Source organism: Ranitomeya imitator, chromosome 4, assembly GCF_032444005.1.
Source record: "Ranitomeya imitator isolate aRanImi1 chromosome 4, aRanImi1.pri, whole genome shotgun sequence".
Lineage (NCBI taxonomy): Eukaryota > Metazoa > Chordata > Amphibia > Anura > Dendrobatidae > Ranitomeya > Ranitomeya imitator.
In genome coordinates, this window is record NC_091285.1 from 533793576 (window position 1) to 533915471 (window position 121896).

At 47.8% G+C, this 121896-nt stretch overlaps 1 protein-coding gene and 1 pseudogene across 2 annotated transcripts; one reads left to right on the forward strand and one right to left on the reverse strand.

Moving 5' to 3' along the window:
* The first annotated feature begins 7533 nt into the window (after window positions 1–7533).
* On the forward strand, window positions 7534–117351 carry KIF7 (kinesin family member 7). Of its 2 annotated transcripts, none has more exons than XM_069766211.1 (19): window positions 7534–7645; window positions 9964–10305; window positions 19531–19731; window positions 40284–40701; window positions 41564–42101; window positions 46489–46626; window positions 48807–49025; window positions 51288–51499; window positions 56554–56678; window positions 57794–57949; window positions 67208–67410; window positions 89866–90063; window positions 90353–90478; window positions 92395–92571; window positions 99561–99776; window positions 101501–101707; window positions 104506–104704; window positions 115699–115863; window positions 115937–117351. In XM_069766211.1, exons 2-19 carry the CDS (start codon window positions 9981–9983, stop codon window positions 116332–116334), a joined length of 4221 nt encoding a protein of 1406 aa, XP_069622312.1. In that variant the 5' UTR covers window positions 7534–7645; window positions 9964–9980; the 3' UTR covers window positions 116335–117351. The 2 variants fall into 2 exon arrangements, with proteins under 2 accessions (XP_069622312.1, XP_069622313.1); XM_069766212.1 differs by having other exon boundaries at window positions 89920–90063.
* On the reverse strand, window positions 41025–41119 carry LOC138677729 (U6 spliceosomal RNA; annotated as a pseudogene).
* Window positions 117352–121896: the final 4545 nt, after the last annotated feature.

Below are 121896 nucleotides of genomic sequence, written 5' to 3' on the forward strand. Positions count from 1 at the left end.
TGGCCATGCCTACTGGTCCATGCATCTGTTGTCAGGTGCACCTTTGTGCTCACAGATTGCCTGAGTGCATGGACGATGCGCTCTTTAACATGCTGGTGGAGGGCTGGGATGGCTTTTCTGGAAAAAAAGTGTCGACTGGGTAGCTCGTAGCGTGGTACAGCGTAGTCCATCAGGGCTTTGAAAGCTTCGCTTTCAACTAACCGGTAGGGCATCATCTCTAACGAGATTAGTCTAGCTATGTGTGCGTTCAAACCCTGTGTACGCGGATGCGAGGCTAAGTACTTCCTTTTTCTAACCATAGTCTCATGTAGGGTGAGCTGGACTGGAGAGCTGGAGATTGTGGAACTAGCGGGGGTGCCGGTGGACATGGCAGACTGAGAGACGGTGGGAGATGGTATTGTTGCCACCGGTGCCCTAGATGCAGTGTTTCCTACTACGAAACTGGTGATTCCCTGACCCTGACGGCTTTGGCCTGGCAAAGAAACCTGCACAGATACTGCAGGTGGTGCGGAAAATGGTGGCCCTACACTGCCGGAAGGGATGTTGCGTTGCTGACTAGCTTCATTGGCCGAGGGTGCTACAACCTTAAGGGACGTTTGGTAGTTAGTCCAGGCTTGCAAATGCATGGTGGTTAAATGTCTATGCATGCAACTTGTATTGAGACTTTTCAGATTCTGTCCTCTGCTTAAGGTAGTTGAACATTTTTGACAGATGACTTTGCGCTGATCAATTGGATGTTGTTTAAAAAAATGCCAGACTGCACTCTTTCTAGCATCGGATACCTTTTCAGGCATTGCAGACTGAGCTTTAACCGGATGGCCACGCTGTCCTCCAACAGGTTTTAGCTTTGCCACGCGTTTTGGGCAAGATACGGGCCCGGCAGATGGAACCTGTTGCGATGTTGATGCCTGCTGCGGCCCCTCCTCCTCCGCTTCAGAACTGCTGCCGCCTGCACCCTGTTCCCCCAATGGCTGCCAATCGGGGTCAAGAACTGGGTCATCTATTACCTCTTCTTGTAGCTCGTGTGCAACTTCGTCTGTGTCACCGTGTCGGTCGGTGGTATAGCGTTCGTGATGGGGCAACATAGTCTCATCAGGGTCTGATTCTTGATCAGCACCCTGCGAGGGCAATGTTGTGGTCTGAGTCAAAGGACCAGCATAGTAGTCTGGCTGTGGCTGTGCATCAGTGCACTCCATGTCAGATTCAACTTGTAATGGGCATGGACTGTTAACTGCTTCACTTTCTAAGCCAGGGACGGTATGTGTAAAGAGCTCCATGGAGTAACCCGTTGTGTCGCCTGCTGCATTCTTCTCTGTTGTTGTTTTTGCTGAAGAGGACAAGGAAGCGACTTGTCCCTGACCGTGAACATCCAGTAACGACGCGCTGCTTTGACATTTACCAGTTTCACGAGAGGAGGCAAAAGAGCTAGAGGCTGAGTCAGCAAGATAAGCCAAAACTTGCTCTTGCTGCTCCGGCTTTAAAAGCGGTTTTCCTACTCCCAGAAAAGGGAGCGTTCGAGGCCTTGTGTAGCCAGACGACGAACCTGGCTCCACAGCTCCAGACTTAGGTGCAATATTTTTTTTCCCACGACCAGCTGATGCTCCACCACTACCACTACCCTCATTACCAGCTGACAATGAACGCCCCCGGCCACGACCTCTTCCACCATACTTCCTCATTGTTTTAAAAACGTAAACAAACTAACGGTATTTGTTGCTGTCACACAAATTACACGGTGAGCTATAACTTCAGTATGATTTAGCTACCCCTTTTCAGGTGAGTGAGACCACAACGAAAATCAGGCACAATGTTACACACTCTGTTGTTGGTGGCAACAAATGAGAGAGATGCCACACACGCAGGACTGTCACTGAAGCACAAATGTAAATATTAATCTCCCACTGATTTGATTTATTTTTTTTTTTTCAGGGAGACTTTAGGAAAAAAAAAATAGAATAAAATGATTTTTTCAGGAAGAATTTAGAAACCAAAGAAAATAAAATGATTTTTTCAGGGAGAATTTAGAAAACAAATAAAACAAAAAAAGGCTTTCTATGGCCCACTGAGTGAGAGATGACGCACACAGGAGTCAGGAGTGGCACACAAGCCCAGAGGCCAATATTTATCTCCCACTGATTGATGTAGTGATTTTTTCAGGTAGATTTTGGAACCCAAATCAAGCTAAAAAAAATAATAGGCTTTCTATGGCCCACAATTGGAGAGAGAGAGAGAGAGATGGCACACCCAGGAGTCAAGACTGGCACACAAGCAGAAAGGGCAATATTAATCTCCCACTGATTTGTTTTTTTTTGTTTTTTTTTTTCAGGGAGACTTTAGGAAAAAAAAAATAGAATAAAATGATTTTTTCAGGAAGAATTTAGAAACCAAATAAAATAAAATGATTTTTTCAGGGAGAATTTAGAAAACAAATAAAACAAAAAAAGGCTTTCTATGGCCCACTGAGTGAGAGATGACGCACACAGGAGTCAGGAGTGGCACACAAGCCCAGAAGCCAATATTTATCTCCCACTGATTGATGTAGTGATTTTTTCAGGTAGATTTTGGAACCCAAATCAAGCTAAAAAAATAATAGGCTTTCTATGGCCCACAATTGGAGAGAGAGAGAGAGATGGCACACCCAGGAGTCAAGACTGGCACACAAGCAGAAAGGGCAATATTAATCTCCCACTGATTTGTTGTTTTTTTTTTTTTTTTTTCAGGGAGACTTTAGGAAAAAAAAAAATAGAATAAAATGATTTTTTCAGGAAGAATTTAGAAACCAAATAAAATAAAATGATTTTTTCAGGGAGAATTTAGAAAACAAATAAAACAAAAAAAGGCTTTCTATGGCCCACTGAGTGAGAGATGACGCACACAGGAGTCAGGAGTGGCACACAAGCCCAGAGGCCAATATTTATCTCCCACTTTTTTTTTTTTGTTCCAGGAAAAATTTATAAACCCAATAAAAAAAATAATAAATAGGCTTTCTATGGTCCACTATCTGAGAGACAGAGAGAGATGGCACGCTTAGGACTGGCACACAAGCCCAAAGGCCAATATTAATCTCCCTTTTTTTTTAAGGGAGAATTTATAAAACCAAAAAAAAAAAAATAAATAGGCTTTCTATGGCCCACTATTTGTGAGAGAGATGGCACGCTCAGGACTGGCACACAAGCCCAGAGGCCAATATTAATCTCCCACTTTTTTTTTTTTTTCCAGGGAAAATTTATAAACCCAATAAAAAAAAAAATAAATAAATAGGCTTTCTATGGCCCACTATCTGAGAGAGAGGGATGGCACGCTTAGGACTGGCACACAAGCCCAAAGGCCAATATTAATCTCCCACTGATTGATTTATTGATTTTTTCAGGTAGAATTTAGAACCCAAATAAAGCAAAAAAAATAAAAAATGGCCTTTCTATGGCCCACTGAGTGAGTGATGATGCACACAGGAGTCAGGAGTGGCACACAAGCCCTGAGGCCAATATTTTTCTCCCACTGATTGATGTAGTGATTTTTTCAGGTAGATTTTATAACCCAAATCAAGCAAAAAAATAAATAGGCTTTCTATGGCCCACTGAGTGAGTGATGATGCACACAGGAGTCAAGAGTGGCACACAAGCCCTGAGGCCAATATTTTTCTCCCACTGATTGATGTAGTGATTTTTTCAGGTAGATTTTATAACCCAAATCAAGCAAAAAAATAAATAGGCTTTCTATGGCCCACTGAGTGAGAGATGGCACAGACAGGGATGGCACTCTAGCAGAAATGTCAATCTTAATCTCCCACAAAAAAAAAAAAAAAAAAAAACAGGGAGTGTCCTTCAATTACTATCTCCCTGCAGTAATCTCAGCCAGGTATGGCAGGCAGCAATAAGGAGTGGACTGATGCACAAATTAAATAAAAAGTGTGTACAAACCAAAAAGATAGCTGTGCAGAAAGGAAGGAACAAGAGGATTTGTGCTTTGAAAAAAGCAGTTGGTTTGCACAGCGGCGTACACACAGCAATGCAGCTATCAGGGAGCCTTCTAGGGCAGCCCAATGAGCTACAGCGCTGAGGGAAAAAAAAAAAAAATGTAGCTTCCACTGTCCCTGCACACCGAAGGTGGTGTTGGGCAGTGGAAATCGCTACAGCACAAGCGGTTTGGTGGTTAATGGACCCTGCCTAACGCTATCCCTGCTTCTGACGAAGCGGCAGCAACCTCTCCCTAAGCTCAGATCAGCAGCAGTAACATGGCGGTCGGCGGGAACGCCCCTTTATAGCCCCTGTGACGCCGCAGACAGCAAGCCAATCACTGCAATGCCCTTCTCTAAGATGGTGGGGACCAGGACCTATGTCATCACGCTGCCCACACTCTGCGTTTACCTTCATTGGCTGAGAAATGGCGCTTTTCGCGTCATTGAAACACGACTTTGGCGCGAAAGTCGCGTACCGCATGGCCGACCCCGCACAGGGGTCGGATCGGGTTTCATGAAACCCGACTTTGCCAAAAGTCGGCGACTTTTGAAAATGAACGACCCGTTTCGCTCAACCCTAGTCCCAACGTCTCCTATGTGGTGTATACACAGGAGTCCCAGTGTCTCCTATGTGATGTATATGATTTACAAAACTTATTATGACAAAAAGTTGACTGCTGTCCTGGCCAACACAAACCTGGAAAAGCAGCTGTGAGAAGCAACATGATCAGTGTCACCTAATATCACAGCTGCACCAAAGAGAAGCAGATCCAGCCCTCATATTAAGGGAGAGTTACCGTAATTAAATGTTTGACTAAATATACCAGGGTAATTTTCAAGGTGATCATTTTTGTGTGGCCCCCGAATGATGCTAGAAATTTCCAAACGGCCCCGACTGGAAAAAGGTTCCCCACCCCTGATGTAGATCATAGTGTAAATTAGGGGCTCTGAAAATGAATGAAGATTGCAGACTAAGGCCGCCGTCACACATGCGAGTTTTACGGACGTAAGAGCGCAGAATCTACGTCCGTAAAACTCGCAAAAAATACGGCACAATTATTCTCTATGCCCCTGCTCCTATTTGCCGTATTTTACTGATCAGTATTATACGGCTTTCTACGGCCGTACAAAATCGCAGCATGCTGCGTTTGTCACCGTACTGCGCAAGAAATACGCCAATGAAAGTCTATGGAAGCGTGAAAAATACGGATTACACACGGACAAGCAGTGTGACTTGCGAGAAATACGCAGCGCTGTTAGAGAGAAAAGCCGGTAATTCAGTGCGGTGTACAGTAAAATCACACTGACAGCTTACAGTAGAATAGGTAGAATAAATGTGTACACATAGAATAGGTATATATATATATATATGTCAGTGAGACACATATATGTATATATATTAATATTTATTCCAGCGCTAGACAGCTTGAAAGCCGGTAATTCAATTACCGGCTTTTTCCTTCTCCTTCCTAAAACCCGACATGATTTGAGACATGGTTTACATACAGTAAACCATGTCTTCTCTCCATTTTTTTTGCAGATTCCACACTACTAATGTCAGTAGTGTGTATCTGCAAAATTTGGCCGTTCTAGCTCTTAAAATAAAGGGTTAAATGGCGGAAAAAATTGGCGTGGGCTCCCGCGCAATTTTCTCCGCCAGAGTAGTAAAGCCAGTGACTGAGGGCAGATATTAATAGCCTGGAGAGGGTCCACGGTTATTGGCCCCCCCCTGGCTAAAAATATCTGCCCCCAGCCACCCCAGAAAAGGCACATCTGGAAGATGCGCCTATTCTGGCACTTGGCCACTCTCTTCCCATTCCCGTGTAGCGGTGGGATATGGGGTAATGAAGGGTTAATGCCACCTTGCTATTGTAAGGTGACATTAAGCCTAATTAATAATGGAGAGGCGTCAATTATGACACCTATCCATTATTAATCCAATACTAGTAAAGGGTTAAATAAAACACAAACACATTTTTTTAAATTATTTTAATGAAATAAAAAGCTCCTTGCTGCAAAATGTTTTAACCCCTTCAGAAGGATTTACATCGTTGGACGTTACAGATCTGCGGAGGGTAAGTATATTGTTGGTTTATTATGTTTTTTTACTCACAGAACGAGGGTCTTTAGTGACTGGATTGGGCGTTGAATAAAATACTGCAACAACCATTGTTTTTATTTCATTAAAATAATTTAAAAAAATGTGTTTGTGTTTTATTTAACCCTTTACTAGTATTGGATTAATAATGGATAGGTGTCATAATTGACGCCTCTCCATTATTAATTAGGCTTAATGTCACCTTACAATAGCAAGGTGGCATTAACCCTTCATTACCCCATATCCCACCGCTACACGGGAATGGGAAGAGAGTGGCCAAGTGCCAGAATAGGCGCATCTTCCAGATGTGCCTTTTCTGGGGTGGCTGGGGGCAGATATTTTTAGCCAGGGGGGGGCCAATAACCGTGGACCCTCTCCAGGCTATTAATATCTGCCCTCAGTCACTGGCTTTACTACTCTGGCGGAGAAAATGGCGCGGGAGCCCACGCCAATTTTTTCCGCCATTTAACCCTTTATTTTAAGAGCTAGAACGGCCAAATTTTGCAGATACACACTACTGACATTAGTAGTGTGGAATCTGCAAAAAAAATGGAGAGAAGACATGGTTTACTGTATGTAAACCATGTCTCAAATCATGTCGGGTTTTAGGAAGGAGAAGGAAAAAGCCGGTAATTGAATTACCGGCTTTCAAGCTGTCTAGCGCTGGAATAAATATTAATATATATACATATATGTGTCTCACTGACATATATATATATATATACCTATTCTATGTGTCCACATTTATTCTACCTATTCTACTGTAAGCTGTCAGTGTGATTTTACTGTACACCGCACTGAATTACCGGCTTTTCTCTCTAATATATGTGTCTACTGACATATATATATATATATATATATATATAGACAGTATATATATTTTTTTTTTTCTTTTTGGGACACATGGATCATTTCTATAGCGGTATGTTGGTTTTGCTAGCCTGCGAGAAAACCACGCAGTACGGATGCCATACGGATTACATACGGAGGATGCCATGCGCAAAAAACGCTGACACACCCTGCCTACGGAGGAGCTACGGACCACTTTTTTCGGGACTTTTCAGCGTATTACGGCCGTAATATACGGACCGTATTGTTTTACGCTGTGTGTGACGCCGGCCTAAATGTGCAATGTGCCCATACCCCTTACATTGTGCGTAGCGCTAGCCCTATAAGCAGTGTAGTCATTATTATTACTTTTTGCCTGATTGTGTCTCAGTGTAAAGTTCCTGCTCCGTGCGCTTCTAGCTGCTATCACGGCAGTGTACAGGGCTGAACACACACTGTAGTCCTGCTCCTTCCATTGCTGTAGTCCCAGAGCAGCAGTGATGAGAAATCTCCGCTCTTTCCCCTGTGCAGAGAGCGGCTGCAATAACAGAAGGAAGGTCGGGGAACTATAGAGATCTGAGCCGGCCAGAGAGAGGCAGGCATTTGTTTCCGGCCGGACCGGTATCTCCAGTGCACGCCGGTAGGTGGCACTGTGGCGCGGCTGCTGCGCAGTGATGCGATGGAGCGCTGGTCCTCAGTGATGTTCGCTGCAGTGTAGGGTCCCCGGATTGGGATTTCGGGGGTCTGTGTGACCAGTGCAGGTTGGCAATGCGGGTCCGGATACTTATTAATAGCGGGGTGCAGGACGTGGTTGGGGTCTTTCACTACAGTAGTCCCGTGCAGGAGGCTGCACAATAGGAGGCGTTCACAGCCGTGCATCAGTAGGGACTAAAATTACACCACTCTCTCCGAGACTTATGACTGTACTGGGATGTGGGGCAACCTGTGACTTTGACGTCTTTGTAAAACTACAAAACCCAGCATGCCCTGACACTATTGACTTATCAGTGTCGTCTGAGAACTGTAGTTTTGCAATTGCTATAAAGCCAAAGATGGTAGGTGAATGATTCCCATTATTAGTGCTGTACTATCAGGCGTAGCCTATTCTGTGTGCAGCCACTTAGATTACCTACCGCCACATGGTGCACCTTTCTCGCTTGGCTGCCGCTACACGGTGTACCTTTCTCGCTTGGCTGCCGCCACACGGTGCACCTTTCTCACTTGGCTGCCGCCACACGGTGCACCTTTCTCACTTGGCTGCCGCCACACGGTGCACCTGAGTTGCCCGCAGGGCAGTGAGGTACTCTGTACCGGGTCCGGTTGCAAGGGGGATGTCACGGTGGCTGTGACCCGGTCTGTGGTGCTGGGCCTCAACGTTAAAGGGGAAAATGTTCAAAGTTTGTTGTGACGTTACCTGTGGAGTTCGGTCAGTAGTTGGATCGACGCTGCATTAAAGGGGTCCCTTGGGGGATGTTGCGGCAGCCCAGATGTTACACTTCCCACAGGTGAAGCGGGGTCCTATGGTGTAAGGCGTGGATGGTATGTGCCGATGAATAAATGGAGGAGACAAGTTGTAAGTTTTTACCTGGTTTACTGCGGATGACAGGCCACAGTCCAGGGCATCGGCAACAGGTACATTAGGAGTCCAGAGACAAGCAGAATCCCCTTGGCAGGTCAAGTAGAAGCCTTCCACTCTGCGCTTGCTGTACCTGAGGTCCGTGCTGCCACTAGGTTTTCCCAGCAAAGTCCTAATTTGTTCCCCCTGTCCTGGGACAGGTACCTGTACAGTAGGCAGCTTGAGCCATGCCTACTGGGGTCTTTTCACGGAGACTCCAGGCTCCAAGGTGCTGCTGTACCACAGGTGAATATGGGCAAAGTCCATGTAATCCTCTGCCCTCCGGTTCTGCTCTGTGTCTTAGGGTATGTGCACACGATGCGGAAAACGCTGCGTTTCCCATGAGTTTACATTACAGTGTAAACCTATGGGAAACAAAAAACGCTATGCACATGCTGCGGAAAAAACGCGTGGTAATGCAGCGGTTTACATTTCGCAGCATGTCACTTCTTTCAGCGGTTTTACAGCTGCTCCTATAGAAAACCGCAGTTGTGAAAACCGCGATAAATCTGCAGCAAAAACGCAGCATTTTTGCCCTGCAGACTTATTAAATCCGCTGCAGAAAAATCCGCAGTGGACCATTATACGTGTGCACATAGCCTTATAGTTCCACAAAAGCCTCGGGCTTCCAGTACCCGGTTTCTGCGCACTGTCTCCCTGGAGGCCTACTCGTGGCCTCCTGGAGGCTTGTATCTCCACTGTGCTCCGTCCCTGTCTGTCCTCACTCACAGACTCAACTGACTTCTCCCCCAAACAAGGAACTTTATCCAGGGAAGCTGCCCTAAAACAGGGTTTTAAGCTCCCCCTCCTGGCCTGGATTTGGAAGGTGGTGTGTGTGTGTGTGTGATAACCTGCCAAAGGGAATCTCGCTTGTCTCCAGGCATAGCACTACCCTCCCTGAGAGGAAGGCAGCACTACTGTGGTACCCGAACTCCTGGAGTGCCACACACCTTTTTGTGTACTGCCACACTGCGTGCAGAGGAGGCCATGAGGGTATCACTCTGTGTGTGTGTGTGCGTGTGTGTGTGTGTGGAGGAAGTGTACAGTATAGTTCTTAATTTTGTGCTTTATAGATATTTGCCCATTAGTCCTGTGGGAGTTTTATGGTTGGGGGGGGGGGCACAGGGTAAACATACATGCAAGATGAGCACAACCACTGATCCTTGTGCCACTGCAGGCCTTCAGGAGCTGCCGAAGATGAGGCTCTTGCTGATAGATCCAATCAAAATAGGGGAACTTGCCCTCCACAGTCAAATTAGCATGAACCAATAAGGCGTGCAGAGCAGAGCTGCAAAAATCAGCAATACCACATAACATGACTGAGTTGAACAGATGACGAATGTATCCGGTAGCTGAAAATGTTAATACAAGAATTTTCGTTGGTTTCTTCATAGTGACCATATAGTGTGTAAAATTGACAAAGATCTAAAAACTTTTATTTCATGTACATATATTTCTTTACAGAACTGTCCCCGGGTCTCATGGGTCCTAAACTTCAGCATGTTCGTGCAGAAGAGACGGCAGTATGCGTGGTTGTCAGAGTCCGGCCACTGCTTCCGAAGGAGGTTCTGCATGGTCAGCAGTCCTGTGTGCATATTCAACCGGATCAGAAGGCACTAACTCTTGGCAACAATAGACATTTCGACTTTCAAGATGTATTGGATGAAGCCTGCAGTCAGGAGATTGCATACAATCGCTGTGTACAGTCACTGCTTGAATCATTTTTTCAGGGCTTCAATGTTACTGCAGTTGCTTATGGGCAGACAGGGTCTGGGAAGACCTACACCATTGGAGAGGCAAGCATATGTGAGTATGAAGTGCACAGACATCAATAGAAAGACTTTTTTTTGCTTTTTATCACCTAACTGCATTTTATTGTTAAAGCCAGTTTTACACGTCTGACATTGGTTGTCTGAGTACAGACTGCAATATCTGGACTGGCCGAGGGTCTACTGATCCAAACTCAACAATCCCACTGGCGTATGTGAGACTGTTGAGTTCGGTTCAGTACTCCTGCGGCCGGTATGAGCAATGTGGTCCGTACTTGGATCGTGAATTTCAGATGTGTGAAAGCCGCCTAATTTTAATAATAAAGCAACTAAGGGGCAATCTAATGCTTTTCATACACCAGTTTTCATGCTAGTTGTCTATATACCTGAATGTCAGATCTACAGTTGTGCTCAAAACGTTTACATACCCTAGCACAATTTTTGCTTTCTTAGCCTTTTTGTTTCCAGAGAATATGAATAATACCAAAACTTTTTCTCCATTCATGGTTAGTGGTTGGGTGAAGCCATTTTTCTCTATCGCTTCATTGGGGGACACAGGAACCATGGGTGTATGCTGCTGACACTATGCAAATAAAAAAGTTAGCTCCTCCACTGCAGTGTACACCCTACCGACAGGAAGTAGGATATTCAGTTTAGCTTAGTGTCAGTAGGAGGTGGACACGGGTCTTTCATTAGACCTATATCTACCTCAATGTGTTCCGTTCCTTTTCAGGTTTCCGGAGGGATACAGGGTGAACGGTCACTCCTGTACTCCCACGCAGAGACTGAGTGTACTGCAATCCCGTATCCTCACACGTCTAGTCGGCAGGACCCCAGCCCCTATCTCTCTCTCCCTCTCCTTCTCCCTCTCCCTCTCCCTTTTCAGGTGGGCATTTTCTCCCGCCTATCTGTTAGTTAGCTCCGGCGCTTGGCTTCGCCACCGCTGCTTAGCTCCGCCCCCTTTTTTAGGTCTCAGCGCAGGCTTTTCAGCATGTGTCCCTGCGGTGTGCGCTTTTTCACTCCTGGACCTGGGCACCCTCTTGTGACTGCCATTTTTCCTCTTGGTGGATCCAGATTGTACCTCTTTCCTGTGGAGCCTCCTCTTCCTGGCACAGCTGCCCTACAGTCTGGAGCTGAATACAGGACGACTACACGTACTGTGAGTGGCGGCTCTGCAGCCTGACACTCTCCTTGGCTCTCCTGTCCCCTAACCTTCTGGCATCAGTTAATGGGTCTGCTCATCATGCCTAATTCTAAGGGAGAGCGCTCTCGTCCTCCCACCTCCTCTTCTTCTTCTTCTGCTCTCATGAAACACTTTGAACGCTCTTCGTGCAAATTTAGGCTCCCTTCAGGTCAGTCCTCTCCCTCTGTCAGGACTGCAGCAGCCACCCTGTGCCCACCGCCTAGGAGTGCCCTTCTGTCCCAGGTGGGAGTGAGGCCCCTATTCCAGGGTGGGCTTCCTCTGTCATAGTCCGTAGTGGATCTCACCAAGGTGTCCCAGACCCTGGTGTCCATAGGTTGCCCCTCCCGACTAACGTAGTTGCTAGTGGGTCACAGGAATATCAGTCTGGGCCTTCCAACGCAGGTCGCAAGGGATCCAGACAGGAGCACTGTTTTAGGTCCTCTTCCTCCATCTCACCCCCCCCCCCCCCCGGTTCTTCCCGACGGTCTGCCTCTTCCCGATCCTCCTCTCCCGAGCCAGGCGAGGCATTTTCGGATGCACCATTAGAGGATGATTCAGACCTTGTTTTGGAACAAACCTCCCAACATGAGAGATATGGTCCAGAGCCTCATTGTTGCGGTCAAGGACACCTCTACGGAACCCGCAGATCAGGCGGTTTCGTTTAGATGGTCTAAACCACCTTCCAAGGTCTTTGCTCCTCATAAAGAATTTGAGGAGGTACTTGCCAGGAAAAGAGCGAACCCGACCAGGCGCTTTCAAAGAGGGAAGCGTCTCTGTGTCCTGTATCCCTTTTCTCCCGAGCTCACCGCCAACTGGACAGCTTCTCCGGCGGTGGACCCACCAGTTTCCAGACTGTCCACCAACACGGTCCTCCCGCTTACTAATGGAGCATCCCTCAAGGATGCCAATGACAGAATTATAGAATCCTTTGCAAAATCAGCCTTTGAAGCGACCGCTTCTACATTATGTCCGGCTTTTGCCTCTGCTTGGGTCTCGAAATCCATAGCCAGATGGGCCAAACAACTCCGTCAGGGCATTCTTGCTGGAGCTCGACCGGAAGATCTGGTGGATCTCGCCGACCAGATTTCTCACGCAGGGAATTACTTGGTCTCTTCCTCCATGGATGTCGCATCTTGCGCAGCTCAGGCGTACAGCAATATCGTGGCTTTACATCGGACTATTTGGCTTAAGGCCTGGCAGGCAGACTTGTCATCAAAAAAGTCCCTTACCAGCCTGCCTTTCCAGGGGTCACTTCTGTTTGCCTCCATGTTGGACCAAATTATTAAGGACGCCATTGGGGGGCTCGAGTTCCTTTCTTCCCCAGTCAATATTTCGCCGTCCTCCTCCGAAGCGCAGTTTCGGTCCTTTCGCCATTTCATGGCGAGAGAGGAGGTTTCCCACCAGCAGAGGCCACAGTCTCGCCTGGTTAGGACGAAGGTTTCCTTTAAACTCACCCCTTCCTGGCGTTCCAGTAAATCCCAAGGTAGATCCTCCAGACCTGGACAGGGACTCACACTGAGGTCTCGGTACATCTCCCAGTCTGGGCGGTCGTCTCCTTCTTCTTCTTTTTTTTTTTTTTTTTACCAGACGTTTGGCTCGCATCAGTGGAGGACACAAGGGTCAGGGAGGTTGTATCGGTTTGTGACCCCCGAGATCGATTCTTCGAATCCAGTCCCCTAAGAGATCCTTCTCTGGTGCCGGGTTTCTTTGCATCCATCGCCTCCCTTCTCAGTTTGGGGGTAATCGCTCCCATCCCAGACCTGGAACGTTTCACAGTTTTCTATTCGAACCTGTTTGTGGTGCCGAAGAGAGGAAAGAAAAAAAACAAACAAAAAAACGCGCAGTTCGGCCCATCCTGGATCTCAAGTTACTGAACAAAGGGGTGCTCCATAGACATCCAAGACGCTTATCTCCATGTTCCTATTTTCCCAGGGCATCAGAGATACCTGCGTTTTGCGGTACAGCACAACAGTTTCCAGTTTTGTCACCCTGTCGTTCGGACTCGCAACCGCTCCCAGGGTTTTCACAAAAATCATGGCAGCGTTGATGTTCATTTTGTGGATCAGAGTTTTAGTGCTCTTGCCGTATCTCATCCTCATAAAGGCTCCGTTTTTTTTTCTCAGGCCCATGAAAGCCTGGCCATCTTTCTCGACACCCTGTCCTGTTTCGGGTGGCTTGTCAACAGGAAAAAGTCCTGCCTTGTTCCGACTCAGCGCCTGTTTTTTCTTGGTATGCTGTTTGACACCTGCCAGACAATGGTTTTTCTTCCCAAACAGAAGAGAGCAATCCTCCAACAGGGAGGTCCTAGGGAGGATAGCGGCGGAGGCGATCCCTTCCGCCCAATTCCACTCAGGACCACTTCAGCAGGCCATCCTTTCACAGTGGGATGGGTCTGTTCTCTCTTTGGATTGTCCGGTTCGGCTCTCTTCCAGAGCCAAACGATCTCTCAATTGGTGGCTGTCATCCCCTCTCATCCTACAGGGCCGGTCCTTCCTAACCGTTTACTAGTAGGTGGTGACGACTAATGCCAGCCTTCTCGGCTGGGGTGCCGTGTTTCACCATCTGACTGTCCAGGGACGTTGGTCGATAGAGGAATCCTCTCTGCCGATCAACATCCTCGAGATAAGGGCCATTCTTCTGTCCCTACATCACTGGGAAAGGCTTCTCGTGGATCTGCCAATCCGAGTTTAGACGGACAATGCCACGGCGGTGGCATATGTTAATTACCAGGGAGGGAATTGAAGTGCCTTGGCGATGGCCGAGATTTCCAAGATCCTCCTTTGGGCAGAGGTGACACTTCCAGGGATATCCACGGTGCATATTCCCGGCGTGGACAACTGGGCCGCCAATTTTCTCAGCCGCGAGGGCCTCGCGGCAGGGAAGTGGTCCCTGCATCAGGAGGTCTTCCATCAGATTTGCCTTCGATGGGGGGCCCCGGATGTGTGCTTCATGGCATCCCGACTTATGAAGGTTCCACAGATCGTCTCCAGGTCCCGTGATCCTCTCGTAGTGGGCGCCGATGCCCTGGCCATTTCTTGGTCGCAGGTCGTGCTTCCCTTTCTGTTTTCCTCCCCTTCTTCTTCCCTGGCTCTTGAAGAAGATCAAGGCGAATGGGGTGCCGGTCATTCTGATCTCACCGGATTGGCCCAGAAGGTCTTGGATCACAGAGGTAGTCAATCTTCTCTGGGACGCCCCCTGGATACTCCCAGACAGGCCAGATCTTCTGTCCCAAGGACTGATCTGCCACCAGAATTCTCAATTTAACGCCATGGCTGTTGAAACCGCGGTTCTGAGTGCATCAGGATTTTCTGATTGGGGGATTCACACCATGATCCAGGCTAGGAAGCCGTCATCTTCCTGGGTCTATTATCGGACCTGGAAAGCCTTTTTCTGCTGGTGTGAGTCTAATGACATTCCGCCGATGTCCTTTTTCTCTCCCTTTCATTTTGGCATTTCTCCAGGAAGGACGCTGATGCTGGCCTTGCCCTTAGTTCACTAAAGGGTCAGGTACCAGCTGACTACTGCGGGTCCGCAGCAGTTTCCCATGAGTTTACATTACAATGTAAACCTATGGGAACCATAAAACGCTGTGCACATGCTGCAGAAAAAAACGAGCAGAAACGCAGCGGTTTACATTCCGCAGTATGTCACTTTCTGCGGATTCCGCAGCGGTTTTATAGCTGCTCCTATAGAAAACCGCAGTTGTAAAACCGCAGTGAAATCCGCGGTAAATCTGCAGCAAAAACTCAGCGTTTTTGGCCTGCAGATTTATCAAATCTGCTGCGGAAAAATCCGCAGTGGACCAGAATACGTGTGCACATAGCCTGATAAAGTTTCCTGTGCCTTTGTAGCAATAATAATAATAATAATCTTTATTTTTATATAGCGCTAACATATTCCGCAGCACTTTACAGGTTGATACTAGCTCACAAAACCCCAAAACATCAGCGATCCAACTCTGTGCTTTACAGTAGGAATGGTGTTCCTATCATCATAGGTCTTGTTGACCTCTCTCCAAATGTAACGTTTATCGTTGTGGCCAAAAAGTTCAACTTTGTGTCATCACTCCAAATTACCTTGTTCCAGAGGTTTGTCTCTGTGCTGTTTTGCGTATAGTAGGCGAGATACTTTGTGGCATTTGCACAGTTATGGCTTTCTTCCGGCGACTTGCCCATGCAACCCATTTTTCTTCAAGTGCTTCATTACACTGTGTTCCAAATTATTATGCAAATAATATTTCCTCATATTTTCTCTAAATTACCTATCTGAATTTCAGTCATTGTTATTTTCCAGTCATCTACTATTCTAGTATAATTGCAATGTTTTGGAACAAACTGCCTATGAAAACAGTATCTTTTTAAAAAAAATAAACACTCAAAATGCATGTTCCAAATTATTATGCACCGCAGAGTTTTCAACCTTTTTTAATTAATTTTGAACAAAAAAATGGTCAATTGTGAAGTTATAAGCATTATCAGCTTATTACAAAATGAAATCAAACAGTTATCAAGTGAAAACTTTATTCTAGGTGATGTTACATTTGCACATAGGACCCCTTGTTCGAAAGAAGCTTCTGAACTTTCTCGTCCATTGAATTTGTCAGTTTTTGGATGGTTTCTGCTTCAATTGTTTTGCATGTGGACAGAATACCCTCCCAGAGCTGTTGCTTAGATGTGAACTGCCTCCTGCCATCATAGACACTCTTTTTGATGATGCTCCAGAGGTTCTCATTGGGGTTGAGGTCAGGGGAAGATGGTGGCCACACCATAAGTTTGTCCTCTTTTATGCCCATAGCAGCCAGATATGCAGATGTGTTTTTTGCAGCATGAGACTGTGCATGATCATGCATGAAAATGATCTTTCTGCGGAAAGCACGGTTCTTCCTCTTGAACCATGGCAGGAAGTGTTGTTTTAGAAACTCCACATAGATTATGGAGCTCATCTTTACCCCTTCAGGGATCATAAAGGGGCCGACAATCTCTCTCCCCATGATTCCAGCCCAAAACATTACTCCACCTCCTCCTTGTTGGCTCCTTAGCCGTGTTTTCATGGGGTGTCCATCAACCAGCCATCCTCCACTCCATCCATCTGGACCATCGAGCGTTGCACGGCACTCATCGGTGAAAAAACAGTTTGGAAGTCAGTCTTCATGTATCGTTTGGCCCACTGGAGCCGTTTCTGCTTGTGTGCAGTGGATAGAGGTGGTCGACAGGATGGCTTACGCACAGCTGCAAACCTGGGAATCAGCTACATACTTCTTGATTGTGCGATGATCACGATGAAGTGTCTTGGCAATGTTGATTGTAGTCATGCCTTGACGTAAATACTCCACAATTTGTTGCTTCTCAGCAGCCGACACATCCTTTTTCTTTCCCATTTTGGCCAAAAATGTAGGCTGCTTATTAATGTGGAACAGCCTTCTTAAGTAGTCTTGCCTTTATTTGGACACACCTGCCAAACTAATTTGCACAGGTATCTGCAATTGCTTTCAGTGATATAAAGAGCCCTGACACACATCACCATCAATGAGTTTAAATGACAAGCAAAAAAATTATAACCTTATCACTCCTAAACTCTTAGTGCATAATAATTTGGAACACCGTGTATTTTACATCTTGAAAAAACCACACCGCTAATTTTCAGAGAGTCCAGTATTTCAGCTGTTATTTGTGGGTTTTTCTTTGCCTCCTGAACAGTTTTCCTGCCAGTTGTGGATGAAACTTTTGTTGGTCTACCTGACCGTGGTTTTGTTTTTACAGAGCCCTTGATTTTCTATTTGTTAATCACAGTTTGAACGCTGCTGACTGTCATTATCAGTTCCTTGTATATCTTTTTGTATCCCTTTCCTGTTTTATACAGTTCAACTACCGTACCTTTTCCCGTAGATCCATTGACAGTTCTTTTGCTTTCCCCATGATTCACAATCCAGAAACCTCAGTGGCTGGATGAAAGCTGCAAGAGTCTGTCTGGATCCCAGAAACTCACTCAGCTTTTATGCACACACACTGATTATAAGCAAACAGGTCACAAGTGAGGAGGTTACCTTTAGTAGCCATTCAAACCCATTTTTGTCAACTTCTGTGTATGTTATCAGGCTAAAATCATCAGGGTCATTTGGATGTTTTGGGTTGTCATTATGATTTAAAAAGAGAAAAAACAATAGTTTGACAATAAATGGCTTCACCTAACCACTAACCATGAATGGAGAAAAAGTTTTGGTGTTATCTACTATATAATTGTCTAAGGGTCACTTCTGTCTGTCCTGGATATTCATTGGTCGCGGCCAGCCAGTGGGCGTACACAAAAGGGCAGGGGAGGCCAGGAAGTATGCAGAGCCGGCCAGAAGCGCTGCAAAGGGAGCGGAGGCGGCCGGGACCATGGATGCTGTTGGGCCTACCTCGCCAGAAAGCCGGGGACTAAATTACCGGTCGCGGCCAGCCGGTACAGGCCCGGCCAGAAGCACTGCAAAGGAGGCGGAGTCACTGTGAGGAAGGCGGAGCCGGCCGGGACCATGTGCGCTGTTGGGCCTACCGCCGCCAAAAGCCTGGGACTAAATTTGCAGCCGCAGTCAGTGATGAAGGCCACGGTTATTGATGACGGCTGCGACAGCAGCAAACAGCGCAGCACATGCGGCGGTGACAGCTGCTGACGGAAGGTGAGTATATACTACGTGGGCTGTGCTATATACTACGTGGGCTGTGCTGTATACTACGTGGGCTGTGCTGTATACTACGTGGGCTGTGCTGTATACTACGTGGGCTGTGCTGTATACTACGTGGCTGTGCAATATACTACGTGGACATGCATATTCTAGAATACCCAATGCGTTTGAATCGGGCCACCATCTAGTCATTCATATTCTCTGAAAAAAGGCCAAGAAAGCAATAATTCTGCCGAGGTATGTAAACTTTTGAGCACAACTGTATGCCAATCTGTAAGTTACCATAGACTTGCCCAATTTTAAGAGCTTCACTTACCACACTCAACAACTTATGAAAGAGTGGGTGAGAACAGTACGAAAATATATATATGGCTAGTGGTGCTTGTACTGTGTATGCAATAAGAACCAGCTGCAAATAAGACAACAATCACAGTGGTCTACTGTGAAAACCTCAATGAAAAAAATTATATATATTTGCTTTATTGTTCAAACTACAATGAAGGAAAAAACTTTAAACGACTAAGTCAACAATGTTCCCGAAGCCAAGAGAGGGAGCATCCCTGAGGAAGGAAACCGTCTGATTTCCGAAATGTGTTGGCATTTTTGGTCCTCGCTGTGCTGAGCTTCATTCTGTGGACTGCCAGAAGAAATGCACCCAGTGCCTGTCACTGGCCGGGACAGCGCACCAACTTCTTGTAAATGCTCTATCGGTTCTCCCAAAGAGCTATCTACCATTACATCTAACACGATGCTACGGAGGTCTTATGAGCATATCTGCATTCCAGCAGTGAAAAGCGGTACCATGCCACCATCGGGTAAACCATCGAGATATATAATGGATATGTCGTTTTGACTCCATGTTTGCATCTGGTCGAACTTTAAATAATTCATGAGGATTAATGTGTTCACTCTGAAATCTTTATTAATTTAAAAGTTCCACATCTATAAGGTATATGATATACAGACCATGCTGGTAGTTCCTACAACTGGCGGGTTATCTATGTGCAGGTCTCATCACTACAGTGCTCGTTGCCTCTCCTTGACCCTGAGTATTGTCTGTAGCCTGAGATTTTTATACACTGTGATCACTGATTGTGCCAACTGAACCCTCTCTTGGCCTTGGTAGCATTGTTGACTCAGTCTTTTAATGTTTAACCTTTATAGTAACTTTGAGCCATAGCGTGTGTGTATATGTGTGTATATATATATATATATATATATATATATATATATATATATATATATATATATATATATATATATATATATATATATATATATATATATATTCATTTAAAGTGGGAAATTGTTGCTGATTGTTCCATAAATATGGAGTGTGCCATAATTTCCAACTTTTTTAAACCAATGTCCTGACAGTTGTTAATTAGATCCCTTCCTGTGAAATTGTTTCATTTCAGCTTCTATCTCAGACGATGAACAAGGCATTATTCCACGTGCAATGGCGGAAATTTTTAAACTGGTTGATGAAAGTGATCTGATTGACTACACTATCCGAGTGTCCTACCTGGAGGTGTATAAAGAGGAGTTCAGAGATCTCCTGGAAGTGCAGACATCTAGTAAAGATATTATCATCAGGGAGGATGATAAAGGCAATGTGGGTAAGTAATGACAGTCTGCTGTACGAACATCGGTCCTGTTGTGTCAGAGCTATTGATTATTTTTCAGTACGCTGGCTTGGAATAATCTGATTTTTTTTTTTTTTTTTTTTTTTTTTAAATTTTTCCGGTAAGGCTAGGTTCACACTTATACAAGACTTTTACACCGAGCACTATGCTGAAGTTTATGATGGGATCCCCTAAAAAGTGTATACTGACTGCCATCCCGATGAAGCCATTCACTTGAATGAAGCCGAATGAGTCACTCTGGACACTGTTTGGCCTCAATCCTGACCGTATTCCTTTATTTCCAATTTGCAAAAAAATATGGTTAACCCCCCCCCAAAAGAGTTCAGCGTAAAACATTTGTCTAAATGCGCACCTTCTTGAAGTATTTGGATGACTCCAGATACGTAGACTGAATGTTTTGTTTTTTTTCAAGCTGAGATTCTGATTTGACTGTAGGTAAAATGTATTTCTTTCTCGCTTCATTGGGGGACACAGGTAACCATGGGTGTATGCTGCTGTCGCTAGGAGGCTGACACTATTTCACTTCTCTGGGTAACAGGGTGCAACTTCTCACCCTGTTTTCCCCACGTTTATACGACCGAGAGAGCAGTGTGGTTTCACCCACATCGTCCATTCTCAGACCCGCTGGCAGGACTTTGTCCCCTGTCACAATTTTGGGTGTTTCAGGGTGACTTTTGGTGGCCAGTCCTCGCCTTTTCCCCTCCTCACCCCTCTCCTTGGAGAGGGCTGAGAGGAAGACTGTGGTCACCAGTTGTGACCTCCCCCTTCTCACAAGGGGTTGATGCCGTCTTCTGCGCCATTCTGGATACGGCGCAGGAAGGAGGATCTTCTCTTCCAGGACCCTCTCTACCTTCCGAGGGCTCCTGACGCGATCCTCAGCTATGAAGAGAGGACCGGATCTTAAAGCAGGTAGTTTGGCCCCCGCCCGCAACGCTCTTAAACCCCGCAGGCGCCCCCGGCTATATCCCTACGGTGACTCACTACGCTTGTACCCGCTGTAAGAGAAAGTGGGCTTCAGGCCAGCCATCTCCCCTCTGTCAGTCCTGCAGTCCTTCCACCATGTCCGTCCCTCAGGAAGTCCCTAATGCTCGGGATGAGTGCACTCCCACGGAGTGGGCTGTTGCCATGTCTCAGTCAGTCTCTGACCTGACTAAAGTGTCGCAGTCCCTGGTACAGATTCTGGAACGCATTCCACTTCTCTCTGCTGTCACCAGTGCCACGAACGATTCGCACGCACCTGAACACGACTCTCACAGGGACAGACTCGAGAAAAGATCCAGGAAGAGGACTTTGTCTAGCTCCTCATCCAGTTCACCGGACCCTGCTGCGTCATCTAGAATACCCCTCTCTACCTGTTCCCCCTCCTTGGAGGCGGACGTCGGGTCAGATGTAGCTTCTCAGTCGGAGTCTGACTCGGATGCAGATCAGACCTCCAGGACGCAGGATATGGTAGGTAGCCTTATTTCGGCTATTATTCAAACCCTTGAACTTAAGGAGGAACATGCTACTACTCAGGACGACTCCGTTTCATTCAAACGGGTGAAACGTCCTTCCATAGTTCTTCCCAATCACAAATAGTTTGAGAATACTACCTCTAGACACTGGGAACATCCCGGAAAACATTTTCCAGGAAAAAAGTTTCTGGACATTTTATACCCTTTTGATTCAGATCTTGTCAGCAGATGGTCCGAATCCCCTAAGGTAGATCCGCCGGTGTCAAGATTATCCTCTCAGACAGTTCTGTCCATTCCTGATGCGGCTTTAACCAAATCAGCCTTTGAAGCGTCCGGCGCCTCTCTCTGCCCCAATTTTGCCTCCTCTTGTGTGTATCGGCCTGGGCCAAGATACTTCGCAGGGGCATTGTAGCTTCGGCTCCTTCAGAGGAGCTAGCAGATTTAGCGGACCAGATTTCCCACACGGTTAAATATCTCTTAAATGCCTCCTTAGATGCGGCTGCTTGCTCTGCAAGAGCAAGCAGCAACATCATTGCCATTCGCCGTGTCCTTTGGCTGATGGCGTGGAACGCAGACCCCGCTTCTAAAAAATTTCTCTGGCCTGCCGTTCCAGGGCTCCAGGCTCTTTGACACAAAGCTGGACCAGATTATCTCGGACGCCACTGGTAAGAGCACTTCTCTACCTCAATCCAAACCTATGGACCCCAATCCTTTCGGCCCTTCACTTCCTCAGGCGGTTCCTCTCAGCAGGACCGTTCATCCGCTCAAGGGGAATGAAGAAAACCTTCCTTCAGGCCTACCCCTCACTGGAGGCCTAAGAGCCGCTCCTCTAAACCCTCTAGATCTCGCCGCCACAGATTTTCTTCAAAATGACGGGTCACCCCCACCTGGAAATCTTTCCAGGGTGTGAGACAGGCTTCTTTTGTTCAGAGGCTTGGTTATCGGTGGTCGACAACACCTGGGTCAGGGAGATAGTTACATCAGGCTATAAAATAGAATTTTCTTTGCCCCCAGGAAGACGTTTCTTCCTCTCTCGTCCACCCAAGCAGCCTTCTCATATCCCAGGGCTTCTCCAGGCCATCGCTTCCCTCCTTGCCTCAGGAATAATCGTCCCAATTCCTTACCGCAAGCGGTTTTCGGGTTTTTGCTCAAATCTGTTCGTAGTTCCAAAAAAAGATGGCTCTGCCCGATTTTGGATCTCAAGCAGTTGAACCGCCACCTTCGGTTTCAGCACTTCAAGATGGAGTCTCGCGCTCGGTGATCGCTTCCATGGAACCGGGAGAATATCTGTGCTCTATGGACATTCAGGATGCATACCTACACATTCCTGTTTGTGTACAGCATCAGAGGTTTCCTCGTTTCGTGATCCAGGAGCAACATTACCAGTTCACAGCTCTCCCGTTCGGCCTGGTGTCCGCTTCCAGGGTCTTCACGAAGGTAATGGCGGTGGTCATGGCCATCCTTCGATCAAAGGGGATCCTTATAATCCTGTCTCGACGACCGCCTGGTCAAGGGTCCGTCTCGCCGGGACTGCGGCCAGAGTCTCCAGATCTCTCTGGACACGTTAATACGTCTCGGTTGGATAATCAACAAAGAGAAGTCTACCTTAATTGCGACCCAACGTCTCGAGTTCCTGGGCATGGAATTCGACATCATTCAAGCCCAGGTCTTCCTCCCAAAGGAGAAGTTCCTTTCTCTCCGGCAGGGCATCAAACCCCCAAAGCGCCCTGTCCCTCTGCCTCTACGGCTCTGCATGAGAGTACTAGGGAAGATGGTCACTTCCATGGAAGTAGTACCTTATGCTCCGTTCCACTCTCGCCCTCTTCAGCTTGCCCTCCTGTCGGCCTGGGACAGGAGCCCACTTTCACTTGATCACCCAGTTCGCCTACCTCTCAATGTGAGAGTCTCTCACTTGGTGGACACTATCCACCTCCATTCTGCGTGGGAGGTCATTTCTTTCCCTACACTGGCAGGTCATCACCACCGACGCCAGTCTTCAGGGGTGGGGTGCGGTCTTTCTCCTTCTCACAGCACACGGCCGCTGGAATGTTCGAGACCCTTCTCCCGATCAATCTCTTGGAGATCAGGGCAATCTTCCTGGCCCTCCTCCGCTGGCAGTCCCTCCTCACGGGAAAACCGGTCCCCATTCAGTCGAACAATGCCACATAAACCACCAGGGTGGGACTCGCAGCAAGCAGGTCATGAGGGAGGTGGCAAAAATTCTGCAGCGGGCAGAAAACCGTGTTCCCGCCATATCAGCTGTCCACATTCCAGGAGTGGACAATTGGGAAGCCGACTTTCTCAGCCGTCAGGAGCTCATGTCAGGCGAGTGGTCTCTCCACCCCACTGTCTTCAACCAAATTTGTCAGAGATGGGGCGTTCCGGATGTCGACCTAATGGCTTCCCGAACAAACCACAAGGTTCCCCAGTACGTATCCAGGTCTCGGGACCCAATGGCCGTCGGTTGTGACGCCCTTGTGATCTCGTGGGCCTAGTTCCAGATGCCTCTTCCATTGATTCCAAGGGTCGTAAAAAAGGTTAAGGCAGAGGGGGTTCCCATTTTGTTAGTAGCTCCAGATTAGCCTCGGAGGGCCTGGTATGCCGAGCTAGTGAACATGCTGTCTGACCTCCCCTGGAGACTCCCAGACCACCCAGATCTTCTATTGCAAGGGCCCCTCTTCCACCCGAATTCTCGGTCTGTGAATTTAATGGTATGCCTTTGAGGCCACGGTCCTAAGGGACGCAGGTTTTTCCCACAGCGTCAGACAGACCATGATAAAAGCTAGGAAACCGGCATCGTCACGTATCTATCATAGGTGTTGGAAGGCCTTTTTCCGATGGTGCGATGACAACATTTTGTTCCCTATGGCCTTTTCCCTTCCTTCAGTCCTTGGTTTTCTTCAAACGGGTCTCGATTCGGGCCTTTCTCTAAGTACCTTTTTAAAGGGTCAGGACTTGGCTTCCCTTTCCCAGGTAAAGACCTTCCTTCAGGGTGTCGCTCACGTAGCGCCTCCTTACCATTCTCCGGTTGAGCCATGGGATCTCAATCTTGTGCTCGGCGCCCTCCAGCGCGCGCTTTTTAAACCAATCCAGGACATTTCCTTTTCCCTTCTTTCTTGGAAGGTGGGCTTCCTGGTCGCCATCACCTCTATTAGGAGAGTCTCCAAGTTGGCGGCTTTATCCTGTCTTTCTCCTTCCCTGATTCTGCACCAGGATAAAGTAGTCCTGCGGCCTGTTCCTTCTATTTTACCAAAAGTAATTACAGCTTTTCACATCGAGGACATCGTCCTTCCTTCCTTGTCCCCTTCCCCGGTCCATCCCTTGGAGAAATCTCTCCACAAGCTGGATTTGGTCAGGGCTATCTGAGTCTAACTTACCAGAACTGCTACTTTCGCCAGTCCGATCCTCTGTTTGTCGTCTCTGAAGGTCGTCGGAAGGGGCTTCCCGCCTCTAAATCCACTATTGCTCGTTGGATTCGTTCGGCGGTTCTGGAGGCTTACCGTGTTCAAGTTAAACAGCCGCCTCCAGGGGTGAGGGCTCACTCTACCCGGGCTGTGGGAGCTTCCTGGGCAGTTCGTCACAAGGCTTTGGCTTTGCAGGTTTGCGAAGCTGCAACCTGGTCGTCCCTTCACACCTTTATAAGGTGCATACTCAGGCTTCTGCGGACGCAGGCCTAGGTAGGAAGATACTGCAGGCGGCGGTTTCCCACTGGCTGACCTGAGTCTTCTTTACTCTAGTATTTTCCCCACCCGTGGGACTGATTTTTTGATGTTCGTCCTTCGTTTTCGAAGATGACCATGACTTCAGGGTTAGAAGAGAATTAATAGTTATGGGTCCGGAGGTGGCTGATGAGTCCAATCCGGGCCCTGAACGTTCGCCCACATACGAAAGCAGATGTGGTCAGTACACCAGATTCTGCTTGTGCCTTGCGTACAGCAAGCTTTCTTTTTGCGTCACAGATTTTCCTATCTTCAGCTGCACGTGCTCCTGAGGTGATCCTGCCCCGCCAACCTGGACGATCCAGGGCAAGCTCTTCCCATTCATTGGTGTTGACTTCCAGGTTTTTGAGAGACACCTTAAGGCAGTCTTTATAGCGCTTCTTCTGCCCCCCAACTGCTCGCTTTCCTTGGCACAGTTCTCCGTACAGCAGTTGTTTCGGTAGTCGGCTGTCCGGCATTCGGACCACATGTCCAGCCCACCTGGCTTGGACTTTCAGCAGGAGAGTGTAAACGCTGCAGAGCCCAGTTTGTTCCAGAATTGCCGTGTCTGGGACATTGTCTTGCCACCTGATGTGGAGGAGTCTGCGGAGGCAACTCATGTGGAAATGATTAAGCTGTTTAGCATGCCGGCTGTACACTGTCCAGGTCTCGCTAGCATAGAGAAGTGTGGTGAGGACCACCGCGCAGTAGACCTTCAGCTTGGTGGTAAGGCTGAGTCCCCTTCGTTCCCAGATGTTCTTACGCAGTCTCCCGAAGACGGCACTGGCTTTGGCGATTCTGTTGTTAACCTCAGCGTCTATGGTTACTTCACGGGAAAGTGTGCTGCCTAAGTAGGTGAAGTTATCGACTGCTTTGAGGTTTTGCTCCTTCACCGTGATACGAGGCTCCTTGTACAGTTTTCCTGGAGCCGGTTGATACATAACTTCGGTTTTTCTAATGTTGATCTCGAGACCAAAGCTGTCGCAGGCTTGCGAAAAACAGTCCATTTCATGCTGCATCTGCTGTTCCGTGCTAGCGTTAAGTGCACAGTCATCAGCAAATAGTAATTCACGGATCAGTCTCATGCACTTTCGTAACCGCCTTCAGGCGTTTTGGGTTGAATAGCTTGCCATCAGTCCTGTACCTAACCTGGATTCCATCTTCACAGTTGTTAAAGGCATCACTTAACATTGCAGAGAACAGCATACTGGACAGGGTCTCCATCGTTTAGAACCTTCACCATCATGCCATCATGGAACTGCCGGATGACTGAGATGAACTTGCTCGGGCAGCCAAATTTTGCCATGATCTTCCACAGGCCATCTCTACTGACTGTGTCAAAAGCCTTGGTCAAATCAACAAAAGTTACATAAAGGTCACGGTGTTGCTCCTGGCACTTTTCCTGAAGTTGGCGTGCTGAAAAGACCATTTCTACTGGTGATGTAAAAGGCGGTTGAGCAAGACACGAGCCAATATCTTGCCTGCAGTGGACAGAAGGGAGATGCCTCGATGGTTGTCACAAGATTGGCGATTACCTTTCTTCTTGTATATGTGGATTATGCTGGCATCTTTCATCTGTTGTGGAACCTGTTCCTTTGTCCACATATATTGGAATAGTTTGGTCACCGTTTGCATCAGGACAGGGCCGCCAGATTTATATACCTCAGCAGGTATAGCATCATTTCCGGGTGCTTTTCCACAAGAAAGTTGTTTTACTGCTTTCCTGACTTCATCTCCACTTGGAAGAACATCAAGCTCCTTGTTGATTTCTACCTGGGGCAGGCGAGCAATAGCCTCATCATTGATATTGGCAGGGCGATTAAAAATATTATTAAAATGCTCAGCCCACCGTTCCAGAATTTGTTTCCTTTCTGTCAGCAGCTTAGTTCCATCTGCGTTAAGCAGAGGTGAAGAGCTTGATGACTGGGGTCCATATACAGCTTTGAGCGCATCGTAGAAGCGTTTCTGGTCATGGGTATCTGCATAGCCCTGAATTTCGTCGGCCTTCTTGCTAAACCAGATATCCTGCATCTCGCGTAGCTTGATTTGTACCTTTCTTTTTATGTTGGTAAAGGCACCTTTCTTAGCTAACGATGTGGGGTCATTTTGGTGCACCTTATACCGCTGATGTTTCTCTTCTAGGAGTGTCTTTATTTCCTCGTCGTTTTCATCGAACCAGTCTTGATTATTTCTGGTTGCTGATCCAAGATGCTCCAGAGCAGTATTATAAACAGCATCTCTCAGAATTGTCCACTGTTCCTCAATGCCAATCTCCTCTGCCTGTAGTATATTTAACAGTCTGCCATCAAGGTCATTGGCAAATTCCCTTGCAATTCTTTTATTTTGCAGCTTATAGATATTCAGCCTCTTTGTCTTTTTCTGCCCTTGGGGTCTCCTCGCAGGCAGGATGCGGAGCCTGCACTTAGATACAATGAGGCGATGGTCAGTCCAGGAGTCTGCACCACACATGGCCTTCGTCACTCTAAAGTCCATCTCATCCCTTTTCCTGGCAATGATGTAATCAATGAGATGCCAATGCCTCGAGAGTGGGTGCATCCATGATGTCTTCTTGCGGGTGGGTAAGCGGAATAAAGTGTTGGTGATGACAAGGTCATGTGTGGCTCACATCTTGAGGAGCAGCAGGCCATTACTGTTACACTTGCCAGTGCCGTGTCTCCCAATGACCCCTTCCCAGTTTTGATGGTCTGTTCCCACTCTGGCATTAAAGTCTCCAAGTATAATGAGCTTGTCTGCCTGTGGGATTGCTGAAATAAGTGTGTCAAGTTCATCATAGAACTTATCTTTAATATCATCCGGATTAGTCATCGTGGGAGCATAGGCACTGATCAGAGTCGCGTGTTAGTTTGTAAGTGGGAGCTGAAATGTCATCAGACGGTCGTTGATGCCCTCCGGGAGCCAGGTAAGTTTACGAGCAAGATGAGTTTTGATAGCAAATCCCACGCCTGCTTCTCGTTTTTCAGTGCTGCCTCGACCACTCCAGAAGAATGTATATCCACCACCATGCTCTGTCAATTGACCCTTGTCTACCAGGCGTGTTTCGCTGAGAGCTGCTATATCAACCTTGTAACGAGCTAGCTCCCGAGCAACCAATGCCGTTCTTCTCTCTGGTCTGTCTGCCTTGGTATTATCCAGCAGAGTTCTCACATTCCATGTGCCAAGGTGGTTGAGTACCATCATTTTCTTTTTCTTTATTGTGTCGACCGCTGTATGGGAAACCCGCCAGCTGCGGTAGGCTGGCCAGGTGAAATGAAGCAGTCTATGTTTGAGGCACCTTTTCTAGCCCCTTCCTCGATTGAGGTGAGCAGAGTGATCCTGAACAGGACTGCTCAGACACTCAGGAGGCTGCCGAACTCCACTGCTGCTTCGGTCCAGTAGAGAGCGACGATATGGCCTGGGCCGCCTGTGTGCAGGTTCGTGACTACAGCTTCCAGTGACTCCACACCTGCTGCTTTGCCACTCTCCCATCGCCACAGGACTTTTTGTTACGCAGTGGTTGAAGTCATGACTTGCGCTTGACTTGGATTAAAGTGAGGAGGAGTTGCGCAGTCGTCAACCTCACTCTCTCGCCCATACCTATCGAGCCCCAGTGGCAAGAGCTAAGCGAGACAACTGGAGATAGGTCAGGGTGCAGTGGATGGCCAGCAGTGTCCTATATGTGCCTCGCTGCGCCCTCTCAGCGCTCCACAACACTGTGCTGGAAATTGCTTGTCTGTCCGTTAAACCTTGGTTTCTTCCGCACAGTCTGCCATATCCAGTCTTCACATGCAAGGGTAGGCAAACCCTTGAAAATCACTGTAGGTCTCAAAGAACCCAACAGCTACCTGGTTTGGCCCGCCTGCCGAGGCGGTGTTCCGGGGTGTACCCGCTGCCTCATGCTAGCAGCTACTTGGAGGTACAGGTGAGAGGTTGAGCATCAGATGAGGACCAAAGATGGAAGAGCTGTCCAAAGAGGACACGACAAGCACTCCACCAGAGGTGCTACCTCTATCTAGATACCCCATATACCCCAACTGCTTTTTCTCCTTCGCCTCATTGGGGGACACAGGACCATGTTATGCTGCTGTCACTAGGAGGCTGACACTAAGCTGAGACAAAAAAAGGGTTAGCTCCTCCCCTGCAGTATACACCCTCATGCTGGCATCCAGAGACCCAGTTTAAGCTTAGTGTCCGTAGGAGGCACACTGATTTTTTATTCCTTATGGTTTCTTTTTTTCTTTTTTCTTTTATCTATTCCGGACGAAGGGGGCGACGGATTCTTCTAAGGTCCGATCTCCCCCGAACCAACAACAGGCGAGCACGGGAGTTTCACCTCACCGTATACTCTCCTGCGACGTGGGAGCCACTGCCTGAGCTGTCCTTTTTTGGGCGACGGTTTCTCCCCTAAAGGGCCCCGATCTCCCCTCTTTTTATACAGACGAGCACTGGTGTTTTTACCTCCAGTATCCTCCTCTGCAGCCAGGCTCCTTTTTTATTGCCGGACATCTGCCCTGTCCACCAGGTTCTACCCTCGGCTGTACAGTGGCCTTCTCCCCGTGGCGTCCGTGCAGACCACACTGCATCACCAATGCTCTGAGTGACTCAGGTGGTGGACGGTTCCTCTCCACCCCCCCATCCGGGGCCGGTGGATAGAGGCTTCCCAACCCCTGCACCGTCCCTATTACATGGCAGAATCCAGCAAGGAGAAATGGGGATTTTTTCCCTCTCACCTCCATATCAGGGTAAGTGTCCGGTGGGGGGTTTGGGGGGGATCGCCGGCGGTCCGGAGGGCTCCGCAAACTTGGGGCACATCTGCAGGCTGATACCGTTCGTTGGGCGGTGTCCCCGTCTTTTTTTCCGGCTCTTGCGGCCGCGCGCCGGGCCGAGGCCGAAAATTTAGCCCCCGGCTTCGGCCTAGCCGCTGGTCGCCGCCGTTAGGCTCCGCCCACTCCTGTCAGCGTCACAGCGGCGCCGCCCCCCGGTCCTGGCGCTTCTCGCAGCCGCCGAGATCTCTCTCCTGATCTCGGCGGCCATCTTGCTCCTCACTACAGCGCTGCAGCTCCTGCCTGTCGCATCTCCGGGTGTCACAGTGGCCACGTGCAGCCGGCTTCTTCTTCTTCTTCTCTGAGGGGAATCCTTAGCAGCTCGTCTCTCCTGGATTGCGGGACACAGGACCGGGGTAAGGAGACATCGTTAGCTCCCTTCTGCAGCGCCGCACTCTCTGGCTCGGTTTTCTTTTTATAGACCCTGTGTTTTTTCTGCATTAGAATCATGTCGCAGTCAAGGTCTAAAAAATCTTCTAAGGTGCATACGACCTTTTTTTTCTGCGTGTACCACCTGCCAGGTCCCACTTCCCAGGCCTCAAAGCTCTCCCCTCTGTTCTGCCTGCGATGCCCCATGTGCCCAGGAGCCCTCCACCGCCACCGACTCCGGCGTACCTAGTCCCCCCCCGTGGGTCGCCTCGCTTTCACAGTCCGTGGATTTTTTAGCTAACGCCATCAAATCCATTCAAAATCCTCCCGGGGAACGAGGCAATCCGTTACAGGTGTTAAGAGATCCCTCCATAGCAGGGGAATCGTCGGCCAGCAGGGGCCGCTCTCCTCTTAAGGAGGCACGGTCATCCAGAAAACGGATCCGTACTACCTCTCCTGAGCGTTCTCCTCGCCACTCAGACTCTGGCAGCTCCACCTCTCGCTCTCCCTCTTTGGGGGCTCGCAGCGTTCACGACTCTGAACATGAGTCCGAGATATCTTTGGACCCGGAGGCTCCGGAGTTCAGAGCTACGGTTGACTCCCTTATTGTAGCAGTCAATCACGCACTTAAGGTGGATGACGACTCTAATTCCGCTCCGGAACACGCGGTCTCCTTTTCCAGAACCAAGCGTTCTCACAAATCTTTTGCCTCTCATCCAGCCTTCCTGGATATAGTCAGGCGTCACAGGGAGCGCCCAGACAAGCGCTTCACGGGTAAGAAGGACTTGGTTTCCAAGTATCCCTTCTCGGCTGATCTCGTGAAAGACTGGACGGATCCCCCTACCGTAGATCCTCCGGTCTCGCGCCTGGCTTCTAAAACTCTTCTCTCAGTCCCGGAGGGCGCTTCAATTAAGAGTCCCACTGAACGCCAGATAGACTCTCTAGCCTCTGGCTCTTCCCTGTCTCCCTCCTTCGCCGCGGCTTGGGTGACCAAGGCTATGGTTTCCTGGGCGGATGCCCTAGCGAAATCCATTAATGAACAGGATCTCCCCTCTGAAATGGCGGACCTGGCTAAACAGTTAGCCATGGCCAGTGATTATGTGATGTTCGCATCTCTCGACGCGGCGAACTGCGCAGCATCGGCGGCTTCCAACGCCATCGCTATTAGAAGGGCCCTTTGGCTCAGAGATTGGCGCGCAGATTCCTCATCTAAAAAATCCCTGATTTCTCTCCCTTTTCAAAGCGGGCGTCTTTTCGGCGAAAAGCTTGACCAGCTTATTTCCGACGCCACAGGGGGAAAGAGCAAGTTTCTTCCCCAACAGAGGCCCAAGGCGGCCTTCCAGCGCCAGCCTTATTTTCGTTTTCGGCCTTTTCGTACCAGCTCAGCCTGGTCCAATCCCACCGGTCTTCCCAGATCGGACCGTTCCGCCCGCGCAGACAGAGACGCTCGTCCATCCTTTAGGCCTAATCCTTCCTGGCGCGGAAAACCGAGGCAGCCCAGGACCAGAGGTTCGAGACCCCCCAGATTCCCGTCTCAATGACTCGGGAACGGCGCCAGTCGATACCAGCAGAGTAGGCGGTCGTCTTCTCCTTTTTCAGCAAGCCTGGCTCTCCGTCGTTTCCGACGAATGGGTCAGAGATCTGGTATCGTCTGGCTACAAGATAGAGTTCTCCTCTCCTCCTCCAACCCGGTTTTTCCCCTCTCGTCTCCCCAGTTCGGAAGCTCAGTCTCGCGCCCTTCTTTGCGCCATCCACTCCCTCCGCCAGAGCGGGGTCATTGTTCCGGTCTCGGAACACGAGAGGTTCAAAGGCTTCTACTCAAACCTCTTCGTCGTGCCAAAGAAGGACGGGAAGGTGCGTCCCATTTTGGATCTGAAGCTCCTGAACAAGTGCGTAAGAGTCCGGCACTTCAGGATGGAATCGCTCAGATCGGTCATCTCTTCCATGGAAAGAGGGGAATTCTTGGCCTCGATAGACATCAAGGATGCCTATCTTCACATCCCAATTTTCCCGCCTCATCAGAGGTTCCTCCGCTTTGCCATTCTGGAGGATCACTTCCAGTTCACGGCCCTACCCTTCGGCCTCGCCACGGCGCCCAGGGTATTCACCAAGGTCATGGCGGCTGTCATGGCCATTCTTCACTCTCGAGGGGTCGTCGTGTTACCGTACTTAGACGACCTCCTCATAAAGGGCCCGTCTTTCCAAGCCTGCGAGTCAAGCGTCCACATTACCCTGGATTCTCTTTCGCGCCTGGGCTGGCTGATCAACTTGGACAAGTCCTCTCCCGTTCCTGCCCGTCGGATCTCCTTTCTGGGAATGATCCTGGACACTTCAAGGGGGCTGGTCTTGCTTCCTCGGTCCAAGGTCCAAGCGCTCCAACAGGGGGCCCGTACGCTCTGCCATTCTCGCCCGCGAACTATTCGGTTCGCCATGAAGATCCTGGGAAAGATGGTTGCGGCAATCGAAGCGGTTCCCTTCGCTCAACTCCACCTCCGCCCCCTGCAACAGGCTCTGCTGGACAACTGGGACAGGAGTCCCTTTTCTCTCGACCACCCTTGTCCCCTGTCCCCAAGGGTCAGACAGTCTCTCGTTTGGTGGACCCTGGGACCATCTCTTCGCCAGGGGAAGTCCTTCCTTCCGATCCGCTGGTTAGTGGTGACCACCGACGCCAGTCTTCTTGGCTGGGGGGCGGTGTTTCTTCACCACTCTGCCCAGGGCCGTTGGACTGTTCAGGAGTCCAGTCTCCCCATCAACATTCTAGAAATTCGTGCTATCAGACTTGCTCTGAGTCACTTCCACGCTCTGCTCGCGGGTCACCCAATACGAGTCCAATCGGACAACGTCACGGCGGTGGCTTACATCAACCACCAGGGGGGTACCCGCAGCAGGGCGGCGATGCGGAAAGTCTCCCTCATCCTTCGTTGGGCCGAAACCAACCACTCCATCATCTCGGCGGTGCACATTCCGGGAGTCGAGAACTGGGCGGCGGACTTCCTGAGCCGCCAGGGCCTTGCCTCAGGGGAGTGGGAACTCCACCCAGAGGTTTTTCACCAGATCTGTCTTCGCTGGGGGACCCCGGACGTGGATCTGATGGCGTCCAGATTGAACGCCAAAGTCCACAACTTCATTGCTCGATCTCGGGATCCCCAGGCCATAGGAGTGGACGCGCTGATTTTTCCGTGGCATCAATTTCAGCTCCCATACGTGTTCCCTCCCCTTCCCTTACTGCCGAAGGTCATCCGAAAGATCAAGACGGAGGGAGTTCCGGTCATTCTGGTCACTCCAGACTGGCCTCGTCGCGCGTGGTACGCGGAACTCGTCCAGCTCGTAGCCGACGTTCCCTTGCGGTTGCCAGACCGCCCAGACCTACTTCGCCAAGGACCGATCTACCACCAGAGCTCAGGGGCCCTACGTTTAACGGCGTGGCTGTTGAAACCTGGATTCTAACTCGTGCTGGTTTCTCTCAGCAGGTCATTCCCACCATGCTAAGTGCTCGCAAGGCGTCTTCCGCCTCTATCTACCACCGCGTCTGGAAGACCTTCTTCTCATGGTGCAGGCTCCGAGGGCACCCTCCGCTCAGGTTCTCTATCCCTTGTATCCTGAATTTCCTTCAGTCTGGTCTGGATTCCGGTTTGGCCCTGAGCTCTCTTAAAGGTCAGATCTCAGCCTTATCCGTGCTGTTCCAGCGTAGGATCGCCATCAACCTTCAGGTCAAGACTTTCATTCAGGGAGTCTCCCATGTTGTTCCTCCCTACAGGATGCCATTGGAGACCTGGGATCTCAACTTGGTCCTGGGGGTTCTCCAGGAACCGCCGTTCGAACCCCTTCAAGACGTTCCGCTCTCTGTCCTCTCTTGGAAGGTCGCCTTCCTGGTAGCGGTGACGTCCATCAGAAGGGTTTCAGAGCTCGCCGCTCTATCCTGCCGGGCACCTTTCCTTGCCTTTCATCAGGACAAGGTAGTCCTACGTCCTTCTCCGGCGTTTCTTCCAAAGGTGGTATCATCTTTCCACCTTAACGAGGACATCATTCTTCCCTCCTTTTGTCCGCAGCCCAAACATGGGGTCGAGAAGGCTCTCCATACTCTGGACGTGGTACAGGCCCTCAGGAGGTACATTTCCAGAACGGCGCACTTCAGAAAATCGGACGCCCTTTTCGTGCTCCCGGAGGGTCACAGAAAGGGTTTGGCTGCGTCTAAATCTACGATAGCCAGATGGATCCGATCTGCTATCCAGGAATCCTATCGGGTCAGGGGCAGTCCTATCCCGGCGGGGATTAGAGCTCACTCCACTCGGTCGATGGGTGCTTCCTGGGCCATCCGGCACCAGGCATCAGCGGAGCAGGTTTGCAAGGCCGCAACGTGGTCCAGCCTGCATACCTTCACAAAGCATTACAATGTTCACATCCAATCCTCTGCGGACGCGGCCCTTGGCAGGTGTATCCTGCAGGCGGCCGTTGCGCATTTGTAGTCAGATGGTACACGGAGTTACTTGGTTGTATTGTTTCCCTCCCAGGGACTGCTTTGGGACGTCCCATGGTCCTGTGTCCCCCAATGAGGCGAAGGAGAAATAGGGATTTTTGTGTGTACTCACCGTAAAATCCTTTTCTCCGAGCCGCTCATTGGGGGACACAGCACCCACCCTGGTAGCCTTACGGCTAGTTATCTTTTTTAGTCTTTGACTGTTGTTTGACATGTTATGTTCCAATGTTTTTTGATATATTGTTTTCATTATCCACTTAACTGGGTCTCTGGATGCCAGCATGAGGGTGTATACTGCAGGGGAGGAGCTAACCCTTTTTTTGTCTCAGCTTAGTGTCAGCCTCCTAGTGACAGCAGCATAACATGGTCCTGTGTCCCCCAATGAGCGGCTCGGAGAAAAGGATTTTACGGTGAGTACACACAAAAATCCCTATTTTACGTCCCATGGTAACCTGTGTCTCCCAATGAAGCGAGAAAGAAAGAGATTTTTGGTACTTACCGTAAAATCTTTCTTGGAGCCTTCGTTGGGGGACACGGCACCCTCCACTTATGTTGTACCGTGTTGGCCAATGTGCTGTTGTTTTAGATTGGTACATAGGTTGTTTGTTTATACTTGCTTCTACTACTGCTTTAGCACCAACTGAGTTGACTTGTGCCTGTCGGAGGGTGTATACTGCCGAGGAGGAGTTATTTTTTCCTTATTTGCATAGTGTCAGCCTCCTAGCGACAGCAGTATACACTCATGCTAACCTGTGTCCCCCCAATGAAGGCTCCAAGAAAGATTTTACGGTAAGTACCAAAAATCCCTCTTTAGTAGTTAAAAGGAATTTGTTAGCAGAAAGTAGCGGTTCAAACGAAGCACAGGTGCTAGGTGCACCTTTGTTGTGATCGAGCAATTCGGTCCACCTTCCCACCTATTTGTTTCCTATCTATGCTTTCTTTTCCTCAAATTACCATTCTGGCTTTGTGGGTGCCAGAGGAACATAGATGGAAAACAAATAGGTGGGAAGTTGCCCTGAACTGCTTGCCTGCACCGAGGTTATCGTACTTGGTTTTGATCAATTATTTTGTGCTGACAGACTCCCTTTAACTTAAAAGACCGACTGTAGTATGCCGTGACCAGTCAAAAAATTTTATAGAATGATCTTAATGCTTTCTTTTGTCCAATCAATACAAGCTACACATTAAAAAATATTTTGATTTGATCCAAAAATCAGAATACATTTGGGAAACCATCAATGCCTGATATCAGACATGTTGGATAATTCCTTACAAGGGTATGTGCATACATTGTCTTTTTTGGCATATTCCACCTGGAATCTGCCTAAAAAAAAAGTGCCCATTGCTGTGGACAAGTTTCACCTTTTGTCATGTTTTTGCTGCTTGCACGCACCACTGGACTCCTGGGCTGAACTCTTACCAAAACCATATTTACCTAAGTTTCTTCTAGGTTCTTTGCTTTCCACACTTTAACCCCTTAGCGACCGCCGATACGCCTTTTAACGGCGGCCGCTAAGGGTACTTAAACCACAGCGCCGTTAATTAACGGCGCTGTGGAAAAAGTAAATAGCGCCCCCAGAGGCCGATTTTCTCCGGAGTCTCGGCTGCCGGGGGTAGCCGAGACCCCAGAGAACATGATTCGGGGGGTTTTTAACCCACCCCGCATTTGCGATCGCCGGTAATTAACCGTTTACCGGCGATCGCAAAAAAAAACAAAAACGCGATCTCTTTTTAATTTCTCTGTCCACCGATGTGATCGCACATCAAAGGACAGAGAAAAGGGGTCCCAGGCGGCCCCCCAATACTCACCTAGCTCCCCCGATGCTCCTCGTATCTCCCGGTGGGCGCCGCCATCTTCAAAATGGCGGGCGCATGCGCAGTGCGCCCGCCGGCCGGCCCCGTGAGAATCTTTGGGGTCTCGGCTGCCGGGGGTAGCCGAGACCCCAAAGAGCATGATCGGGGTTGGTTTTACCGACCCCTGTTTTGCGATCGCCGGTAATTAACTGTTTACCGGCGACCGCAAAAAAAAAAAAAAGTAAAGTGTAATTCTCTGTCCTCTGATGTGATCGCACATCAGAGGACAGAGAAATAGGGGGATTCGGGGACCCTACAATACTCACCTGTGTCCCTGGATCCTCTTGCTGCTCCTCCTGGCCGCCGGCAGAAGAACATGGCGGGTGCATGCGAAGTGCGCCCGCCATCTGTCTCCATCTGCCGGCCGGCAGGAGAACAGCAGTTGGGGCTAAAATTAGGGTTAGGGGTAGGGTTAGGGCTAGGGTTAGGGTTAGGGCTAGGGTTGGGGCTAAATTTAGGGTTAAGGTTGGGGCTAAATTTAGGGTTGGGGCTAAATTTAGGGTTAGGCTTCTTTCACACTTACGTCGGTACGGGGCCGTCGCAATGCGCAAAAAAAAAAAGTAAAGTGTAATTCTCTGTCCTCTGATGTGATCGCACATCAGAGGACAGAGAAATAGGGGGATTCGGGGACCCTACAATACTCACCTGTGTCCCTGGATCCTCTTGCTGCTCCTCCTGGCCGCCGGCAGAAGAACATGGCGGGCGCATGCGCAGTGCGCCCTCCATCTGTCTCCATCGGCCGGCAGGAGAACAGCAGTTGGGGCTAAAATTAGGGTTAGGGATAGGGTTAGGGTAGGGGTAGGGTTAGGGCTAGGGTTGGGGCTAAATTTAGGGTTAGGGTTGGGGCTAAATTTAGGGTTAGGGCTAAATTTAGGGTTAGGCTTCTTTCACACTTACGTCGGTACGGGGCCGTCGCAATGCGTCGGCCCGACATACCGACGGACGTTGTGAAAATTGTGCACAACGTGGGCAGCAGCTGTAGTTTTTCAACGCATCCGCTGCCCAATCTATGTCCTGGGGAGGAGGGGGCGGAGTTACAGCCACGCATGCGCGGTCAGAAATGGCGGATGCGACGTACAAAAAAAACGTTTCATTGAACTTTTTTTGTGCCGACGGTCCGCCAAAACACAACTGATCCAGTGCACGACGGACGCGACGTGTGGCCATCCGTCACGATCCGTCGGCAATACAAGTCTATGGGCAAAAAACGCATCCTGCGGGCACATTTGCAGGATCCGTTTCTTGTCCAAAACGACGGATTGCGACGGATGCCAAACGACGCAAGTGTGAAAGTAGCCTTAGGGCTAGGGTTAGGGTTGGGGCTAAAGTTAGGGCTAGGGTTGGGGCTAAAGTTAGGGTTAGAGCTGGGATTAGGGTTAGGGTTTGGATTAGGGTTGGTATTAGGGTTAGGGTTGGCATTAGGGTTACGCTTGGGATTAGGGTTAGGTTTAGGATTAGGGTTAAGGTTAGGGTTGTGATTAGGGGTGTATTGGGATTAGGGTTAGGTTTGAGGTTAGGGTTGAGATTAGGATTAGGGGTGTGTTGGATTTAGGGTTTTGATTAGGGTTATGGTTAGGGTTGACATTAGGGTTGTTTTGGGGTAAGGGTTGTGATTATGGTTAGGGTTAGTGATTAGGATTATGGATCAGGTTGGGATTAGGGTTAGGGGTGTGTTGGGGTTAGGGTTGGAGCTAGAATTGGGTGGTTTCCACTGTTTAGGTACATCAGGGGGTCTCCAAACACGACAGCCAATTTTGCGCTCAAAAAGTCAAATGGTGCTCCCTCCCTTCTGAGCTCTGCCGTGTGCCCAAACAGTGGGTTACCCCCACATATGGGGCATTAGCGTACTCGGGATAAATTGGACAACAACTTCTGGGGTCCAATTTCTCTTGTTACCCTTGTGAAAATAAAAACTTGGGGGCTACAATATCTTTTTTGTGAAAAAAAAATATTTTTTATTTTCACGACTCTGCATTCTAAACTTCTGTGAAGCACTTGGGCATTCAAAGTTCTCACCACACATCTAGATAAGTTCCTTGGGGGGGTCTAGTTTCCAAAATAGGGTCACTTGTGGGGGGTTACTACAGTTTAGGTACATCAGGGGCTCTGCAATCGCAACATAATGCCCACAGACCATTCTATCAAAGTCTGCATTCCAAAAAGACGCTCCTTCCCTTCCGAGCTCTGCCGTGCGCCCAAACAGTGGTTTACCCCCACATATGGCACATCAGCGTACTCGGGATAAATTGGACAACAACTATTGCAGTCCAATTTCTCCTGTTACCCTTGTGAAAATAAAAACTTGGGGGCTACAATATCTTTTTTGTGGAAAAAAAAAATATTTTTTATTTTCACGGCTCTGCATTATAAACTTCTGTGAAGCACTTGGGCATTCAAGGTTCTCACCACACATCTAGATAAGTTCCTTAAGGGGTCTAGTTTCCAAAATGGTGTCACTTGTGGGGGGTTTCCACTGTTTAGGCACATCAGAGGCTCTCCAAACGCGACATGGCGTCCAATCTCAATTCCAGCCAATTCTACATTGAAAAAGTAAAACGGCGCGCCTTCACTTCCAAGCTCTGCGGTGCGCCCAAACAGTGGTTTACCCTCACATATGGGGTATCGACGTATTCAGGAGAAATCGCACAACAACTTTTGTGGTCTAATTTGTCCTGTTACCCTTGTGAAAATAAGAATTTGTGGGCGAAAAGATCATTTTTGTGTAAACAAAAGCGATTTTTTATTTTCACGGCTCTACGTTATAAACTTCTGTGAAGCACATGGGGGTTCAAAGTGCTCACCACACATCTAGATAAGTTCCTTAAGGGGTCTAGTTTCCAAAATGGTGTCACTTGTGGGGGGTTTCCACTGTTTAGGCACATCAGGGGCTCTCTAAACGTGACATGGCGTCCAATCTCAATTCCAGCCAATTCTGCATTGAAAAAGTCAAACGGCGCTCCTTCACTTCTAAGTTCTGCGGTGCGCCCAAAAAGTGGTTTACCCCCACATATGGGGTATTGGCGTATTCAGGAGAAACATAACAAAATTTATGGTTACATTTCTGTTTTTACACTTGTGAAAATAAAAAAAATGGTTCTGAATTAAGATGTTTGCAAAAAAAAAAGTTAAATGTTCATTTTTTCCTTCCACATTGTTTCAGTTCCTGTGAAGCACGTAAAGGGTTAATAAACTTCTTGAATGTGGTTTTGAGAACCTTGAGGGGTGTAGTTTTTAGAATGGTGTCACACTTCATTATTTTCTATCATATAGACCCCTCAAAATGACTTCAAATGTGATGTGGTCCCTAAAAAAAAATGGTGTTGTAAAAATGAGAAATTGCTGGTCAACTTTTAACCCTTATAACTCCGTAACAAAAAAAAAAATTTGGTTTCCAAAATTGTGCTGATGTAAAGTAGACATGTGGGAAATCTTATTTATTAACTATTTTTTGTGACATATCTCTCTGATTTAAGGGCATAAAAATACAAAGTTTGAAAATTGCAAAATTTTAAAAATTTTCGCCATATTTCCGTTTTTTTCATAAATAATCGCAAGTAATATCGAAGAAATGTTACCACTAACATGAAGTACAATATGTCACGAAAAAACAATCTCAGAATCAGCGGGATCCGTTGAAGCGTTCCAGAGTTATAACCTCATAAAGTGACAGTGGTCAGAATTGCAAAAATTGGCCTGGTCATTAAGTACCAAATTGGCTCTGTCACTAAGGGGTTAAATCATGCCAAGCTTAATTGGCTCCTAAAGTGAATCATCAGAGTAGAGAAGTGTAGCGGAAATATTGACAACTATGTCTGTGTTTCGCATAATTTCATGTTGTTTTTTTTTTCTCTAGTGTTGTGTGGCGTAAAGGAGACAGAAGTGGAAGGACTTGATGAAGTGCTAAGCCTTCTAGAAATAGGCAATACTGCTAAGCATACAGGAGCTACTCAAGTGAACACCCTGTCTAGCCGCTCACATACCATCTTCACTGTCACCATGGAACAGAGGAGAGTAGTTGGTCGAGTCACCAGAATGACCAATGGTGAGGATGGTCCAGGTCTAGCAATTGGCCAGGTCCTATCTTCCAAGTTCCACTTTGTAGACCTGGCTGGTTCTGAACGTATACTGAAAACGGGCAATACTGGGGAGAGGCTGAAAGAAAGCATTCAGATCAACTCTGGGTTACTGGCCCTGGGTAATGTCATCAGCGCCCTTGGGGACCCAAAGAGGAAAGGGAGCCATATCCCATACAGAGATTCCAAGATCACCAGGTACTATCAAATGCTTAATGCTTACAGCAGGTTCATGGTTTATTGTTTAACTTCTCAAATGCATAACAAATTCTTTTCTCTCACTTACAATTCAGTGGATTGTTCTGGCGTTGGCTGCCATGGGCTTTTTACATTATCATTGCCCAGAAAAAACTGCTTTTTGGTGCTCCTCTTTCAGAGCCCCATCAATATTTTTGTTTTCTCCTGATGCATCATGAAGGTTTAATCTCCCCTTCATGTAAGTGGTGACCTTGAAATATGCACCACAGTTCAGCACTATTACTGTGCACTGTGTGTACCATTACACTCGCCTCTTTTTTTTTTTTCCTACGGAACACTTTGCGAATTTGCATATCATCCTTGCACAGGGGCCATGCTAATCTTTGTTCCAAGTTTAGTATATGTGCTGCTGAAGCAAGCATACACCCTCTTCTCTTCACCGTTGTCTGCACGCACAGGAGGTCATGGTGAAAAATGTGCTTAACCAATGGTCGCTCTCGTCTTTGGCCTGCTGCTCATGAGCGTGTGTGCCCGTAAGCTCTAAATGGGGGCTATTGCTCTACTTTTGAAGCTACAGTAAATAAGGACCAAGATGTAACGGCGTGCTGCTGCTGTCTTTTTCCCCCAACTCCAGTTATGCCTGAGTTTTAGCCTCTTTTATTTTGCATGGGGCTTTGTTTGGGTTTGCTCAGTGTGAACACATCCATGTACTAAATTCCTGTCCAGCATTAGATCTCCACATTTACAATGAATATTCTCTGACATCTTTGTGATAGTTTCTTTTCAGAATGTTTATTTGTGTTCCTCTTCCTTGTCTACTTTGTATTGTGCAATGAGTGGTTGACATGTCATTTCTTTATAGGATCTTGAAGGATTCTCTTGGAGGAAACGCCAAGACTGTTATGATTTGTTGCATTAGTCCTTCAGCTTCAGACTTTGATGAAACGTTGAACACCCTGAACTACGCCAACCGTGCGCAGAATATTACAAATAATGCAACTGTCAACTATAAGAAAGATGCCGAGCGAGTGGAAGACCTACAGCATCAGATAAAGTCGCTGCAGCGCGCCCTCGAGCAGAGACATCGATCAGAAACCCGAATTCTAAATAGATTTGACCCTTCTAAGACCCAAAGGTCTACGGAAGATCATGTGTCCCGACTAATGGCAGAGTGTACACATTATAGGACTTGTACAGACACAGGTTACCTTCTTCTTATGGACTTTCTATCAGAGGGAGGGCTGTCTCCTTCTCAGGCCCAGAAGGTGAAGGACTGGATGTGTGCAGTAGAAGAGGAAAGGAGTGAAGTGACATCCGCTTCTGGGCTAGATAGTGGGATTGAGAGCTCTACTGTGGAGGAACCCATGAAAGAGATTGCCAGGAGACAGACAAAAGGCAAGGTATAAAGCTAATGATGGTGCAGTGTATAAATCCACTAATAGTGCGGTATGTAAAGCCAAGGAATAAATCCAATAACAGTGCAGCATATAAATCCAAGGTATAAAGCCAATGATGGTGCAGTGTATAAATCCACTAATAGTGCGGTATGTAAAGCCAAGGAATAAATCCAATAACAGTGCAGCATATAAATCCAAGGTATAAAGCTAATGATGGTGCAGTGTATAAATCCACTAATAGTGCGGTATGTAAAGCCAAGGAATAAATCCAATAACAGTGCAGCATATAAATCCAAGGTATAAAGCCAATGATGGTGCAGTGTATAAATCCACTAATAGTGCAGTATATAAACCCAAGGAATAAATCCAATAACAGTGCAGCATATAAATCCAAGGTATAAAGCCAATGATAGTGCAGTGTATAAATCCACTAATAGTGCAGTATATAAACCCAAGGAATAAATCCAATAACAGTGCAGCACATAAACCCAAGGTATAAAGCCAATGATAGTGCTGTTAATGCCCCTCACTGCCCGAGGTCGTATCACTGATCAACGAAAATTGCCTATCAGAAAAAATAATCGCTACATCTAATAATAATATAGCTCAATTTCATAAAAAATGGAACAATTGGTTATCTTTCCGTTTAAATACCGTTCTTAAATAACTTTGCAGATTTGCATATAGAGAATGTGATTGGATAGTTATTGTAATGTCACCATTTCCCCTATCCTCTTCCCTTCCCTATTCCCCATAACGTTGTGTTAATTATTAAGAATTTAATGTCAATAAGATGTAATGCTTGACACAATTTGTAAATAAATAAAAATTTATGTTTAAAAAAAAAAAAAGATAGTGCTGTTAGTGTGGTATATAAACCCAAGGAATAAATCCAGTAACAGTGCAGCACATAAATCCAAGGTATAAAGCCAATGATAGTGCAGTGTATAAATCCACTAATAGTGCGGTATATAAAGCCAAGGAATAAATCCAATAACAGTGCAGAGTATAAATCCAAGGTATAATGCCAATGATAGTGCTGTGAATAAATCCACTAATAGTGCGGTATAGGATTTATTCCTTGGCTTTATATACCGCACTATTAGTGGATTTATACACTGCACTATCATTGGCTTTATACGCTGCACTGTTATAGGATTTATTCCTTGGCTTTATATAACAGTGCAGCGTATAAAGCCAATGATAGTGCAGTGTATGAATCCACTAATAGTGCGGTATATAAAGCCAAGGAATAAATCCAATAACAGTGCAAGTATAAATCCAAGGTATAAAGCCAATATTGGTGCAGTGTATAAATCCGATAATGGGAAAAAAAAGATAAGAAATAGTGTAGACGGCACTGGTAACCCTATAATATATAAAGCAACAATATTATAGGGTTACTGATGCCATTTCTACACCATTTCTTGCTCTTTTTGACTTATTTTTTTAGGTGTATGGCACAGAAATTTAAAGGGGTTATCTGGTCTAGAATGACAAGTCTTCAGTCACTCTGATTCGTCACAGCACATGCAGTGTGCGCTGCGAGGATTTGCCAGCATCTGCACCAAGAAAGGCGGCCAAGAGTGCAATATGCATACGCCCAGCCAGAATGGTTTTATTAAACGATTGAAAACACTTGTATTGAGTGAGGCCATGTCCATTAGATTCGGCTTGCCATATCCTAGACTGGACAACCTCTTTAATTTATAGGTGGTGCCTGTCCCCATCCTTTTCCTTAAAGGGAATCTGTTAGTAGGTTTTTATTATGTAATCTGACAGCATGATGCAGGAGTTAAAACACTGAATTCAGTAATGTGTCACTTATTAGGCTATGTGCTGTTAACTTACAATGAAGGTTTTATCACTAGAAGATAATCCGTGACTGGACCACAGTGCACGTGAGCCCTGGTCTGACCACGCCCTCTCCTCTGATAAGCAGCTCACTGTCAATAGGCCATGTACCCAGAAAGCTGTCGGTGTGGGCGTGGTTAGCTTTCTCAACTCTGCTGAATGCTACATCTAAAAACTGATTGTGCCACAACTGCTGCCCCCAGTAAACTAAGGTACACCTTGCTGTAATCGGGCTCACTTGCCCTATATTTTTCTACTCTCAGATTAAACCGCAAAAACCTGCTGTGCGGCATATTCACCTGCATAGTGCAGCAATAGGTCTCACTGCCAAATTAGAGGACTTGGTAAGGGCACATTCTCACAAAAGTGACGAATGGCTCACAGACCAATTGTAGCTAATGAGCTAGTGCACATGGGTGTTACCCCACACAAAACAATGGTTCCAGCAAAAAAAAATTCAATCTGGTACAGAAAAGTGCATGAATTAGAAGGGAGATAATATGCCTTAAGGTACCGTTACACTTAACGATTTACCAACGATCACGACCAGCGATACGACCTGGCCGTGATCGTTGGTAAGTCGTTGTGTGGTCGCTGGAGAGCTGTCACACAGACAGCTCTCCAGTGACCAACGACGCCGAAGTCCCCGGGTAACCAGGGTAAACATCGGGTTACTAAGCGCAGGGCCGCACTTAGTAACCCGATGTTTACCCTGGTTACCATTGTAAAAGTAAAAAAAGAACACTACATACTTACATTCCTGTCGCGTCCCCCGGCGTCAGCTTCCCTGCACTGTGTAAGCGCTGGCCGGAAAGCAGAGCGGTGACGTCACCGCTGTGCTCTGCTTTACAGCCGGCCGACGGTGACACTGGGGGACGCAGTTAAGCTGACGCCGGGGGAACGTGACAGGAATGTGAGTATGTAGTGTTTTTTTTTTTTTTTTTTTAACTTTTACAATGGTAACCAGGGTAAACATCGGGTTACTAAGCGCGGCCCTGCGCTTAGTAACCCGATGTTTACCCTGGTTACCAGTGAAGACATCTCTGAATCGGCGTCACACACGCCGATTCAGCGATGTCAGCGGGTGATCAGCGACGAAATAAAGTCCTGATCATTCCCCAGCGACCAACGATCTCCCAGCAGGGGCCTGATCGTTGGTCGCTGTCACGCATAACGATTTCATTAACGATATCGTTGCTATGTCACAAAAAGCAACAATATCGTTATGTGTGATGGTACCTTAACTCAGATGCTTACGAATACACAAAGCCCATCAGTTTATCAGATGGCCTACTGAGCCTGGCCTTAGGTGGTGTTAAACCTTATGGCTGTCCTTGGCAGACTGCTGTCCCTTCCGATTTCACTTTATACACATGCATGCTTGGCTCAACTGAGCGTGCATAGGTTATCAATGGGAGGAGGGGAGTAACCTACCGCTAGACATCTATTGGTGGCTGATTTATCTTCCATGATGATTCAAGATGCCATTCCTACTTTCCCCTGGCACCTGCTGTCAGGGGATATCAGGAAAGCCCCATACACATTAGATAGCAGGCAGGTCCCACCATTGCTAATCTAGTACGTATTGCTACCTTTAGCTGCCACTTTTCTGACCACAGTGCAGGCCACTCTAAAGCCTTGCTCATTTTGTAAAACACTTTATTTGGAAAATCATTGTATTTAATGCAGATGTGAAAGAGGTTTTCTCTTATGTCTGCAGTTCTGTTGCCATTTATCTCTCCCCTGTTATAGAAGTATTGGAACAAGAAGATTAGATGAAAGCTGCAGGGAAGCCATTAGCGTGTATATCATTAAACATCTGTATTCCATTACATCTATGGGCCCCTTATATACAACCCTGACTCCAGTTATTTTGGAAGACTTGACTGCCATCCAGTTATAGGCAGTTTAGCCATAAAACGATAATTCCTTAGTGGACGAGGAAGGCTGTCTGACTTTGGATGTCTCACATCGTCCTGCTAAAAGGCAAATTATCCTGATTCTGTATTGTAATAAATAGTTAAATTCATGGGATTTTGGTGACCTCTAGATAGTGATATATTGTTTGTTAGAATTTCCCCAGTAATCTTATGAAATTTTGGGGAGTAAATAAAGGTCTACACATCTATAACGTCTATGATCTGTTATCAGACTATGCTGCTCTGTGTGAGGCCCACATAGTATGGATAAAGGTAAAAAATGGCACAAAAAGAATAAAGAATACCATACATATTTATAAGTCTGTCGTATTGTGAATGGTGGATCCTGTGGGTGGGGGGACCCATTGTAATCCTACCTGTAATGATAGTAAGATGACTGCTAAGAAGTGATCTCTACGTAATTTTCAGCCTAATATAGGTGTAGTGGGAAAATTGCCAGATTTCCCTCGTGACCACTGCAGCCAGTCACTGGTTTCAGAGCTGACACTGTTTTTTTTTTTCTTAAAACCACTTTAGTTTCAGAGCAATGTGACTGTGTGGCGACAATAAAATCTCTTCTCATTTTTTTTTTTTTTTTTTTTTGCTGGTTATCGAAGGGCTCATTAAGCTTTGAAAGTGACACCAACAAGGACAAGTGTATTGAAGCCATGAAAAATAAAATCCAGAAGTTGGAAGATGAGAATAGAGACTTTTTGGCCGCCTTGGAAGACGCCATGGAGCAGTACAAAATACAGGTATCCATCTATAGCCCATTGTTTGTCCTGCATGACTAGACCTTCGCGGCATGCTGAATATTGGGTGGTATTGCTGAGACCACCACCAGCTGCTTCTGTATCTCCCAGTCAGTATGTGACTCTGACAAGAGAGCATCTGTGCATGCGAAGCTTTATTTACCACTATACCTTACTGATTAGCTGTGAGGGTATGTGCACACGTAGAATGGTCCACTGCGGATATTTCCGCAGCGGATTTGATAAATCCGCAGGGCAAAAACACTGCGTTTTTCCTGCAGATTTATTGCGGATTTACTGCGGTTTTTGTGCGGATTCCACTGCAGTTTTCTTTTATGGAGCAGGTGTAAGGGTATGTGCACACGATACGGATTTTGCTGCGGGTCTGCAGCTGCGGGTCCGCAGCAGTTCCCCAGGAGTTTACAGTACAATGTAAACCTATGGGAAACAAAAACCGCTGTGCACATGCTGCGGAAAAAACTGCGCGGAAACGCAACGGTTTACATTCCGCAGCATGTCACTTCTTTCTGCGGATTCCGCAGCGGTTTTACAACTGCTCCAATAGAAATCCGCAGTTGGAAAACCCCAGTGAAAACCGCAGAAAATCCGCGATAAATCCGCAGCGGTTTTCCACTGCGGATTTATCAAATCCGCTGCAGAAAAATCCGCAGTGGACCCTAGTATGTGTGCACATACCCTAAAACCGCTGCGGATTCCGCACAAAGAATTGACATGCTGCGGAATGTAAACTGCTGTGTTTCCGCATGATTTTTTTCCGCAGCATGTGCGCTGCGGATTGCGTTTCCCATAGATTTACATTGTACTGTAAACGCATGGGAAACTGCTGAGGAAACGCTGCGGAACCGCAGCAAAATCCGCAGCGTGTGCACATAGCCTGAATGTCTGCCGTACGCCGCTTTCCCAACACGTCCATTCAGGAGCTTAAGAACGATAGGTAATTTTGTATCTACATGGATGATTATTTGCCATTTTTCTTCCTAAGTTTTAGTTGTTTGCCTGCTTTCTAACTTAAAAGGGATTGCTGACAGGAATAAAAACAATAAGAAACAATGCCAATTTAATGTAATATCTATAATTAGTGTTATTTGCTAATTAAAAGGATTTGTCTCCTGCCACTAGGAGGCAGCCACTCAGTAGATAAGTGTTTGCTCCTTCCACCTGCTATACCCCTCCAGCAGGCACTGTCCTGAAGGTGGCAGATCTCTCAGCTCTTATACGGCTTCTCTGCTTTTTATTATTTCTATTGTTTCTTGTTCACTCCTCCCCTCTATCTAGGACACAGGGGAGATTCAACCTCTTTGTTCCCAAGTGAGGAGGGAAACTGCTGAATTGTGCACGCTTCCATTGCATTAGTCTTGTTCCACTAACCAGCCACATGACGCCTTTCAGCAGGTGAATCTGTATGTCCCCTTTCAAGGCAACATCTACATAAACTCCGCTTGCCCCCTACAGCAGCGTCTGCATAGAATCCATACGTGCTCTTCATGTGGTCATGTGATTTGTCACTGGACATGCATTCCCCTTCTTTATCACGTCAAATTCAGTGCGCCGTATTATCAACACATACTTTCTCCATCACTTTATTGGGGGACACGGGAAACCATGGGTGTATGCTGCTGCCACAAGGAGGCTACTCCCATCAACTGACAGAGGCGAACCAGTTATTTGCTTAGTGTCCAAGGAGGCAGATACGGGTCTGCGTTCAGACCCGTCTCCCATCTTGTTGTGTTTTACTAATGATTTCCCTATTTTTTTTTTTTAGATACAGCTTGTGTTTTTGGGCAACAGGGTGTAACTCCTCGCCCTGATTTCCCACCAAAGGGGCAGAGAACAGTGTGGTGCCATTCATTGTACCCTCTCTAGTCTGACAGGCAGGACCTGATGACCCCAACACTTCAAGTGTGTCTCATGGCAGACGGTCCTGCCTTTCCCCCCAGCTGACTCCTTTTTTTTTTTGGACTATTTTTGTATGGTTGTCCTGTAGAAGGAGTCGGTGGACTCTGAAACACGTCAACAATAAACCTGTAATTTTATATACTAGAATTCCTGTCATATTTCCAGAGAGCGCAGAAACACTTCCAGTCCAGTTACTTTTATGTTCAGTAATGAAGTCTGTGTTTTTACAGTATTATCTTTTTCTCTTTTTTTGTGGGAATATTCAGAGTGATAAATTGCAGGAGAGGCAAGATGAAATTGCTAAGTTGCAGTCCCGCCTGGAGCATGTGAGGCCTGGTCTGTCCATCACGGCCCTGCTGGAAGATGTCCATTTACTACAGATTGGGGCAAGACCGAGTACAGCGCCTCTGGTTTCAAAGCCTTCGCTGACACTGGGTCAGAATACATTTTTATCAAGCAAATGTTCACCAGCAACTCATAAGAAGGTTTGTACGAGCAGGGTGGACCTCGGTCAATTTAGTTAACAAATTAGATTTTTTTATTTAACTACCTCTGGGTCGGCTCACATTAAGCGGGTTCAAATGGAGCCCCCAACAGAGCATTCAGTATAATAAGGCAGGAGTCACTTTGGGCTTCGGTCAGTCTCAGGTCCAGCGGCCCCTGCCTTTCTTAGGAAGGCAGAAAAAATCACATAGTAGATTACGCTTTTGTGTCTGCCTAAAGAGACGACCGTCGCTGGAGCAGAGACCTAAGTGACTGGCTGCCTCTACACTGAATGTCTCTGTTGGAAGGGGTGGGGGGTCAGCAGGTAAGAGTTAGGCTAGTTCTGAAAGAATAGCTACTAAAGGATATAGAGCTGAGGGCTCAAAGAGTATAGTCCTAAAATAACAATTTTATTGGAATAAGTTAAAATTTACATTATAAAAATAGAGGCTGCTAGGCAGAATACAGGGAAATGCAGACAAAGTGCATAGTGCAAAATCACCATCCTACAATGCTACATGAGTCTATCAGTATATAATTACACAGGTAGACCAAATTCATGGGCTATAATAAATTAATCAAATGCCATCTCGATACAAATCGTTATACAACACTTGTTCTGTCTAAATAACAAAGGCTGGAAAAAGCCAAATGCAGAGAGAGAAACTAAAGTGCAAAGTTTGTGTGTATAAAAGCGGGCCTGAAGGCCTCTGAGGCATGGGATTACTTACTCCTAATGACCTGAAGAATAATACTGCCAGGTTATTTATATCAGATAGTGAATACTCTAAGTACAAACCCCAAAATATTAAGGGTGATGTTGCTTTTTCTTTACAATTTACTACACTTAGAAGGTTTTTTCTATTTTTCAGTATATTACATAATAATGTGAATGGCGTCATTTAAAACTACAACTCGTCTTGAACAAAAACAAGCCCTCATACAGTTGTCTCCTAAAAAATAAAAAAGTTATGACTCTAGAAAGATGGGGAGATAAAAATGAAAGCTCAAAAAGGGAAAAATTACATTTTTTACTTAGCTCTATGTTGTCAGTGTATCTGCTGCTTATGGGATGACTATACTCCATGCTCTGTGCATTCGACTTCAAAGTCATCTCGCTCATTCAGATGTCTGCGTCTTGTGGTCCGTTTATGGACCGTGATACACAGACTCAATGCTGACGGATTTGATTATCCTACTTGTGCACCACCAGAATTCCAGAAGTGATACACAGACTGGCCGTGGGCCTCCTGACCTGAACTTGACAGCCTACAGTATGTATGGGGTGGTCTACTATGGGTCAGTAGACTCCTGGATATTCTGTGCATCACAGTTCATAAATGGACAATGATAAGCAGACTTCTGAATGAGGCTGTAGCGAAGCTGAGACTGTGACAGTCCAAGCACCAGGAAATCAGCGGTGGCTACAGAAGGTTTGGGCACCAGGAAATCAGTGGTGACATTTGGGTTGGGCATCAGGAAATCAACGGTGGCGACAGAAGGGTTGGGTACCAGGAAAGCAGCGGCATCGAGAATACATCAGGCAGCCTGACATTGTACTACTCATGCTTGGCTAGCAACCTGTTATCACCTCTGGAAGTGGACCCCTCCCACGTCCTGGGGTCACCGCTATTTTCGGTGTTAAGAACCGGACTACGGCGGTGGCTTCTTCCAGCAGGAAGTTCAGTCGTACAGTTCACACGGATGCAAACAGTATAGGAAATGCAGTCAGTTTCCAACCACATCTCTCTCTCTCTTCATATTCTCTCTCTCTATCTATATAACCACAGTTCACACGGATGCAAACAGTCTAGGAAATGCAGTCAGTTTCCAACCACATCTCTCTCTCTCTCTTCATATTCTCTCTCTCTATCTATATAACCACAGTTCACACGGATGCAAACAGTCTAGGAAATGCAGTCAGTTTCCAACCACATCTCTCTCTCTCTCTCTCTTCATATTCTCTCTCTCTATCTATATAACCACAGTTCACACGGATGCAAACAGTCTAGGAAATGCAGTCAGTTTCCAACCTCATCTCTCTCTCTCTCTCTCTCTTCATATTCTCTCTCTCTATCTATATAACCGTAATTTGTCATAGTGAACTATTTTCAGAATATTTTGTTTATATAATTAATAAACAAATGATGCTACGTTAAATTATAGTGATTATCCCTTATATCATACATCGTTTTCACATGGTTTTACAGGTTTTATTTAACATGTCATTCATTTTAGTGTCTGGCTCTTCATTGTTATTTCAGATTTCCGAAAGTGTTGCTTCTTTGTCTAAAGAGCTTACAAGGAATTTTCAGAGTGGAACCCAGAAGCTCGTGTCCAGCATGGAGGAGGCGGACACTGTGCTGTACAGGCACTTCAGTGAGGACTCTGATCTGTCGGGACACTCAGAAGGAGAAGAGACCAAAGAAAATGAAGAATCTGAAAGGGAATCTACCAAGTCTCTTCCTCACAACAGGTAGCCATTTACTTTACATTTTTCCAGTTATTTGGGGTTTTTTATATACTTTTTTTGATCTTTGTCAAAATATATTTTACTATAAACAAACATGGTTATAAATAACTGGATTTATTTAGGTATATTCATTTGATCTTCAGGAGGATAAGGGAGGGTTCTGGCGGATGAGATATCAATAGGAATTCTTGGAAAACTAATGAAGACAGCTAAATGTAAACGAAAAACTATACAAAGCTTTTACAAATTGTGATCAAATGACAAGGGTGATTTATTTATATTTGTAATTACACTTTTGTAAACTGATGTATTTTTGTATAATAATATATTATGAAGGATGTTCAGCTATTCAAAAATGATCAGTTATCGAATTATTAAAAAAATATAAAATTGTAAATTACTATGTGCATTTGTGTTCAGTCACTTGTAGACTGATACCCCTAAATAAATTCCTGAGTGACCAATTGCTTCCAGAAGTCACTTAATTAGTAAATTAAGTCCACCTATGTGTAATTTATTCTCAGTATAACTGTCCTGTGAGGGCTTCAGAGGTTGGTTTGAGAACATTAGGGACCAAATAGCATCATGAAATCATGAAAACCAAGGAACACACCAGACAGGTCAGGGATAAAGTTGTGGAGAAGACTAAAGTAGTGTTAGGTTAGTAAAAAAAAAAAAAAAGCTCAAGCTCTGAACATCACAGCGCAAACATTCCAAGACATGGCCGTCCACCTAAACTGACAATTCCAAGCAAGAACAACTCCAATTAGAAAAGCAACCAAGAGGCCCATGGTCACACAGGTGGAGCTGCAGAGGGCCACAGGTCAGGTAGAAGAATCTGTCCACAGTAGCTCCAACAAAGTGTTAATCCGCACAGCGGGGAAGCCCACTCAGTGCACAGATAACTGCATGAACTGATGCTGCAATCATATATACAGCAGTAACCAGTAAGTGCTCCGTAAGTCGGGGTGCCACTCCAAAGAAATAGCCACAATGGATACAAAAATTGAAAGTAACGGATGGCACTCAGCGGTTAAAAAAACTTCTTTATTCCAATACTTTAAAACATCGGAATCGGGAGGATGGGAGCAGGAGTGGAATAGACGACAGCCATTTTGCGCTGCAGTGGCGCTTCTACTGGTCACACAGGACAACTATTAGACGTATACTTTACAAATCTGAACTTTCTAGAAGAGGGATAGGAAGAAAGCCATTTTTTGAAAGTAAGCAATAAGAAGTCCAGTTTGCAAGAAGCCATGTAAGGAACACAACTAGCCTGTGGAAGAAAGTGCTGTGGTCAGATGAGACCAAAGTAGACCTTTTGGGCTAAATGCAAACTAACACCGTACATCACTCTAAAACACCATCCCCACTGACAAACATGGTGGTGGCAGCATCATGCTGTGGGGATGCTGATCTTCAACAGGGACAAGGAAGTTGGTGAGAGTTGATAGGAAGATAGATGGAGCTAAAAAATACAAGGCAATCCTGGAAGAAAACATGTTAGTGACTGAAAAAGACCTGAGACTGGGGCGTAGGTTCACCTTCCATCAGGGCAACGACCCAAAACATCCTGCCAGATCTTCAATAGAATGGAAGAATTTTCATGTGTTTTGAATGGCCCAAGTCACAGTCCAGACCTAAATCTCATTAAGGACCTGTGGCAAATCTTGAAAGTTGCTTTTCAGATACCTCCATCCAATCTCACTGAGCTAGAGCTAATTTGCAAAGAAAAATGGGCAAAAAACTTGGTTTCTAGATGTGCCAAGCTGGAAAAGACATACCGTATTTTTCGGACTATAAGACGCACCGGACCATAAGACGCACCCCAAATTTGTGGTGAAAATTGCAAAAAAAAAGATTTTTTTATAAGATGGGGCTCCATCTTATTGTCCAAATTTACAGTAGCTTACCTGAGGGCTGGCGGTGGCACAGCAGGGTCACAGGAGGCATGGTGTCGGCAGAGGAGGGGTGATGCGGTACGGCGTGCACCTAAGCAGGAAGGGCGACGCCACAGCCTGGTGTTCATAGGGGGTTGCAGCAGTGGTGTGGCGACGTCAGAGGTGCGGGGATAATGAGCTGTATGGCGTGAGCAGGGACCCTTCCACAGGTGAGGTGACGCAGGGGCCCGGTATCCAATGTGAGCAGCAGAGCCGGGTTAATTACTGGTTTCTCAGTGGCGGCGGCCATCTTCCTGAGGCCGCACGTGCACAGATGGAGTGCTCTGCTTCCCGGGGCTTCAGGAAAATGGCCGCACGTGCGCAGATAGAGATCGCGGTGGCCATTTTCCTGAAGCCGAGATCTAAATCTGTGAACTCAGCTTCAGGAAAATGGCCACCGCGATCTCCATCTGCGCACGCGCGGCCTCCCGCAGCCATTTTCCTGAAGCCCTGGGAAGCGGAGCACTCCATCTGCGCACGCGCGGCCTCAGGAAGATGGCCGCCACCACCGATAACGCCACGATTCACCCAGCTCTGCTGCTTACCAGGCTGCTGCGTCACCTCACCTGTGGAAGGGACCCCGCTTACGCCATACTGCTCACTGCGCCTCCTCATCCCCGCACCTCTGCCGCAGCCACACCACTGCCGGTAAGCCTGTATTCCAACTATAAGACGCACCCCCCATTTTCCCCCTTTTTATTGGGGGAGGGGGGGAGTGCGTCTTAGTCGGAAAAATACGGTACCTGAAAAGATTTGGATCAGTAATTGCAGCAAAAGGTGATCCTGCAAAATATTGACTCAGGGCTGAATACAAATGCATATGACAATTTTTAAAATAATTAGAAAACCGTGTATCATGTCCTTAACATTTCTAAATACTTGCTACTTTGTGTTGATGTATCACATAACATACATTTAAAGGGCAGGTGCTACATTTTTTAAATTATTTGCAAAATAAAAATGTTGCAAAACATGATGTTTTAGCAAATGTTGCACTAAATAGGATTTATGGTTTTATTTAATAATGTTTTATTGTAACCACTAGAGGCTGCCATTTTACCTTTCAGGTCTGTAAGGGTGGCTGCACAATTAATATCTGTAGGTATTTTATTATAGCCCAATGCTATCCGCTGAGCTCCGCTTACACTCTATCACAGGCCCTGTGATGCCGGAAGCTGTATTGTTCACTTCCGGCATAACAAGTCCTGTATTGTGAGGAGGACAATCTGTAGACGCCGGAGAAGTTGGACAGTAGAGGCAAGAAGCGCTCACTGGAGCCGGAGCAGTGAGTGCAGGTGACTTACCTACATGCTCCTCTGTCCTGTTATTTCAGGCGCTGCGCATCTTGAGCAGACATCCTTCTCACATGCTGCTCCGCTCTCCTGCTCTGTCCTCCTCCTGCTCTGTTACCTGTCTCAGCCTCCCCCACTCGCACACAGTCCCAGCAAACTCCAGTAAGCTGCATTCACAGCCAGCAGACATAAAATACTGGGTAATAATGGAAAAAATGTGACGGGGAGACAGTGAGGGAGTTGACACCTGGAGTACAGGAGAGCAGGGATTACAGCCGGAGCAGGGAAATGGTAGCTGACAGGACAGAGACTAAAACAGGGAATGACAGGAATGTGATTCACCTCACTAACAAAAGTCTCTACATATCTTTTTTTTTTTTTTCCATGTGTGATCGTGCATGTGTATTTTCCCGTGTATGAGCGTGCATGTGTATTTTCCCATGTGTGAGCGTGCATGTGTATTTTCCCATGTGTGAGCGTGCATGTGTGTGAGCGTGCATGTGTATTTTCCCATGTGTGAGCGTGCATGTGTATTTTCCCATGTGTGAGTGTGCATGTGTGTGAGCATGCATGTGTATTTTCCTGTGTTTGAGCGTGCCTGTGTATTTTCCTGTGTGAGGGTGCATGTGTATTTTCCTGTGTGTGAGCGTGCATGTGTATTTTCCTGTGTGTGTGAGCGTGCATGTGTATTTTACCGTTGGTGTGAGCATGCATGTGTATTTTCCTGTGGGCGTGCATGTGTATTTTCCCGTGTGTGTGAGCGTGCATGTGCATTTTCCTGTGTGTGTGAGCGTGCATGTGTATTTTCCCGTGTATGTGTGAGTGCATGTGTATTTTCCCATGTGGGTATGAGCGTGCATGTGTATTTTCCCGTGTGTGTGCATGTGTATTTTCCTGTGTGTGTGTGAGCGTGCATGTGTATTTTCCCGTGTGTGTGTGAGCGTGCATGTGTATTTTCCTGTATGTGCGCGTGCGTGTGTATTTTCCTGCGTGTGAGCGTGCATGTGTATTTTCCCATGTGTGTGTGAGTGCATGTGTATTTTCCCGTGTCTGTGAGTGCATGTGTATTTTCCCATGTGTGTATGAGCGTGCATGTGTATTTTCCTGTATGTGAGCGTGCATGTGTATTTTCCCGTGTGTGTGAGCGTGCATGTGTGTGTGAGCGTCCAGGTGTATTTTACTATATATAATAGAAGAGATCTGATGATCGCAGCTTCACGTAAGAAATACAGTATAAAATGAAATATCTAATCCCATCATGTGTGAGACACCCCAGACCGCTATATCTAATCCTATCATGCAGTACACTACACTGAGCTCTGTATCTTTAGATATGTGTAGTGTATCACATGCTGCGAATAATCACAGCGATTGTGATATACTTCACTTATCTAACCCCAACTTATGATACAGCGAGCAGCACCAACTAACATAATTAGTGCTGCCCGTCATCCTCGGTGACACTTTACTTGTCAGTACCACTGGCAGTCATCAACAAAATGGCTCCTCACTGTGACCCTAAACCTCACCCCTTCTTATCTTCTAATGTGAGCTAGTTGTACGCTAGGTTGTCATGGCAAATTTCGGTAGCTGCTCCCCCTAGTGTTTACAGATGGAAATACCAAACCTTTTAAAATTATTTTTCCGATTTTACTTAATTAAAAACAATTTTGTAACAAAATTAAAACATTAATACCTTACATTGTTCAATTGCTGGAAAAAAAATGTTTTGATGGCACCTTCCCTTTAAATTTGTAGGTGCAATGTGAACAAAATGTGTGTGTGTGTGTATATAGATATAATGTATTACTCTTTCTCACGTTAGATCTAAAAAGCTATCCAAAGTAGATGTGAAAAGCTTTGTGACATCTCATAACCAGAGGCGTCCTTCATCTATTCAAGACAGTGAGGATGAGGACGAAATATTGCTTGATAGAAACTCACCTGGATGTAAGTGCAGTTTTATTACATCCACTTAGAAATTTCCCACTGTGTCTCACCAACCCTTTCACACCTGGGCAATGTTCTATTTTTTGTGTTTGTTTTTCCTCCATGAGCCATAACTTTATATTTTTCCTTCCCGTTGCCGTATGAGGGCTTGTTTTTTGCAGGACAAGTTGTACTTTTCATTTTATCATGTGATACACTGGAAAACTGGAAATAAGTTCCAAATCCATTGAAATTGCAAAAAAAATTTGTTTTTTTTTTATTATTTTATGTTCACTCTATGGTAAAAATGATCTGGCAAATGAAATGATGCACTCCCTGCCAGCGCGTGTTAATTTCCACTGTCTGAGATTGACAGCAGCATTTAACAGGTTAACAGCTCCACTCCTCCCACAGCTGTTAAAGGAATATAATGGCCGATTGAATTACCCATCATCTGCCGGGACAGATGCAGTCTTGGCATTCGAGCCTGCATCAAAGACAGAGACATGACTTTTGACGTACATGTACATCAAAAATCAAGAAGGGGCCAATACTCTGGCAAATAAAAGGTTCCTGTTCGCATCCCAATGTACCTTCTCATTATATGGGCATGGGTTTGTAATAAAACACACTTAAATCCATGCAGAGTGGATTGTAAAATCTTGGGCAGCACATTTACAAAGTGTCATGGAGCTACGTCTATTCTAAAACCTTCAGCGATTACATAGTCATATATGTGGACAAGCTGTGATTGAAAAATGGCAGTGTATGAGGTCTGATGCGTAAATTACCGTGGTGGACAAGCACTCACGACTATCTGCACAATTATTTCTTGGTTGTCACTGACCCTGGGCCTGCTGACCATATTTTTATTTCAGTAGTTTAGTTAAATTTATCGTTTCCTTTAGTTTTATTGTTGCCTGCGTAGGTGATGGCCATTAACGTCATATAGTAGATATGGACATATCATTTGCTGACATAAAATAGATCCCATGAGTTTTGACTATTACGTCACACATGTGGACGTATTAAGAATCTACTATTAAAAGCAGCCTAATCTTATTTCTTTGCTGACATAAAGATAATTAAAACTGAATCGATTTTTATTTGGTTCATGCCTTTTCTGTTATTTACAGCTCCGTGTAAGAAGAGAGAACATTATGTACCAAGAGACAGTCCTAGTCCAGGAAAAGACTCCAAATGGAGACTGCGTCAGGCCCAGCAGAAGATCCGGGAGCTAGCTATCAACATCCGCATGAAAGAAGAGCTTATTAAAGAGCTGGTTAAGACTGGTGAGACTTGGGTTGCTTTGATCCCACATGAGATAAACACTTATTAAATTCACTTCTTCAGGCCTCAAGAACAGCGTGTCCCTCTAGTGTTGAGATGTTGGTTTCCCATATGCCTTAAAATGCATGTTTTCATACAATTTTTCATGTATAACTTGCAGATTTCAATCAAAAAAGTACTGTCTTCAATTTATGGACAGGTCTGCTAGGTTTTGTCTGTTGTACAAGCTGCCGTGCTGAACCTTTGTTGCTGTTGGTTTTTTTTTAACCATAAGTTACACATTTGGGAGCACTCATTATTATATGGCCAGCAGTAAAGAAAAATTTAATTATCGTGGGTGTAGCATGAATTAATAACTTTTAATGTCTGTTCACAATGACTGGGGTGTTGCCTTCCTTTCAAACAAGGAGCTAAGATTTTACAAAAGCTTTTGGTATGCAACTTATTGTCCAAGTTCTTTAAAGGGGGTTGTCTGGAAAAACTTTTTTTTATTCTATAGGGCTGCACATCTTGAACACAGTAATCACATTGATATTCACTCTCCCTGAATCCACTCCTGTCCCCACCATTGTTTTGGTTCGGGTGTTTTCAAACAATAGGGAATTACAGATTTTTTTCCCAAGGGTGGGGGCATCCAGATAAACGTTTCCAGAGAAGGAGATGTATTGATATCCTGTATGCCTCCCCCCCTGACATGCTCAAACTTTGGGCTGAATCTCCAGTTTCAGACCCCCTGGATTCTGGGTTGTTTTCCAACACGATCCTCCCTCTTTTGGACGGCGACCCCCTCAAGGATCCTTTTAATAGGATTGCTGGCCAAATGTCCAAATCGGTTTACGTCTGGGCCAAACTCCTTCATCAAGGTATCCTTTCAGGAGCCCCAATCCAACGAACTAGCTGATCTCGCTGATCAAATTGCTCACCTGGGTAAATATCTCCTCACAACGTCTCTCGAAGCTGCAGGTTGCTCAGCTGTTGCTTCCAGCAACATTATGACTCTTCGCCCGAGTTCTTTGGCTTGGAATGCAGAAGCTGATTCCAAAAATTCCTTCACCAGTCTGTCCTTTCAGAGTCGTCTGTTCAGATCAAGACTGGATCAGATCATCTCTGATGCAACGGGAGGGAAGAGTGCCTCTTTTGTCCAACCACGACCCAAGCATCCCCCCAGCCAGAAAACGCACTTTGCGTTTTCTCGCCTTTCATCAATTTTCGTCCTCTAGGTTATCCAACCACCGGGCCCATTCCCTTAAACAGCAGAAGAAGACCCTCCTTCAAGCCAGCTCCTTCCTGGCGACCATGTAGTTGTCAGAGCAAGCCCTCCTAAAGGTACCTTCACACTGAGCAACTATACAACGAGAACGACAACGATCCGTGACGTTGCAGCGTCCTGGATAGCGATCTCGTTGTGTTTGACACGCAGCAGCGATCAGGATCCTGCTGTGACATCGCTGGTCGTATCTGAAAGTCCAGAACTTTATTTGGTCGTCAGGTCGGCGTGATTCGTCATGTTTGACAGCAAAAGCAACGATTCCTGCAATGTTTTTTCACAGAGCTAACAACCAGCGAGAACGATAAGTACGTCACTGGATCGCTCCTGCATCTTTCTAGAGTTGCTGTGTTTGACATCTCTACAGCGACCTAACAGCGACGCTCACGCGATCTAGTTTAGGTCGGATCGTTGTCTATATTGCTGGAGCGTCGCTAAATGTGACGGTACCTTTAGCCAGGTAAAACAATTACCTTCCGCATGACTGGTTGCTCCCATCTGGGAACCCCCAAGGCTGGGCAGCCATCTCCTTCCATTGAGTGACGCCTGTGTCAGACAGGTCTTTTCCAGTTACAAAATAGATTTTTCATCTTTCCTCCGCTACCATTTTTTCAAGTCCTGACCCCCAAAGGATCCCTTGCTTGTTCCCTAGTTCTTTCAAGCAATCACCTCCCTATGTCAGTCTGGGGTCATCTTTTCCGTTCCTCCTCAGAAGCATTTTTCAGGTTTCTACTCAAATCTCTTTGTGGTCCCAGAAAAGGATAGTTCTGTCCACCCCATCCTGGACCTCAAGATCCTAAACAAGAAAATGCGACTTTGCCACTTCAGGATGAAGTCCCTCCTTTTTGGTGATTCTTTATGGAACAGTCAGAGTTCCTCAGTTCTGTGGACATTCAGGACGCTTTCCTTCATATCTGAATCTGCAAATCTCATCAGAGGTCTCTTCGCTTTGCTGTCCAGGATTCTCGCTTTCAATTCACTGCACGCCCCTTCGGGCTTTCCTCTGCCCCATGGTCTTCACAAAGGTCATGGCCCTCCTTCGCCCCAGGGGAATCTGGCTATCCCCCAACCTGGATGACCTCCTGATCAAAGCCTAGTCCTACTGGGATTGATGCAAGAATCTTCACTTGACACGCTGTCTCGCCTGGGCTGGCTCATCGACATGGCGAAGTCATCTTTGATCCCATCCCAACTCTTAGTCTTCCTAGGCTTGCTTCCATAGTCTTTCATATTGACGAAAAGGTCTCCCTTTCTCGGGATTCATACTCTGACACTCATCTCCCCATCCAGATTGAAACTACATGAGCATGCTGGGCAAGATAGACGCAATATTATACTTTGTTCATTTTTAATTTTTGAAATAAACTGACAATTTTACGGATTATATGAGATAATGTACTTCGTTTTTCTTGTGGTTCTCTATATAATAGGAAGTATCTCTTAGTAACATTCCATTTAGTTTTGTCAATTTGTGACAAGACCAATCTATGAGTATGGTCTCCGGACCTGAGTTTTTGTTTCTAAGATAGACGCAATGGAGGCTTTTCCTTTTGCCCATTTTCACACTCGCCATCTGCAGCACACATTCTTATCTCTGGGGCAAGAAGACCTCCTCTTTAGATAGCCCTATCTTTCTCCCTCCACATGTTGTTGGCTTCTATCTCCCCTTGTTCGCATGAGAGTTCTGTTCTCCCAATACTCTGACAGATCATGGCAACGGATGCCAGCCAGGTTGGCTAGCTGAGGAGTAGTATTTCACCAGTTCACGGTCCAAGGCCACTGGAAACCTCGGGAGTGGACAATTGGGCAGCTGACATCCTAAATTGCCAGGGTCTCTCCTCAGGAGAGTGGTCCCTGAACCCATTGGTTTTTAAGCAAATCTGTCTAAGGTGGGGCACACCCGACATCAACCTGATGGTGTCCAGGTCTCTCGACCCCCCCTCATGATTGCCTCTGACTCTCTGGTTCTCCATTAGTTGCATTTCCGGCTGCTATATATCTTTCCACCTCTACTGCTGATTCCCAGACTCTTCAAGAAGATCAAGGCGTATGGAGTACCAGTCATTCTTGTGGCTCCCGACTGGTCCAGGAGAGATTGGTACGAGAAGTGGTCAGTCTCATCGCAGACATCCCTTGGAGACTCCCGGGTCGTCCAGACTTCCTTTCCCAGGGTCCCCTCTTCCACCAAAATACTCACTCTCAATTTAACCGCATGGCTGTTGAAGCCACAGTCATGAAGAATACAGGTTTCTATGACAAGGTCATCCATACTATGATCAGAGTGAGCAATTCTTCTTCCTCTTGCATCTACCACCACACTCGGAAGGCCTTGTTTAGCTGGTGCAAAGCTGAGCATGCAGTTCCCATATCCTTTTCCATCCCTTCTGGCCTTTCTTCAGTCAGGTCTCGAATCTGGGCTCTCTCCCAGCTCCCTCAAGGGCCAGCTACCTATAGTTCTCGCGTTGACCCCTGAGACCACAGCCTGGTCCTAAATCCTCTTTTTCTTACGCCTCTTTGGGGGACGCAGGACCATGGGTGTTATGCTGCTGCCACTAGGAGGACACTAAGTAATACAGAAAGAATAGCTCCTCCCCTGCAGTATACACCCTTCTGCTGGCTCCAAATGAACCAGTTCTTGCTTAGTGTCTGTAGGAGGCACTTGGGTCTGCTTTCAGACTGTTTCACCACTGTTATAGCGGATGATGAAAGGCAGCAGAAGCTCTCCACCCCCTCCCTGACTATCGCGACGGTGGATTGAGCACCGGCCCACCGCATCTACCGTGAGTACACCTGCGTGGCCGAGGCACTGGGGGTTCCTGGTCCCTGGGATAAGGGAGGTCCGCATATACCTTAAAGCCCGGGTGCGTGGGTCATGTCTGTCGGCATATATAGCGGCCGCGGTGCTGCAGGCCGCAACCGCAAGCTTAAAATTTAGCCCCCTGGCTTCTCTCTCGTCCAGGCCGCAACGTTGGCTCCGCCCACCGGCGTTTACCGCCGCCCACTCTCTCTGGCGCTTCTCGTTCTGCGAGAAGCGCCTTCTGTTCCTGATCTCGGCGGCCATCTTTGGACACCCACAGGGCTGATGCTGCAGCGCTGCTCCAGCGTTTTGAATCACAGCTTCAGGGATTAGTGATTTCTGTGGACACATTGCCGACCTCCCCCGATGACTCAAGACACAGGACCTGGGTAATCTGCAGAAGCATAGCTTAACCCTTCCCCTGCTAGTAAGCGCTCTCCTCAAGGCTACACTATGTCTCAATCAAAGCCTAACAAAAAGTCTGGGAAAACCCACACTGTGTTTTTTGCTGCTTGTAAGGTAACTCTTACCCGGGGTCACAATACTGCGTTATGCTCAGCTTGTGAAACGGTGACTGCTCAGGAACCACCTGTTACTGATACCGAACCCAGTGAGCCTAGTCCCCATGAGTGGGCTATCTCCCTTACCCGGTCTATGGCGTCCCTGGCCAAAGCGTTAGACTCGTTCCGAGACCCTTCCTCTAACCAGGGCACCTTTACGGATAACTCTTCCGATGATAAGAACCCCTTGTACACTAGGGGTCGTACCTTACCAAGGAGCTCTCGCTCTTCCAGGAAAAGGACTCATGCCTTGTCCCCAGACCATCACCGGGTATCGGGTTCTGAGAGCTCCATTTCTCGCTTCCCCTCCCTTGGGGCTAGTATTGAACCTGTCTCAGAGGACGATTCTGACACATTCCTAAATCAGGAATTTCAACACGATCAGGAGACTCGACTCTCTCATTGAGTCAGTAAACAACGCCCTGAAGCTAGATGAGGAACTTTTATCTAAAACTGATCATGCTGTGTCCTTTAAGAGGACCAAGAGGGCTCAGAGTGTTCACCAATCATCCAGAATTTAAGGAAATTGTTGAATCTCATAAGATCCATCCATATAAACGCTTCACAGGACAAAAGCCCATGGAATCAAAATATCCCTTTGCTCCTGATCTAAGACCAGATTGGTCACAGTCTCCTCTGGTAGATCCTCCAGTATCGCGCCTAGCTACTAAATCTATTTTATCCTCTTCGGAGTGCGCCTCGATTAAAGACCCCACCGATCGTCAGATCGACAATATGGCTCGTTCAGCTTTTGAAGCCCCAGCAGCCGCACTCTTTCCATCTTTTACTGCTACGTGGGTGGCTAAGGCTATGACCCATTGGGCTAAGGTCTTGTCTTCAGCTGTTCTGGATACTAATCTTCCCCCCCCAGATAGCCAAAGCTGGGGATTTTCTAATGACCACGTCTCTGGATGCCGCTGACTGCGCTTCTCAAGCAGCAGCAAACGCCATCACCATTCGGAGGTCCTTATGGCTCAGGGACTGGCGTGCGGATTCTGCTTCCAAAAAGTCATTGACTTCTTTACCATATCAGAGTGGTCGCCTTTTTGGCGAAAAACTCGATCAATTAATTTCCGACGCCACTGGAGGGAAGAATAAATTTCTCTCACAACAGAAACTTTCGGCCCTTTCGGAACCAGCAACAGCATGCTCGGTCCCGATTATTATTTTTTTTTTTTTTTTCCGTTCCAACTCAAATTGGTTCTCTACTTCCACATCTTCCGGACCCGGCCGGGCACAACGTAGGGGTAGAGGTCCCCAGACCTCTTACAAACTTTCCCCTTCATGGAGAAGCAGGCATAGGCAGTCAGGATCCAGGGGGTCCAGACAGGGTAGATCTCCCACACAATGACTCCCAGTGGTATCCCGAGGACACCCTCAAAGTAGGCGGCCACCTGCTTTCCTTCTCCGACTCGTGGCTCTCGGTCGTTCACGACAAATGGGTCCTCGACCTAGTGTCCTCCGGATACAAGATAGAATTCTTCTCTCTTCCACCAAATCGTTTTTTCCTGTCTTCGCCTCCCAGGGCAAAGGCATCAGAGTTTTTTCAAGCCATAAGCTCTCTAAAAGAAGACGAGGTTATCCCGGTCCCTCAAAGCGAAAGGTTTCAAGGTTTTTATTCAAACCTGTTCATTTTTCCAAAGAAGGACGGTACAGTACGGCCCATACTGGACCTAAAATTGCTGAACAAGTTTGTCAGGGTACGACAGTTCCGAATGGAATCGCTTTGTTCTGTCTTCGTTCTGTCATCACCTCCATGGAAAAAAGCGAGTTCCTGGCGTCTATAGACATCCAGGACGCGTACCTCCACATTCAAATTTTCCCTTCTCACCAGAGGTTCCTTTCGCTTCGCAGTTCAGATACAACACTTCCAATTCTTGGCTTTGCCTTTCAGCCTCGCCACCGCTCCCAGGGTATTTACCAAGGTCATGGCGGCCGCCGTGGCCATCCTTCACACCCAAGGCGTGGTGGTGCTACCATATCTAGACGATATCCTCATCAAAGGCCCCTCTTTCCGCTCCTGCAATGTGGCCGTGAACATCACAATAGATTCTCTTTCTCGCCTGGTTTGGAAGATAAACTTCAAAAAATCTTTCCCATTACCAGTTCAGCGAATTTCCTTTCTAGGAAAAATACTGGACTCGTCCCAGGGGTTGGTGCTTCTTTTCCCGGAAAAGATCTCAGCCTTACAGCAGGAAGCTCAGAAGCTCTCTCAACCTCGCAATCTCTGCGCTTCAGTATGAGTCCTCGGCAGGATGGTAGCAGCCTTGGAGGCGGTTCCATTTGCCCAATTACACCTCCGTCCCTTACAGCATGCCCTCCTGGCTGTTTGGGACAGGAACCCTTCTCCCTCGACCTTCGATTCTTCCTTCCCCAGCGAGTCAGACAGTTTCTCAGGTGGTAGACATTAAAGTCATCCCTGAATCAAGGGAAGTCTTTTCTTCCAGTACATTGGCTAGTTGTGACAACAGATGCCAGTCTTCTAGGCTGGGGAGCGGTGTTCTTACATCACACTGCTCAAGGCCGCTGGTCACTTCAGGAATCTCGTCTTCCGATCAAGATCTTAGAAATTCGGGCAGTTAGGTTAGCTCTTCTCCAATTCCATCCCTTCCTGGCGGGTCATCCCATCAGGATTCAGTTCGACAATGCCACTGCAGTGGCATACATCAACCGACAAGGGGGAACCCGCAGCATGGCAGCCATGAACGAGGTAGGCTACTTTCTCCATTGGGCTGAGCAAAACCGCTCAATGATTTCTGCGGTTCACATCCCGGGAGTGGACAATTGGGAGGCAGATTTCCTCAGTCGTCAAGGCCTCGACTCCGGGGAGTGGTCTCTCCATCCGGAGATCTTCCACCAGATGTGCTGTCGTTGCGGAACTCCCGATGTGGATCTGATGGCCTCACGGCTAAATTCCAAGGTTCCCGACTTCATAGCTCGGTTCCACGATCCAGCAGCCATCGGGGCAGATGCACTCGTACTCCCGTGGTATCATTTTCGGCTTCCGTACATATTTCCTCCGCTCCCCTTACTGCTGAGGGTCATCAAGAAGATCAGAGCGGAGGGAGTACCATTAATCCTGATTGCGCCAGATTGGCTGCGCCGAGCGTGGTACGCGGAACTAGTTGAACTAGTCGCCGATGTTCCCTGGCGATTACCGAATCGCGCAGACCTGCTATCGCAGGGCCCTATTTACCACCAGAACTCTGAGACCCTGTGCTTGACGGCATGGCCGTTGAGTCTTGTGTTCTAACCCAGGCAGGTTTCTCTCCGGAAGTCATCTCTACCATGATCAGCGCTAGAAAGCCTACGTCTATGCGCATTTATCATCGCACTTGGAAAACCTTCTTTTCCTGGTGCAACGACCGGGGACATTTTCCTCTTGAATTTTACATTCCTTCTATCCTCGAATTTTTACAAATGGGTTTGGACTTAGGTCTCGCCCTTAGTTCTCTCAAGGGGCAGATTTCAGCCCTGTCCGTTCTGTTCCAACTCAGGATTACAAACGGATTACAAGTGAAGACGTTCATTCGGGGAGTCTCCCATAGGATGCCGCCCTATAAGATGCCGTTGGAACCATGGGACCTTAATCTGGTCCTCGGAGCCTTGCAAGAAGCTCCTTTTGAACCTCTACAGGAGGTTTCTCTGTCCTTTCTTTCATGGAAGGTTGCCTTCCTGGTTGCGGTCACGTCCATTAGATGAGTCTCAGAGCTGGCGGCTTTGTCTTATCAAGTCCCGTTCCTGAATTTTCATCAGGATAAGGTGGTTTTGATAACATCCCCGTCCTTTTTTGCCAAAAGTTGTCTCATCCTTTCATCTCAATCAGGAGATTGTCTTACCGTCTCTCTGTCCGGCACCAGTACATCGCATCGAGAAGGCCCTCCACACACTTGATTTAGTGAGGGCTCTCAAGAGATACGCCTCGCAGACGGCGTCCTTCCGCAGGTCAGATGCCCTGTTTGTGCTCCCGGAAGGGTCAAGGAAGGGGTTTCCTGCTTCCAAAGCGACAATAGCCAAATGGATTCGTTCAGCTATTCAGGAGTCCTACTGAGTCAGAGGTCATACTGTCCCAGCAGGGATTAAGGCTCATTCCACACGGTCAGTGGGTGCATCTTGGGCCATCCGGAACCAAGCTTCGGCAGCACAAATTTGCAGAGCTGCGACCTGGTCCAGTCTGCATATGTTTACAAAACATTACCATTTTCATTCTCAGGCCTCGGCAGATGAGACCGTCGGCAGACAAATTTTGCCGCCGGCTGTGTCGCATCTGAAACCTGTAAGTACAAGGTGCAATTACAGTTGATTGTTTCCCACCCAGGGACTGCTTTAGGACGTCCCATGGTCCTGTGTTCCCGAATGAGGTGTAGGAGAAACAGGGATTTTTGTGTACTCACCGTAAAATCCTTTTCTCCGAGCCAATCATTGGGGGACACAGCAACCACCCTGTTAGCCTATATCCATGCCTTTTCCCTATATCTTCTTTTCTCCCTCTGTGAAATTGATGGACGTGTCTTTTTTTTTTTTTCACCGTACTAATTATTTAACTATGTTAATGGATAAACCCCTGCGTTCCTCCTGGTTCCATTACTGTATGTTTAACTTTTATACGTTGGTTTGGCTGTTTATCTTGTGGCAGGAAGAGAAGCTCAGGCCATGAATAAGCAGTACTGTATGAAGATATCCGAGCTGGAGACTGAGGCAGAACAAGCTCGAATAGAAGTCAGTGAGAACCAGCGCCAACTGCAAGAACTTGAAGGCAAAGAGACTCGAGATCCAGTTGAAAAATGCAGACTACAAGAGTGTCGCAAAAAGATTGCAGCTGCTGAGAGCAAGGTGCAGGTACGTGTCATTGATAGTTTTTAATTCAGTAAAGGGATTTTCTCATATTTAGTGATGGGATATTGATAGGACAAGTCTTCATTTTATTACCACTGGGAGTCTAAAAACTGGGACCCCCACTGGTACTGACAATCAAAGGGATCATGAAAACCAAAGGTGTCAAACTGCATTCCTCGAGGGCCTCAGACCATGCATGTTTTCAAGATTTCCTTTGCATTGCACAAGGTGCTGGAATCATTCTGTGCAGGTGATTAAATTATCACCTGTGCAATACAAGGAAATCCTGAAAACATGACCTGTTTGCGGCTCTCGAGGAATGCAGTTTGACACCTTTGATGAAAACCCCAAAAGTTACCCCATTGTAGAAACTGCACATCTCAATGAATTCATCTCCGGCTGCAGTGACTATTTTGTAACATCCATGCTAGGCTTTTTTTATGGGGAGCTGGAAATATGCCAGTGTAGTGCCCATACATTGTGCCCAGCTTGTGCTTCTGGTAACAAGCACCCCGTAAGTTAAGTGCTGTCTCCCCTGTACAATAATGCAAAAGATAGAGTTCAAAAACAGCAGGGATTTGGATTTGGGAGCGCAGAATTCACTAGATTTTATGTGGTGGAGGGGGAGCCATGTCACTTTTCTAAAGACTCAGTTTTTCCAGTGACAGATGCCGGACCTGAGTAGAGGTTGGTTTTGTGCATGATAAATTAGAGTTTTTATTGGGAACATTTTGGGATACATAATAATTTTTGATCGCTTTCAGTATAGAGCTGGATCACATTCTTGTGTTGTACGCTGAGCACTTAACGTATATACTCGAGTATAAGCCGACCCCACCAAATTTTGCCATAAAAAAAACTAGAAAAACTTAATGACATGAGTATTAGCCTAGGGCGGAAAATGCAGCAGCTACCGGTAAATGTCAAAAATAAAAAGATACCAATAAAAGTAAAATTAATTGAGACATCAGTAGGTTGTGTTTTTGAATATCCACATTGAATCAGGAGACCCATATAATGCTCCATACAGTTCATGATGGGCCCCATATAATGCTCCATACAAAATACGCCCCATATAATGCTCCATGCAGTTTATGATGGACCCCATATAATGCTGCACAAATGTTGATTATGACCCCATAAGATGCTCCATAGACATTTGTCCCATATAATGCTGCACAAATGGTGATTATGGCCCCATAAGATGCTCCATACAGATATTTGCCCCATACAATGCTGCACAAATGCTGATTCTGGCCCCATAAGATGCTCCATCATGGAGACATTTGCCCCATATAATGCTGCACAAATGCTAATTATGGCCCCATAAGATGCTCCATAGAGATATTTGCCCTGTATAATTCTGCACAAATGCTGATTATGGCCCCATAAGATGCTCCATAGAGATATTTGCCCCCATATAATGCTGCACATGGCCCCATAAGATGCTCCATAGAAATATTTGCCCCATATAACGCTGCACTTGGCCCCATAAGATGCTCCATAGAGATATTTGCTCCATATACTGTTGCTGCAATAAAAAAGAAAAATCACATACTCACCCCTTGTCGCTCAGGCCCCCGGCACTTGATATACTCACCTTTCCCATTCCACCGCTGGGCGCCACTGTGTCTTCCCTGTCCTCTGCACTGACTGTTCAGGCAGAGGGCGGCGCACACTAATCACGTCATCGCGCCCTCTGACCTGAGTGTCACTGCAAAGGGCAGAAGACGGAGCGGCGCCGACAGTGGAACGCGGGACAGGTGAATATGCCCCTGTTATACTCACCTGCTCCTGGCGCGGTCCCTGCACGTCTGTTCCCCGGCAGCTTCTTCCTGTATTGAGCAGTCACATGGTACCGCTCATTACAGTAATGAATATGCGGCTCCACCCCTATGGGAGTCCATATTCATTACTGTAATGAGCGGTACCATGTGACTGCTCAATACAGGAAGAAGCTGTCAGCGCCCGGAGACCGAGGGACCGGGGCAGGAGCAGGTGAGTATTATTAGAAAGCTGCCGCTCCCCCCTTCCCTGCCGACCTCTTGGAATGACTCGAGTATAAGCCGAGAGGGGCAATTTCAGCCTAAAAAAAGGGCTGAAATTCTTTGGGTTATACTCGAGTATATACGGTACATATGGGTTTCCGTGTGAATCCCACAAAAACGCGATTCTGACAAAACTTCCAACAAAATCTTCCACCATAATGAGGCAGATGGAGATCCTGCGTACTTTATTTAGCATCTGCTCCAGTGGTATCCATCTTTCTCCTTCGCCTCATTGGGGGACACAGACCGTGGGTGTATGCTGCTGCCACTAGGAGGCTGAAACTAAGTGATAAAAAAAAAATTTGCTCCTCCTGCTGGCTCTCAGCTAACCAGTTCTTGCTTCGTGTCCGTAGGAGGCAGACTGGTCTGCCATTCAGACCCCAAAAACTCTTTTTACCTTTACAATGGATGATTGGAACGACGGATTATTTCATGTTCCGATCTCCCCGAACCAACAACAGGCGAGCACGGGAGTTTTACCTCTCCGTAACCTCTCCTGCGATGTGGGAAGCCACTGCCTGAGCTGATTCTAGGGGCGACGGGCCCTTTCAAGGGCACCGATCTCCCCCCTCCCTTATCAGACGAGCACTGGAGTGTCACCTCCAGTATCCTCTTCTGCAGCCAGGCCTATTGCCGGACATTCAGCCCTGCCCACCAGGTTTTACTCTCGGCTGTTCAGAGGCACTTTCCAGCGTGGCGTCCAAGCAGCCCCCACTGCACCACCACTATTAAAAGCGGATGGTACAAGGAGGCGGACAGTTTCTCTCCACCTCTAAGGGGACGATGGATTGAGGATTTTTCTTATCCTTGCACCGTCCAAACAGCAGCAACAGCACAGGATCTCTTTCTACTTTCTGACCTGCTGAACAAAGCTGCATACTGGGGTAAGTGCCGGGGCTCGAGCGGTTGGAGGGCTCTGCGCAACCGGCGCCTTTTTTACTCGTTTTCCCTCGTTCGGCGCGGGCTGGCTTAAAAAATGTAGCCCCCGGCTTCTGGTTTGTGTAGGCCACAACCTGGATCTCTGCCCCCTGCTAGGCCGCGCTTCAGGCTCAGGCTCCCTATTCAGGCGCCTCTCATTCAGGACGAGAACTCTATTCTCGGCGGCCATCTTCTTCCTCCTGCCATTTCCGGACACAAGCTCATCCGGAAGTGGCTGCTGCAGGCATTGGCGGTATTCAGCACTGAAGACAGCGCTATTCCAGAAGGGGACTCAGAATCCGGGTAAGGAGACAGTAATCCCTCCCTCCGCACCCCTTCCCCACACGTACCGGCAGCATAAAGGGACTAGCGTTCCCTGTTTGTTTAATGCTTATGACCTACATTCTCTGGTCTTAAAGGCGCATGACCAGCAAGTGACGGCCAATCCCTGGTCTATAAGGCACTCGTCAAGCATTTCCTGGTCTTAAGGGTACATGACCGCAGTCCCTGGTCTTAAAGGCGCATGTATAGTCGCTGGGCTTATAAGTACATGTCCAGTTTTCCCTGGCCTTAAAGACACATGACCAGCATTCCCTGGTCTTAAAGGTTCCCTAGTTTAAAGAGACTCATGACCAGTTTTCTCTGCTCTTAAAGTCATGACCAGCCAGAAGCCGGCTGCCTTTAACATAGTACTTATCTCAAACGAGCACAAGAGCCCTCTGCCGCCACCGATCCCAGTTCTTCCCAGAGTACCTAGTTCCCCCCAAGGGGCTTCGCATCTGGCGTAATCCATGGCTTCTCTGACAAGAGATTGAACCCCCTGGTTTGAAGTGCTCGCAAGACCAATATACATAGATCCTCCCCTACATGGGAGCTTTAGGTAAGTTGGGGCCACACGTATTCTAGAAACGGAACAAGACTCCGCCTATGAATCAGACATCGCCTTGGATCTGGACTCACCAGAGCCTCAGAACAGGATCGATTCGCCCATTTAGGCCACAATTTCTGTAATTTGACAAGGTCTTCCTCTAGATCACGCAGGGTCCTTCAAAAACGGAAACCCTTAGTAGTGCATTTGCAATTTTTCTGGACAGCGAGCGTCCGGATAAGCGACTCACTGGCGAGCACCATGGTAGCGCAATGGTTAACACTATGAATAATCGCAAATGGACTTGCTCTTGAAACAGACTCTTCTTCAAGCGTCATGAGATGCCATGCCTGGTTTAACTGTTTTTTTTAAGGGCGACGGGTCCTTCAAAGGACACCGATCTCCTCACACCAGCATCAAATGCGCACATGCAGTGTCACCTCCATGTATACTCTGGGCGACGGGTCCTTCAATCTCCTCACACCAGCATCGAATGAGCACATGGAGTATCGCCTCTACGTATACTCGCGGCGACGGGTTCTTCAAAGGATTCCGATCTCCTCACACCATCATCAAATGAGCACATGGAGTGTCGCCTCCATGTATACTCTGGGCGACGGGTCCTTCAAAGGACACTGATCTCCTCATGTCATCATCAAATGAGCACATGGAGTTGTCCCCTCTACGTATACTCTGCTACCACCGGGCCTGATGTTAACTCGGCCCTCCAGGGGACTTGATCCCCGTAGATGTACAGATACTTTTCTTTTCGACGTCCGAGCAGTTCCCCTCTGCATCGCCACTATTTAGCGGATGATGCGAGGAGGCGGACGATTCCTCTCCACCTCCCTGTTAAGAGGTTGGTTGATTGAGAGTTCATCCTTTTTATCTCTGCACGTTCAAAGACGGCAGCAACTCAAGAGAGTGTTTAGTCTATATTTGGTTTATTTCAGATCAATTATCTCTCCTCCGGAGACAGTACAGCGCCATTCAAATCTCTTGAGCGGGAGGCTTTCTGGAGCATGCCTCTTTGAATGTGGCTAGTTGCCCGGCGCTGTCTGCAGCGAATCCCATTTCATTCAGCTTTATGGATCAGAGAACGGAAGCATACTCTGCGTTTAAAAAAACCCAAAAACCTCTGTCATCACTCCCTTACAGAGTGGTCGCTTATTAGGTGGGTAGTTGGGAGTGTTCCCCACGTGGGCACAAAGGATAGCAGGGTCCTATAGATCCAACCAACAGTGGAAGGGTTGTCCAGGACAGCCTAGATCTAAGGGATCTTGGTTCCAAAAAGAGGACCGAAAGGTAAGACCGATCCTGGAACTCTAACTTCTAACAAGCTTCGAAAAGGTCATCCTCCTTTGGATGGAGTTCCCCCACTCGGCCATCACTTCAATAGGAAAAGCTGGAGGTTTTTTTTCTGGCACCCATCGACATTCTGGATGCTTACCTTCACAAGTCACGACCTTGCACTTCGGCTTTGCTACTGCTCCCAAAGTGTTCGCCTTCCAGGATTGCGCTGAGCCCGTCTATATACATATGTACCTTACGATACCCTTCCTCACCTTGGCTAGCGGATAGATTCAGACAGGTCTTCCTCGTTTCCAGCCCAGCAGATATCCTTTTTAAGGACTATTCTGGACACCTCCAGAGGGTTGGACTCCTCCCTTGAATCAAGGCCGTGGTCCTTCAACAGGAAGCCCCCGCACTTGCTCGCTCATCACCTCATTCCAGGCCGGAATGGCCATCAGGCCATTCTGGCAAATGCCAGAACGGCCTGTCTGGTCGTGGGCTATCTCTTCTGCTACGTCATTAAGACGCGGGTCCTCAAGACAGGGCTGAATTTCAGCCCCGGTCCGTACCTGCCCTCATTCCATCCGATTTGCGATGAGTATCCTTGGGTAGAATAATGGCAATGGAGGCAGTTCCCTTCGCTCCGCTTGTTATTTTCTACAGGTCAAACAGGTTTCCAAAGGGTAATCTTTGAGCGTCTTTCTCATCCGGGGGAGATCCCTTCTTCTGGTTCAATGGTTGCTAGTAACTACGGAGCGTCCCAGCTCAAGGCCTCTGGTTGTTTCGGGAATCCAGTCTCCCGATCAGTTTTTTTCTGGGGATCCCAACGATACCTCTGCGCCTACAGCAGACCCAATGCTCTCTGGCAGGTCTCCCCATCCAAACTCAGTTGGATATTATCACGGCTGTGCAATACATCTATCTAGCAGGTACCGCGGTCAGACACCTTGACCTACGTACCTCACCCTCTCTGATGGGCTGAGATCTATCATCTGGTGATCTCGGCAGTACTCACTCCAGGAGTACAGCTCTGGGCGGCAGCTTCTCCTCAGTCGCCAGGGTCTCGCCTCAAGTGAGTGGGAAATTCATCCGGAAGTCTCCCAACATATCTGCCTTCACTGAAGCACTCCAGATGTAGATCGGATGGCGTCCAGCCTGAACGCCAATGTACTCGAGTTCATGATTCGGCTTCGAGACCCAATAGCTATCGTAGTGCATGCTCTGGTTCTTCTGCGATACCAGCTCCTTCTCGCCTTTTCCACTAGTTCCAAGAGTCTTTAGGGAAACAGGAAGGCCCCAGTGATCCTGGACATCAGCGTTGTCCAGGTCAATTCAGACGAGTCTTCGGAGCTGGCCGCTCTGTTCTTTCAGATCTTTTTTCCTGATTTCCATCAAGGCAAGGTTGTCCTCAGCCCGTCCCTTGTTTCCAAAGGGGTATCGTACTTCCACTGTTATGAGGGCATCGTTCTTCCTTCTTCTCTTTCAGCTCCAGTCCACAAAATGGAATGGGTGCCCCATTCCCTGGACAATGTGAGAGCCCTGAGTAAGTACGTGTCGAGGACGGCGTCCTTCGAGAGCATGGACACCTCATTTGAGCTTCCTGGCGTCTTTTCAGGAAGGGCTTAGCCGTGTCTTCGGCCATGTTGGTCTGGTGGATTCTTTACACATCCAGAAGTCCTTCCGTGTTAGACTTCAGCCTATCTTCACTCCATAAGATCAATCGAGGTTTCTTGGGTTCTAGACACCAGGTGGTAGCATCGCGCGTCTGTCAACTTTGCGGGTTCATCCAGCCCACATGCACTCTTGAAGCACCATAATTCCCAGACCTCCGCAGACGTGAGTCTGGGCAGGCGGACTCTGCAGGCCGCAGTGGTGCACTTGTAAGTAGCGTTACACAGGGTCTAATCTGATGTTGTTCCTGGCCAGGGACTGCTTTGGGACGTCCCACGGTCTGTGTCCCCCAATGAGGCGAAGGAGAAATAGGGATTTTTGTGTACTCACTGTAAAATCCTTTTCTCTGAGCCATTCATTGGAGGACACAGCTCCCGCCCCGTTATTAGTTTGTGCTTGTTTGTTTTTTTTTTTCATAATCAACATGCTGTTCTCTCATATATAATTTCACATGATAGATAGAGATATATATATATATATATATATATATATATATATATATATATACACATACACACACACGCTATGCTCTCATACATAATTTGATATAATACACTCTCATATGTTATTATTGATCTCCTACTGCTTTTGCACCGTACTGGTTAGCTGAGAGCCAGCAGGAGGGTGTATACTGCAGGGGAGGAGCTAACTTTTTTTGTATCACTTAGTGGCAGCCTCCTAGTGGCAGCAGCGTACACCCACAGTCTGTGTCCCCCAATGAATGGCTCGGAGAAAAGGACTTTACACAAAAATCCCTATTTTTAGGCATGCACAGATCTGTAGTCGTCTGCACTTGTGCACTAAATAGACGCCTAAAATGATGGGACACCACCGGAACACACACCAGTCCACACTGACTACATCTGCCTCATAAGTGAGTGGTTCCGTCCGGGTTTTTGCCTAAATCGCGGTTTGGGGGAATTTACACGGAAACCCCAACAGGATATATGTGAGCTGAGCCTTGTTATGATTTTTAGGAAGTAGAATGAACAAATAGCAGTACAAGAATAGTGCTTATTTTTATTATTGTGCAGTTCTTTGTGCAGTATAAGTGATAAGGTGGATTTATTCTTCGGGTCAGTGTCATTACAGCGAAACCAGATTTATATATTTTTTTTTCAGGTTTTGCTGCTATATCACAGTAAAAATGCTCTTTTATAAAAAAAAAAAAAGAAATTTTTTTTTTTTTTCGTTGCCATATTCTGAAAGCTGTAACTTTTTTTTATTTTTTGAGGAATAGCACTGTATCAGGGCTTATTTTTTTGCCGGACAAATTGCAGATTTTTTAGGACCATTTTGGGGTACTTAATTTTTACCGTTTTTTATTCCGATTTTTCAAACACCGAATGAACAAAAATCAGCAATTCAGTTATTGTATTTTTTTTATTTTTTGCCCCAATCACTGTATAAAAATGATTTGTTCATCAAGTCGGTACCATTACAGCGATACCAAATTTATATTGTTTTTTTTTAGGCTCTATGTTTACAGATTAAAAACAATATTTTGCAAAAATTAATTTCTCCTTTGCCACATTAGGGGACACAGAACCATGGGTGTTATGCTGCTGTCGCTAGGAGGCTGACACTAAGTTGAGACAAAAAAGTTAGCTCCTCCCCTGCAGTATACACCCTCATGCTGGCTTCCAGAGACCCAGTTCAGGCTTAGTGTCCGTAGGAGGCACACAGGGTCTGCTATTCAGACCAGACTTTTTTCTACTATTTAACCTTTGTACCTGGATGAAGGGGCGATGGAACCTTTCAAGGCTCCAATCTACCCGAACCAACAACAGGCGAGCACGGAGAGTGTCGCCTCTCCGTATCCTCTCCTGCGACGTGGGATGCCATGCCTGAGCTAATTCTAGGGGCGACGGGTCCCTTCAAGGGCACCAATCTCTCCCCCTCCCTTAACAGACGAGCCCATGGAGTGTCACCTCCACGTATCCTCTTCTGCAGCCAGGCCTATTGCCGGACATTTTACCCTGCCCACCAGGTTATACACTCGGATGCTCAGAGGCACCCTACATCGTGGTGTCCATGCAGCCCCCACGACATCACCACTGAAAAAAGCGGATGATGGAAGGAGGTGGACGGTTCCTCTCCACCCCCTTTTAAGGAGATTGTGGATGGAGGCTTCCCCAACCCTGCACCGTCCTAACTACCCCAGGCACAGCTCTGACCTGTGGCAGCTGCCATCCCCTTCATATCGGGGGAAGTGCCACCCGGGGGGGTCATTTTTCGGCGGTCATAGGAGGGCTCCATAGCGGCAGGGTCCCCACAGGGTTCCACGGCATCTTTCCCGGCGGTCCGCGGGAGCGTGCCGGCCGAAGCCATAAATTTAGTCCCCGGCTTCAGCCTAGTGTAGGCTGCATCCCAATAGGCCTCGCCCACCGCTCACATCATTTCGGTGGCTCCGCCCACAGACCTGCCGCTTCTTGCTCTATGCAAGAGTGTTTGCCAAATCTCGGCAGCCATCTTCCCTGCACAGCACCGCTCTGCTCCAGCCACCTTTTTTCTGCACGTGTCAGCAGCCCTGGATGCCGGTCTTTTCCTCTACTCAGCGGGCCGCCTCATCTGATTGCGGGACACAGGACCTGGGTAAGGAGACTGCACTAGGTGCTTCCCTACAGCTTTACCCCACATTGCTTCCACTAGCAGTGTTTTTTACTTATATTGAGGTACATCATGTCGCAGTCAAAGGCTAAAAAAGCTACAAAGGTACATACCACCTTTTTCACTGCGTGTACCACCTGCCAGGCTCCTCTCCCTCGGCCTCAAAGCTCCCCTCTCTGCTCAGCCTGTGATGCCCAATGTGCCCAGGAGCCCTCCGCCGCTATCGATCCCTGTGTATCTAGCCCCCCTGAGTGGGCCGCGTCACTGTCACAATCCATGGCTTAGTTGGCCAAAGCGATTAAATCCCTTCATGACCCCTCTGTGGAGCGGGGCACTCGTTTCCCTGGGTTAAGAGACCCCTCCCTTACAGGGGAATCATCGGCCTGCAGGGGCCGCTCTCACCTGAAGGAGGTACGGACATCCAAAAAAACGGATCTGCACTACCTCTCCTGAGCATTCACCACGCCATTCAGCCTCTGGTAGTTCCACTTCTCGCTCACCCTCTCCAGGGGTTCGAAGCGATCATGACTCTGAGTATGAGTCTGAGGCATCCTTGGACCCGGATTCTCCGGAGTTTCCATCGACTGTGGATTCCCTCATTGAAGCTGTCAATCATGCACTAAAGGTTGATGACCCTAATTTGGCTCCGGATCATGTGGTATCTTTTACAAGAACCAAGCAATCCCATAAGGTGTTCGCCTCTCATCCGCATTTTTTGGAGATAGTCCGACGACACAGGGAGCGACCGGATAAGCGCTTTACTGGTAAAAAGTCCCTGGAAACGAAGTATCCCTTTTCCGCAGATCTTGTCAAAGATTGGACGGAACCTCCACTAGTAGATCCTCTGGTACTGGCATTTGGCTTCCAAAACGCTTTTATCCGTACCTAATGGGGTTTCAATTAAAAATCCCACAGAATGCCAGACAGATTGCCTGGCTCGCTCAGGTTCCTCTATATCCCCTTCCTTCGCTGCAGCATGGGTCGCAAAAGCAATAGTTTTCTGGGCAGATGCCCTTGCAAAATCCATTCAGTATCCGGCTCTTCCGTCTGAGGCGGCGGATCTCGTCAAACAAATCGGTATGGCTGGAGACTGTGATGTACGCGTCTTTAGACGCAGCAAACTGTGCGGCAATTGCTGCCTCAAACGCCGTCACAATTAGGAGAGCACTATGGCTTAGAGAGTGGCGCATGGATTCCTCTTCTAAAAAGTCTCTGATTTCTCTGCCTTCTCAGAGCGGACGTCTGTTTGGAGAAAAATTAGGCCAGTTTATTTTCGATGCTACAGGAGGGAAAAGCAAATTCCTCCCGCAGCACAGGCCTAAAACTGCTTTTCAGCATCAGCAACATTTTCGCTTTTGGCCCTTTCGCAGTAGCCCATTCTGGTCCTCCACATACAGACAGAGACCCTCGGCCTTATACAGGCTGAATCAGTCCTGGCGAGGTAACCTTAGGCAACCCAGAACTTAGGGGATCCAGGCCCTCCAGATTTCCTTCACAATGACTCGGTGAGTCTTCCGGTTGACACCACCAAAGTAGGCGGACGCCTGCTTCTCTTTTAACATGCCTGGCTTTCTGTCATCCACGACGAATGGGTCAGAGACCTGGTGTCTTCTGGTTACAAAATAAAATTCTCCGCCTCTCGTCTCCCAAGTTCAGGAGCTCAGTCTCGCGCACTTCATCGCACCATCTAATCTCTCTGCCGAAACGGGGTCATTGTTGCGGTTCCAGAACACGAGAAATTCAGAGGTTTTTACTCGAACCTCTTCGTCGTTCTAAAAAAGGACTGGATGGTGCACCCTATTTTGGATCTAAAGCTCCTAAACAAGTATGTAAAGGTCCGGCACTTCAGGGTGGAATCCCTCCGGTCAGTCATCTTCTCAATGGAGAGAGGAGAGTTTCTAGCATCAATAGACATCAAAGATGCTTATCTCCATATCCCAGTCTTCCTGCCACATCAAAGGTTCCTACTTTTTGCCATCCAAGAGGACCATTTTCAGTTCACGACCTTGCCCTTCGGCCTCGCCACCGCCCCCAGAGTTTTCACAAAGGTCATGGCGGCTGTCATGGCCATTCTGCATTCTCGGGGTCTAGTCGTGCTTCACTACCTAGACGACTTACTGGTCAAAGGCCCATCTTTCCGAGCCTGCGAGGAGGGCGTCCGCATTTCTTTGGATACTCTTTCTCGGTTGGGCTGGTTGATCAACCTAAAAAAGTCATCTCCTGTTCCAGCTCAACGGATCTCCTTCCTGGGCATGACCCTGGACACCTCGCTAGGGTTGGTGATCTTGTCAGAGCTCTCCGGAAGTACGTGTCCAGGACGGCATCCTTTCGTCAGACGGATGCTCTGTTTGCTCCTGGCGGGACACCGGAAGGGACTGGCCGATTCTATGTCGACAATCGCAAGATGGATTCTGTCGACCATTCAAGAGGCTTACCGCGTCAGAGGCAAGCCTATCCCTGCGGGCCTCAGGGCACACTCCTACTTCCTGGGCCATTCGGAATCAAGCGTCTGCAGAGCAGGTTTGCAAAGCTGCGACCTGGTCTAGCCTGCACACCTTTTCAAAGCATTACAATGTCCATACTCGGGCATCCTCAGATGCAAGCCTGGGTAGGCGTATTCTGCAGGCAGAGGTTGTGCACCTGTAGACAGCAGGTGCCATAAGTTTACACTGTTGGGTTGTTATTCCCCACCCAGGGACTGCTATTGGACGTCCCACGGTCCTGTGTCCCCCAATGTGGCGATGTAGAAATAGGGATTTTTGTGTACTCACCGTAAAATCCTTTTCTCCGAGCCACTCATTGGGGGACACAGCACCCACCCTTGTTTTTGGCTTGTTCCCTATGATGAGTATTTTAGTCTTTGACATGTTGTTCCTACGGTTAAATCTTGTTAATCTCCTATTGCTTGGCTACAAACTGGTATTATCTGGAGCCAGTGGGCGGTGTATACTGCAGAGGAGGAGCTAACCTTTTTCGTATTTACTTAGTGGCAGCAGCATACACCCACGGTCCTGTGTCCCCCAATGAGTGGCTCGGAGAAAAGGATTTTATGGTGAGTACACAAAAATCCCTATTTATTCCTCAGCTCCGTTAAAAAGCGGCACTGAGGAATAAACCCCCTTAACCACCGCCGTTAAAAGGCGTATCGGCGGTCATTAAGGGGTTAAACGTCTTTCATCGAGCACTTTTTGGAGTGTATTACAAAGGGAGCTGCAACCAGCGTTTCTTCATGATTTGCGTTCACAAGTTCAATCAGTGTGTAAAATCAGTACTCGGACAACCATTAATAACATCACTGATAGAAAAGTGGAAAAAATGTAAAGAGACAGTGCTTTACAATTCAATTACATATATGTGTCCTTATTATGGTTCAGAAAGTCCTTTTGAAATAGCTGCAAAGACCTTCATGGAGAATTTAAGTTTATTTGCTGTTATTGCATCATTGAGTGTCACATATGTAAAAATTACAGGGATTTTTGTGTACTCACCATAAAATCCTTTTCTCCGAGCACTCATTGGGGGACACTGGACCATGGGTGTTATGCTGCTGCCACTAGGAGGACACTAAACACAAAAAGATTAGCTCCTCCTCTGCAGTATACACCCACACGTTGGCTCCAGTCGAACCAGTTCAGTGACAAAGTAGTAGGAGAACATGAACATCTTACGAAGGTACAAAACGTCAAAAATACTCAAACTTCAGGCTAACAGGGTGGATGCTGTGTCCCCAATGAATGGCTCGGAGAAAAGGATTTTACGATGAGTGCACTAAATTCCCTGTTTCTCTTTCGCCTCACTGGGGGACACAGGACCATGGACGTCCTAAAGCAGACCCTGGGTGGGGAACCGACAGAACAAATCAAACCCCACTTACTGTCTAGAGATACGCTACTGCCACCTGCAAGATTCGTCTGCCCAGGCCCGAAACGCGGAGGCCTGAGTGAATATTGTAATGCTTTGAGAATGTATGCAGACTGGACCAAGTCGCAGCCTTGCAAACCTATTCCGCTGACGCCTGGTGCCGAATGGCCCAAGAAGTCCCCACCGGCCAAGTGGAGTGTGCCTTAATCCCTGCTGGGATAGGCTGGCCCCTGAGGCAGTAAGATTCTTGAATATCCGAGCATATCCATCTGGCTATTGTGGACTTTGAAGCGGCAAGTCCCTTCCTGTGACCCTCAGGAAGAATGAACAAGGTGTTCGTCTTACGGAAGGATGACGTCCGTGAGACTTACCGTCTGAGAGCTCTCACTAGATCCAGAGTGTGAAGAGCCCGCTCGACACGGTGTACTGGTGCCAAGCAAAACGAGGGCAGGACAATGTCCTCGTTAAGGTGAAAGGTGGAAACCACCTTGAGCATAAAAAACGGGTATGGCCTGAGAACCACCTTGTCCTGTAGAAAATCAGGAAAGGTGCTCGACAGTATAGGGCGGCTAGCTCCGAAACCCGCCTAATTGACATCACTGCGACAAAGGCCACCTTTCATGAAAGGTGGGTCAGGAAGACTCTTGTAGAACCCCCGGGACCAAATTAAGGTCCCAGGCATCCATCGTCGTTTTATAGGAGGGCACCACATGGCAGACCCCCTGAAGGAACGTCCTCACCTGCGGCTTGGAAGCGATCCTGCGCTGGAACAAAACATAAGGCGGTGATCTGGCCTTTGAGAGAGCTGAGCGCTAGGCCTGAGTCCAAACCGGTCTGAAGGAACTCCAAGATGGTGGGAATGGAGAAAATGAGAGGAGGGCGACCGTGGTCTCTGCACCATGTGAAGAAGGCTTTCTAGGTGCGGTGATAGATGCGCACCAATACAGGCTTCCGAACGTTAATTAAGGTGGAAACCACCCCTTGGGAGAATCCAGATTGGCTTATGACCCAGAATTCAACGGCCATGCCATTAAACACAGGATCCCTGAATTCAGGTGGCAAATTGGACCCTGGGAGAGTAATTCCAGTCGATTTGGTAGATGCCAGAGAACGTCAACGACGAGCTGTACCTGGAACGCCTTCTACCTTGATCTTCCTGATGACCCTCAGAAGTAAGGAATTGGGGGAAACCTGTACGGAAGCCTAAACTGATGCCACGGAAGAACCAGTGCATCTGGCCCAATGGCTTCTGGATCCCGAGAACGAGCTTTGAACTCTGGCATCTTGGTGTTTAATCTCTAGGCCATCCAATCCACGTCCGGAGTCCCCCAGCGATGACAGATCTTTTGGAAGACCTCAGGAAGTCTGCCGCCCAGTTTTCCACGCCCGGAATGTGCACTGCTAAGGTGACTGAGTGGTTCTTCTCGACCCAGCGGAGAATGTGTTCTACCTTGCGCATTGCCGCCCTGCTGCATGAGCCCCCTTGATTGTTGATATATGCCATAGCCGTGGCATTGTCCGATTGTAATTTGATGGGGTGACCCGCTAGGAGGTGACAGAATCGCCGCAGGGTTAACTGAATCGCCCGAATTTCTAGAACGTTGATGGGTAGACGCGACTCTGAAAGTGACCAGCGCCCCTGAGCCGTGTGATGATGAAAAACAGCTCCCCAGCCGAGAAGGATGGCATTGGTGGTGACAGCCAGCCATTGAGCTGGGAGAAAGGATTTCCCCTGGGTGAGAGAGGACCGTAAAGTCCACCAGCTGAGCCTCTGCTTGACTCGTAGAGATAAGGGACACCGCCGGTTGAGGGAGATCAGGTTCCTGTCCCAGGCTGCTAGCAGTGCATGCTACGGAGAATGTAGTTGGGCGAAGGGAACAGCTTCCATCACTGCAACCATCTTGCACAGGACCCCCATGCCGAATCGGATGGAGTGAGGATACGGGTGACAAAGTGCCCAAGGCTCCCTGTTGAAGGGCTAAGACCTTGTCTCAAGGGAGAATCACCAACCCTCAGGAGGTGTCCAGTGTCATTCCCAAAAAGGATATTTGCTGGGACTGGCGAAGATTTGTTTAAGTTCATCAACCAGCCCAGACGAGAAAGTGTATCCAACGTGATAAGAACGCACTTTGCGCAGGCTTGGAAAGACAGGCCCTTGATCAGGAGGTCGTCTAGGTATGGTAGAACGACCATTGCCCGAGAGTGCAGAATGGACATGATGGCCGCCATGACCTTTGTGAACATTCTGGGGGTGGTGAACTGGAAGTGTTCCTCGCGGACAGCGAAGCGCAGGAACTTCTGGTGAGGGGGGGGGGGGAATCGGGAAATGAAGGTAAGCATCCCTGATGTGGATAGATGCTAGGAACTCCCCCTTTTCTATCGAGGTGATGACTGAATGGAGGGACTCCATCCTGAAATGCCAGATCCTGACAAAGTTGTTTAGGAGTTTCAGGTACAGAATGGGCCGCACTGTTGCGTCTTTCTTCGGAACCACAAATGAATGCGAGCAGAAACCCTCAAACCTCTCATTTTCTGGGACCGGAATAATGACTCTGTAAAAAGACTGGGCCTGCGCCTCTGACTTGGGGGAGTGTAGCGAGAGCGGAATAACCGTGCAGGAAGGCGGGATGAAAATTCTATTTTGTATCCGGAGGACCCCAGGTCCCTAACCCATTCGTCGTGAACGACTGTGAGCCAGACGTGACGAAATAGAAGTAGACGGCCGCCTACTCTGCTGGTGTCTACCAGATAATGCCACGAGTCATTGCACCGAGAATCTATGGGACCTGGACCTGGTCCCTTACATCTAGATTGTTTGGGTCGGCTCTTCCAGGACTGATTGGTCCTGTACGAGACCTGGGAACCCTTGTTCCCACAGGGGAAGCGCCCTGATCCGGAAGAAGTGGTTGTAGTGGACCAACTGGGTTTGTTGCATAAGGATTGGAACTGCATCTGTTGCTGACGGCGCACAGGGTCACCTAGTTTTCTGCTGTGGGAGGAATTTACTCTTTCCTCCTGTAGCATCAGAGATTAGCTGATCCAGCTTCTCTCCAAACACACCCGCTCTTGTAAGGCAGAGACGTTAAGGACTTTTTGAACGCAGAGTCTGCATTCCATTCCCTGAGCCACAGTGCCGTCTGGTGATGGTGTTTGAGGCTGCAAGTGCAGTACAGTTAGCCACGTCCAAAGAAGCGTGTACCAGTAGTTCCTGGCCAGAGAGAGCCGATTGGCCAGATTCAAAGTCTCCTGGGGAAGGTTACTACCTTGAATGGTTCTGGTCAGGGTATCTGCCCAAGAGACCATAGCTTTAGCTACCCACGTCGCAGCAAACGAAGGAGAGCGTGCCGAACCCGAGTTTTTAAAAACTGAGCAGGCAAGGTTCTCTATCAGACGGTCTGTGGGGTCTTTAATTGAGGAACCATCTGGTAAGGACAGGAGGGTTTTGGTGGCCAGACGGGATACAGGTGGATTAACTGGAAGGGATTCTGCCCATTCCTTCTGCAGATCCGATGAAAAAGGGTATCTCGCCTCAAGAGGCTTCTGACCTGCGAAGCGTTTATCCAGTTGCTCCCTATGCTGCTGAACTATGTCCTGAAACTCAGGATGGATGGAGAAAACCCTATGGGGATGTTTGGTCCTCTTGAATGTCACAGCATGATCTGGGGCCGAATTGGAGTTCTTGTCAACCTTTAACCCCTTTCTCCCATTGGACGTACTATTCCGTCCATGTGGGGTGGGCCCTACTTCCCATGGAAGGAATCGTACATCATAGGCGATCGTCCATGCTCATCGGGGGACAAAGGACCGCTCCCGGCAAATTTAACCCCCGGAACACTGCGATCAAACATGATCGCAGCGTTCCGGCGGCATAGGTAAGCAACGCGCAGGGAGGGGCCCGGATCCAAAATGGCAACAGGGCTCCTTCTTGGTCCCGCAGTGAGGTGGCTTGCAAGCGCCTGCTCAGAACAGACGCTTGCAAGCCTGCAGCACTGCCTGTCAAATCTGACACTATAACGTGATGTGTGTCTTCCCCCCCCGGGCAATGTTATAAAGTAAAATATATATATATTTACATGTGTAAAGAAAAAAATCCTAAATAAAGAAAAAATATTGTTCCACTAAATACATTTCTTTATCTAACTACGGAAAAAAAAAATAAAAGAACACATATTTAGTATCGCCATGTCCATAACGACCCGACCTATAAAACTGTCCCACTAGTTAACCCCTTCAGTGATCACCATTAAAAAAGAGGCAAGAAACAACGCTTAATTATCATACCGCCAAAAAAAAGTGGAATAGCACGCGATCAAAAAGACGGATATAAATAATCATGTTACTGCTGAAAACGTCATCTTGTCCCGCAAAAAAACGACCCGCCATACAGCATCATCAGCAAAAAAATAAGTTCTAGTTCTCAGAATAAAGCGATGCAAAAATAATTATTTTTTTTATATAAAATAGATTTTATCGTATAAAAGCGCCAAAACATATAAAAATAAGTGAGGTATCGCTGTAATCGAACTGACGCGAAGAATAAAACTGCTTTATCAATTTTATCAAACGTGGAGCAGTATAAAGACCCCCCCCCCCCCCCAAAAAAAAAAGGAATTCACGAATTGCTGGTTTTTGTTCATTCTGCCTCACAAAAATCGGAATAAAAAAGCGATCAAAAAATGTCACGTGCCTGAAAATGGCACCAATAAAAACATCAACTCGTCCCGCAAAAAACAAGACCTCACATGACTCTGTGGACCAAAATATGGAAAAACTATAGCTCTCAAAATGTGGAGACGCAAAAACTATTTTTTGCAACAAAAAACGTCTTTTAGTGTGTGACAGCTGCCAATCATAAAAGTCCGCTATAAAAGTAAATCAAGCCCCCCTTCATCACCCCCTTAGTTAGGGAAATATAATAAAATTTTAAAAATTTATTTACTTCCATTTTCCCATTAGGGTTAGGGTTGGGGCTCAAGTTAGGTTTGGGGCTCAAGTTAGGGTTAGGGCTACAGTTAGGGTTGGGGCTACAGTTGGGGTTGGAGCTACAGTTGGGGTTGGAGCTACAGTTGGGGTTGGAGCTACAGTTGGGGTTGGAGCTACAGTTGGGGTTGGAGCTACAGTTGGGGTTGGAGCTACAGTTGGGGTTGGAGCTACAGTTGGGGTTGGAGCTACAGTTGGGGTTGGAGCTACAGTTGGGGTTGGAGCTACAGTTGGGGTTGGAGCTACAGTTGGGGTTGGAGCTACAGTTGGGGTTGGAGCTACAGTTGGGGTTGGAGCTACAGTTGGGGTTGGAGCTACAGTTGGGGTTGGAGCTACAGTTGGGGTTGGAGCTACAGTTGGGGTTGGAGCTACAGTTGGGGTTGGAGCTACAGTTGGGGTTGGAGCTACAGTTGGGGTTGGAGCTACAGTTGGGGTTGGAGCTACAGTTGGGGTTGGAGCTACAGTTGGGGTTGGAGCTACAGTTGGGGTTGGAGCTACAGTTGGGGTTGGAGCTACAGTTGGGGTTGGAGCTACAGTTGGGGTTGGAGCTACAGTTGGGGTTGGAGCTACAGTTGGGGTTGGAGCTACAGTTGGGGTTGGAGCTACAGTTGGGGTTGGAGCTACAGTTGGGGTTGGAGCTACAGTTGGGGTTGGAGCTACAGTTGGGGTTGGAGCTACAGTTGGGGTTGGAGCTACAGTTGGGGTTGGAGCTACAGTTGGGGTTGGAGCTACAGTTGGGGTTGGAGCTACAGTTGGGGTTGGAGCTACAGTTGGGGTTGGAGCTACAGTTGGGGTTGGAGCTACAGTTGGGGTTGGAGCTACAGTTGGGGTTGGAGCTACAGTTGGGGTTGGAGCTACAGTTGGGGTTGGAGCTACAGTTGGGGTTGGAGCTACAGTTGGGGTTGGAGCTACAGTTGGGGTTGGAGCTACAGTTGGGGTTGGAGCTACAGTTGGGGTTGGAGCTACAGTTGGGGTTGGAGCTACAGTTGGGGTTGGAGCTACAGTTGGGGTTGGAGCTACAGTTGGGGTTGGAGCTACAGTTGGGGTTGGAGCTACAGTTGGGGTTGGAGCTACAGTTGGGGTTGGAGCTACAGTTGGGGTTGGAGCTACAGTTGGGGTTGGAGCTACAGTTGGGGTTGGAGCTACAGTTGGGGTTGGAGCTACAGTTGGGGTTGGAGCTACAGTTGGGGTTGGAGCTACAGTTGGGGTTGGAGCTACAGTTGGGGTTGGAGCTACAGTTGGGGTTGGAGCTACAGTTGGGGTTGGAGCTACAGTTGGGGTTGGAGCTACAGTTGGGGTTGGAGCTACAGTTGGGGTTGGAGCTACAGTTGGGGTTGGAGCTACAGTTGGGGTTGGAGCTACAGTTGGGGTTGGAGCTACAGTTGGGGTTGGAGCTACAGTTGGGGTTGGAGCTACAGTTGGGGTTGGAGCTACAGTTGGGGTTGGAGCTACAGTTGGGGTTGGAGCTACAGTTGGGGTTGGAGCTACAGTTGGGGTTGGAGCTACAGTTGGGGTTGGAGCTACAGTTGGGGTTGGAGCTACAGTTGGGGTTGGAGCTACAGTTGGGGTTGGAGCTACAGTTGGGGTTGGAGCTACAGTTGGGGTTGGAGCTACAGTTGGGGTTGGAGCTACAGTTGGGGTTGGAGCTACAGTTGGGGTTGGAGCTACAGTTGGGGTTGGAGCTACAGTTGGGGTTGGAGCTACAGTTGGGGTTGGAGCTACAGTTGGGGTTGGAGCTACAGTTGGGGTTGGAGCTACAGTTGGGGTTGGAGCTACAGTTGGGGTTGGAGCTACAGTTGGGGTTGGAGCTACAGTTGGGGTTGGAGCTACAGTTGGGGTTGGAGCTACAGTTGGGGTTGGAGCTACAGTTGGGGTTGGAGCTACAGTTGGGGTTGGAGCTACAGTTGGGGTTGGAGCTACAGTTGGGGTTGGAGCTACAGTTGGGGTTGGAGCTACAGTTGGGGTTGGAGCTACAGTTGGGGTTGGAGCTACAGTTGGGGTTGGAGCTACAGTTGGGGTTGGAGCTACAGTTGGGGTTGGAGCTACAGTTGGGGTTGGAGCTACAGTTGGGGTTGGAGCTACAGTTGGGGTTGGAGCTACAGTTGGGGTTGGAGCTACAGTTGGGGTTGGAGCTACAGTTGGGGTTGGAGCTACAGTTGGGGTTGGAGCTACAGTTGGGGTTGGAGCTACAGTTGGGGTTGGAGCTACAGTTGGGGTTGGAGCTACAGTTGGGGTTGGAGCTACAGTTGGGGTTGGAGCTACAGTTGGGGTTGGAGCTACAGTTGGGGTTGGAGCTACAGTTGGGGTTGGAGCTACAGTTAGGGTTGGGGCTAAAGTTAGGGTTTGGATTACATGTACGGTTGGGATTAGGGTTAGGTGTGTGTCAGGGTTAGGGGTGTGGTTAGGGTTAGGGGTGTGTTGGGATTAGGGTTAGGGGCATAATCGGGTTAGGGTTACATATATACATATCAATGTATACTTTTTCAATTTTTTAGAGGATTTTTAAGTCCTCTTTTTGTGTCGGTGAGCTCTTAGTCTATGTTTAGCGTTAGGACTGGCAAAATATAAGGACCCTTGACGCGGGTTGCCAGCTTACATATTGAGGCCCCAATATAAACTAATACCTTACATACAGTACATTGATATGTGGTTTTCTTTTCTTGTACTTTATCTTGCAGGGTGCAGTCGGACCAAGATTGCTCTGTAAACTGTTGGCCTCTGTTCGCACAGCATGCATTTTGTAGCACTGGGCGGCCCGCATATATGTGCGCTAGTAATGGGCTGTAAATCAGATGCTCTGCATTGCCTGTGTGAACAACGCCACATACAGACTATTATCGCTTATCTTTTTGGGCACTAATGCCAAACAGCCAACACTGGATTGAAAGTGGTTGTTTCATCGGTATTTTTTGCACCTGTGTGTTTGCCATCACTTATCGGGTCCGCTGTACCCTGCAGTGCATTTGGTTGGAGGCTTCAGCAGGTAAACATCTCTGAATTTTTCTCTGTGGCTTTTTTCAATTTTTGGAGGATTTTTAAGTCCTCTTTTTGTGTTGGTGAGCTCTTGGAATAATTAGTCTCCAGAAAGGCTGCCCTTACTAAGTACTGGCTGATGGGCACACTGCAGCGAGGGCAGGAACAATAATTATCAACGCCGTCCGTTGCTACCAGATTTCCCAAAGGCGCAGGATGAATCCGCTGTCACCAGCTCCAATTTCTTAATTAATAACGGGTCCGGAGCCAACCCAATTAGTAGCGTAATTCACTTCAGAGGACATGACAGTATGTTATAGAGCAAGGAGAGACGAAGCTAGTAATTTTATATATTTTACTCCAAAAAGGTAGGCATTGTTTGCAAAAGGGTAAAAAGATATTATAAAAGAAAAGTATCGTATGTACAGACAATTACAAATAAAAAGTGATTAATGAAAGAAAATAGACTTGGTTCTTTCATATCGTGACTGACCATGCGGCTCGGGGTAAGGGCGACACATCAAGATTCATTACAGATGTGTCTCGCAGCTAGATCCTGGACAAAAGACGCGCGAAGAGGGAGGTCTCACTCACTTATCCCTGTGCCCAAAACCAAGGCACTCCCCCTGTGGTGACATCACTCAGAGACTGAATACTCCCCTTTCTTAAAGTTATGACAAGCCATTTCTATACATATCTTGGCGTATGCTCAGCGAGACCCGGGGGTTTGTTTAAGTGTAAACACATCTTGGCTAGGATCCCCAGTTAAGCAGTAATGCATATCTCAATTTATGCTAAGCGCCAAGCTCCCATAACCCACCAGTTTGGAGCCCTGTCCCTGCGGTTTCCGGAAATATGAACTGCCTTTTTCTGTGAATATCCTGTTTTTATATATTTGGTCTTCAAGGACCACTGTAGCTACACAAAGGGATTGCCATGTGCTGCTGCTCTTTACTTTCGGTTTCACAGCTGCGAACAAAGACATTCCTGAGGGAGGGGGTAAAGAGTGGCTTAGAATTCCACTGTGCTGACAGGCAGAGAGAAGGGGGGTCAGAGATCCCACAGCGTGTGTCTGCCATCATAACCTTCTAAAAAATTACTCAGAACATGGCATTTTACATTATCGTGACAATCATGGTTTCCAGATATTCACAAATTTTCCTTCATGGTGTATAGCAAGAACTTATGCTACTGATACTTCAAATTGTATGCTAAGCATATATATATTTTTTACAGGTTCTTAAAGAGAAGAAACAAGTAACTGAAAAGTTGGCTTCATTTTCTGTCCAGAGCGTGAAGCGTGTTGAGGAACTTGAAAAAAGCATCTTCCAGATGAAACAGCAGCACGGACAGTTACAAAAGAAGCTGAAAGAAGAGACCGATCAGAAGCGACGTCTTGAGAGCGAGATGCAAAAAAGGAGACACCGAGTAAAGGTAGCTGTTTTATTTCATGCAGCGACATATAAACATCCCTTCAGTAGATGAAAACATATTAATAAAGCTTCTAGAAATGACTTAATCTGCAAAGTATGTTGCATGTGTCTGAAAGGCAACTACCCTTATTTATTGCTATTAATCACTACAAATTGCAAAACATATCCATTGTCCAGTTCTCTTGTTGTGATAAGAAATGCAAAGTGGGTCTTAAAAAAAAAAAAAAGCCCAGAAGGTGGTTAGGCAGGAAGAAGCCCAACTAACAAAAGACTGCCCTGCTTGTCTTTAGGAGCTGGAGTTGAAGCATGAGCAGCAACAAAAGATACTGAAGATCAAAACAGAGGAAATTGCTGCTTTTCAAAGGAAAAGAAGAAGTGGCAGCAGTGGATCAGTTATCAGTCTGGAGCAGCAGCAGGTAGGCGGAGCAGATTTCATGCCGCCTTCTAGAACAGAGCTCACCTCATTCCAAGGAGCAATGTAATTGTCTGTTGTGCACACTTTTTTGCGACTAAAATAATTTTCTTGCTTTTGGCGTCTATATTTTAACAAACAAATACAAAGTGCTCATATACCCTGCAGTAAGTACCGTATTTTTCGGATTATAAGATGCACTTTTGTTCCCCCAAATTTTGGGGGACAGTGGGGGGTGCGACTTATAATCCAAATCTGTGTGCTGTGCTGTAGAGGAGGGGGAGCAGTTCTGGAGAGGTGTCAGGGGGCTGGAGTGGCCTGGCTGTGGGCTGCAGAGACAGCAGGAGGTCATGTGCTCCTGCTCATTAGCCTCATGTAATATTCACTGCACCTGCTGTCCATCACCTCGGTGCTGAAGCTGCAGGGGTTGATTCACAGGGGAGCAGAGAATATAACCTGTGCCTGCATCTCCCCCCCCCCTCCCATCATGGATATGGCCCCCCCGTTCACTCTAATATGCACACACACACACACACACCCCCCCCGTGCTGCTGGCAGGCACATAATTTAACAAACACTTAACTCGCCTTCCAATGATGGCTCCATGCTCACAGCTCCTTTGTTGCTCTTCCTGTGTCTGTGCCGACATCCGATCATGTGATCGGTATGGCACAGTGATATCATCACTGTGTGCCAAGGTCACATGATCCGATGACTGGGTAACAGGAAGCACAACCGAGGAGCTGGGAGCACGGAGCCATCATCGGAGGGTGAATTAAGTGTTTGTTATTTTATATGTCTGCCAGCAGCACAGGGTGGGGGCATGTGTCTGCCAGCAGCACAGGGTGGGGGCATGTGTCTGCCAGCAGCACAGGGTGGGGGCATGTGTCTGCCAGCAGCACAGGGTGGGGGCATGTGTCTGCCAGCAGCACAGGGTGGGGGCATGTGTCTGCCAGCAGCACAGGGTGGGGGCATGTGTCTGCCAGCAGCACAGGGTGGGGGCATGTGTCTGCCAGCAGCACAGGGTGGGGGCATGTGTCTGCCAGCAGCACAGGGTGGGGGCATGTGTCTGCCAGCAGCACAGGGTGGGGGCATGTGTCTGCCAGCAGCACAGGGTGGGGGCATGTGTCTGCCAGCAGCACAGGGTGGGGGCATGTGTCTGCCAGCAGCACAGGGTGGGGGCATGTGTCTGCCAGCAGCACAGGGTGGGGGGCATGTGTCTGCCAGCAGCACAGGGGCATAACCCCCCTCGGTTACTATATCAGAGGACCCCCGAGCATGCTCGAGAAATCTCGAGTAACGAGTATATTCGCTCATCGCTAGTCACAAGTGATGAACATGTGATGGATATTTGATGCAGTGCAGCGACAATAATGGGGTAAAGACCCTGTTTGTTATTATAGTAGATTATCCTGGTATGGTAATTTGACATTGGTGGGGATATACAAGGGGGTGTGGTGCCCTTTTGGTATAAATGTTTTCCATGGTTGTATTTGACACACACCTGTCAATTTCGTTTTATTTCTAATAAAGAGTATATACAATTTTTAATTGGACTAGTACATCGTTTCTTCCCTAGTGGAATTTGTTTGTTGCTAAATTGATGTATCCGTCATAATAAAGTATCAAAATGGGGGTTTATGATTGATAATATATATGAAAAAGCTTAGAATTCCCCATAATATGTGGTTGTGTTGGTGGTTTATGATTTACTACAGAGTATATGCTCATTTTGTTTTTGTCTTAAATTTTGTCTATTGAATGGTCACAGTATGAATGTGCTCCTACACATTCACTTATACTAACTTATGTTCCGACTCATTTAAAAAAATATATATATTTTAGCGATTTTTAAAGTCTCCCTTTTAAGCTTTCAAGCATCCAGAACATATGTGATCTTTCTATATTTATTGTTTATAGAAAATTGAAGAGCAGAAGAAATGGCTGGACAGCGAAATAGATAAGGTTCTTGAGCAGCGTCGGGCCTTGGATGAATTAGAAGAGGAGCTCAAGAAAAAAGAAGGAATATTGATAAAGAGAGAAGCACTTCTTCAGGAGAAGAACGATTTGGAGTGCAAAAGACTTCGATCCAGCCAGGTGAGACTTTGGACTATTAGGATCAGAACGTTCACCATCCTTGTTCTTGAAAAGAATGGATATGTAGACTTATTTCTAGACCTTAAAGGCAGGAACAGTCGTTTATTAACTAATGAACAACTATCAAGACTAGAAAGTTAAGACCGGTATGTGCTTTAAATGGGGAAATCAGAAAAGGTCAATGCCAGACACCTCTCCCTTGAGAACTCAAAGATCAAGCTCCCCAACATTATCCATCAGTGGATAGTTTAAAGCACAGTGCTGTCATTTTTTAATTTATTTCACTGCCAGAGTGGTATCACTAATGGAAGTTCCCTGCCTTAAGTAAAACACTTACCAGCCGCCATCTCCTGTTCTTAGCATCACTCCAGTTGTCTTCTGCTGGTTGTAATAGCCAGATTGCTCCAGTATTTGCTGGGCCAGCAAGACTCAGAAGACAGCGGCTGGTAAGTATTTTACCAGGGGCAGGGAATATGCTCTAGTGATACCACTCCAGCGATGAAATTATAAAAAAAAGCTTGAGCGGTGCTTTGAATGCCCCTATACAGCTCAGTCATCCACTCCTGCTGAATAAGTGGATTTTGTATGAGCGTAATGTGTATGGGGGTCTTTACCCTAGTTTTGTATATCTGCGTTTCTTCTCACTGTTACATGTGCGTTGCATTTGTGTTGTCAGTCATGTAACTATAAAAGAAGGAACTACAAGCCTGACAAAAGCAAGATGAGAAGCATTGATTGTCAAAGTACTAGGTTCAAGTCATCAGTTAAATAAAAAAAAAACCATCGCATTGACCTGAGTTTTAGGAATAATTGCTGCTGTACATTTTTCCTTCGCCTCATTGGGGGACACAGGACCATGGGTTATGCTGCTGTCACTAGGAGGCTGACACTAAGCTGAGACAAAAAAAGGTTAGCTCCTCCCCTGCAGTATACACCCTCGTACTGGCTTCCAGACACCCAGTTCAAGCTTAGTGTCCGTAGGAGGCACACTGATTTTTCATCTCACGGATTTTTTCTTTTTAATCTATTCCGGACGAAGGGGGCGACGGATTCTTTCAAGGTCCAATCTCCCCCGAACCAACAACAGGCGAGCACGGGAGTTTCACCTCACAGTATCCTCTCCTGCGACGTGGGAGCCACTGCCTGAGCTGACCTTTTTTAGGCGACGGTTTTTTTCCCTAAAAGGGCGCCGATCTCCCCATGTTGTACAGAGGAGCACTGGTGTTTTACCTCCAGTATCCTCCTCTGCAGCCAGGCCTTTTTATTGCCGGACATCTGCCCTGTCCACCAGGTTCTTCCCCTCGGCTGTACAGTGGCCCTATCCCTGTGGCATCCGTGCAGACCACACTGCATCACCAATGTTCTGTGTGACTCAGGTGGTGGACGGTTCCTCTCCACCCCCCTGTCTGGGGCTGGTGGATGGAGGCTTCCCAACCCCTGCACCGTCCCAGCCATCCTAAGGCTCCTCTCACCTCGTCGGGGTAAGTGTCTCGTGGGGGATGGGGGGGGTTGCCGGCGGTCCGGAGGGCTCCTCCTAAGCATGGCACATTGGTGGGCTGTAGCGCAGTATCGGTGGGCTGTAGCGTCGGCACTTTGCGGCCGCGCACCGGGCCGAGGCCGCAAATTTAGCCCCCGGCTTCGGCCTAGCCGCTGGTCGCCGCCGATAGGCTCCGCCCACCCCTGCGCGTCATCGGCGGCACCGCCCCCGGTCCCTGGCGCTTCTCGCAGCCGCCGAGATCTCTCTCCTGATCTCGGCGGCCATCTTGGTCCTCACTGCACGCCGCAGCTCCAGCTCTGCCGCATCTCGGTGTCACAGCGCCCACGTGCAGCCAGTTTCCTATCTCAGGCTTCACAGTTCGGCTTCCCAGGACAGCGGGACACAGGACCGGGGTAAGGAGACATCGTCAGCTTCTCCTCTGCAGAGTCGCCCTCTGCTTCCCAGGCACGGTCATAGATTATAGTCCCTGTGGATTTTCTTGCATTAGAATCATGTCGCAGTCAAGGTCCAAAAAATCCTCTAAGGTGCATACGACCTTTTTTTCTGCGTGTACCACCTGCCAGGCCCCACTTCCTAGGCCTCAAAGTTCTCCCCTCTGCTCTGCCTGCGATGCTCCATGTGCCCAGGAGCCCTCCACCGACTCTGGCGTACCTAGTCCCCTCCCCCCCCCCCCCGTGGGTCGCTTCACTCTCGCAGTCCGTGGATTTTTTAGCCAACGCCATCAAATCCATTCAAAATCCTCCCGGGGAACGGGGTAATCCGTTACAGGCGTTAAGAGATCCCTCCATAGCAGGGGAATCGTCGGCCAGCAGGGGCCGCTCTCCACTTAAAGAGGCACGGTCATCCAGAAAACGGATCCGCACTACCTCTCCTGAGCGCTCTCCTCGCCGCTCAGACTCTGGCAGCTCCACCTCTCGCTCACCCTCTTTGGGGGCTCACAGTGTTCACGACTCTGAACATGAGTCCGAGGTATCATTGGACCCGGAGGCTCCGGAGTTCAGAGCTACGGTTGACTCCCTCATTGTAGCAGTCAATCACGCACTTAAGGTGGATGATAACGCTAATTCCGCTCCGGAACACGCGGTCTCTTTTACCAGATCCAAACGTTCCCACAAATCTTTTGCCTCTCATCCAGCCTTTCTGGATATAGTCAGGCGTCACAGGGAGCGTCCAGATAAGCGTTTCACGGGTAAGAAGGACCTGGTATCGAAGTATCCCTTCTCAGCGGATCTCATGAAAGACTGGACGGATCCCCCTTTAGTAGATCCGCCGGTCTCACGCCTAGCTTCTAAAACGCTTCTTTCAGTTCCGGAGGGCGCTTCAATTAAGAGTCCCACTGAACGCCAGCTAGACTCTTTAGCTCGTTCAGTGTATGAAGCCTCTGGCTCTTCCCTGTCCCCCTCCTTCGCCGCGGCTTGGGTGACCAAGGCTATGGTTTCCTGGGCGGACGCTCTAGCGAAATCCATTTAGGAACAGGACCTCCCGTCTGAGATGGCGGACCTGGCTAAGCAGTTAGCCATGGCTAGCGATTATGTAATGTACGCATCTCTCGACGCAGCGAATTGCGCAGCATCGGCGGCTTCTAACGCCATCGCTATTAGAAGGGCTCTTTGGCTCAGAGAGTGGCGCGCAGACTCCTCTTCTAAAAAATCCCTGATCTCTCTCCCTTTTCAAAGCGGGCGCCTTTTCGGCGAAAAGCTTGACCAGCTTATTTCCGATGCCACGGGGGGAAAGAGCAAGTTCCTTCCCCAACAGAGGCCCAAGGCGGCTTTCCAGCGCCAGCCTTACTTTCGCTTTCGGCCCTTTCGTACCAGCCCAGCCTGGTCCAATCCTTCCGGTCTTCCCAGATCAGACCGTTCCGCTCGCACAGACAGAGACGCTCGTCCCTCCTTCAGGCCGAACCCTTCCTGGCGCGGGAAACCGAGGCAGCCCAGAACCCGAGGTTCCAGACCTCCGAGATTCCCATCTCAATGACTCGGGAACGGTGCCAGTCGATACCATCAGAGTAGGCGGACGCCTACTCCTTTTTCAGCAAGCCTGGCTCTCCGTCGTGCACGACGAATGGGTCAGGGATCTGGTATCGTCTGGCTACAAGATAGAGTTCTCCTCCCCTCTCGTCTTCCCAGTTCGGCAGCTCAGTCTCGCGCCCTTCTCTCCGCCATTCACATCCTCCGCCAGAGCGGGGTCATTGTCCCGGTCCCGGAACACGAGAGGTTCAAAGGTTTCTACTCAAACCTCTTCGTCGTGCCAAAGAAGGACGGAAAAGTGCGGCCCATTTTGGATCTGAAGCTCCTGAACAAGTGCGTAAGAGTCCGGCACTTCAGGATGGAATCGCTCAGATCGGTCATCTCTTCGATGGAAAGAGGGGAATTTCTGGCCTCGATAGACATCAAGGATGCCTATCTTCACATCCCGATTTTCCCGTCTCATCAGAGGTTCCTCCGCTTTGCCATTCTGGAGGATCACTTCCAGTTCACGGCCTTACCCTTCGGTCTCGCCACGGCGCCCAGGGTATTTACCAAGGTCATGGCGGCTGTCATGGCCATCCTTCATTCTCGAGGAGTCGTCGTGTTACCTTACTTAGACGATCTCCTCATAAAGAGCCCGTCTTTTCAAGCCTGCGAGTCAAGCGTCCACATTACCCTGGATTCTCTTTCGCGCCTAGGTTGGTTGATCAACTTGGACAAGTCCTCTCCCGTTCCTGCCCGTCGGATCTCTTTTCTGGGAATGATCCTGGACACTTCGAGGGGGCTGGTCTTGCTTCCTCGGTCCAAGGCCCAAGCACTTCAGCAAGGAGCCCGAACGCTCTGTCATCCTCGCCCGCGAACCATTCGGTTCGCCATGAAGATCCTGGGAAAGATGGTTGCAGCAATCGAAGCAGTTCCTTTTGCTCAACTCCATCTCCGTCCCTTGCAACAGGCTTTGCTGGACAACTGGGACAGGAGTATCTCATCTCTCGACCGCCCTTGTCCCCTGTCCCCGCGGGTCAGACAATCTCTCGTATGGTGGACCCTGGGCCCATCTCTTCTCCAGGGGAAGTCCTTCCTCCCGATCCGCTGGTTAGTGGTAACTACCGACGCCAGTCTTCTTGGCTGGGGGGCGGTGTTCCTCCACCACTCTGCCCAGGGCCGCTGGACAGTTCGGGAATCCAAACTCCCCATCAACATCCTGGAGATTCGTGCTATCAGACTTGCACTGAGTCGCTTTCACGCCCTGCTCGCGGGTCACCCAATACGAGTCCAATCGGACAACGTCACGTCGGTGGCTTACATCAACCACCAGGGGGGTACCCGCAGCAGGGCGGCGATGCAGGAAGTCTCCCTCATCCTTCGTTGGGCCGAAACCAACCATTCCATCATCTCTGCGGTGCACATTCCGGGAGTCGAGAACTGGGCGGCGGACTTCCTGAGCCGCCAGGGCCTTGCCTCGGGGGAGTGGGAACTCCACCCAGAGGTTTTTCACCAGATCTGTCTTCGCTGGGGGACCCCGGACGTGGATCTGATGGCGTCCAGATTGAACACCAAAGTCCACAACTTCATTGCTCAATCTCGGGATCCCCAGGCCATAGGAGTGGACGCGCTGATTTCTCCGTGGCATCATTTTCAGCTCCCATACGTGTTCCCTCCCCTTCCCTTACTGCCGAAGGTGATCCGAAAGATCAAGACAGAGGGAGTTCCAGTCATCTTGGTCGCCCCAGACTGGCCTCGTCGCGCTTGGTACGCGGAGCTCGTTCAGCTCATAGCCGACGTTCCCTTGCGGTTGCCAGACCGCCCAGACCTGCTTCGCCAAGGACCGATCTACCATCAGAGCTCAGGGGCCCTACGTTTAACGGCGTGGCTGTTGAAACCTGGATTCTAACTCGTGCCGGTTTCTCTCAGCAGGTCATCCCCACCATGTTAAGTGCTCGCAAGGCGTCTTCCGCCTCCATCTACCACCGCGTCTGGAAAACCTTCTTCTCATGGTGCAGGCTCCGGGGTCACCCTCCTCTCGTTTTCTCTATCCCTTGCATCTTGAATTTCCTTCAGTCTGGTCTGGACTCCGGTTTGGCCCTGAGTTCCCTCAAAGGTCAGATCTCAGCGTTATCCGTGCTTTTCCAGCGTAGGATCGCCACCAACCTTCAGGTCAGGACTTTCATCCAGGGAGTCTCCCATGTGGTTCCTCCCTACAGGATGCCGCTAGAGACCTGGGATCTCAACTTGGTCCTGGGGGTTCTTCAGGAACCTCCGTTCGAACCCCTTCAAGACGTTCCGCTCTCTGTCCTCTCTTGGAAGGTTGCCTTCCCGGTAGCGGTGACGTCCATCAGAAGGGTTTCAGAGCTCGCCGCTTTATCCTGCCGGGCTCCTTTCCTTGCCTTTCATCAGGACAAGGTAGTCCTACGTCCTTCTCCGGCGTTTCTTCCGAAGGTGGTCTCATCTTTCCACCTCAATGAGGACATCATTCTTCCCTCCTTTTGCCCGCAGCCCAAACATAGGGTCGAGAAGGCTCTCCATACTCTGGACGTGGTAAGGGCCCTCAGGAGGTACATTTCCAGAACGGCTCACTTCAGAAAATCGGACGCCCTTTTCGTGCTCCCGGAGGGTCACAGAAAGGGTTTGGCTGCGTCTAAATCCACGATAGCCAGATGGATCCGATCTGCTATCCAGGAATCCTATCGGGTCAGGGGCAGTCCTATCCCGGCGGGGATTAGAGCTCACTCCACTCGGTCGATGGGTGCTTCCTGGGCCATCCGGCACCAGGCAACAGCGGAGCATGTTTGCAAGGCCGCAACGTGGCCCAGCCTGCATACTTTCACAAAGCATTACAATGTTCACATTCACTCCTCTGCAGACGCGGCCCTTGGCAGGCGTATTCTGCGGGCGGCCGTTGCGCATTTGTAGTCAGATGGTACACGGAGTTATTTGGTTGTATTGTTTCCCTCCCAGGGACTGCTTTGGGACGTCCCATAGTCCTGTGTCCCCCAATGAGGCGAAGGAGAAATAGGGATTTTTGTGTGTACTCACCGTAAAATCCTTTTCTCCGAGCCACTCATTGGGGGACACAGCACCCACCCTGGTAGCCTTTCGGCTCGTGATCTTGTTTTTTGATCTTGACTGTTTGTTTGACATGTTATATTCTATTGTTACTTGTTATATTGTTACTATCCTACTGCTTTTGCACTGAACTGGGTGTCTGGAAGCCAGTACAAGGGTGTATACTGCAGGGGAGGAGCTAACCTTTTTTTGTCTCAGCTTAGTGTCAGCCTCCTAGTGACAGCAGCATAACCCATGGTCCTGTGTCCCCCAATGAGTGGCTCGGAGAAAAGGATTTTACGGTGAGTACACACAAAAATCCCTATTTCTGACACTTCCATGTACTTGAAAAATGCACCCCATGTTTTCTGCATGTCTGACAATTATAGTGTTGTTACTTTATGCTATAAAGGTAGTTCTTTTCTGCAAATCAATTGTACTGTTAGGTAATTATGTTGATGAGCCTGTTCTGCCACTTTTAGGCTCTGAGCAATGATATCTTCAGGGTGTCAAGCCGCATTGAAGATTTAGAGAAGGAGTTGTCGGAAAAGAGTGGACAGCTTCGCCAGGGCAGCGCTTGCGACCAGCAGCGTATACGAGATGAAATCAACAATCTGAGACATGAGAAAGAGCTGCTGTTAAAGCAGAGAGTGGACATAGATGAAAAGCTGCGCCAAGGGAGCCTGCTTTCTGCGGAGGTGATTTTCTTCAATAAATGTTATGTGGGGTTTTATTTTGGCCTTTTCAAGAAATTTTCTTAAAGTTGACATTTATCAGCTATCCGCGGCATAAGTGATAAATGTCTGATTGCTGGGGACTTCATTGCTGGAACACCCATTGATTACTATAATGGAGACCACCCAGGTACCATGGTCCCTCTCGCTGCATGGCCACAGCATAGGAGAGCGGCAGATGAGCTCGCTGAGATGCTTCCGTCAGTGTCTATGGTGTCGGCGGAAACAGATATATTCATAGGTTTTGAATGGAGTATCAGCGAGGTTTTGTCATGAAGAGTGGATAATTCTAAAACCGCATTCTAATGAGTGTTGACCCAGACATATCCTTTCTGCAACCTGAGCCACTGCACCAGGGCCCAATAGGTAAAGGGGCCGATTTTCACCTCCAAAGCAGTAAACACATAAAGGGCTGACATATGAAGAGCTATTGGATTACTAGCATCCATATACTGTTCTTACACAGGGGCCCACTTTAGTGTCCGAATCCACGTTGCGGTTTCAGCAGTGGAAAACCCATCGATCAGACATTTATTACCTGTCCTGTGAATAAGTGATGGATGTCAATTTTACAAAAATTCCCTTCTCCACATTAATTGTTAGAACACAATGGCTCTTAGAAAAATATTTAGACGTGAGAGTCCTCAGTGGTTGATACCTTTTAATGGCTAACTAAAAAGATGGTAACAAATTGCAAGCTTTTGAGGCTACTCGGGTATCTTCATCAGGCACAGACTAAAGCAAATTCTGAAGAATCACATACTTATACACAACACAGCACAGAGAGAAAGAAGGAAACAGATAAGACAAGTGACGTGAAGCAGAATTATCATTGTAAGAGGAATAGACCTAGATATTGGAACAGTTCATAGATAAGAAAGTCTTAATGTTTTATGGTCCTCTGAATAGGTCTGGTTCTGTGTTGTGATGACCCCAGAAGGTCTGAAGAGCAAATTCCTTAATTGATGTAAATAGACAAAAATCCATGTGACACATTCATTCCTGCAGTGAGTGTGTCAAAGGTCCTCATGAGTTTATACTCAGACTCTTCTGTCTTTCTGAGATTTGAAATTACCTTTTAAAACAAGTAATTTCATGTCAATGATGCTATGACCAGGGAGACAAAAATGTTTTGCTACTGGTAGGTCCATTCTTTTTTTCTCTTATTGTGTGGCAATGAGAATTCAGCCTTGTTCTAAGTTTTTGCCCTGTCTCCCCCACATACAGACCCCCAGTTAGACATTTAGTACAAATAATGGCTCTTAGGACTTTTTTGTCTTTTTTTGTCAAAAATAAATTAAGAACACTGATAGTTAGGAATCCTGTATTCCTGGAGAGAAAAACTGTGTACAGTGGGCTCTGTGTAATGCTTCATGTCCCCTGTGGTGGCGCTGCAGGAAAGTTAAAGATTTGATGCCAAGTTCCCCCACAGATTTTAGCTGGTGTTGGGGGTTTTAAAGGGACAACCTGTGATAAGCTTATTGCGAAGGAACTCCTCTCGCAAAACACGATTGTCTATAGCAGGCAAACCACGTAGTCATTTACTTATTTTTATTCATTGTAATATAAATTCTTATAAGCATGCTTTATTAAACGTGACAAACAAAAGTAATTTTGATTAGAGCAAGACTCTGACACTTGTCATTCTCTGTTACGTTCTGTGACGCCTCTCGCTTCTCCCCACTTAGGAAGAGCGGATTCTTTTCCAGCTGGATGAGGCCATAGAAGCTCTCGATGCTGCGATCGAATACAAGAATGAATCCATTACTCGCAGACAGCGGGTTCTCCGTGCCTCCGCCAGCCTTCTCTCCCAGTGTGAGATGAACCTGATGGCAAAGCTCAGTTATCTGTCGTCCTCAGAAACTCGGGCTCTCCTGTGTAAATATTTTGACAAGGTATGCATTGCTGTCTTTCCACGCCATGTTTCAAAGAGTAAGGAGAATGTAAATGGAATGTCTTAAATTTTTTTTGATTTTAGAGTCTAGTGTCTGTCGTACTGATCCAGACTGAAGTAGTAGTACTGCGTCCTATTATTCCAGACTTATTTCAATTTTTTCAGGACAGAGGTCCAAAGTAAAGCTTTTTACTGATTTGTTTTATTGTAATCAGTTGGGCACACCACTGATTCCCGCTGTTAAAGTGAGTTTTAATGGAGCAGTATTACTCATGTTATGAAAACGAACGTAAGGTCTCCAGTCAGCGGAGACCTATTTGTGTTGTCAGAATTGGTAGGAGCCGTGGAACTAGAACGGTTAATGATTTTATGTTCTGGCCTATCTATAGTTGGCCAAAGGTAAGACAAGTATTAATATTTCCTGATGGATTTATGGTTATCATTTTAAAGAGAATGGGAGAATCCATGGGCAGCAAGTATCACACAGGCTGCGTGATCTCAGCCAGGTATTATTGACTAGCTATTGAACCCGTTCTACACCCGGGTGGCGAGCATTTATATTGGTATATGGTCTCCATCCTGGTATGTGCTGCTCCATCCTGCGTCCCCATCCTGTCATGTGCTGCTCCATCCTGCGCCCCCGTTCTGTCATGTGCTGCTCCATCCTGCATCCCCATCCTGTCATGTGCTGCTCCCATCCTGCGCCCCCGTTCTGTCATGTGCTGCTCCCATCCTGCACCCCCGTTCTGTCATGTGCTGCTCCCATCCTGCGCCTCCATTCTGTCATTTGCTGCTCCATCCTGTCATGTGCTGCTCCATCCTGCGCCCCCATTCTGTCATGTGCTGCTCCCATCCTGCGCCCCCATTCTGTCATGTGCTGCTCCCATCCTGCGCCCCCGTTCTGTCATGTGCTGCTCCCATCCTGCTCCCCTGTTCTGTCATGTGCTGCTGCCATCCTGCGCCCGTTCTGTCATGTGCTGCTGCCATCCTGCGCCCCCGTTATGTCATGTGCTGCTCCCATCCTGCTCCCCTGTTCTGTCATGTGCTGCTCCCATCCTGCTCCCCTGTTCTGTCATGTGCTGCTCCCATCCTGCGCCCGTTCTGTCATGTGCTGCTGCCATCCTGCGCCCGTTCTGTCATGTGCTGCTGCCATCCTGCGCCCGTTCCGTCATGTGCTGCTGCCATCCTGCGCCCGTTCTGTCATGTGCTGCTCCCATCCTGCGCCCGTTCTGTCATGTGCTGCTGCCATCCTGCGCCCGTTCTGTCATGTGCTGCTGCCATCCTGCGCCACCATTGTATTATATGCCCCCCGTATGCTGCTGCCATATAAAAAAAAAAAAATACCATACTCACCTATCGTCCGGCTCCACTGCAGGTGTGTCTTCAAGAAAATGGCGCCGGAAAGCGCGGACTGCGCAGGCGCCGATTCCGGCTGCCGGAATCGGCGCCTGCGCAGTCCGCGCTTTCCGGCGCCATTTTCTTGAAGACACACCTGCAGTGGAGCCGGAGTGTGTCTTCAAGAAAATGGCGCCGGAAAGCGCGGACTGCGCAGGCGCCGATTCCGGCAGCAGGAATCGGCGCCTGCGCAGTCCGCGCTTTCCGGCGCCATTTTCTTGAAGACACACCTGCAGTGGAGCCGGAGTGTGTCTTCAAGAAAATGGCGCCGGAAAGCGCGGACTGCGCAGGCGCCGATTCCGGCAGCAGGAATCGGCGCCTGCGCAGTCCGCGCTTTCCGGCGCCAGCGTCACAGCAGAGGAGCCGGGAGACGGAGCTGCACGCAGCGCTGGAACGGAGGACAGGTGAATATAATACTCACCCTCCTGGCGTGTCCACGGTCCCTGACTCTCCGGTGGAGATCGCAGTATGCGTTCAGTGTTTACGCATACCGCGATCTCCTTGGGAGCGTCACTCTGTGGGGGCCAGACTGCGCCGGCGCTTGCGCCTGCGCAGTCTATAAAGGCTTCGGACAGAGTGACGCTCCCAGCGTTATATTATAGATTCTGCGGTGCTTCAGAGAAAGTCATACTTTTAATAGCCGCCCAGGACTGAGCTGCATAGCATACTAGTCCAACAGTTGAGTTTCCAGTGGCTTTTCTAGTCCTGCGGACACTGACAAGTCTCTGCTTATATGCGCATGTAGGCAGAGACCTGTCAGTCACTGGGGGGGGGGAGAAGTCAACGGGACTCAACTAGTCTGCCACACGGCTCAGTCCGCAGCGGCTATTAAAAGTATGTTCTTCTCTGAAACACTCCAGTGTTGAGATTGCTCAACCAGTGTGTGATACAAGTTGCCCACGGATTAGACAGCATGTATCAGGGGTCAGGTTCACTTTAAGTCATACTTCATACAGCGAATTAGGTGGACATCCCCTTTTGGTGGTACTGCTTTAGGCTAACAGCATTAGGGTATGTGCATACACAAGACGCTTCAAGAAACACCAGCATTTCTTTTCCTGAAGCTTCTTTTGCATTATCTTTTTGGTCGTTTTCGCCGCCACCATTTTTTCTTTTACTTGTACTGTATAAATTAGTGAGCATCTTCCAAGCAGAAGCCACCTGAAGATTGGTCAGGTCACTTCTTTTAACCTCTTCGTGTGTTTGGAAAACTGAAGCTGATAAAAGAAGCTCCAAAGGTTGAACATGTGAACAACTAGTCGTTTTTACATTGCATAAGTTAATTGTTTTCATTGATTAATGAAGTGGTTTTTCTGGCGGATTGCAGAGCATACCCGCCTGATAAAGGAAATACCAGTACTCAACGTTGATGTTCCTTTCTTGGTTACATTTGGTTTTCTACAGGTAGTTACATTGCGCGAAGAGGAACACAAATTACAGATTTCTTTCTCAGAACTGGAAATGAAGTTGGAGGAGCAGCAGCGCCTGGTATACTGGCTTGAGGTTGCATTGGAACGACAGCGCTTAGAAATGGATCGCCAGCTTACCCTGCAGCAACAGGAGCATGAGCGCAACATACAACTCCTGCTGAAACAGTGTCAAGGTGAGCACGTCCTCGTCAGAGCTTAGCACAGACCCTGGGTTCTTTTTATAAACCACTTATGCCATTTGTGCTTATTTTGCAATGGTTCCTGGATCTTTTTCCCCTCCTATAACTGTGCAAAGATTTTTTTTCCTTGATTACTAAACAATATTAATGAGGATATTACTATAACTGTAAAATATGACATGAATATGAAAGGTAGTTTACAGTTTAGAAAATTAAATCGCCTATCTGCAGAATTAGTGCCAACTTAGACCGGTGGGGATCTGACAGCTTGTATCTGCATCATTCGGCAGAACTTTAATCCCCATTACAATGGAGCAGCAGTGCATGCGCTCAACCGCTGCTCTTTCCATTTGCTATGGGGCTGCCAAGCGTTACAGTGTGTTTTTACAGCAGCCTCAAAGGAGATTAATCAAGCGGTGATCGGGTGTTCGATCTGCATCGCCATTTTGTGACTGGGATAGATGTGCCTATTCAGGAATAAAAATTCACAAATTTGCTGATCTGTGTCTGTTCGAGCAATGGGAACCCCACCAATCAGGAAGTTATTGCGTATTCTTTGGATAGGTGATAACTTGTATTTACTGGGCAATCCCTTTAATATATCAATATCTTAGTGTGTTTACTCACGTTACAAAAAAAAATTAGCCAGATGACCACCTGTGAGATTATAAAGATTCAAGACAGATGTCTGGGTTGAGACAACCCCTTCAGCAATTTTGTTAGAGGAGGCAATGTCTTATCAACCATTTAATCTCAGCAGTAACAGACATTGTCATAGGTAGAACCATAGAAAGGACCATGCAGGTCGGCGTTTCCTACATCTCACAGAAAAAGTTACATTTTTGTGCCTTAGTTATATATATCTATATATATAATTGTCTAAGGGTTCTTCCGTCTGTCTGTCCTGGAAATCCCGGCTCTCTGATTGGTCGAGGCCGCCAGGCCTCGACCAATCAGAGATCGGCACAGCATCGACGTAGAAATCCCGCGTCTCTGATTGGTCGAGGCCGCCAGGCCTCGACCAATCCGCAACGGGCACAGCGACGATGATGTCATAAAGGACGTAGACATCCTGCGTCTCTGATTGGTCGAGGCTGCCAGGCCTCGACCAATCAGCAACGGGCACAGCGACGATGATGTCATAAAGGACGTAGACATCCTGCGTCTCTGATTGGTCGAGGCTGCCAGGCCTCGACCAATCAGCAACGGGCACAGCGACGATGATGTCATAATGGTTGCCATGGCGACGATGATGTCATAAAGGTTGCCTCGACCAATCAGCGACTGGCACAGTCTGGCGCGAATTCTGGAATCATTGTCCATATACTACGGGGACATGCATATTCTAGAATACCCGATGCGTTAGAATCGGGCCACAATCTAGTCTATATATCTAATTGTCTAAGGGTTTTTCCGTCTGTCTGTCTGTCCTGGAAATCCCGGCTCTCTGATTGGTCGAGGCCGCCAGGCCTCGACCTATCAGAGACCGGCACAGCATCGACGTAGAAATCCCGCGTCTCTGATTGGTCGAGGCCGCCAGGCCTCGACCAATCAGCAACGGGCACAGCGACGATGATGTCATAAAGGACGTAGAAATCCCGCGTCTGATTGGTCGAGGCCTGGTGGCCTCGACCAATCAGCAACGGGCACAGCGACGATGATGTCATAAAGAACGTAGACATCCCGCGTCTCTGGTCGAGGCCTGGTGGCCTCGACCAATCAATCAGCAACGGGCACAGCGACGATGATGTCATAAAGAACGTAGAAATCCCACGTTTCTGATTCAGCGACGGGCACAGTATCGACGTAGATGTCATAATGGTTGCCATGGCGACGATGATGTCATAAAGGTTGCCTCGACCAATCAGCGACGGGCACAGTCTGCCGCGAATTCTGGAATCATCATTGTCCATATACTACGGGGACATGCATATTCTAGAATACCCGATGCGTTAGAATCGGGCCACAATCTAGTGTGTGTGTATATATATATATATATATATATATATATATATATATATATATATATATATATATATATATATATATATATATATATATATATACATATATACACTAGCTGAAGAGCCCGGCGTTGCCTGGGCATAGTATATATCTGTGGTAAGTTATAGCACGTCACTTCTCTTATTTTCCCATCACGCCTCTCGTTTTCCCCATCACATCTTTCATTTCTCTATCGCCTTTCATTGGGGGACACAGGAACCATGGGTGTATGCTGCTGCCACTAGGAGGCTGACACTATGCAAATAAAAAAGTTAGCTCCTCCTCTGCAGTGTACACCCTACCGACAGGAAGTAGGATATTAAGTTTAGCTTAGTGTCAGTAGGAGGTGGACACGGGTCTTTCATTAGACCCTTATCTACCTCAATGTGCGTCGTTTCCTTTCAGGTTTTTTCCGGAGGGATACAGGGTGAACAGTCACACCTGTAGTCCCACTATGCGGACTATGAGTACGGCATGTACTGCCATCCCGTATCCTCATAGATCCCTCTCCAGGACCAAGATCCTAGCACACAAGCGTGCTCAGAAGTCCGGTCCTGGCTCCGGCCCCCACCCACTCGCCCACCAGAGCCTGTCGGTCGGAGGAGACGAGGACGTCCATCAGCTCCGTGGACGTCTCATTCCTTCCAGGTTAGTACCGGCGGGGGATGTTTAGGTGAGTATTTTCCCGCCCCACCCTGTGGCTTCCCTGGATCCCAGAAAAAAAAAAAAAAGGGGTTCCTATTTAGGGGGTTTTCTGATGCGAATCGCATCTCTTTTCAGCCGCGCCACTTCCGTGGATGTGGCCTCCCTGTCCCGGCGCAGCTGCCTTTATGGACCACCGCGCCGCTTCTTGTCCAGGCACGCTATCTGCGTGGCCTTGCTCAGGGGGGGGGGGACATTTCTGCCTCGGGTCCTGCAGGCTTCCCAGCCCCAGCTTCAGCGCGGCGGCTTCGGCCCTCAGTGGCTCCCCTGCTCTGGCCGCTGTTTGCGGCCGTTCATTTCTTTTCTGCGGGGTGGCTTTGCCAGCAGTCGCATCGCTCTGGCCGCTGTATGCGGCCGTTCTTTTCAGCGCGGCGGCTTCCCAGCCGCCACATCGCTTCGGCCCTCTCTGGCTTCCCTGCTCCGGCCGCTGTATGCGGCCGTTCATTTCTTTTCAGCGCGGCGGCTTTGCCGGCCGCCGCATCACTTCGGGCCCCCTGCAGCTGCGTCCCTCTGGCCGCTTACAGTGCCGCTCATCCTCCCTCAGCGCGGCAGCTTGCCAGACCGCCACACCGCTTTGGACCTGCGGCTGCGCTACTCCCGCCGCTGTAGGCGGCCGCTCACCCATCGCCTTCTGCGGCGCACTGTTCTCCGCTGCGGCCCTTCCATGCCGGTCACCGATCGCTAATTTAGGCCCCGGCTTCTGCCTGGGCCTACTTCCGGTGCCGGACTCCGCCCCCTTTCCTTGTTTGTCGGGCGGGCTTTTCTCCCGCCCGACAATTTCACTGAGAACCGCCTTTTCTCCTCCCACCGGCGCCATCTTGGGACTCCTGAACCACGAGTCCCCTCCTCCGGAACAAGAGAGTGATGTAGTACAGTGGTAAGGTGTGCAGGCTTGCAAACAGAGAGCTGTGAGCTCGAACCCCAGCATTGAAAGTTAATTTTAAGCAACGCAGATCGATCAAGATTACGGCAGCAGGCCTTACCACCCTCCTGCCTAAGGGTCTATTTCTCGCCGGAGGTCCATACCATCTAGCCGGACAGCTTCCTCCAGATTTCGTCTGCCGTAAGTAGCTCTGCACCGCAGACTGACACTCCGCTATGTCTGTCCTGCAGCAACCCGATTGTTCCCACCGCCCAGGATCCCCCAGCCGATCCGCCCCAGAGTGATACCCATCCCAGGCTGGGCCTCCTCTCTGTCTTAATCGGTGGCCAATTTAACAGGGGTGTCTCAAACCCTGGTTTCCGTGCTGGATCGGTTACCCCTGCAGACCCCCGCAGTAGCCACCGGGTCGCAGGAAGCTCCGTCCAAGCCCTTCAAGGCTAGCTGCAAAAGGTCCAGACAGGAACGCCGGTCTGAGTCCTCTTCTCGCTCCATCTCGCCACTCGGTCCTCCTCTGCGGTCGGCGTCCTCCCGATCCTCCTCCGCTGAGTCAGGCGAGGCTTTCTCTGATGCGCCTTCGGAGGATAATTTGGGGCCGGATTCGAACCAAATCGCTAACATGAGGGATATGGTTCAAAGCCTCATTGGAGCGACCAATCAGACCTGTGGCATCGAAGATTCCTCTACGAAGCCCACAGATCAGGCGGTTTCGTTTAGACGGTCTAAACTACCTCCCAAGGTATTTGCTCCTCATCCTGAATTCGAGGAGCTTCTGGCCAGAGAGAGCGAATTCGACCAGACGTTCTCAAAGAGACAAGCGTCTTGGAGTCTCTTTCCTCCGGATCTCATTGCCAACCGGAATGAGAGGCGTTGGAGAACGACCTCTCCCCCTGTGGATCCGTCGGCTGCTAGACTTGCCACCAACACAGTCCTTACGCTGTCCGGTGGGCAGCTCTGAAAGATTCCATCGATGGGATCATGGAATCCTTCGTGAAGTCGGCTTTCGAAACTGCCGCATCATCCCAATGCCCGGCTTTGGCTTCCTCATGGGTTTCGAAGTCTGTATCTGAGGGGCTAAACAACTCCGTTGGGGCATTCAAGCTGGAGCTCCGTCAGACCGGCTGGCGGAACTTGCCACCCAGATTACTCATGCCGGGGAATAATTTGTTCCCGGGACGTCGCGTCTTCTGCCGCACAGGCGCCCAGTAATGTCGTTGCCAGCTGTCGCACTGTTTGGCTCAAGTCATCGAAGAAGTCCCTCACTAGCCTGCCTTTTCAAGGTTCACGTCCTTTCGGTTCCAAGCTGGACCAAATTATTAAGGTCGCCACTGGTGGCACCAGTCCCCTTCTCCACCTTAGGCGGCTACTTTGGTCTTTTCGACCTTTCTCGTAGTTTTGCGGCATCAGATTCTTCTTCGCAACTGCAGAGGCCACAGGCACCTTAAGAGAAGAAGGTATTCTTCGGCTCACTCTTTCCTGGCGTGCCCGCTACTCCTAAGGTGGATTCTCCAGGTCCAGGACTGGAAGTTCCACCTAGGCATGACCCACGACTAGACCCCAGTCCGTTTCTCAGACTGGGCAACCGTCTCCTGTTCCTCAGGGACGTCTGGGTCTCCTCAGCAGAGGTCGCATGGGCCAGGGCACCTGTTACCTCTAGACACAAAATCTTCATTTCACGGTCCTGGGATCGTTTTCTTCAAATCCCAACCTACGAGAGACCCCGCTCTAGTCCCGGGTTTTCTTTACTGCCATTGTTTCCCTCCTTAAATCCGGAGTAATCGTTCCCGTCCCAGAACAGGAACGGTTCACAGGCTTCTCTTCGAATCTTTTTGTACTGACAGAGAACGACAAGGTTCGTCCCAGTCCGGATCTCAATTTGCTGAACAAGAAGTTTCGTCGTAGACACTTCAGGACGATATCCCCTCGTTCAGTAATCGCTTCCATGGAGGCTCAGGAATTTCGGTTTCAGGCGCCCGAAGACAAGATATCCCTCCTTTGTCAGGAAGTTCGCTTGGTTCTCGGCTCCCCTCCTTTCCGATGGGCCTTAAAGGCCCTAAGGAGGTTGGTTGCAACATCGGAAGCAATTTTCCCTTCGCCCGTTTCATTCAAGACTTCTTCAGCAGGCTATTCTATCACAGGGGACAGGTCTGTCTTCTCCCTGCATCGTCCGATCCGGTTTTCTCCCGGGTCAAATGGTTCCTCGACTGGTGGCCGAGGTCACTTCTCTTATCCCAGAGTAGATCCTTCTCAGCATATCCTTCCTTCCAGTTCCCTGGCAGGTGGTGACGACAGACGCCAGCCCGCTCGGCGGAGGCGCGGGGCTTTGTCTCCTGTTCTTTCAGGGTTGTTGGTCGGCGCAGGAGTCCTCTTTGCCGATCAATGTTCTCGAGTTCCGGATCATCTTTCGGTCTTGCCTTCACTGGGTAAGGATTCTCAGCAGCCTGCCAATTCGAACCCAGACAGACAATGACACAGCAGTGGCATACGTCTACCACCAGGGGTGGACTCGGCGTTCTCTGGCCTCGGCCGAGATTCCAGGATCCTCCTTTGGACAGAGGCAATGGTCCTGGTGAGCTCCGCAGTGCATGTCCCCGGCGTGGACATTTAGGCCGCCGACTTCCTCGGCTTCGAGGGCCTCGCGGCAGAGGAATGGTACTTCAGGAGGTTTCCTGTCGGATTGCTCTTCGATGGGGGACTCCAGAGGTGGTCCTCATGGCGTCCCGATTGAACAGGAGGTCCCTCGGGTCGGCCCAGGGTCCCGTGTTCCTCTCAGTGGTGTTGACATTTTGGCCATTCCTTGGTCGCAGTTCCTGCTCCCCTATCGGTTCCCACCCCTTCCCTTGCTTTCCAAGCTGTCGAAAAAGATCAAGGCGGGATGGGTGCCGGTCATTCTGATCGTCCCGGATTAGCCCAGGAGGTCTTGGTTTGCAGACATCGTCAATCTTCTCGCGGACACCCCTGGTGCCTTCCAAACAGACCCGATCTGCTGTCTCAGGGTCCGATCTGCCACCCGAATTATCGGTCGCTCAGTTTAACGGCGTGGCTGTGGACTCCACTGTTTTAAGAGCGTCCGGCCTTTCGGCCCGGATGAGTCACACTATAATCCAGGCTAGGAAGCCTTCGTCTTCTTCCAGGATCTACTATTGTACCTGGAAGGCTTACTTTCGCTGATGCGAGTCCAACCGCTTTTAACCTATGTCCTTTTTCCCTGCCTTCCATTTGGTTTTCCTTCAGGCAGGACTGGATTCGGGCTTCGCTCTCAGTTCCCAAAAGGACCAGGTTCCTGCGCTCTTCTTCCCTTTAAGAAGACTTTATCTCCTCAGCCACAGGTTAAGACCTTCCTTCAAGGAGTAGTCCACGCTGCCCCTCCGTTCAGGGCCTCTGTGGATTCATGGGATTTAAAGGTTGTGTTGGTTGTTCTTAGGGGTTCCCCCCTTTGAGCCTCTCAGGGAGTTTTCCCTGTCAGTTCTATCTCGGAAGGTGGCATTTCTCAGGTCCATCTCTTCGATCCGCCGCGTTTTTCAGTTGACGGCCATTTCCTGCCGACCTCCTTTCTTGATTTTCCACCAGGATAAGGTGGTCCCAGGCCTCCGCCTTCCTTCCTTTCTCGAGGTGGTTTTCATCTTTCCACCTCAACGAGGACTTCGTTCTACCTTCCTTTTGTCCAGCTCCGACTCATCCTCTGGAGCGATCGTTTAACAGGCTGGACCTCGTCAGGGCAGTGAGGATCTCCCTGGCTAGCACGGCCGTTTTCCGAAAGATGGATTCTCTTTTCGCCATCCCTGATGGCGTGCGTAGAGGCCTGCCGGCTTCCAAGGCGACGATTGCTCGCTCGATCAGAACGGCAATTTTGGAAGCTTACCGGGTCAAGCACAGAGGGCCCCCTCCTGAGATGAAGGCTCACTCTACCCGGGCAGTCGGCGCTTCCAGTGCGGTACGTCACAGGGCTTTCGCCGACAGCTTTGCAAAGCGGCAACCTGGTCTTCCATCCACACGTTTCGCCGAACTACGGCGGACTCCAGCCTGGGCAGAAGGAATCCTGCAGGCGGCAGTGGTGAGTCCTCGGACCTGATGGAAGTCTGTTTTTCCCACCCCAAGGACTGCTTTGGGACGTCCCATGGTTCCTGTGTCCCCCAATGAAAGGCGATAGAGAAAACAGGATTTTTGGTTGCTTACCGTAAAATCTGTTTCTCGGAGCCTTCATTGGGGGACACAGCACCCTCCCAAGTTGAACAGCTCTGTTTACTGTCTACGTTTGGGTTCTTTGAACACTCTGAGTGTTTGAAGCTGTTAATCTGTGAAGCGCCGTGGATTTTGTTGGCGCTATATAAAGTTTATTATTATTATATTATTATTCTTTCTCTTTTACACGTTGCTTCTCCTACTGCTTTCTCACTAACTGAATATCCTACTTCCTGTCGGTAGGGTGTACACTGCAGAGGAGGAGCTAACTTTTTTATTTGCATAGTGTCAGCCTCCTAGTGGCAGCAGCATACACCCATGGTTCCTGTGTCCCCCAATGAAGGCTCCGAGAAACAGATTTTACGGTAAGCAACCAAAAATCCTGTTTTTCCCTCTCACAGCTCTCATTTTCTCCCTCACACCTCTTATTTTCCCCCTCACTCCTCTCATTCCCCCCTAACACTTGTCATTTCGACCTCACATCTGTCATTTTCCGATCACTCCACTATTTTCCCTCACTCCTCTCATTTTGCACTCACACCTTTTCATTTTCACCTTACACCTCTCATTTTCACCTCAGTATATACATGTTTGTCATCTCCCTTATATATAGTATACACCTGTATGTCATCTCCCCTGTATATAGTATATACCTGCTGTGTCATCTCCCCTGTATATTGTATATACCTATAGGTCATCTCCTCCTATATATAGTATATACCTGTATGTCATCTCCTCCTGTCCTGTATATAGTATATACCTGTGTGTCATCTCCCCTGTATATAGTACCGTATATATCTGTGTCGTCATCTCCCCTGTATATAGTACCGTATATATCTGTGTCATCTTCTCCTGTATATAGTATATACCTGTATGTCATCTCCTCCTATATATAGCATATACCTGTATGTCATCTCCTCCTGTATATAGTATATACCTGTAGGTCATCTGCTCCTGTATATAGTATATACCTGTATGTCATCTCCTCCTGTATATAGTATATACCTGTGTGTCATCTCTCCTGTATATAGTATATACCTGTGTGTTATCTCCCCTGTACATAGTATATATCTGTATGTCATTTCCTCCTGTATTAGACCTCGTTCACACGTTATTTGGTCAGTATTTTTACCTCAGTATTTGTAAGCTAAATTGGCAGCCTGATAAATCTCCAGCCAACAGGAAGCCCTCCCCCTTGGCAGTATATATTAGCTCACACATACACATAATAGACAGGTCATGTGACTGACAGCTGCCGTATTTCCTATATGGTACATTTGTTGCTCTTGTAGTTTGTATGCTTATTAATCAGATTTTTATTTTTGAAGGATAATACCAGACTTGTGTGTGTTTTAGGGCGAGTTTCGTGTGTCAAGTTGTGTGTGTTGAGTTGCGTGTGGCGACATGCATGTAGTGACTTTTGTGAGATGAGTTTTGTGTGGCGACATGCGTGTAGCAACTTTTTGTGTGTGGAGTTGCATGTGACAGGTTAGTGTAGCAAGTTATGTGCAGCAAGTTTTGCGCATGGCGAGTTTTGCGCGTGGCGAGTTTTATGTGTGGTGCCTTTTGAGTATGTGCAAGTTTTGTGTGAGGCAACTTTTGCATGTGTTGCAACTTTTGTGCATGTGGCAATTTTTCCGCGGGTGCAAGTTTTGCGTGTGGCGAGTGTTCCTATGAGGTGAGTTTTGCACGTGAGCCTAGTTTTGCGCGTGGCGAGTTTTGAGCGGCGACTTTTGTGTTTTGACTTTTATGTGGCGAGGTTGGTGTATGTGTGGTGAAATGTGTGCTGAGGGTGATGTGTTCAAGCACGTGGTAGTGTGTGGCGCATTTTGTGTGTGTGTGTTCATATCCTAGTGTGTGGTGAGTATCCCATGTCGGGGCCCCACCTTAGCAACTGTACGGTATATACTCTTTGGCGCCATCGCTCTCATTCTTTAAGTCCCCCTTGTTCACATCTGGCAGCTGTCAATTTGGCTCCAACACTTTTCCTTTCACTTTTTCCCCATTATGTAGATAGGGGCAAAATTGTTTGGTGAATTGGAAAGCGCGGGGTTAAAATTTCACCTCACAACATAGCCTATAACGATCTCGGGGTCCAGACGTGTGACTGTGCAAAATTTTGTGGCTGTAGCTGCGACGCCTCCAACACTTTTCCTTTCACTTTTTCCCCATTATGTACATAGGTGCAAAATAGTTTGGTGAATTGGAAAGCACGGGGTTAAAATTTCACCTCACAACGTAGCCTATGACGCTCTCAGGGTCCAGACGTGTGACTGTGCAAAATTTTGTGGCTGTAGCTGCGACGGTGCAGATGCCAATCCCGGACACACACACACACACACACACACACACACACACACACACACACACACACACACACACACACACACAGCTTTATACATATATATATATATATATATACATACGTACGTACGTACGTACGTGTGTGTGTGTGTGTGTGTGTGTATATATATATATATATACATACATACATACATACATACATACATACATACATACATACATACATACATACATACATACATACATATATATATATATATATATATATATATATATATATATATATATATATATATATACAGGCAGGCAGGCAGGCAGACAGACAGACAGACAGACAGACAGACATACATACATACATACATACATACATACATACTGTACATACACCCTGCCATGAGTAGCCCAAACTCCAGGCCTGAACCCCATTGAAAACTTCTGGAATATAATCAAGAGGATGATGGATAGTCACAAGCCATCAAACAAGGAAGAACTGCTTACATTTTTGCGCCAGAAGCAGTGTGAAACACTGGTGGAAAGCATGCCAAGACACATGAAAGCTGTGATTAAAAATCATGGTTATTCCACAAAATATTGATTTCTGAACTCTTCCTGAGTTAAAACATTAGTATTGTTGTTTCTAAATGATTATGAACTTGTTTTCTTTGCATTATTTGAGGTCTGAAAGCACTGGGGTTTTTTTTTAAATTTAATTTTGACCATTTTTCTTTTTCAGAAAAAAAAACAACAAACTGTATTGCTTGAAAATTCGGAGACATGTTGCCAGAAGTTTATAGACTAAATGAACGATTTACATTTTACTCAAAAATATAGCTATAAAGAGAAACAAATGAACATTTTGCAGTGGTCGCTTAATTTTTGCCAGAGCCACATATTCATTTTGTTTTTACCTTTTCAGACCAAATGGGTGAGGGACTGGCTGGAAGCAGGAGACAATATGAAGGTAGAATACAGACGCTTGAGAAGGAGCTTGGCTGGTATATGTGGGCACACCAAGAGCTGAGTCAGAGATTAAACAAAATGACTGTTCCTCCTCTTAATCCTCAAGGAACTCATGGGAAAAGTAAGCGATTTCTTGAAGCTTGATGTGACTTTTGGTGTTAATATCATGCTCACACATATGTTGTTGTCTCCAGTGCCTGTAGGTGATGGGCGAGCTCTTCCCGGTGTCACAGTTTCCTTAATTGGATCCGCAGAAAAGCAAAATAATGTTGCTGCAGATCTAAATAATCAACCTCCCGCTCCTGACCGAAACCTGAGGCCCAGGGACGATTTGATACATTGTCCATTACCTCCCACATGGAGACGATCCTCTCTGCCCTCTGAAGAACAAGCTGCTCTGGAGGATCTCCGGCATCGAGAAACAGTGATCGACACCCTGAACACCAGAGTGGTACAGCAAAGTGAAGGCGTTTGTCAGAGACCTGTTATGTACCATCCCAAAACTCGGAGAGATGTTCGGAGGTGTAACATAAGCGTCATGCCTTTCATGTCTAATGTCGAGATGATTGATGTCCGGAAAAACCCACTTTAGACCTATACCCAGTGTACTCTCACTTACCAGCTGCGGAGATAGTGTACTGATCTACGAAGGGCAATGTAGCACTTATTACTTACTGTGTAGGGAGTCATCTATAGTTACCCACTCTTCAGAGGTCCAGTTTGTCTAGTGTAGCGGTGTGATCATTATGGACTTCTCCCATGGGAAAAGCACTTATTGGTGCATTTACAAGGTGTCTATGGTTTTCGTATAGTAGAAAGTGATCAAGCTCAATGAATAAAATCTTTAGCTGTAAAGAAGCACTGACATCAAAATTGTTAGGCCAGGTTCATATTGCGTTAATAGCAGCCCGTTCAACACATGCGTTAACGGGCTGCTGTTAACGCAAGTGTCGATGTGTCAAGGCGCTAGCACAGATAGAGCATCTGCTAGCCCTATCTGCGCTAGCAGTGATGGACCCGGAAACGCTGCAGCCCGCGTCTCCGGGTCTGTCACTCAATGACGGCACATAGCTAAATTGTGAGCGTGGGCTAGCGATGCGTCCGACATATAACATAATGGCGGCGTTAACGGACTGTTAAATCGCGTTATTCTACGGTGTAACGTAGTCCGTCTAACGGACGCCTATAACGTAATGTGAACCCAGCCTTATCCTCTTAATATATTCTAATCATCGTATTATATAGCACTTTGTATTTACAATTGCTCATTTTACCTTTCTACTCAGTTAATTCTTTTGTTTCCATTAAGTCTATGATATCACATGATTAAAAACTGACTAGCTGAATCCTTCTAAGCTCTATGTAGAAACAGGAGGTCAATTTTTCCTGTATGAGTCATAACTGCAAAAGTCCCTGGCAGGGGAAGATGTGGAGCAGCTGGGTCAGGAGTTACAGGGGGGAATGATGATTGCAGTGGCAAGGGACCTCCTGTTTCTACATAGAGCAGGGAAAAGAGAAGAATTAGCTGGGTTGAAAGGCAAAATAAGCAATTAGTCCACAGTGCTGTAAAATATGGTGATTGCAATGTATTCAGAGGGGAGGAGTGCTTCTTTAACCCCTTAATCCCATATGACGTACTATCCCGTCCAGGTGACCTGGGACTTAATTCCCATGGACGGGATAGTACGTCATATGCGATCGGCCGCGCTCACGGGGGGAGCGCGGCCGATCGCGGCCGGGTGTCAGCTGCCTATCGCAGCTGACATCCGGCACTATGTGCCAGGAGCGGTCACGGACCGCTCCCGGCACATTAACCCCCGGCACACCGCGATCAAAGATGATCGCGGTGTGCCGGCGGTGCAGGGAAGCATCGCGCAGGGAGGGGGCTCCCTGCGGGCTTCCCTGAGACGATCGGTACACGGTGATGTGCTCACCGTGTACCGAGCGTCTTCTCCCTGCAGTCCCCGGATCCAAAATGGCCGCCGGGCTGCATCCGGGTCCTGCAGGGAGCACTTCCGGGTCAGGATCAGGCTGCAGCTGCAGCTCTAATCCTGCCCGGCTGTATGTCAGATCACCGATCTAACAGAGTGCTGTGCACACTGTCAGATCGGTGATCTGTGATGTCCCCCCCTGGGACAAAGTGAAAAAGTAAAAAAAAAAATTTCCACACTTGTAAAAAAAAATAAAAAAAAAAATCCTAAATAAAGCAGAAAAAAAAAAAATATTATTCCCATAAATACATTTCTTTACATAAAAAAAAAACAAAAAAAACAATAAAAGTACACATATTTAGTATCGCCGCGTCCGTAACGACCCGACCTATAAAACTGGCCCACTAGTTAACCCCTTCAGTGAACACCGTAAGAAAAAAAAAAAAAAAACGAGCCAAAAAACAACGCTTTATTATCATAACGCTGAACAAAAAGTGGAATAACACGCGATCAAAAAGACGGATATAAATAACCATGGTACCTCTGAAAACGTCATCTTGTCCCGCAAAAAACGAGCCGCCATATAGCATCATAACCAAAAAAATAAAAAAGTTATAGTCCTGAGAATAAAGCGATGCCAAAATAATTATTTTTTCTATAAAATAGCTTTTATCGTATAAAAGCGCCAAAACATAAAAAAATGATATAAATGAGGTATCGCTGTAATCGTACTGACCCGAAGAATAAAACTGCTTCATCAATTTTACCAAACGCGGAACGGTATAAACGCCTCCCCCAAAAGAAATTCATGAATAGCTGGTTTTTGGTCATTCTGCCTCACAAAAAATCGGAATAAAAAGCGATCAAAAACTGTCACATGTCCGAAAATGTAACCGATAAAAACGTCAACTCGTCCCGCAAAAAACAAGACCTCACATGACTCTGTGGACCAAAATATGGAAAAATTATAGGTCTCAAAATGTGGAGACGCAAAAACTTTTTTGCTATAAAAAGCGTCTTTTAGTGTGTGACGGCTGCCAATCATAAAAATCCGATATGAAAAACTCGCTATAAAAGTAAATCAAACCCCCCTTCATCACCCCCTTAGTTAGGCTAGGTTCACATTGCGTTAATGGGTTAACGCTAACGGACAGCGTTGCACGGCGAAAATGTCACAATTAACGCCGTGCAACGGGTCCGTTAGCACAACCATTGACAGCAATGTGATTTTCGGGTGTAGCGCATCGCTAGAGCGTGCCATTTTCGGCTCGCGCTAGCAAGGTGCCGTTCTTTTGTGGCGCGCCTCAGACGCTGCTTGCAGCGTCCGCGGCGCGCCCGAGGTCCGATCCCCGATCTTCCAGAGCGGGGACGTTAACGCGACCACTAAACACGACACCTAAAAAGACATTGCGTTAGCGCAATCCGCTAGTGCTAAACGGATTTCCCTAATGCAATGTGAACCTAGCCTTAGGGAAAAATAATAAAATTAAAAAAAATGTATTTATTTCCATTTTCCCATTAGGGTTAGGGTTAGGGCTAGGGTTAGGGCTAGGGTTAGGGTTAGGGTTTGTATTACATTTACGGTTGGGATTAGGGTTGGGATTAGAATTAGGGGTGTGTCAGGGTTAGGTGTGTGGTTAGGGTTACAGTTGGGATTAGGGTTAGGGGTGCGTTTGGATTAGGGTTTCAGTTATAATTGGGGGTTTCCACTGTTTAGACACATCAGGGGCTCTCCAAACGCGACATGGCGTCCGATCTCAATTCCAGCCAATTCTGCATTGAAAAAGTAAAACAGTGCTCCTTCACTTCCGAGCTCTCCCGTGCGCCCAAACAGGGGTTTACCCCAACATATGGGGTATCATCGTACTCGAGACAAATTGGACAACAACTTTTTGGGTCCAAGTTCTCTTGTTATCCTTGGGAAAATAAAAATTTGGGGGGCTAAAAATCATTTTTGTGGGAAAAAAAAGGATTTTTTATTTTCACGGCTCTGCGTTGTAAACTGTAGTGAAACACTTGGGGGTTCAAAGTTTTCACAACACATCTAGATAAGTTCCATGGGAGGTCTAGTTTCAATATGGGGTCACTTGTGGGTGGTTTCTACTGTTTGGGTACATCAGGGGCTCTGCAAATGCAACGTGACGCCTGCAGACCAATCCATCTAAGTCTGCATTCCAAATGGCGCTCCTTCCCTTCCGAGCTCTGCCATGCGCCCAAACAGTGGTTCCCCCCCACATACGGGGTATCAGCGTACTCAGGACAAATTGAACAACAACTTTTGGGGTCCAATTTATTCTGTTACCCTTGTAAAAATACAAAGCTGGGGGCTAAAAAATCATTTTTGTGAAAAAAAAAAAGAATTTTTATTTTCACGGCTCTGCGTTATAAACTGTAGTGAAACACTTAGGGGTTCAAAGTTCTCACAACACATCTAGATAAGTTCCTTGGGAGGTCTAGTTTCTAATATGGGGTCACTTGTGGGGGGTTTGTACTGTTTGGGTACATCAGGGGCTCTGCAAATGCAACGTGACTCCTGCAGACCAATCCATCTAAGTCTGCATTCCAAATGGCGCTCCTTCCCTTCCGAGCTCTGCCATGCGCCCAAACAGTGGTTCCCCCCCACATATGGGGTATCAGCGTACTCAGGACAAATTGGACATCAACTTTTGGGGTCCAATTTATTATGTTACCCTTGTGAAAATACAAAACTGGGGGCTAAAAAATAATTTTTGCGAAAAAAAAAAAAAAATTATTTTAACGGCTCTGCGTTATAAACTGTAGTGAAACATTTGGGGGTTCAAAGCTCTCAAAACACATCTAGATAAGTTCCTTATGGGGTCTAGTTTCCAAAATGGTGTCACTTGTGGGGGGTTTTAATGTTTAGGCACATCAGGGGCTCTCCAAACCAACATGGCGTCCCAACTTAATTCCAGTCAATTTTGCATTGAAAAGTCAAATGGCGCTCCTTCCCTTCCGAGCTCTGCTATGCACCCAAAAAGTGGTTTACCCCCACATATGGGGTATCGTCGCACTCAGGACAAATTGCACAACAACTTTTGTGGTCTAATTTCTTCTCTTACCCTTGGGAAAATAAAAAATTGGGGGCGAAAAGATCATTTTTGTGAAAAAAAAAAGAATTTTTATTTTCACGGCTCTGCGTTATAAACTGTAGTGAAACACTTAGGGGTTCAAAGTTCTCACAACACATCTAGATAAGTTCCTTGGGAGGTCTAGTTTCTAATATGGGGTCACTTGTGGGGGGTTTGTACTGTTTGGGTACATCAGGGGCTCTGCAAATGCAACGTGACTCCTGCAGACCAATCCATCTAAGTCTGCATTCCAAATGGCGCTCCTTCCCTTCCGAGCTCTGCCATGCGCCCAAACAGTGGTTCCCCCCCACATATGGGGTATCAGCGTACTCAGGACAAATTGGACATCAACTTTTGGGGTCCAATTTATTATGTTACCCTTGTAAAAATACAAAACTGGGGGCTAAAAAATAATTTTTGCGAAAAAAAAAAAAAAAATTATTTTAACGGCTCTGCGTTATAAACTGTAGTGAAACATTTGGGGGTTCAAAGCTCTCAAAACACATCTAGATAAGTTCCTTATGGGGTCTAGTTTCCAAAATGGTGTCACTTGTGGGGGGTTTTAATGTTTAGGCACATCAGGGGCTCTCCAAACCAACATGGCGTCCCAACTTAATTCCAGTCAATTTTGCATTGAAAAGTCAAATGGTGCTCCTTCCCTTCCGAGCTCTGCTATGCACCCAAAAAGTGGTTTACCCCCACATATGGGGTATCGTCGCACTCAGGACAAATTGCACAACAACTTTTGTGGTCTAATTTCTTCTCTTACCCTTGGGAAAATAAAAAATTGGGGGCGAAAAGATCATTTTTGTGAAAAAATAAGATTTTTTATTTTTACGGCTCTGCATTATAAACTTCTGTGAAGCACTTGTTGGGTCAAAGTGCTCACCACACATCTAGATAAGTTCCTTAAGGGGTCTACTTTTCAAAATGGTGTCACTTGTGAGGGGTTCCAATGTTTAGGCACATCAGGGGCTCTCCAAACGCAACATGGCGTCCCATCTCAATTCCAGTCAATTTTGCATTGAAAAGTCAAATGGCGCTCCTTCCCTTCCGAGCTCTGCCATACGCCCAAACAATGGTTTACACCCATATATGGGGTATCAGCGTACTCAGGACAAATTGGCCAACAAT

What these genes read in the sequence shown, in the direction of transcription:
- KIF7 (XM_069766211.1), top strand. Translation starts at nt 9,981, where the DNA reads ATGGGTCCTAAACTTCAGCATGTTCGTGCAGAAGAGACGGCAGTATGC. An exon ending in TGATAGAAACTCACCTGGAT is followed by an intron (nt 56,679 to 57,793) that starts GTAAGTGCAGTT and finishes TGTTATTTACAG; the next exon opens with CTCCGTGTAAGAAGAGAGAA. An exon ending in TGTGTAAATATTTTGACAAG is followed by an intron (nt 101,708 to 104,505) that starts GTATGCATTGCT and finishes GGTTTTCTACAG; the next exon opens with GTAGTTACATTGCGCGAAGA.